Source organism: Onychomys torridus, chromosome 1 (assembly GCF_903995425.1).
Source record: "Onychomys torridus chromosome 1, mOncTor1.1, whole genome shotgun sequence".
Classification (NCBI taxonomy): Eukaryota; Metazoa; Chordata; class Mammalia; order Rodentia; family Cricetidae; genus Onychomys; species Onychomys torridus.
In genome coordinates this window covers 125251272-125373167 of record NC_050443.1, presented here as the reverse complement: position 1 = coordinate 125373167, position 121896 = coordinate 125251272, and the positions used below count along the sequence as shown (strand labels likewise).

The 121896-nt window shown below is 50.3% G+C and overlaps 12 protein-coding genes and 1 pseudogene across 27 annotated transcripts; 7 read left to right on the top strand and 6 right to left on the bottom strand.

Moving 5' to 3' along the window:
* Nucleotides 1-4079: 4079 nt before the first annotated feature.
* On the bottom strand, nucleotides 4080-7750 carry Ap5b1 (adaptor related protein complex 5 subunit beta 1). Of its 2 annotated transcripts, XM_036166800.1 has the most exons (4): nucleotides 7337-7750; nucleotides 6779-6950; nucleotides 6344-6671; nucleotides 4080-5830 (listed from the first exon to the last, which is right to left on the bottom strand). In XM_036166800.1, the coding sequence occupies exons 2-4, from the start codon at nucleotides 6926-6928 to the stop codon at nucleotides 4182-4184; spliced, it is 2127 nt and encodes a 708-aa protein (XP_036022693.1). In that variant the 5' UTR covers nucleotides 6929-6950; nucleotides 7337-7750; the 3' UTR covers nucleotides 4080-4181. The 2 variants fall into 2 exon arrangements, with proteins under 2 accessions (XP_036022693.1, XP_036022686.1); XM_036166793.1 differs by having other exon boundaries at nucleotides 4080-6671.
* A 2697-nt stretch (nucleotides 7751-10447) lies between these two features.
* Ovol1 (ovo like transcriptional repressor 1) lies at nucleotides 10448-11134 on the top strand. The gene is made up of 2 exons (XM_036206315.1): nucleotides 10448-10631; nucleotides 10839-11134. The coding sequence occupies exons 1-2, from the start codon at nucleotides 10517-10519 to the stop codon at nucleotides 11132-11134; spliced, it is 411 nt and encodes a 136-aa protein (XP_036062208.1). The 5' UTR covers nucleotides 10448-10516.
* Nucleotides 11135-11697: 563 nt separating this feature from the next.
* On the bottom strand, nucleotides 11698-49182 carry LOC118595569 (golgin subfamily A member 6-like protein 22). Of its 8 annotated transcripts, none has more exons than XM_036206270.1 (7): nucleotides 47977-49182; nucleotides 46744-47892; nucleotides 41085-41274; nucleotides 34745-34822; nucleotides 33057-33126; nucleotides 30626-30736; nucleotides 11698-12362 (listed from the first exon to the last, which is right to left on the bottom strand). In XM_036206270.1, exons 1-2 carry the CDS (start codon nucleotides 49147-49149, stop codon nucleotides 47239-47241), a joined length of 1827 nt encoding a protein of 608 aa, XP_036062163.1. In that variant the 5' UTR covers nucleotides 49150-49182; the 3' UTR covers nucleotides 11698-12362; nucleotides 30626-30736; nucleotides 33057-33126; nucleotides 34745-34822; nucleotides 41085-41274; nucleotides 46744-47238. The 8 variants fall into 8 exon arrangements, with proteins under 8 accessions (XP_036062163.1, XP_036062174.1, XP_036062185.1 ...); XM_036206281.1 differs by having other exon boundaries at nucleotides 46744-47808; XM_036206292.1 differs by having other exon boundaries at nucleotides 48103-49182.
* On the top strand, nucleotides 42296-42518 carry LOC118595587 (annotated as a pseudogene).
* A 311-nt stretch (nucleotides 49183-49493) lies between the features above and the next one.
* Nucleotides 49494-66875, top strand: Snx32 (sorting nexin 32). The gene is given in 15 exon segments (XM_036191222.1): nucleotides 49494-49688; nucleotides 63306-63375; nucleotides 63378-63409; nucleotides 63629-63736; nucleotides 63836-63957; nucleotides 64119-64242; nucleotides 64394-64498; nucleotides 64633-64738; nucleotides 64820-64895; nucleotides 65076-65127; nucleotides 65841-65942; nucleotides 66027-66068; nucleotides 66070-66193; nucleotides 66260-66345; nucleotides 66561-66875. Coding segments are annotated over 15 exon segments (1242 nt in total). The 5' UTR covers nucleotides 49494-49649; the 3' UTR covers nucleotides 66615-66875.
* Nucleotides 54404-56372, top strand: LOC118586937 (non-structural maintenance of chromosomes element 3 homolog). The gene is made up of 2 exons (XM_036192400.1): nucleotides 54404-54458; nucleotides 55265-56372. Exons 1-2 carry the CDS (start codon nucleotides 54404-54406, stop codon nucleotides 56272-56274), a joined length of 1065 nt encoding a protein of 354 aa, XP_036048293.1. The 3' UTR covers nucleotides 56275-56372.
* Nucleotides 66876-68137: 1262 nt separating the features above from the next.
* Nucleotides 68138-71591, bottom strand: Cfl1 (cofilin 1). The gene is made up of 4 exons (XM_036176921.1): nucleotides 71449-71591; nucleotides 69257-69564; nucleotides 68967-69043; nucleotides 68138-68781 (listed from the first exon to the last, which is right to left on the bottom strand). The coding sequence occupies exons 1-4, from the start codon at nucleotides 71449-71451 to the stop codon at nucleotides 68669-68671; spliced, it is 501 nt and encodes a 166-aa protein (XP_036032814.1). The 5' UTR covers nucleotides 71452-71591; the 3' UTR covers nucleotides 68138-68668.
* Nucleotides 71592-73481: 1890 nt separating this feature from the next.
* On the top strand, nucleotides 73482-79441 carry Mus81 (MUS81 structure-specific endonuclease subunit). 2 transcript variants are annotated; one of them, XM_036201972.1, is made up of 16 exons: nucleotides 73489-73888; nucleotides 73977-74106; nucleotides 74738-74823; nucleotides 75337-75435; nucleotides 75563-75631; nucleotides 75799-75884; nucleotides 76376-76516; nucleotides 76652-76747; nucleotides 76848-76969; nucleotides 77241-77338; nucleotides 78051-78167; nucleotides 78254-78349; nucleotides 78520-78648; nucleotides 78725-78828; nucleotides 79108-79191; nucleotides 79272-79441. In XM_036201972.1, the coding sequence occupies exons 1-16, from the start codon at nucleotides 73754-73756 to the stop codon at nucleotides 79336-79338; spliced, it is 1659 nt and encodes a 552-aa protein (XP_036057865.1). In that variant the 5' UTR covers nucleotides 73489-73753; the 3' UTR covers nucleotides 79339-79441. The 2 variants fall into 2 exon arrangements, with proteins under 2 accessions (XP_036057861.1, XP_036057865.1); XM_036201968.1 differs by lacking the exon at nucleotides 79272-79441 and having other exon boundaries at nucleotides 73482-73888; nucleotides 78725-79171.
* An 830-nt stretch (nucleotides 79442-80271) lies between these two features.
* Nucleotides 80272-87866, bottom strand: Efemp2 (EGF containing fibulin extracellular matrix protein 2). Of its 2 annotated transcripts, XM_036201986.1 has the most exons (11): nucleotides 87767-87866; nucleotides 87351-87468; nucleotides 87076-87124; nucleotides 86263-86469; nucleotides 84912-85034; nucleotides 84541-84657; nucleotides 84299-84418; nucleotides 81927-82046; nucleotides 81715-81841; nucleotides 81325-81520; nucleotides 80272-80564 (listed from the first exon to the last, which is right to left on the bottom strand). In XM_036201986.1, the coding sequence occupies exons 2-11, from the start codon at nucleotides 87459-87461 to the stop codon at nucleotides 80403-80405; spliced, it is 1332 nt and encodes a 443-aa protein (XP_036057879.1). In that variant the 5' UTR covers nucleotides 87462-87468; nucleotides 87767-87866; the 3' UTR covers nucleotides 80272-80402. The 2 variants fall into 2 exon arrangements, with proteins under 2 accessions (XP_036057879.1, XP_036057874.1); XM_036201981.1 differs by having other exon boundaries at nucleotides 87351-87866.
* A 5779-nt stretch (nucleotides 87867-93645) lies between these two features.
* Ctsw (cathepsin W) lies at nucleotides 93646-97516 on the top strand. The gene is made up of 10 exons (XM_036190757.1): nucleotides 93646-93726; nucleotides 94476-94560; nucleotides 95348-95461; nucleotides 96098-96252; nucleotides 96348-96444; nucleotides 96523-96603; nucleotides 96689-96814; nucleotides 96975-97039; nucleotides 97122-97328; nucleotides 97406-97516. Exons 1-10 carry the CDS (start codon nucleotides 93646-93648, stop codon nucleotides 97514-97516), a joined length of 1122 nt encoding a protein of 373 aa, XP_036046650.1.
* A 301-nt stretch (nucleotides 97517-97817) lies between these two features.
* LOC118584574 (FGF1 intracellular binding protein) lies at nucleotides 97818-102591 on the bottom strand. Of its 2 annotated transcripts, none has more exons than XM_036188868.1 (10): nucleotides 102414-102591; nucleotides 102030-102228; nucleotides 101716-101842; nucleotides 100643-100743; nucleotides 99557-99711; nucleotides 99156-99264; nucleotides 99017-99080; nucleotides 98653-98739; nucleotides 98468-98565; nucleotides 97818-97944 (listed from the first exon to the last, which is right to left on the bottom strand). In XM_036188868.1, the coding sequence occupies exons 1-10, from the start codon at nucleotides 102496-102498 to the stop codon at nucleotides 97875-97877; spliced, it is 1095 nt and encodes a 364-aa protein (XP_036044761.1). In that variant the 5' UTR covers nucleotides 102499-102591; the 3' UTR covers nucleotides 97818-97874. The 2 variants fall into 2 exon arrangements, with proteins under 2 accessions (XP_036044761.1, XP_036044765.1); XM_036188872.1 differs by having other exon boundaries at nucleotides 99578-99711.
* A 3899-nt stretch (nucleotides 102592-106490) lies between these two features.
* Nucleotides 106491-107532, top strand: Ccdc85b (coiled-coil domain containing 85B). 2 transcript variants are annotated; one of them, XM_036201953.1, is made up of 2 exons: nucleotides 106491-106734; nucleotides 106890-107151. In XM_036201953.1, exons 1-2 carry the CDS (start codon nucleotides 106677-106679, stop codon nucleotides 107087-107089), a joined length of 258 nt encoding a protein of 85 aa, XP_036057846.1. In that variant the 5' UTR covers nucleotides 106491-106676; the 3' UTR covers nucleotides 107090-107151. The 2 variants fall into 2 exon arrangements, with proteins under 2 accessions (XP_036057846.1, XP_036057839.1); XM_036201946.1 differs by having other exon boundaries at nucleotides 106492-107532.
* Nucleotides 107533-108127: 595 nt separating this feature from the next.
* Fosl1 (FOS like 1, AP-1 transcription factor subunit) lies at nucleotides 108128-117064 on the bottom strand. Of its 4 annotated transcripts, none has more exons than XM_036201878.1 (4): nucleotides 116720-117064; nucleotides 114287-114484; nucleotides 109627-109734; nucleotides 108128-109141 (listed from the first exon to the last, which is right to left on the bottom strand). In XM_036201878.1, the coding sequence occupies exons 1-4, from the start codon at nucleotides 116822-116824 to the stop codon at nucleotides 108728-108730; spliced, it is 825 nt and encodes a 274-aa protein (XP_036057771.1). In that variant the 5' UTR covers nucleotides 116825-117064; the 3' UTR covers nucleotides 108128-108727. The 4 variants fall into 4 exon arrangements, with proteins under 4 accessions (XP_036057771.1, XP_036057779.1, XP_036057789.1 ...); XM_036201886.1 differs by having other exon boundaries at nucleotides 108631-109141; nucleotides 114287-114481; nucleotides 116720-116824; XM_036201896.1 differs by lacking the exon at nucleotides 109627-109734 and having other exon boundaries at nucleotides 108631-109141; nucleotides 114287-114481; nucleotides 116720-116824.
* Between the last annotated feature and the right edge of the window lie 4832 nt (nucleotides 117065-121896).

Sequence of the window (121896 nt, the reverse complement as noted above, 5' to 3'; positions counted from 1 at the left end):
AGAGCGAGCTCCAGGACAGCCAGGGCTACAACACTGAGAAACCCTGTCTCAAAAAAACAAAAACCAAAGAGTGGGAGGTGTAGCGGGAATCTTAAAAGGTCTTATTAATAAAATCAAACCTTGGTCCGGAGAGATGGCTCAAAGGTTGAGAGCACTGACTGCTCTTCCAAGGGTCCTGAGTTCAATTCCCAGCAACTGCATGGTGGCTCACAACTATCTGTAATGAGACCTGGTGCCCTCTTCTGTATACATAAAAAATAAATTAAAAAAAAAATCAAATCAAACCTGGAAGCCAGGTATTGGGGTGAGTGCTGGAAGATCAGAGAAGCAGAACAAGCCACAGCCACCTCACCTTGCCAAATCCTCAGCTGATCCTGTTTCCTCAGATTGGAAGCCTCTGAGTCCTCATCCAGAATGAATCTCAGCTGAACTGTTGCTCAAAAGCCTAAAAGCTTAACCAGGCTATAGTTCCTTGTCCTCACGCCTGCCTTAAATACCTTTCTGCCTCCTGCCATTACTTCCTGGGATTAAAGGCGTGAGTCACCATGCCTGGCTGTTTCCAGTGTGGCCTTGAACTCATAGAGATCCAGGTAGATCTCTGCCTCTGGAATGCTAGGATTAAAAGCGTGTGCTACCATTGCCTAACCCTGTGTTTAATATTGTGGCTGTTCTGTTCTCTAATCCCAGATAAGTTTATTAGGGTGCACAATATTTTGGGGAACACAATACCACCTTGGGGGGGGCACAAAATCTTGTTCAGATAGCTGGAGGATAGCATATCTCAGAGCACATGGAAACTACAGTGTCCACCACACACTCTGCCCTGTGTGTCCCTTCCATTTAATTACTCATCTGTATCTTTTGTGATACATCTAAAAAATTTTTAAATTATATGAATATGTGTGTCTCCATAAGAATGGATGCATGTGTGCTGGTACCTGTGGAGGCCAGACAAGAGAATAGGATCCTCAGGAGCCTGAGTCACAGGTGGCTATAGGCCGTTGGACATAGGTGCTAGGAACTGAACCTTCTAGTCCCCTGAAAGATACTTTTGCTTTTTTTTTTTTTTTAAAGATTTATTTATTGTATATACAGTGTTCTGTCTGCATGTATGCCTGCAGGCCAGAAGAGGGCACCAGATCTCATTACAGATGGTTGTGATCCACCATGTGGTTGCTGGGAATTGAACTCAGGACCTCTGGAAGAGCAGTCAGTGCTCTTAACCTCTGAGCCATCTCTCCAGCCCCAATACTTTTGCTTGTTAAGACAGTCTCACTATGAATCCACTAGCTGGCTTTGAATTTGAAGCCTCAGGCTTTGGACTGTTAGGGTTATAGGCATGCACACCAGACCTGGCAATGTAATATCCTGTTATAATAAGCAGGCTAAGGTAAGTAGAATGTCCCTTAGAAATTACCAAACCTTGGGCTAGAGAGATGGCTCAGTGGTTAAGAGTAATGGCTGCTCTTCCAGAGGTCCTGAGTTCAATTCCCAGCACCCACATGGCTGCTCACAATCATCTATAACTTCAGTTCCAGGGGATCCAACACCTTTAATGCAGATGTGAATGCAGACAAAACACTCATGCACATAAAATAAAATTAAACCTAAAAAAAAAAAAAAAAAAAAAAAAAAGCCAGGCGGTGGTGGTGATGCACACCTTTGATCCTAGCACTGGGAAGGCAGAGACACAGGTGGATCTTTGTGAGTTCTGGGACAGGCTCCAAAACTAAGCAGAGAAACCCTGTCTTGAAAAAACAAAACACCAACAACAAAAGAAATGACCAAATCTGGAGAAGTGGTTATAGAACCCTGATTAGCCTGTTGGTCAGAATCACAGGCCACAACCTGGGGCTTGTTACTGGTATGTGAATTGTGACACAGAACAGGTAACTTGTTTTGGTGGGTGGAGTTGTCATCTGATGTCCAGCACTGAAGGAGTGAGTGAACAAACCAGAGTCCATGGATGGGTAGGAAGATGGGAATAAGACAGAGGCGTCATCATTACATGGGCTAACTCTCCTTTGTGTGTGCATGGGTGTGTGTGCACATGTGTGCAGTAGGCCAGAGGTGGACACTGGGTGTCTGATTGCTTTTCACCTTATCAAGGCAGGGCCTCTCAATGAACTTGGGGTTTGCTGATTCAGCTACACTGCTTGCTAAAAAGCTCCAGCCAGGGCAACAGTGGTGCACACCTTTAATCCCAGTACTCGGGAGGCAGAGGCAGGTCAATCCCTGTGAGTTCCAGGCCATCCTGGGCTACAGAGTGAAACCCTGTCTCACCTGGCTCTCCATGGGTGCTGGGGTCTAACTCAGGTCCTCATGACTGTGCACTTTGCTGAGCTGTCCCCAGCCTCCTGACCTATTATCCTTATCATTCGTACGAAAAGAGCCGCTTCTCTAGGTCCCTTCACTACTGTGATAAAAACTGGATCACACTACTGAGGTGGTCTCTGAATTAGACATGGGGGGTCAAGGCTCTCTCTAGCACCAGCAGGTTTCTGGCTTAGTGGGTATGAGGAGTGGCAGCACCCATTCCCCATGCCAGATCACCAAGAGGAGTTAGGCTGCAGACGGGGTGGGGGTGGGGGGTGAGGGGTGAGGGGTGGGGTGTTGTCCTGGAACGGAATGATTCCAGTGGCGGATTCTGTGGAACCTACTTCTCTAGCTCTCTAGCTCTCCTAAGAGTTGTGTAAGGAACTGAACTATATCCTTTCTCTACTCAAACCAGCTGGAGAAGGTTCTAGAATGGCCACCTTCCTGGTTTGGCAATGGCTTCCAAGGTGAATGCTATGCACTTGCTTCTTCCTCATTGAAATGTCTTCAGGCTCAGAAGACTCAGGAAATGTAGGATGTGGAAGCTCAGAAAGTTACAGGGTGGTGAGGCCCATCCCTCATATAAAAGCAGTCGTCAGCAGTTTGCTTTGGGGAATCTCAGGTGCAGCTGTCTGCAAGGCCTGTAAAAGCTCCAGCTTCCGGGAGTGTCGCTCATGCTGGAGAGGCCTTTTTTTGTGAGACAGCTGTTTTTGAGTCACTCACACTACCGTAAGTAACTCCAATCCACTCATCGGCTCGTTAGCTAGGCTGGAATGGAACCTTCTCTTTGGTCTGTGTACATGTCCTATCTAGGATGAAAAGTCACTCAACAGTAACAATTCTCTGCCACAGCTTGCACTTTTGGCACAAACTGGCCCAAGCCTTTTCCCCTCTCTTTGACTTGTAAGAAACCAGAGCGGGGGCATCAGACACACCCACACAGCCACAATGGCCCTTTCCCCAGAACAACTCAGGCCCAAGGTCATCCTTCCACTCCGCTCATCCCTACTGAGGGCTTCTCAGGGCTGACAGGGCTGGAGCCTGTGTCTCCTGCAGATCTCTGCTGAGTGTGGTAATGGTGGCCTGCCAAGGGATGACAAAATACTACTCCCTCCCAGCAGAGTGGCCTCAAGAAAGTCACTTAACTCCTTCAGCTGGAGATTTCCTCAGCTGTGGGGAGAGACCTGCACTTTGTGGCAAGGAAAACCCCAGCCTGGTGGCTGGCAACAGTGATGGCTTCAGTGTATCTGCATCCTCAGCGCCTTGCACCTTTGGAGAAGGAAGCTGGAGAACAAGTTTCTACCTGAGAAGATTCCTAAGCACAGGCCGACTTTCCTGGGGGTTGCCATTAAAAGGTGGTGTTTTAAAAACCAGATCACATGGCCCCTCCATCTGCTCAGAACCTTGCCAGCACACCCTCTCTACAGTTGGTTCTAACCAGCGTTGCCCAGGAAGGGACCATCTAGTCACCGAGCCTTCTCTCCGTGGTCCAGGCTGTTAGCCTATTGTGCTATGTAGTGTGTGCTCAGCTGGGGCAGAGGAGTGAGAAGGCCCAATTTCCAGCTCCAGCCTTCACATGAAGTCACAGAGTGATCTTGGGCTAAGCCAAACCTCATGGGAAGCATATTGTTCATGCTATCTGAGCAGGGATTGTGGAGGTCTGCAGAACTGGGACCAGTCTGGATCTTTTCTGGGGCTTAAGACCCAACCCCAGGAAGTCTGCTTCTAACAAGGGTTCAAAAGAAAACAAGGCAGTGAGAGGCGTCAGTGAATGTGAGTTTATGGGGCGGGAGCTACAAGAATATGCTCCTTTGGCAGTCCCTTGGACCCCCAAGAGCAACAAGTTCTGCCCCACCTGGTTTTACTCAGCGGGCTGCAAGGCCACGGAGGTAGTCCCCTGCCAGGGGCAGCACGGTCCAGTTGTCGGTCCTCAGGGCCACGGGCACACCATCCACCTGAGCCGTCTCCAGCCGCAGCAGCAACATGGAGTCAGGGGGCAGGCGGACAGCTATGAGGTAGGTGGTGGGGGGCCGCGCCACCATGACAAAGGACTCCAGGTGTCGGGACACCAAGGCGTCCAGGCCCTGCGGCCCAAGTGGACACCACAACCGACTTTCTACACCCTTTGGCAGGCAGGAGTTCCAGAGATCATCAAAGAAACGCTGCTCAGAGCCCTTGGGGAGCTGGGGGAAAGGCAGGAAGAGGTCATCGAAGTTCACAGACAAGGGTGGCAGGTGGGCATGGCATGTGAGGCCAGCAGATGTGGTGTAAAGGGCCTGAACATGGAGGCGGGTAGGCACTGGGCATCGGGGCTTCAAGGGCAGGCATCTGTGCGTGGGCCGTCCCGGACACAAGCAGGGAATGTGGACAGCCTCCAAAGGCTCATAAAGCTGTCCTTCCACACGGAAGCGCAGCTCCAGAGAGTAGACAGGAACCTCCAGTGCCCCCACCTGCAGGTGCAGCACCAGGGGTGGGCCTTTGGCCTTCTGAGGCCCCACACTCAACTGAATTGGAGCTGGAGTCTCCTGCACCATGAGCGTTGACGCAAAGCCCTGGTTCTCAGCCACCAGTGATGAGGCCAGTGCAGGGGCAGCAAGCGAGGGGCCCAGGGCCATGCCCAACTTGGGACTTGACAGATGGGAAAAGAGGATATAGTATAGTCGGGCATGGTCCCGTCCATCAGCATCCTCTAGCTGTCTGGCCAGTACCTGCAGCAAGTCTGCCAGGCCATCTCCCCCACCTGTCCGCAGCAGAGCACGGCATACCCGCAGCAGGGCCTGCTGCGGGCCCCAGTCAGCGCAGTGTATGGCTGCAGCCTGTAGAAAGCTGAGGGTGGCACTCTGGGCACCGCCCTCCGCCACCTTTGCTAGCATTCGCAGGTGCCAGCGAAGTGACTGCTTCTTCCCCGGCCTGGCTACCACCTCTTGGTGCAGCACCACCCTGAGAGGCTCTCTCAGCTCAGGGCTTACCTGATCTAGGAGATCCCCAAAGTGGGGAGCCAGGGAAGGCCGTGCTCGGTATAGCCGGGCCAGCCCATGGATCAAAGATGTCCGTACTGTAGGTTGCCCAGCTAGGCAGCTGGCAATGAGATATGAGGCCTGGAAACAGAGAGTGGCCAAGGCCTGGGGACCATCATCTAGGGCTGCCCTCTGCTGCAGGCCAGCCAGAAGCTCCTGTAGGTACCGCTGTGGGCTCTGAACCTGGCCTCTCTCCTCTTGCTCAGCATCAGCACAGAGCAGGCACAGCAAATGCAGGCGGGCCAAGAGGACCATTGGGTCGTGCAGGAGACTGGGCATGAGGCCCCGGCACAGCTGGGGACCCAGCAGCAGGGGGGCGGCCTCTTCCCCTTCCGGACCTAGCGGACAATTCTCCGGGAAGCTCAGGAGGCAGTGCAGGTAAAGGAGGTGTGTGGGTGTGGGCAAGGCTGGGTGCTGGGCCACCAGGGTGAGCCTGCGGAGGAGAAGCACTTCGTCCTGCGCAGTGAACAGGGCCTCGCCAAAGGCTGCCTTGAGAGCTAGAACAGAGTGCAGGAGTGTCAGCTGTGCTGTGCCCAGCAGCCGAACGAGCTGCGGCTTGAAAAGCACTGGTGGCTGACCCCGAAGACCCCGAAGGGCCCAGCCCAACAGCCACAGAAGCTGGGCCTGAGCCACAGGAGTGAGCAGGTAGGAAGTGTCCAGAAGCTGGGCCACCGCAGCCTTCAGCTCTCGGGCCTCCTCGGGGCTGGGCTCTAGCAATGGAAAGCCATGCGCCTCCTCCTCGGCTGTGGACCAGCTGGGTGCCTGGGGCTGAAGATGGGCATCCCACTCTTCAGCTCGTGTCCAGTCCCAGGGACAACTCCCAACGGAGGAGACCCCAGCCACAAGCAGGCCTTGCAGCCCAGCCCCAGCCCCAGCCCCAGCCCCGGGTGGTACCACCAAGGTGTTGTGCAGAACATGGGCCAGCAGCAGGCTGACAGGCTGGATGGGACCCATTTGCCCTAGGAGGCCACGCAGCATCCCCAGGGAGCCTGCCAGCAGCCCGGGCTTACAGCGCTCAAGTTCTCCAAGGCATTCACACGCCGTGGCCTGTAGATGGCGCTGTTCCGAGGTGGTTCCAAAGCTTCGTCCCATGTCTCGGCCTGAAGCTAAACCAAGCAGAAGGGGCAGGAGCCGGCAGGAAGCGCCCGAAGTGGGTCCCAGAGCACCTCCTGACACCAGGGCTGTGGTGGCAGCCAACAGCAGGAGCCTCCGGAGAGCTGAGGGTTTTGAGGTCAGGAGGACAAGTGTGTCCAACAAGGAGGTGGCAGCAGCCTCTGCGGCAGGTGCATCAGGCCACAGTTTGTCAGAGTACTCCAAGCTCAGTGTCAGAAGGGAAACCTGAGATGGGGGGTTTAAGAGGGACCCATGAAGATGAGGCTCAGCACGCAGTGGTGCGGAGCAACCCACAGCAGGGCCCACGGCAGGGCCCACGGCAGAGTACCTACCTTGGTCTGCTCGCTCAGCTTTTCACTCCTGAGGTCACTCAGCAGGTCGCGACCCAAATCCTCACCTTCGGCACCTGCCAGGAAGGCGGATGGGCTGGCTCGGAAAGCGCCCAGGCGCTGGGCCCAGGCTTCACGACTCAGGGGCCCCATGGTCAGTCATCCGCTAAGTCCCCTGCAGAGGGACGGACAGACGGACGGAGCCTCAGGCCCTCTGCCACCGACACGCGGCGAGGACGCGCTGGGCCCTCACGGCCGCCAGGGGGCGCCCGGGTCCGCCACCGCCCCAGACGGGGCTGCGGTCACCCTGGGCCCGTCTGGCAGACCCCGACAGACCCCCCCCCCAGTGCCCAAGTTCCCCAAGCTGAGATCCGGAGGCTTCGGGGATGAGGCCGAGAGCAGCAGCGCAAGCCCCTGCGGGATGAGAACCGCCGCGATCAGGGCGGGGGGACCCGGGAGGTGCGTGCCGAGGGCTCATTAGGCCGCCCGCCTACGAGGGCACCGAAACCACAGCGTCGCCCGGGCCCCTGGCGCCCGCGGTAACGGGCCGGCCTCTCTCACCGCTTGAGTCAGCTGCCGCGGGCGCTCCGCCGGCTCCTTCCGGGCTGGCAGGCTGGCGGCGCGGGCCGGGGCGGGGCGCGCGGCGCGTGGGCGGCCGGGACCGGGCGAGCCCAGAGGCGGGGCGTAACGGAGCCTCCGCCTGCCACGCCCGCCAGGTCCGCAGGTGCCGACACGCCGGTTTCGCCGGGTCTGAGTAACTGTCTCGCTTTGCAGGCCCCCTGCCCCGAAACCGCCGCAGGCAGGGCGGAGGCGGAGTCTGGTGGGCCGAGCTCCCCGGCCCGCTCCCCGACCGGGTGCGTCCCCGGGCCCTGGAGCCCAGCAGCGGCTTGGGCAGGACGGGAAGGCGGCCAGCGCGTCCCCGAGCCGCCCCGGCACCGCACTCAGGACTGCGCGCTACGGCCCGGCCGTTCGAGTGCCAGGCTCTGGGCGGCCGCTGGGGGGCGCGCGGGGCGCACTCCCAGGGCAGAGCAGGAAGAGCAAGGCGCGGGTGACGGTGGGACCGGTCGGACCGGCGCCGCAGGGCTTGGCTTGGCGTCCTCCACGCTGACCGGGCGCGGGGGAGACACCCCGCTCTGCTTGGGGGCGAGAAGCCGGCGCCAGGGTCGCAGCGGGATGGTAGCCGCCGACCTTTGTCCGAAGCCGCCTCGATTGCGAATAGGGGCCGGGCAGGCTAGAGTGGAGCGGGCTGCACCGGCCTTAAAGCCGCCGCGAAGCCGAAAAGCAACGGGACCCGGACTTTGGATGTGCGTGTTGGTGGGGCCTGGAGGGTCACTCAGCTCGCAGCACGACGGACGTGTACTGAGAAACCACGGCTTGAGTAGAGGGACTGGGCTGGCCGGAGACCTAGGGACCAAGGAGTGCACTACTCACTCCGTACTGGAGTCCAGAGGGCTGGATCCAGGCTGCGCCTCGGGAACTGGGCCTGTGGCTCAGGAGACCCAGGCTGTGGGTACCCACTGGACGCTAGTTTCCAGGGCACAGAACTACTGGCGTCCAAACCCGGCCGCCGCCCACCGTCCTCAAGCCTCCTGCTAGCTTCGGTGAAGATGAAACTACTGAGTCCCCATTGCTAGCCTTCTCTCCCTTTTGCCCCCCCCCCCCACACAGAGTGAGGTAGAATCCTAGAAGGAAGGGTGCCTGGGTCCCCAGAACAAGGATAGGAGAGTGGGGATGGAGATGGGAGCGGGGGAGGGGCAGGTCCAGCTAGAAGACCTTGTCCGGCCTCCTCTGGGCTCTGGCTCCATAGCTGACTCACAGGCGACAGCTCTAAACCACTTCCCTCTAGGTGCCTCAGTTTCCCCATCTATAAATTGGGAGTGATGACTCCTGTCCAAGGAGCTTTGGGGTGGGGCGCCTGGCTAATTAGACCTAAGATGAAAGAGGCCGAGATGAGAGCAGCCCTGGGCTGGGAAGGCAGGTTGGAGTAGGAGCCTGTCTGGTTTCTCTGTCTGAGGCCCAGAGGGCGCTGGTAACTGCAGGGCCTGTCTCCCAGCTCCCCAGGAGCCAGGAAGGATTATTAAATCCTGTTACAGTTGAGGAGAGAGGCTTCCAGGGGTCAGGGAGTCCAACTCTGGCTGTGTCCCAAGCTTCTGATGCTGTAGCCTGGCCAGCCTCCAGCCTCCCTGGGCTTGGGGTCTTTGAGGTGGCGTGTGTGGTTTCCAGTACTGTGATGGATATATCTTCCTGAACTCACCAGGACTCATGGCAACCCTGGGTACTGAGGGTGGGTGCCTGTCATGCATGAACTTTCAGGAGCCCAGAAAAAGAGAAAAGGTGTAGTCTGTTGCACAAAGCCCCAGAACCGCTGTACATCGAACTGGGCTTCTGTTATCCTCAGGTCTCTTGATGTCCGAGTTCATGAGTGGGCCCTGTTCTCATCTGCCTGCCCAAGTGTCCTCTATGAGAGGTGTTCGCTTTGTCCTGGCAACAGACTGGGCATAAGAGATGCCCTTAGCTCACCCTCAGGCCCTCCTGAGGGAGTGATGTCTGGTGTGACAGAAGTCCCCATTTGTTACCCTCCCCATGCAGGACAGTTCTGGGGGAAACCCTAGACACTATGCTGGAAAAGGAAAAGCTAGTCCTTGAATGGACCTGGGCCTTGACTTTCTTTTTAATATCATTTTTTATTGAGTCTATGTACCCCAATCCCACTCATTTCCCAGTCCTTCCATGGTCTGCCCCCCAACTTTGTATCCTTCCCCCTATTTTCTTATCTGTAAAAATGGAACCTAAAACAACCCCCTCCTTATAGCACCAGGTGCTGTGGGTACATGGATGCTTCACAAAAGGAGTCCATGGACCAAGAAGCACAGTAGGGACCAAGGCAGGGTTTGGGGATGGAATCTCTCTCTCATGCCTAGAATGCTACTCTAAACATGACCCAGACAAGGAGCAGGAGGGTGATAAAGATGGAGTAAGACCTGCATTGAGCAATGGGCAAGGGACCATGACATTAGCCTTTCCACTATTGCATACATTTGAAAGTTTCCATAATAATAAAAAAAAGATGGAGCTGGAGAAATGACTCATCAGTCTTCCAGTCCTCGTCCAGAGGTCTCGGGTTCAATTCCCAGCACCCACATGGCCCTTCACAGCTGTCTGTAACTCCAGTTCCAAGGGATAAGACATCTTCTGGCCGCCATGGGCACTGGGCAAGCATGTGATACACAGACATGACATATACATACAGGCAAAACACCCATAAACATAAACAATTTCTATAAAAAGCAAGAAAACTATCTCTAAGGCTGAAGATCTAGCTCAGTGGGTAGAGCGCTGTTTGCCTTGCATACACAAAACCCTGGGTCCAACCCTCAGCCCCACATAGACCAGGTACAATGGCACACTCCTGTAACCCCAGCACTTGGGAGGTAAAGGCAGGAGGATGGGAAGTCCAAAGTGACAGCCTCAAAAGGGGTTTGGGGGACCCAACAGTAAACTGGGCTAACACCCAGAGGTCCTTTCCAGCTCCTCTCAGCACATGGCACAGGCTACGGCCTCTGGAGGAGGGTAGGCCTGCTTTTCTTTAGTGTTGTGGGGATAGAAGTGGGCTGGCATATCCACCAGCCTATAGTTCTGATTTCCAGATACCTTCCTCACCCACAGGTGACCTTGGGGGACGGTCCGAATGGAGACCTTTTCACCTGTCACATCTGCCAGAAGGCCTTCACTTACCAGCGCATGCTGAATCGACACATGAAATGTCACAATGATGTCAAAAGGCACCTCTGCACATACTGTGGGAAGGGCTTCAATGACACCTTTGACCTCAAGCGACATGTCAGAACCCACACTGGTAAGTAAAGTCTGTGTCCAGAAGGAATGCCTCAGACCTGCCTGGGAGGCACATCCCTAAGCTTAGGGCAGAGTCCTGGATTCATAAGCAAGGACTCAATTCCAAAGTCATTTATTGGTTACTCAGCAGTCAGGTGACCGGAGTGTATGCTGCAGACAGGCCCCACAGTCCCTGTCAGGTCCTGATGCTGACCCCTGTTGTCCACAGGTGTGCGGCCCTACAAGTGCAGCCTGTGTGACAAGGCCTTCACCCAGCGCTGTTCTCTGGAGTCTCATCTCAAGAAGATCCATGGCGTGCAGCAGAAGTATGCATACAAGGAGCGCCGGGCCAAGCTCTATGTGTGTGAAGAGTGTGGCTGCACATCTGAGAGTCAGGAGGGTCATGTCCTGCACCTCAAGGAGAACCACCCTGACAGCCCGCTGCTCCGCAAGACCTCCAAGAAAGTGGCCGTGGCCCTGCAGAACACTGTCACTTCCCTGCTGCAGAGCAGCCCCCACCTCTGAGCAGCACAGGCCCTAGGAAGGACCAGTTTACCTCCCTGCTGCCTAGCTGGTTCACCTTCCTGCAGCCTCTTGCCAGAACACCAGTGATCAGGACCAGAGCCCTAACGCCTCATGCCAGGCACACTTGCGCACTCAGGCACTGACTTGTGCTCACTTTTGGAAGTCTGTCTTACAGGCAGAGTCCTCTGAGCTTGATGGGTGCCTGTGTCTGGCCAGGGGTGAGGCCAGGTGATTAAAAACAGCTGCTTAGAGAGACAGGCCCTGCTTCTTGCAGCAGAACTTTGGAGATGTGTTGAGGGGAGCCTGAGTACAAGATGGGCAATGGATCCCCATGGGCCGCAGAGTCAAGACACCAGCAAAGAACATCCCTGCAACTACTGTGGCAGCAAGGCTGGCAGAGGCTCACATGCCTGCAGGGCCAATTCTCAGGGTTCCAAGGGCTCTGCCCTTTTGCCAGAGGCCCACACGTGTACAGCCATGCTGGTGCTGTGTGTGTATCACACTGCTTTATGTGTGACTTAGTCACATGTGCACCCATGGCCTTTCCATATCACCTCATTCTTAAGAGACCAACCACACGGTGCCAAGGAGGTTTTAGTTCCTTTTTTTAAAAGATGACAAATGTACAGATATTAATATATTTTTGGTGCCCACAGTAAGACTGTTTTTTAAAAGGGTTGGAGCTGGCTTTTTCTCCAACCCTATTGATTCTATTTATCCTGGACATTTCAAACCTCCTCTGTGCCTTGGTTCTGGGGGTGGTGATGCAGACTCACCCTGTTCTCTGAGCTGTTCCATTAAAGACCTTCCTGCCCTGCCCCTGGACAGTGCCTCACCTCTCTCTCTTCCTTCCACATCCTTCTCTAGGCCCCAGTTTTCCTGGTAAGCCTGAAGACAGCTGACTGGGTGTGGCTAAGGCTGGGGGTGGGTCCTACTTCGACCAAATGGGCTGGTAATTTTTTGACACCAAGTCCAAGTCCACTGTCTAAAGTACTAAGACAAGGGCAGGAACAGGCTGGGAGTCTGAGGTTTTTCCTGGCCAAGTCAAAAATTCTTGAGCAGCAGCAAAATTTGAGACAGAACAATAATCCACATACCAGAAACTTTGAGAGGGAGCCTGTCTGATGGTTAATAAAGCATCTCTGTTGTCTTCTGTTTTCCAAATGCCTTTGGACTGAGTGGCTCCTCTGAGGGAGTGGGTCTTTGTCCACTGGTGTGTTTGGTTATCCTGCCGAGACCAGAAAAGGGTTGTAGGTCAAAAGGGTATGTGTCTCATGGGTCCAAGGGGTTGCAGACAACCTGCAGAGAATGAGAGACAGACCCACAAGACAGGCCCAGAACATGACAGGTTGGGAAGCCCCTGGATGCCAAACATAGTATAATCAATCTCCCCTACCTTCCTGGGGCAGTACGTGCACAAACCCAGGATCTGGCCCCAGCCTTAGGCTCACTCAAGAGGACAGAATCTTCTTAGACCATCTCTGAATAGAGTGTAGACTGATATAGAGACTTGCTTCGTTGTTTTGTTTGTTTTTTGTTTTTTGTTTTTGTTTTGTCTGGGCTGCTTATCCTTTTAAGTTCTCAAATGTAAGACTCCCTGTGTTTCCATCTCTGTATCTTTAAGCCAGTTGGAGGCCACTGTAAGCTTTGTGTTGTTTGCTTGTTTTACGACCTTCTATTCAACTAGTGGTTGCTGTTTTCTGTGTCGCTGGGGGTTTGTTTGTGTTTTCCTCTTGGACCTCATTTTCTCTCATGCAGAGAAATTCATTAAAACAATTGCTGCTTCTTGCCATGCCTTGTCCCTTCTCAGCCACTTGGGTTGATGTCAAGACCTGACCTATGCTGGGCATGGTGACAAACCCTTTAATCCCAGCACTCAGGAGACAGAGAGGCAGGTGGGTCTCTGAGTTTGAGGCTAGCCTGATCTACAGATTGAGTTCTAGGCTAGCCAGGATTACATAGTGAGACCCTGCCCTGCCCAGAGCCGGCAGTTGTATACCTGTAATCTCTTAGGAGTTCAGACAGCAGCAGCAGCAGCAGCAGCAGCCACACCAACAACTCAGGTGGATGCGAAGCAGAAGGGCAGACTCGGCTACTCAACAAGTTGGATGGTGATGTGAGGCCCAGTCTCAAAATAACAACAATAAAAGGCACTTGCCCCAGCTGGATGACCTTAGTCAACCTGCTCTGATCTAGGGGATGGGGCAGGGGGCCGCTCTTGGGATTTCTTAATTTGCCTAATGTTCAGGTCTTCCACTGAGGGTCTGAATGGGCTCAGGGTTTCTAGCTCTGGACAAATACTTGGGGAACTTATCCTAACCCCTTCCCAGAAATTTGTGAGGGTTGGACCAAATGGAAAGGAACTCCATCCCCAAAGATGGGACACAAAGTCTCATTTCCAGTAAGACCCTAGGGATGACCACATACACTGCTTGTTGGTACCTGGCACAGGAAGCACTTTGCACAGATGACCTTACCCAACTCCAGGAAGCCTTAGAGCTGACATTGTCCCCAAGCCCAGTAAAGGGGAGTCTCACATCTAGGGAGTAGGATCAGATTAGCATCACCTAGCCTGACCTGGCGACCTGTGCCAGAAGTCCCTGCATGCTAGAGAACTACACAATGGTGCACATAAGGCCAAATTCAATAACTATTATTGTTAATAAGGAGATGTAGGCTCCACCTAAAAAAGACAATGCAATCCTACAAGTGTGGTCTCGGCTGGATATAGTGGCACCCATATCCCAACACTTAGAGGCTGAGGCAGGAGGATCTGGAGTTGGAGGCCAGCCTGGTCAGCAGGATCAGTGTAAAATTCAGTCCTTTGACATGAAAGGAGGTCATGACTTCCAGGTCCAATGGCCGTTCCTAAGTTGGCAGAGCTGGACGGAAATGCTTGTAAGCAGACAGAAAGGAAAGACTAGAGGTGTGGATCAGTCGGAAGACTGGCCCTGACTCTCAGAAAACAAACAAGCCAGGATGGAGAGCATTGCTGCCCCAACTCTGAATGCCTCCTTCCACGTCCAGCTGGTCACCAAGGTCAGCAGGTTGCAGGGAAAGAGCAGGGCCTTAATCAAGAGGCAGGGCTGGTCCAGCCCTCTCCGTCTGTGAGACCTTAGGCAATCGCTCAGTCTCCTCATCTATAAAATGGGTGGATCCTAAGTTCCAAAGTCCCTTTCTGCCCCCAAAGAGTCTAGGGCCTTGCTTCAAGAACCCTCTAGAAGAAGTGTCTGACATATTACAGTGGAGATGAGGTTGCCTGAGGTTGGCAAAAAGGCCCCTGAGGAGAGGCAAACTAGGGAAAAGTCCTGTCACAGGAGGAAGAAAGTTTCTTTAAAAATTATTATTATTATTATTTGTTTTGAGACAGAGTCTATGTATCTCTGGCTGGCCTGGAACTCTATGTAGGCCAGACTAGCCTCAGATTCATAAAGATCTGCCTACCTCTGCCTCCCAAGTGCTGGGACTAAAGGTCTGTATTACCACTGCCAGCTTTTGATTATATTTTGTCTACTTATTTTGTGTGCATGTGTATGTATGCTCACAGGGGTGCACAAAAGCCCAAAGGCAACTTTCAGGAGCCAGCTATTTATTCCTTTCTACCACACTAGGTCATGGGGATCAAATTCAGGGATTCAGACTTTGTGACAAAAACCTTTGTCCACTGAACCATCTTGCCAACCCCAGGAGGAAAACTTTCTTCCTCTCGTTCCTACCACAGAACCTGAGCCAGTGAGATACCAGGTCTAGACGGGTACCAACACCATTAAAGAACTTAAGAGCCTTCCAGCCCTGGCCTGGCCATGGAGGAGGAGTGGGGACCTTACAGGGCTGCTGGCTGAGAAAGCCTAGGGAGCCATTGTCAAGTAGGATTACAAGGCCCCACTCCGGGGATTACAGGCAGGGCCAAAGTAATCTCCAAACTCCTTCACCCACAGTTCTGTGAGGCTGGGTGAAAGTACTGTGGCCATGACTTCCAGATATAATGGCCATCCCTAAAAAGGCAGACCTGGAAGAAGATGCTGATGAAGGGACAGGGTGGGAAGTGTGGGACCAGTCGGGGAACTGTACCTGGCCATGTTTGGGGTGGTGAAGGCCTGGCTTACTATGGGAAGGGACTTCTATGATCCATCCTCTGGGTCTACTCTCCCAGGTGATAGCAGTCACCTGATCTAAGCTGTCCCCTTCTCATGTCCAAAACCAACATGCTTCCTTCCCACCTCTGCTAGCCCCTCCCTAAGTTACTGGATCCTGTTTGGACACCTGCTCTCCTGCCCAGGCTGACAGGCAGAAAGGGCCGTGTTGGCTCTTCTGATGCATCAACGTGTTCCACTCTGCCTGTGTTCCCTGTCCCCTGCCTGCAGCTCCCACTGTGGATACCAGGCTGGAGGCATAAGGGGACCATAGCAGAACCAGTGCCAGAGGATTAGAGGGGAATGGAGATCCAGGCTGGAGAAGGCAGGCATGTTACAGACTGGACCTCCTGAGCCAGTGAGATACTTCAGTGTGCAGAGGCACTAAACCTGGCCACCTGAGTTCAATCCCAGGACAAACACCATGGAAGGAGGGAACTGGCTCTTGCAAGGTGCCCTCTGACCTCCATGTGTACACAAATAAACAAATGTAATTTTAAAAACACCACAAATTGGAACTTCCTAGGTTCCTTTGGGTCATAGTGTTTGTCAGCCTGTTGTCTCTGCTAATTTATAAATCTGTACGAATGCATGCTTGCTGTCCTTCCCTCTCTCGCTTCTTTATCTCAAGATACATCATTTTTCATTTATATATATATATATAAACTGTAATGGACCTCGGACCTGAAACCATGGAACATAAAGACATGGAGGTGGGAGGTGGGCTTCTATGAAATGGTTGTATTTATTTCTACCCAAATCAAACTTTTAAAACACACTGAGACCCTGTCTCAAAACACCAACAGGAATCTTAAAAGGTGACCAGATTTGTGAGAGGTAGCAGCTGGATCACTGTAACATCTGCTCCAATACAAACATCAGTTTCACTTCCAACTGCTGACTTGAGGGAGAGCTGACAGAGGACATGGCCCCTTCCTATACCTATCCCAACCCCCATCATCAACAGAGAAGAAATCCAGGTAGTAGCTACCCACAGCAGACGAGGTGAGTGCCACTGAGTATCCAGGCTACTAAATCAAGATGCTAATGTCATTACTGCAGAATAAACCATGGTGAGAACCCCCGACATTCACGTGAAGACCAAAACAAAGAAGTTCCTGCCGCACCAAAAGCTGTGTGTCACTTGCTATGAACTCCCAAGTTCTTGGAGCAAGACTGCTTCAGGCACGAGCACACACGCGCACACACACACACACACTCCTGTGACCTCAGGCAATCACTGCTTCCATTTACTGAGCTCCTACTATGCGCTGGGCCGTGGCGTGTTGGGCTTTGTCTCTGACATCATCTCCAATCCCTACAACAGAGGTAGCTATTACTGAGTCTATTTTTGGACACAGAACTGAGGCTCGGGAGATGAACCATCCGCTCTAGGTCACACTCGTGAGTGGTGGGTCTGCCATACTCCAGAGTTTGGTTACTGTCTCTGGAACGCCTCTGTTTCTGAAATAAGAGGTCCTTTGCATTTCCTTGTGACCGTTCAGTGGCCATCAAGCACGATGTCAGGTTTGATGTGGAAGCTTTGGGGGTCCAGAGATGAATCAGAGCACCCCTCCAGAAGTTCACAGCTCTCAGGAAAAACAAACCTCACAGCCCATGCACCACAGAAGGGTGGGCACACCTATGGTGAGAAGGAAACAGCAGGTGTACTGAGATCCAGCATGGCATCCAGTCCTCCAGACATTGACCTCAAGCAGACACCTCTCGGGCTCCCTGGTGTCACTCCGTGTGGACCCGGAAGAGAAGAATAAGGAAGGGAAGGTCCAGTATCCACGCTAACCACACCTGGCATCTCACTGAGCCCTCCTACCCTGAAGAGTTGTTACTGTCACTTTATAGACACAGAGAGACGGGCTTACCAAGATTAAGAAACAGCCCGGTCATCAAGCAGCCCACTGTTTTCCTGGAGGTGTGCGACTATGACACAGGACAGTGTGAACATGTGACATCTACTTCCAAGGGAAAGCCAGAGACTTGGAAGGGAAGCCAATGGTGCCAGGAGAGCCTGAGTCTGCCAAGGTGGCATCTGCACTGCTGTACTTGGTCTGCACCTCTAGATGGGACAGGAGAGGACAGCAGAGAGATGCTGCCTGGGAGATGCAGAGTAGGTCAGCATGTTCCAAAGCCATATCAGAGCTCTGGTGAACTCCCAGCATCCACCCCCGACATAGCCTGACCTCCTCCCTAGAGTCCCACTTTTCCATAATCATGTAAGAAACTCAGCCTGTCTTCACTTCCTCTGCTCAGCCAGTCCAGCCGGCTCCAGCCTGGCCCTCTCCCTGCCTCCACCGCCCATGGAGGAACTCTAGGTAACAGGCCTAGGCGCCTTCCCCTCCCCACGCACAGCACAGCAGCGGATGAGTTGCTGGAAGACAGCAGGAGAACTGGAAAGACTTGAGTCCCTTCTGCCAGGGGCACAAACAATCTGCCAGCGGTAATAACAGAGCAAAGGACCAGGCCTACCTGCGACTCACGGGGGAAGAGGGCAGGCTGGCCACCCCCAGCCTGTGCCAGCACAACCCTGCCACTTGGGACCTTCCCTAGAAGCAAGAGGAACCTGCAGACATAGGGTCTCTGTTCCATTTCCATAAAATATAATACACCTGTACTTCCACCCTCCCATAAAGAGTTCTTAGAATTAGAGGTTCCTGCTAGAATTAGCATGTGTATAACTGCTGGGTAGGCCCAGAATATGACAGCAACATGTATCTCTGGCATACACCTTTTGTCTGTTTGGGGTATTATTTTATTATTTTTGTTTTTCGAGACAGGGTTTCTCTGTGTAGCTTTGCGCCTTTCCTGGAACTCACTTGGTAGCCCAAGCTGGCCTCAAACTCACAGAGATCCGCCTGGCTCTGCCTCCCGAGTGCTGGGATTAAAGGCATGAGCCACCACCACACCCACCGGGGTATTACTTTTTTAGACAAGGTCTCACTATGTAGTCCTGGCTGGCCTGGAACTTGATTATGTAGAATAGTCTGGCCTTGAACTCACAGAGATCTGCCTGCCTCTGTCCTCCAAGTACTCAGACACTAGGTGTATTTCTGTCCTTTGTTTTTCCTGGAGACCAGGATTAAATCAGAGAGGTGTGACCATACCTATCCCATCTGGTTAGAAGGTAACTTTTGAAGACAAACCAAGATGGTAGCTGAATAAAATCATCTAGTAGGGGTGAAGCTGGGAAGAGATTTTACATAGCCATAAGAAAAATGAAATACACAAAACACACACACACACACACCACACTAAGCTGGGTGGGTGGTGGTGGTGGTGGTGGTGGTGGTGGTGGTGGTGGTGGTGGCACACACCTTTAGTCCCAGCACTTGGGAGGCAGAGGCAGGTAAATCTCTGAGTTCAAGGCCAGCCTGGTCTACACAGAGAAACCCTGGCTGAAAAACAACAAACAAACAAACAAAATAAACAAAAAACTAGTAAATAAAGTAGTAGCTCACAATTATAATCCCAGCCTTGGGAGTAGAGGCAGGAGGATCAGAAATTCAGTCATCCTCAGCTATATAGTGGGCTTGAGGCCAGCCAGAACTCTACAATACTCTATTTAAAAAAAAAAAATCAATCAATAATAAAAATAAAGAAACCAAAGCCAAGTGTGATGGGACAGGCCTTTATTCCCAGAGTTCAGGAGGTGAGTCTGTGAGTTTGAGGTTAACCTGGTCTACATGGCAAGTTCCAAGCCAGCCAGGGCTACATTGTAAGACCCTACCTTAGGAAAAAAAGAAAGAAAGAAAGAAAACAAACAAATTAGCATTAGTAAGCTATTCATGGGATAGCCAGCTTCAAATAACAAAAGCCATAGTAAAAATTTCACAGGCTCAGTGGTAGAGCACTTGCCTAGCAAGCGCAAGGCCCTGGGTTCGATCCTCAGCTCAAAAAAAAAAAAAAATTCACCTTTTGCCAGGCGGTGGTGGCGCACGCCTTTAATCCCAGCACTCGGGAGGCAGAGGCAGGCAGATCTCTGTGAGTTTGAGGCCAGCCTGGTCTCCAAAGTGAGTTCCAGGACAGTCTCCAAAGCTATACAGAGAAACCCTGTCTCAGAAAAAAAAAAAAAAAAAAAAAGCAAAAACAAACAAACAAAAAAATTTCACCTTTCTTCATAATCAAAGAAATAAAATTAGATTTTTTTTTCTTGAGACAGCGTTTCATAATCTGCAGTCCTAGCTGGCCTGGAACTCACTCTGTAGACCAAGACAGCCCTGAACTCACAGAGCTACATCTGCCTCTGTCTCCCAAGTGCTGGGAAAAGGTGTGTGCCACATGCCTGGCTTATACATTTTATTATAACAAAAGTTCATCCTATAACTGTTAATAAGATGACATGATGATGTATGCTTGTAATCCCAGAATGAGGTAGGAAGAACTAGTTGCAACAAGTTGGGGCCAGCCTGAGCTACATAGTAGTAACTTCCAGGCCAGCCTGAGATACCTAGTGAGACATTATTTCAAGAGAAACAAAAGGAAGAGCTAAATAAACCAAACAACAGCCTGTTTGTATGCCAGCGCTTGAGAGGAGGAGGTGAGAGGGTCAGGACAGCCACAGGGAAAGGGAGGTTAAGATCAACCTAGGCTGAACCACAACCACCACCACCACAACTACCACCACCACAACCACCACCACAACCACCACAACTACCACCACAACCACCACCACCACCACAACTACCACCACCACCACACCACCACACCACCACCACAACCACCACCACCACCACCACAACCACCACAACCACCACAACCACAACCACCACCACACCACCACACCACCACCACCACCACCACACCACCACCACTACCACCACCACCATCACAACCACCACAACCACCACCACCACCACCACCACCACCACCACCACCACACCACCACCACTACCACCACCACAACCACCACCACAACACCAACCACCACAACCACCACCACCACAACCACCACCACAACAACATGGTGGGATGGTTTCTGGTTCCCGGGTGTAATCCCAGGCTAAGGCATGAGGAATAAGGAGTTTGACCTTCACTGTGAGTTCTGGGCTACCCTGGGATACCTTGAGACCCTGTTTCAAAAACAAATAAACAAACACTGGGTGACACTGAACTACAGCCATTTCATCAAGGTCAACTGGCTGACTTTGAGGAAGATCTTTGCTCTCCTGAGACTCCATGTCTATAAACTGCAGTGCCAAGAGAGCAGAATTGGGAGGATTAACTAAAATTCACTGCTTTGGCATACAAACCCCTAAATGCATGTTGAATGTTATAACTAATGATACTCCATTTTTATTTAAGTCTGGCAAGAAAAGCAAGCAAGCTGCTGAGGTCAAGTTAACAGGGGCTGCTGGGAATACTGGGCACATTGACAGTGAGGGACAATTTTTCATATACAATTTAGGCAAATTTTTGGATTTCCAGACCCATAGTGATACAAAATAAAAAGCTTACCCTGAGCTCAAAACACAGTGTTTGGCAATCTTTGAGGAAAGAATGTTAAAGGCCCTGATGAGACATCCTGGCTAGTCATGCACTGGATACAGAAGGAGAACAACACAAAATTCGGAGACCTGTGACCTCCTTCACCTGCACTTGTTTACTGATGCTTTGGCAAAACGCTTGGGGGCTGAGTTGGGTGGACCGAGGATGCCAAGGCTTGTCATCTAAGGAAACTGGGAGAGGCTGGGCGGTGATTCCGGTTAGATGGGTCCCCACCCTGCACGAGGCAGGTAGGCATGCTCGTGAATCATAAGCCCCTCTTGTTCAGAGCCGTTCAGCGAGTTCTCGCAGTCCACCGGCATCTCTCACGTGGCGGCGCGTCCTGAATGGCCTCCTAAACTCCTGCAGTCTTCAGTTTGCCTAACTGAGATGGAGTGGCCATGACGAACTGGCTAAGCACTGGCCATGCTTGGAGACGCTTAACTGTGGCACTCACATCTTCTAAATGAGAAGCATGAGCCTCGACTCGATCTTCTTTTAAGTTGTATTTGTTTATTTATTTTTAGACTGTCTTGCGTAGTTCCTCTGGCCTTGAACGTGTGGCTCTCCTCCCATCTCTGCCCCTGAGTGCTCAGATGAGAAGCATGCACTGCCACGCCTGGCCTCAAATGCCTCCTTTTGCTCTTTCAGTGATGCCCTATCCATCTTCCTGTTTGGGAATTCTTCTTCTTATCATTCTCCCACTTCCTTGGCTTCTCCTGCCTCATATCTGTCTTTCTCTCTCTCGATCCAGCCATTATTTTCCTCCATGTTCTTCATGCCACAGGCACCTGCAACCTGGAGCCATCCCCTAACCCATGCCAGGTGTTCTGAGTTCAAGCACAGGGAAGACCATGTGATACAGGGTGCCGTGGGCCAGCAGCTGTCAGCAGAGTGAGGCACTGCCCTTTCTGTGTGGGGCTACCCAGGCTGTGAGTACCCAGGCCTCCTTACTCACTCCATTTCCCAGTTCACACGCTTCTCTCCCACTTACCTGCCAGCTCCCCTCCTGCTCCCCCCCCCCCCCCCCCACCTCCCTCATGGAGTTCTGGGTTTCATCTACCCCTTGCTGGTGCTGACATGCCCTAGACCGAAAGCAAGCTCTGCGGCAGGTGTGCTTTCGCCTGGTGAACTGAGCGGCACAGGGTGCTGCTGTCAAGGGTGGGAGCAGGCAGCAAGGAACAGCAGCTTTGTGTTTCCTTAGACTCCTCTGCTCCAGCTCTCCTGTCTATCCCCGCTATCCAGCAGAGTGTGGAGACCTGGACAGGATGGAGTTCTTCCTGTCTCTTTTGTGCCTTAGAACCCTACCCACTATGTTTCTTCTAATCCAAATCTCATTTCGAAATCTCCTGCCAGAGAGGTTTCCCAGCCCCTCCTGGTTTGAATCAACCTGCTGATTACAGCACTCTGAGTGAGGAATAGAGACGTTAGGTGGGATCGGCCTGGCGCTGGGCCCTGGGACACTCCTCTGAACAACACTCACCCCACTAGCAGCATCTAGACAACCAACCTTGTTCCCTGCCTCCTGCTCTAAGGAAAACCGGGTAGGAGCTGGTAAAGGCCGAGCACTGGCTAGAGAGCAGAGTCCCCGGCCGGCCATATTCCTCCTCGGGGCAGCGGCTTCAGGTCAGCCTGCATGGGGTGTCCTCTCTAGGGAGCGACCGGACCCTCTCCCCCTAGTGGGAAGCTGGTCTGTCTTTAATTGCCCACCTCTGGCTCAGCAGGCTAGATTTTTCAGACCCATACCCCAGGAGGAGTGTCTACAGGAAACACAGACCTGGCTCTGTCCTTCATGTGCTGGGCTGCGGCTCCGGGCCAAGGTTATTCTTCACAAGACTGAGGCCGATGTAGGACAGAATATCCCTCTGCATCATGTTCTAGCCAACAAAATATTCCAGACTGTTCGCAGTCTCACTTCTTGTTTGGTTGGTTGTTTTGAGACAGTCTCACAAAGCCCAGACTGGCCTCGAACTCACTACAGAGCTAAAAATAACCTCTACCTTGCACAAAGGCTGTTTCTGTATCCAGTTCCCAAAGAGCCAGCCCCTTTTTGCCAATGAAAGCACGGTACACAAAGTGGACATCTGGCTGTTCTAGAGGTTCCTGTTGCCCTCTCAGAAAGGTGAATGCTGCTGACTGGAAATTCAGCTTTCTTCTCTATTCCCAGAAAACAATGGCAAACCCCTGATGCCACAGCAAGCTTTTGTTCCAGCACAGGGTGTCTATCACTGTTGCCTCCCTTTAGCTGAGTCCAAAGCATTGACTGTCTGGCAGTGATCACTGTAGGGAGCACAATTCTAGCCCTCATGCATATACATTTGCATATACACATGTCCCCAAAGACAAGTGCCTGGCTTTCCAGAAGGACAGGTAAGTGTCCAAGTGGAAAGATAAGATCCATTCTTGGCCCAAGAGTATCTCATGGTAATAGCAAAGGAGGAAGGGCCACATGGAAAGACAAGGATGAGGGTGTGGGTCCTCATCTTCCTGGACTAAGGCCTTGGTGGAATGGCTGGTTATTAGCTTTGCCTTTGTCAACATATTCTTACATGCCCCCCATTACACACATACACACACACACACACACACACACACACACACACACACACACACACACAAATAGCCTGGAGTATAGACCCATGAGCACTGGCCTAGCACACACAAGTTCTAGGGTTAATTGTCAACACCACAAAAATAAAAATAAGCTGGAGTATACCTTAGTTTAGTTATATGTTAACTGCCTAGCATGTGTGAGACTCTAGTACCCCACAAAGAAAAAAAAAGGCCAGGCTTGGGGGTGCATACCTTTAATCAGTCTAGCTCTGGGAAAGCAGAAACAAGAAGATCTGAAATTCAAAGTTATCCTCATCCAAACAAAGGGTTCTACGCCATAGTGGAATGAGAATTTGTCTTAAAAAAAATAAAACATTATGCGCAGGACGGTGGTGGCGCACTCCTTTAATCCCAGCACTCAGGAGGAAGAGCCAGGCAGATCTCTGTGAGTTCGAGGCTGGCCTCGACTACAGAGTGAGTTCCAGGAAAGGCACAAAGCTACACATAGAAACCCTGTCTTGAAAAACAAACAAACAAACCCCCCACCAAAAAAAAAAATCATTATATTAACCGGAGAGCAATAGAAGGCACTCAGCATTAACCTCTGGCCTCCACACATACATAGAACTCAGAAAGACTGCTCACCACCAAGGGTGGTGCCCGGCGGCAGAAGCCTAAAAATGGTATCTGTGTAGGTGGCTTGCTGGCTCCCCTGTGACCAAGCATTTGGCTTCCAAACCTTTGTCCATCTCCAGATTTGCCACTCACAAATGTTTTTTGTTTATTTAATTTCATCTTTTTAACACAGAGTTGGGCCAGCCAGCTGGCTCAGTATTTAGAGGTGCTAGCCAACAAGCCTAATGATATGTGTTAGATCTCATGTGGGTATTTGCTAGTGGTCCCCTGACTTCCACATTCAAGCTGTGGCATTCATGTATCAGCACATGTACACAAACACACACAAATAAAGAAATGTAATAGAAAAATTTAAGACAGTGACTCCTATAGTCCAATCTGGCCTTAAACTCACTATGCAGCTAAGGCTAGCCTTGAACTCCTGATCTTCCTGCCTATACCTCCTGAGTTCTAGGTTTATAGTACCAGGTCCAGCTCAAGTATTTTCCTAAAAAGAGTTTTGGCACCTAAATGAGTGCTATATGCCCATGCTATTGATTTAATGAAAGTACACAAGCAGACTTTCCTCCTCCCAGGCTCCAGAGTTACTACATTATCTTTTTTTTTTTTTTAACTACATCATCTTTATAATCTGCCCAGCCTTCGCTGCTGCCCAGTCCTCACTCACACCACTGCCAGACTCCTCTCAACAGATAGACCGAGCTCCCTCAGACTTCTGAGATTCCCAGAGTCTCCTGAGATGTCTCCTCCCCAAAACCCTGTCTTTCAATTTCTTCGTCCTCAAGGCTCTGCTGTGAATGACCCTCATGGGCACAGTGGTTCTTCTACACTTAGCCATAACATCTGTTTCATTTAAAATCCAACTCCATACCAGGCCTTCAAGCCTCTAATCCTAGCTCCTTAGGAGACTGAGGCAGGAGGATCACAAGTTCAAGCCCGTCTGTGCTACAAAGTGAATTGAAGGCCACCCAGGGAGAATTGGTGAGCCCCTGCCTCCTCCAAAAAGAGTTGGGTATTGTGGTCCACACCTTTAGTCTCATCACTAAAGAGGTATAGGCAAGAGGATCCAGAATTCGAGCCCCCGACCCGGGAGATGGTTCTGCAGGTAGAAATGCTTCACTAGGGCTGAAGAGCTGGGCTACCCACATGATAAAAGGAGAAAACCAACTTCTCAGAGTCCCCCCCCCTCACACACCACACACACACACACACACACACACACACACACACACACACACAGGAATTCAGTTCAAGGTCATCCTCTGCTCCCTGAACAACATGAGAGATCCTGCCTCAAATAACAAGCTATCAGGCTGGAGAGATGGCTCAGTGGTTAAGAGCACCGACTGCTCTTCCAGAGGACATTGGTTCAATTCCCAGCACCCAAGTGGTGGTTCACAACTGTCTGTAATTCCAGTCTCAGAGAACCCAATGCCTTCTTCTGGCTTCATCAGGCACCACCAGGAATTCAATGTGATGCCCAGACACATATGCAGGCAAAACATCCAGACCCATGGAAGAAAGAGGGAAAGATGATACCTTAATTTTTAAGAAGATAACCAAATAAACAGGAGAGAAAGGGGCACATGTGAGATGGCTGGGTGGGTCTTCCCCATTTGGCAACACTTGCTGTAAATCCTGGCAACCCCAGAATCTACAGTGGAAAGAGGTAACTGACCCCATAGACAGCACTCTGGCACACATCTGACACACACACATAGCAAAACCTTTTTTAGATTTATTTTTTATGTGTATGAGTGTTTTGACTATATGCACGTAAGCGCACCACGTGTATTCTTGGTGCCGAGTAAGCACTGGATCCCACGGAACTGGAATTACAGATGCTTGTTAGCCATTGTGGGCGCTGGGAACCAAACTCGGGTCCTGCACAAGAGCCGCCAGTGCTCTTAACCGCTGAGCATCTCTCCAGCCCCACCCCAGCTCCAATTTCTAAATGTGATAACAACAACGACAAAAGAAGAATGGGATACTGCTCAGTGGTATAGTGTTTACCTACCACGGTCCAGGCCCTAGAGTAAACCCAGGTACTGAGAGGAGAGAGAAGGGGTGGGGCTCAGTGGTTAAAAGACGACACTGCTCTTGCAGAGGACCTGGTTCACTTCCTAGCACTTATGTGGGGCAGCTCACAATCACCTGCAACTCCAGTTCCCAGGGGGATCTGATGCTTCTAGTCTGTGCAGGTACCTGCACTCACCTGCACATACCCATACATGTCACTAAAAGACTGATGCTTCTAGTCTGTGCAGGTAGCCGGGTGGTGGTAGTGCACACCTATAATCCCAGCACTCGGGAGGCAGTGGCAGGTGGATCTCTGTGAGTTCGAGGCCAGCCTGGTCTACAGAGCTAGTCCAGGACAGGCTCCAAAGCTACAGAGAAACCCTGTCTCAGAAAAAAAAAAAAAAAGTCTGTGCAGGTACCTGCACTCACATGCACATATCCATACATGTCACTAAAAATTACATATTTTTTAAGTGCAGCTCCTTTACTATTCCTAGTGTATTTGAGTGAAGGAAGCATCTGATAGGCTTTACATGTCACAGGCCGAATGGAGGGCCATTGTCCAAAGAGAGCTAGTCTAGAAAGAGATGCCTGTCCGAGCGTCAGAACCTCTGGCCATGTGCCTTTTTGTGTGGTTGGTCAGGCAGCCTCACCCACAAAGCCCACTGGCATGGAGGTTACAAGGCTTGTGGCTGCCTTGATGTTCCTGGACTCTTGGCTGTTTTGGAAAGGATGCCAGGTGAAGAGGTTAACCACTTCCCTGCTGCTTCCCCTTTGAAAACATCTCATAAAGGTGAGTCAGAGGACACCGGCTTTTGATCTCACCTATTATTAGCCCTGAGACAGGAGGAAGCACACCCCCCCAGAGATGGGGGGAGCAGGAGCCACTGAAGCTATTAGCCCCTGCTGGAGATAAGGCTGTTGACATTAAGTCAGGAAAACCAACTCCGGGCAGAGGACCCTTTGTAATTGACGGGGTAGCATGCCTTACTTGTCTTGGGCACCGTCCCCAGGCCAGCAGACAGAAAATCTAGTGAGGATTGTGATCACTAACTTATACATAGTCTCCCAAACATCCAAGGAAGGGAGGGAGGGAAGGAGGGAGAAGGGAGATAAGAGGAGAGGAGAAGAAGGGAAGAAGTAAAAAGGCAAAAGTCTCTTCATGTCTTTAAATTATAAGGGGCTGGGGCTGGTAGCCCGTGTCTTGTCATTCCAGCACACGGACACTAAGGCGGAAGGGCTGCCTAGAGTCCCAGGCCACGGGTGATGTAGCTCAGCTGACAAAGGGCTTCCCTAGCACACACAAAGCCCTGGGTTCGATCCCAGCACTTCATAAACCTGCACATGATGGTACATGCCTATAATCTCGCACTTGAGAGGTAGAGTCAGGGGATCAGAGGCTGAAGGTCATCCTTTGCTACATAGTGAGTTTGATGGCAGCCTGGGCTACAGAAGAATCTATAGAAGGGGGGGAGGAGAAGAGAAAGGAAGGATGCAGAAGACAGGGAGGGAGGGATGGCACACACCTATAATCTCAGCATTTGGAAGGCTGAGCAGGTCACCCTGACTACACAGTGAGTTTAGGACCAACAAGTTACAGAGTGAGACCTTGTATAAATAAATAAGTAATATTATAGAAATATATGCATAAAATACACCAATATATGTTATTTTATTAAATAATATAAATTGATAAATAGATGCCTCAGTGGGTTTAGGCAGTTGCTGCTAAGACCAACTGGCCAGAGTCATTGCTGGGACCCACATGGTAGAAAGACAGAGCTGACTCCGGCCTCCACGCCTGTGCTATGGCACATGTGCCCACAACTACACACGTGCGTATCCTCACACACACATTAATTAGTTACAAACCCAGAAGGAATGGGGAAGAGCCTTCAGGTGAACCAGCCACCTGTTACCATAAAGTCGGAGTAGTACAAATAAAGCCTATTCCTGCTCTAGGACCAAAGACAACACGAAATTCCATGTGTGTATGTGTGTGTGTGTGGTGTGTATGTGTGTGTGTGTGTGGTGTATATGTGTGTGTATGTGTGTGTGTGTGGTGGGTGTGTATGTGTGTGTGTGTGGTGTGTATGTGTGTGTGTGTGGTGGGTGTGTATGTGTGTGTGTGTGGTGTGTATGTGTGTGTGTATGTGTGGTGTGGTGGGTGTGTATGTGTGTGTGTGTGTGGTGTGTATGTGTGTGTGTATGTGTGGTGTGTGTGTGGTGTGTATGTGTGTGTGTATGTGTGGTGTGTGTGTGGTGTGTATGTGTGTGTGTATGTGTGTGTGTATGTGTGGTGTGTGTGTGGTGTGTATGTGTGTGTGTATGTGTGGTGTGTGTGTGGTGTATATGTGTGTGTGTATGTGTGTGTGTATGTGTGGTGTGTGTGTGGTGTGTATGTGTGTGTGTATGTGTGTGTATGTATGTGTGGTGTGGTGTGTGTGTGTATGTGTGTGCATGTGTGGTGTGTGGTGAGTGTGTGTGTATGTGTGTGTGGTGTGTGTGTGGTGTGTATGTGTGGTGTATGTGTATGTGTGTGTATGTGTGGTGTGTGTGTGTGTATGTGTGGTGTATGTATGTGTGTGTATGTGTATGTATGTGTGATGGGTGTGTATGTGTGTATGTGTGGTGTGTGTGTGTATGTGTGGTGTGTGTGTGTATGTGTGGTGTGTGTGTGTATGTGGTGTGTATGTGTGTGTATGTGTGGTGTGTGTGTATGTGGTGTGCATGTGTGGTGTGTGTGTGTGTGTGTGTGTGTGTGTGTGTGTGTGTGTGTGTGTGTGTTGGAGATGGGGTTTGACACTCAACTCTGGCAGTCTGACAGTTCAGACTGATGTCAGGACTTTGCCTGAACTTGAACCACGCCCCCATCCTGTGCTGCAAAAGATACCAAACCAGGAATCACTCCGCCCTGTCTTCTGTGAACTGTAAATGACAGAGACGCTCACTGGAGTAATTAGAAGAAACTGCTGGCCAAGAGCTCTGAGAAGGGTTAGGTGTGGCTTGAAGCCCTCTGTGTATTTCTCTAAGGCAAACATGTAGACAGTCAAAAATACAAGTAGTTTAATGAGCTTATAAACGTAGAGTGACTCTTCACATCTTATAGTGAGGTCTAGAGTTCAACCATCTCAGCATCAAAGCACCTATACACGGTGTTCAGCCTGACCACTTCCTCTAGCCCACTTGTGGCTTCTCCTCGGTTTGCTCTTCTACTCAGTCAGCTGGCTGGCCTGGACAACCGAACCTCCAGTGTTTGTGGGGAGAAAATAACTCTTGGTACAAGAAGATGTTTGCTGATGTCCTCGCCTTTCCTTTATCCCCTCCTTCACCTGACCAAGACTCACACAGCACTGGTACCCTGCCAGCTCACCATCTTCTCAGAGGAGAGGAGTGCGTCCAGGTTCAGCTTTTCAGCTCACAAGGCTCTCGGACGCTTCAGTTTGTTCTAGCTCTTTTTCCAGCTTCCCATCGACAAAGTTTCTAAGGGATAACTGAGCTGAACAGAGATGCACAGTGTCTTGCTGACAAGGCAGGAAACACCCTATAGCAACACCTTCCCACATGCCCCACTCATGTGACTTAGTGTATCACAGCCTCTGGGGCTCCTCTTGAGGCCGCAGAGGGTGAGGCAACTTGTCTGTGGCTTCCTTGGCCACAGTGGGATTTCCTGGTCTTCACTTGCACTTTCTTTCCCAGAGCTAAAATCTGGGCTGCTTCACAGGTACCTTCCACTTCTGATCGGAGCCAGAGACAGACAGGCCTCCAGCTGAACACTTTGTCACCTCTTTCCAGAGCCCCAGGACAGCGCTGCTACTATTCAGGGCTACTGGTTACTTTGCTGTCCAACACCACACAACTAATATCTACTAATTAAACAGTCGGGCAACCATATAATTAGGTCAGCTGCATGGACTCTGACTTGAGCCTTTGGTTCCCTTCCTTTCTCTCCAGGATTAGGGCATTGACAGGGAATTTCTCAGTGATCCAATGTAGAAACAGTCTTCTCATACCCTAAGTGGTCTCGTTAGTTTATATGCTCCCTGGATAGTCCAGGACTTCTGGCATCTGCCCCAATAACCCAAGCTTTCTCTGTGACCTTCTGTTTCTTAGACTCTGCTGTTCACATTTGACTCCCTGTGCCTTCAAGAGTAGACTGTAGGGACCAGCAAGATGTCTAGTTGGTAAAGGTGCTTGCCACCAAGCCTGATACCATGGTAAATTAAATTCCCAGGGCCCACGTGGTAAAAGGAGAGAAGCAACTCCCAACTATTTTTCCCTGCCCAATACACACACACACACACACACACACACACACACACACACACCCATAAACACTATTAATTGTTTTAAAAGAATAGAACCTAGATAAAGAGAAATCCTAATCTTTTACATACTGGATTTTGAAAAACAATTAGGATGTGCTAAGAATTAATGACACAAAAGTTCCTGACCCCCACTCCTGAACCAGTTGAGACGCATTTGTCCCTCCTGCAAGGTGGCATGAATCCATGAGATAGGCATCTGGGATCTGTGTTCCTCCTTCCCAGCTGGACTAAGGCCCAGCAGCTACCTTCAAGGCTCCTCAAGCCATCACTAAAACAGCCTGGAGGTGACAGTTCCCTCCAGGAGAGAGTTCCACCTCAAGCCCTACCTTTGATGCAGATGGAGGACTCAGGAAAGGGTGTCTTGGGATGTAACAGCCCAGATGCAAGTGTGGAAGGGCATCAGGAGAAAGCCTGGGGAGCAGGTCTGCTCTGGAAGTCTTAGGAAGTAAAGGACAGAACAGAAACATAGTCAAACTCCAAGGTTCACTGCCTGCTGCTTCCTTCCGGGGCATCTTTCCAGCAAACGTTTCTGTGGATATGAAACTTACATTTATTCTGATTTCATCCTTTTTTCAGTTAGAGGAGAGCACCGGGCTCTAATTTGTTCCAGCTTAGGTCAGAGGGGTCAATGGATGGATTGTTGTATGTGTAGACATCAAATATACCCATACACCACTACAGGTGTTGTCTCTCAGAGAACAGGGGACCGGCAGTGAGCATTGAGCATTGGCTTCTTGCATCTGCCCGTATGTGGGGGAGGGACTGTTTTTTTTGTCTTTTTTTTTTTTTTTTTTTCCAAAATAGGATCTCATATAGCCCAGGCTGACTTTAAACTCCCATGTAGCCAAGGATGGTTTTGGACTCGTTGGAGCTGAGATCACACACATGTGCCACCAAGCTGCCCCCAAAAGGCTCATCTCCAATTGGATTGCCAGATTTTCATTCAAGAATTGCCACTGTGAAGAGCTGCTCAGACTTACTCTGGTTTCCTCTCCCTCTTACCCACCGCTCCAGCAGAGCCCTGGACACAAGCAATCCCAGCAGGAGCCAACAAGATGAATTCTACAAAGTAATGCTCTCCCAAGTTCGTCTGCCTCAGCAAACCAGCCCTTTTTCTGGACTGCTCTCCACACACACCTTGTTTTCTTCCCATTCTCATCTTTGATTTTTTTTTTATTGCCAAATAAAAAGTTTGCCACCTCAACAACAAAAAGGAAGACGGATTTCTACCCTGAAACATCAAAAATCCTTTAAGGTTTTATACACAAGTACTTATTACAAAGGACTGGAGTCATAAGAGAAGAAATGGAATCAAAAGTATTCCAGGTAGCTGCAGGGAGCTCTGGGGACATCGCGGCCAGCCTGCCCTCTCCATGCCACTCCTAAGGAGAAAGGTCTATGGTGGCTGACAGGTCTCTTAGGTGACTACATTTTTAGAATTGACAATTGAGAGGTGATCTGACAATGGTCATTATGTCTTCTGTCTGAGAAATAGAGACTGTCCCAGAAATCAGAGGGCACCTGGTTGTGCCCAGGACAGCTCTGGGAAGAGGTCATTCTTTGCCCCTGCTGCTCAAAACAGCTCAAGGACTCTCACATTCTCCCCCCATTCTCTCCAGCCTGTTCTCCTTAGACACCAAGTTCATTAAGGTGATTAAAGCAGATATTGAAACAGTTCAACCAGATCAATCTATCACAAGTTCCATTTTAATCCTCCCAGTCAGCTCCCTCCCTTAAGAGACATATTAGCAGTCAATGAACCTAACTCTGCATCTGTTAACTCTGAGCAGGAGGTTTTTATGGTCTTGTATCAAACTGGCTCTTTCCGGATTAAAAAGTAATTATTCCAAAAGACAGCTTTATGGTTAAAATTAAACTAGCTGAAAGCTGTTAGAACCTGGACTTTGGACAAATGCCAAAGAGAGCCGTTCTGGGCATCTTTTGAGAGAAAGGGGAGGAACTCACCAAAAAGAAGAAATCTTAAACAAATGAGCATATGTAAAAACAATAGTAATAATAATAAGGAAAATGCTAAACCTGTTCCACCACCCTCCCTCAGTCAGAGGCACTTTGAACATTAGGAAAGCGAAACTTGCTCTGGGTGGGGTGCAACTGCTGCCAGAAGAAACCCAAGATTGTGCCTACATGAGGGACGTGCAGCCACGGCACAGTGGCAACAACCAGCTGGCAGTTGGTGCGGCTCCTTGTGTGGGGACTGGGCATGGGGACGAGGCAGGTCCATGTGTGTGTGGTCACTGGCTCACTGTTCGAGGTAACTTGCTGTGCTTTGTTATTCCATAGTTTGATTAAGAAACAAGCAGCTAGGAAAACATAAGAGGGCACTAGTGAGCAAGAAAAAGCCCTGGGGCGCCGAGAGCTTGCTGGGTCACGAGTACTGGAGTCCCAGTAGGTGTGGTGGGGTAGGGACTAGAGCACAGCAACCCGGGGAGCCAAGACGGTTCTGCAGCACTCTCTGCTGGACGACTGCGATCCCATCCGCGGCTGGCGATGCAAGGCTCACCCGGCTCGCCTGTAGTCCGCCTTCTCAGCCTGCCCTCTGTCGGACAGCACGCTTTCCACCTTCACCAGGCCTTAGACTACAGGCCCTACCATGTGGCCTCAGGCAAAGTCTGACCGGGAATGGGGGATTGCAGAGAGGAGGGATCACTTCCACATCTATAAAATGGTAATAGTGACCACACCGCTGGCCCGTTTATGTCAGGGGTTCTCCAGCAGCAAATGAAAATGCTGTTTTACCTGCCCCTTCCTACTTCCATCCTCACGTGACCCCGTTCATTTCCTTGGAAGATCTTTCTCCCCAGTGTCCCTGAAAAAGAAACAGTCACTGTGCTAGAAGAATTGCAGCTCCCTTGTTCACAAGCCAACCCCCACCCTTTCCGAACTGGGGACTGAGCCCAAGGCCTAGCAAAGGTAAGCACTCTGTGGCTGAGCCAGATCCTCAACTTTCTTTTTCTCTTCGAGACAAGCAGATCTGAAACTTATCCTGCACCAGTCTCCTCCCTAGCTGGGATTACAGGCCTGCATCACCATGCCCAGATCACAGGTATTTCTTCTCTTAAAAAAAATTGTTGCCGGGTGGTGGTGGCGCATGTCTTTAATCCCAGCACTTGGGAGGCAGAGGCAGGCGGATCTCTGTGATTTTGAGGCCAGCCTGTCTACAGAGTGAGTTCCAGGACAGCTAGGGCTACATAGAGTAACCTTGTCTGGGGGGGGGGGGGGGGCGGTGTTTTGACAGGGGCCGGACAGATGGACCATCAATTGGGCACACTTGTTGCTCTTGCAGCAAATCCATGTTTGGTTCCCAGAACCCACAAGGTGGCTCACAACAATCTGTAACTCCACTGCCAATACATCAGATGCCCTCTTCTGGCCTCCACAGGCACCAGGCAAACATGTAGTTCACAGACACAAATGCAGGCAAAATACTCAAACACATAAAATAAAATAAATCTAAAGAATAAAATAAATTATATTACATTATTTTATCTATTCGCACTTGGAAGAAAGGTACATGGTGGGGCTCACTGCTATCTGGAGCTGTGGTTTTATAGAAATCAATTCTCTCCTACCATGTGGAGATGAAACTATAACAGGGCCCCAGACCTTAGCACAGCTGACTCTGGTGAAAACAGCTTTCAAGCTGTAAAAGTCAGCACAGAGACAGCACCACCTGCCAAAACTTAAACAGAGACCCAGTCCATCAAAGTCTGTGGTTCTGGGGAAGTCTCTCAATGGACTAATCTTGCTTTTTAGCTTCTGTAGTTCTGCTTCTGGTTAACTGTTGTTGTTAACTGGAGTATGCCAACCCGGGACATGGTTATGTGCTTAAAAACTCACCCTAAGAATGGGGTGGGGGCTACCCTGGGATCCCTAACACCCAGTGTAGTCGCTAGCTAGCTACCAAAGACTTTCTATTGGCTTACCCATGTGCGAGCAGTCTTCTCTGGTGAACACCCCACAACAAAACCTTTCTCTGCTGAGCCATTTCACCGGCTTTCACAAGTATCTGACACAAGTTCCTCCTTTCTTTCTCTCTCCTTCCTTCCTTGTTCTTTTTCTTCCTCCTTTCCCAGGGTTTCAGGTCTCTCAGGCTGACCTTGAACTTGCTATATGGCCAGATATGACCTTAAACCTTGAAGACTCCTGCCCCCACCTCCTAAATTGCTGAGATTACAGGCATACCCTACCACAGCTAGTTTATGAGTGCTGGGGATCAAACCCAGGGCTTCACGTATGCTAGGCAAGCACTCTATCACCTGAGCTATCGCCCTAGACCCCAAAGCATCTTTTTCCTACAGGCACAGTCCATAATTTAACTGGCTGTCAATTATACACTCAGTGTCTAAACCCCTACAAGCTTTGTGTTCTCCTGTTTGACACTGTTGTTCTTCTGTCCTTAGGAACTACCGACCATATAGCATTACCCATGGGTAGTGTGCCGGTGCTGGATAAGCGTCTGCTGAATCAGCACACAGATGAACCACGGGACTGGCACCTAACAGCTGGAAATGAAAAGAACAAAGCTAGATTAGGAGGAGGGATCCTATTTCAAGAGTGTTGGCTGGTGGCACACGCCTTTAATCCCTGTACTTGGAAGGCTGAAGCAGGTAATGTCTGTTAGTTTCAGGCCAGCTTGATTTACATAGTGAGTTCTAGTCTGCCAGAGTTATATGGTGAGGTCCTATCTAAAAAAATGAGTGGCAGGCATAAATTTCTATTGAACACCATGAGGAGCTGAAGTGACGGCTCATCGGTTAAAAGCTCTGGCTGTGTAACCATGAGAACCTGAATTCCATCTCTGGATCCCTGGAACCCATACTGGGCAGGAGAAGTGAGTTGTCCTCTGACTTCCACATGTGTGCCATGACAAACACAGGCTGTGGCACATATATGCCCCCATTTCCACATGTGTACATATACACACTAATAATACATTTAAAAATATTTTTTAAAAAAGAAAAACATGGGACTGGGGAGGTACTGCATGGTTGCACACCTCCTAGCATGTATGATGCCTTGGTTTGATCCTAAAACTGCAAAATAAACAAAAAATAAAACAGAAGATCAGGGCTTTCATTTTGAACTAGAGTTTGAAACACACTTTGAAACCTGAGAGGCGCTGGACTATAACTTTAAAAATGGCTAATTATATGTTATGTGAATTCCACCTCAATAATAAAAAATGAAGGACAGGATTGTAATATAATAATTATGATCCTTGATTGTTAAAGCATTACAAATCCTCGATGAACACAAAGAGCTCAGCTCTCATGTAGCCTGGTGGTTTATACAAATGGGTTACTTAAGAGATCCACCCACCCCCACCCCCGAGCTGGGCGGTGGTGGCGCACGCCTGTAATCCCAGCACTCGGGAGGCAGAGGCAGGCGGATCTCTGTGAGTTCGAGGCCAGCCTGGTCTCCAAAGTGAGTTCCAGGAAAGGCGCAAAGCTACACAGAGAAACCCTGTCTCGAAAGAAAAAAAAAGAGAGAGATTCCCTCCAGCAAGCCACATGTGCACACAGGGAAGTGGGAACAACAGATACTCCTTAGTATCCATGGGCCTAGACCCGCCCCATCCCTTGTTCCTGCCTAGAAGCAACTGCCCCAAACAGGCCCTTGGCTGCCCCACAGTGTTCTTCTTCTGTTCCATGTCTCATCAGGAGACCTCCTCCTCCCCATCATCCAGTCTAGCTGCTTGGGTTTGTATGTTTGTTTGTTTGTTTGTTTGTGGCATGGCATCTCTATATAGCTTTAGTTGGCCTAGAGCTATTGATTGGCAGACTAGGCTAGCCTCAAACTCACAAAAAATTGCCTGTCTCTGCCTCCCAAATACTGTGATTAAAGGTGTATACTTCCACCCACAGCTCAAAATGAGAGGCATCACCCAGCAACTGATAGGAGCTGATGCAGAGACCCACAGCCAAACACTAATCAGAGCCAGGGACCCCGCAGAAGAGGGTGGAAGGGTTATAGGAGGCAGAGGGGTCGAAAACACCATGAGAACACAACCCACAGAATCAGCTAAGCAGGGCTCATAGGGACTCACAGAGACAGTGACAATGACGGGCCCTGGCCCTGGCCGGGTCTGAGCTAGGTCCTCTGCATGAATGTTACCGTTGTTAGCTTGGTGTCCCTGTGGGACTCCTAGCAGTGGGAGTGGGGACGTCTGACTCCTGCCGGCACTTGGGACCCTTTTCCTCCTACTGGGTTGCCTCAACCAGCCTTGATTGGAGGGTTTGTGCCTAGTCTCATTGAAACTTGTTTTGCCATGCCATAACTTGTTGATATCCCTGGGAGGCCTGCTCTTTCTTTTTTTTGATAGGAAACGGAATAGTGGATCTGGGGGAGGGTGGGGTCTGGAAGGAGTGGAGGGAGGGGAAACTGCAGTTGGTGTAATGTATGATCAAAGCATTTTTTAAAAAGATAAAGGAAGGGTTGGGGATTTAGCTCAGTGGTAGAGCGCTTAAGCGCAAGGCCCTGGGTTCAATCCTCAGCTTAAAAAAAAAAAAAAAAAGGGGAAAAAAAAGATAAAGGAAAAGAAAAGAGAAATAAGAGATCAGAAAAAGTAAAATGAATAAATAAAATATTGATAATGAGGGGCTGGAGAAACGGTTAAGGGCACCTGTTGCCCTCATAGAAGACCCAGGTTGGGTGCCCAGCTCCCATATCTGTAACTAACATCTGCAACACCAGTCCAGGAAATCTAATGCCCTCTTCTGACCTCTGAGGGCACCAGACATGCTCATGGTGCACAGACATATATGCAGGCAAAACACTCATACACATAAAGTAAAATAAAAGTAATTTTTTTAAAGAATTTTTTTAACTTTATTTTATGTGCATAGGTGTGAGGGTGTCAGATCCCCTGGTACTGGAATTACAGACAGTTGTGAGCCACCATGTGGTTGCTGGGAATTGAACCCAAGTCCTCTGGAAGAGCAGCCAGTGCTCTTAACCACTGGGCCATCTCTCCAGCCCCCAATAAAAGTAAATCTAAAAAAGAACTTGAGCCGGGCAGTGGTGGCGCATGCCTTTAATCCCAGCATTCGGGAGGCAGAGCCAGTTGGATCTCTGTGAGTTTGAGGCCAGCTTCGGCTACAGAGTGAGATCCAGAACAGGCACCAAAACTACACAGAGAAACCTTGTCTCAGAAAAAAAAAAAAAAAAAAACTTGAAAAACTTGAACTGATTAAAGTGGATTGAAAAATTAAAGATAACTTGATAATAGAGTATCTAATTTGCCAACCTCGCTCTTCCACTTTCTCTCAGTGGTGCATGAACATGTTGCTAACCTTGAGTAAATTTAAAACTTTCTAAAAATGTCCTGAAATTGGATCTGTAGAGAAAATGTTTGGCTCTCTGAACTGTGGCACACATACAATCATATGCATAAATCCACATTTTCCCTGACTTCCTTTTTTTTTTTTTTTTTTTTGCTAGAGCTGAGGACCGAACCCAGGGCCTTGGGCTTGCTAGGCAAGCGCTCTACCACTGAGCTAAATCCCCAACCCCAAGACTTCCTTTTAAAGTAGCCAAAGTATACATCTCAAAATCTAAGCACATGATTCTTCACAAAACAACAAAAACCCACCAAAACTTGCATATCAAGTCCTTACTTTTGCCATTTCCCACCGCCTAGATATACTGAAGGCTTTGTTTCTTTAAATTTTTTTGGTATTTTAAGACAGGGTCTCCCTAGATAGACCAGGCTGTTCTCAAACTCAGAGTGATTCTCCTGCCTCAACCTCCTAAAGTCTGAGGGGATTACAGACATAGACCACTATGCCTGTTGCTATATGTGGGAGGCCTGCTCCCACCTTTTCAAGGGTTCCTATGAGGAGGAGAGAGGGATAAGAAACTTTTAGATAGAAAGATAGCAGAGAGGAGACAGACAGAAACACAGGATAGCTTCAGGAGGACCTGGGTCAAAATCCACGGTCCCTTCTGTCTCTTCAAAAGGGCTTTTTATAACAATGCCAAGGGGCAAGACAAAAGACCTCCCCCTTGCTAGATCAAAGCACACCACACAGCCAAGTGTAGACCCTTCCAAACACCTGGTAACCACACCTGTGGTTCAATGATCCCCTTATGCAGCCTTGCTGGGTAAAGCAAGCTCAGATTCTTGGACCCTGAGTATATTCTCATTAGGAAACCTCTGTGGGTCTCTAGAGCTATATTGCAATTAAAAGAATTTTTTTGTTTTTCCAGACAGGGTCTCACTGTGTAGCCCTAGCTGACCTGAAACTGGTTATGTAGGCCAGGCTGACTTCTAGCCAGGAATCATCTTCGAAGCCAGTCTCCAACATCACAGTCAGACAGACCAGCAACGTCACTTAGGTTGGGCACTCTATCTTCAATTTTCTTTTGAGGGGGTTGGGGGCGGTTCAAGACAGAGTTTCTGTATGTAGCTTTGGAGCCTGTCCTAGAACTCACTCTGTAGACCAGGCTGGCCTCAAACTCACAGAGATCCACCTGCCTCTGCCTCCCGAGTACTGGGATTAAAGACATGAGCCAATACAGCTCACTATCTTCAATTTTTATGACCCATAAAATTCATATAATAAGATGATTCCTGGCTAGTGAGATGGCTCTGTGGATAAAAGCATCTGCTGTGCAAGCCTGACAACTTGAGTGTGAATCCCAGAACCCATATTAAAAACAACAAAATAAACCGTGGCATGCATCTGTAACCCCAGAACTCCTGAAAGAGATGAGAAGCAGAGACAACAAGCATCCTACTTCAACAAGGTGTAAAGCAAGACTCTGCTCCCAAGAGCTGTCTTCTGACAGCCATCCAATGTGCCATGTACACACACACATCTCACACACACATCAATAAATACATTTTAAAAACTCACTGTGGCTGCATTCCTGCTGAGCTCCTCGTGGGTCACAATCCCTCCCAGAAGGCAATTTGGGAATTAAGTGACAAATGTGAAGAACCCATTGCAGGGGAGCCCCCGAAGTCACCCAGCCAGCACCGTCTGGGAATTGGGTGCCTCTTTTCTCACCACTTCGTCACAGTGAATGAGCAAGTCTTGTTGAACAGGATGGTTTTCATAGACAGGGTTTCTCTGTGTAGCCCTGGCTGTCCTGGAACTCCCTCTGTAGACCAGGCTGGCCTAGAACTCAGAGACCTGCCTGCCTCTGTCCCCTGAGTACTGGGATTAAAGGTGTGTGCCGCCGCCGCCGCCACCACCACCACCCAGCTTTGAAAAGGATTTCTAAACCTGCCAAAACCCGTCTTTTCTCTTTATTCCCTCTCTTTGCTTTAGTTCATAGCCTTCTCTCTCCACCTGAACTATTACAATTATCTGATATCATATCTCTTGCTTAGGTGCCCCCTCACCTGGGCCTAGGTGATTCCATCTCTTGGCTTAGTCATTTACATAGGTGAAATACAGATCTGATGTTGTCACTCTCCCTATAACCTATAGAACAAAGTCTAAATTCTTTTATCAAGGCTCTTCCCATGCTCACATCTGATTAGCCTGGACTTCCTGCTTTATTCTTCCTACTTTAGCCATTCAGTTTCCCATCATGGCCCTCAGGGGATAGTCTTTCTGTTAAAATTTGTCCTCCATGTCCCTGTTCCTTCTGCCTCTTCTTTTCTTTCTTTATTACTTTGTTTCCAGTCTGATTATATAGCCCTGGATGGCTTAGAATTCTCCAAGTAGACCAGGTTGATCTTGAACTCACAGAGATCCACCTGCCTCTGCCTCCTGAGTGGCCCTTCTTACCTTTGTAAACCCAGCCCCAATCTCTACTGTAGAGCATTTCCTGACGCATTACTAACCTGCTTCTGCAGTTGGGCCTGCCTAGCCTCTTTAAACCCATCTAGTCATGCCTTGGAATGTACTTGCTGATATATCTGCCCCAGTATGAGAAAAGACACAAAGAACAAGGACCTGGTCTTGTCTTCCCCTACATTTCCAGCCAGGATATAATAAGTATTCAGTGCTTGCTGAATAAATTAGGACACTGAAAGAAAAGTCAAAATAATAATAATAATGATATTACTTTCAAAATCCTGTTATAAGAAAAACAGATCTAGGTGGGCATAGTGGTGCATGCCTTTAATCCCAGTACTCAAGTGGCAGAGACAAGTGGATCTCTCTGAGTTCAAGGCCAGCCTCGTTTACATAGTGAGCTCCAGGATGGCCAGACCTACATAATAAGATCTTGTCTTGAAAACAAACAAACAAACAAAAAAGAAAAGAAAAGGAACACAGACTACTGGAAATATACAAAGACAAAAAAAAAAAAAAAGGAGTAACAGAAACACATAAAATCCACTCAGAAGCCCTTAACTCCCAGAAATGTGTGCATTTTGGTTAACTATAGCAGAAAGGGTTAGTAAACACATAAAACCCAGACAGGTGAGATTTTGTTAGCTCAGCTACTTGGAAATCTGAGGGAATCATGAGTTCAGTGCCAACTAGAGAACATAGCAAGAGCTTTCAAATTAAAAAGGGGGCTGATGCAGCAAGTCACACTTCTCATTCTAGCATGCTGACGGCAGAAGCAGGTGGAGGGAGCTCTGTGAGTTCAAGGCCAGGTTAGTCTACACAGCAGTTCTAGGTTCATCCAGAGTAAGAACTTGTCTCAACAAATAAACAAACCAATAAACCTTCTAGCTGTCTAGATAGTTTGACGCATCTGCACTTACAAGACAGTTGGCATTTGTCATTGTAACTTGATCTATCTTCACTGGTGTCTATGGTCTTGGTAGAATGCATCTGATATCTCAGGTTAAGAACTTACCCAGCCAAAGAGCAGAAAGCTGATAATTTGGTCAGAGTCTGTATATCCTGATGTGCAGTTCATTTCCCATACAAGGGCAAATGCTGTCTTGATCTTGTGCCCAAGAAAGTGTCTTTTAAAGAGATGACAATACCTCAGCTCACAGAGAGTCACCAGAGGAATCAAATGATGGTCACAGGTAGACATAGGTCTAGGGAAGAAAATAAACATTACTTTTTGCATTTATGGTTTTTTAAAGATTTTTTTTTTATGTATATGAGTGTTTTATCTGCATGTGTACCTGTACACCACATTTGTGCAATGCCCGAGGATGTCAGAAGAGGGCATCAGAATTGGAATTTCAGATGGTTGTGAGCCACCATGTGGGTGCTAACTTGAACCCCAGTCCCCTGGAAGAGCAATCAGTGCTCTTAAAGGTTGAGCCGTATCTGCAGCCCCTGAATTTATGTCCTTACACACATGCCACTGAAGTGATTCTTCTCAAGCTTCACTGGCTGAACGAAAGAGCTGTGTGTCAGCTTCTCCCACACCCCAGGCAGAGCTTGCTTTGGTGACTAGGAAACTAGGTCAGCCAGTCCAGAAACAATGGAGACCAATGTACAGCCCAGCAGGGTGGCTCTGAAGTCAGGTTGTCTGAGTTACAGCCTGGCTTTGGCAGTTTTGAGTTGGTAGACTTGGTAGAGGAACAGTTCCCATTGCAAAGAACTGAGAAAAGGGTTAAAAGATAGAGAACATGCATAGTGCTTGGCAAGGACCAATTCACCTTAACTGCTCATAACAAGAAGCCAGAAAATGTGATCAGTATCATTCACTTGCAACAAGATCTTATGACCAAAGAATGGCAGCCATGGCCATGCACATTTGTAATCCCCACATTGAGGAGACTAAGACAGGATCAAGAGGCTGAAGTCAGCCAGGCAGTGGTGGCGCATGCCTTTAATCCCAGCACTCAAGAGGCAGAGGCAGGTGGATCTCTGTGAGTTCAAGGCCAGCCTGGTCTACAGAGTGAGTTCCAGGACAGCCTCCAACACTACACAGAGAAACCCTGTTTCAAAAAACCTTAAAAGGGAGGGGGGGGGACTTGAGGTCACTTGGGGCTATATAACAAGTTCAAGACCAGCCTAGGGCATATAGCGAGACCCTGCCTTAAAAAAAAAAAAAGATGACTCAGTGGTTAAGAGCACTTGTTGAGGGAGGTGGTCAGTGCTGTTATGGCTTCTAGTGGGGTTACGGTGAGCACCTCCGGCTCAGCCAGCGAGGCCCCCGAGGTCCCAGCTCTGCTGCGTCTACCGCTTCGCCACCTCAATTTGGGTCTCTTTGCCGCGGAGTTTGGCTGGCCAGGAACTTGAGTGACATTGATTTGATGGCACCTCAGCCAGGGGTGTAGCCAAATAATGGAATTCCTGTGTACTCAACTTTCCCAAAGACAGCCTCCTGTCTCGGACCACACTACCCTGGTGGCAGCTGAAGTTGACACCCTCTCCTTGTCTGAACCTCCACTCTACCCCTCCACTCTGGGGCAGCCTCCAGCTTCAGCTGGGATGTTGTTCTACACAGTTCTGTGTGCAGTTCCCAAGTTTCTGCAGAGGGTGATATTTGCCCTTGTCCTGAGGAGTAGTAATGGTTCTTGAAAAAAATATTTCAAATAAAGCCTGCACACACACACACACACACACAAAGAGCACTTGTTGATTTTGCAGAGAACCTGGCTCACACAACCATCTGTAACTCTAGTTCCAAAGGATCCAACACTCTCTCCCTGGCTTCTACGGGCACAGCACCCATGTGCTGCTGCACATACATACACACAAGCAAAACACTCACACATGTAAAAGAAATCTCTTTTAAAATTTTTAAATGAGGGTCTGGAGAGATGGCTCAGTGGTTAAGAGCACTGACTGTTCTTCCAGAGATCCTGAGTTCAATTCCCAGCAACCATATGGTAGTTCACAGCCATACATAATGAGATCAGGTGCCCTCTTCTGGCCTGCAGGCACACATGCAGACAGAATACTGTATACATAATAAATAAATCTTTTTAAAAATGTTTAAATGAATATATAATAAAGATCCTGTTAGTAGGCTTGAGTCATCAGAAGCTTATCTTTACAACTCTACCCATTTCCACTATCTACTTTATTGTCCAACTACAGGATCAGAGTTCTCAGAAAATGGAGGAAGGCTCAACCAATCAGCTTCGGACCAAGGGAAAGGCAGAAATATCAGGGACAGAGCAGAAAACAGGCCATAGCAACAGAACGGTTTGCTGTGTACCTGGCTCCAGCATAAAAATAGATCTGATGTCCCAGTCGCCATGCTGGAGGAAAGCAAAGCAGATCTTCAAGCTGCTGAGTGCATATCCTGTGCTCAGACAAAGCTCAGGTTCAAGTATGGAAGAGACACCTGCGCTCCACAAAGCCGTGAGACAGTCCAACACTCAGGGAAATTATTGCAATGATTTATCCCTTGATGGTAAATGGTAAAGTCAATACATGCTTACTGTCTACTTTGTGCCAGGATGAGGGCTACCCCCACACAGACACACATTTCTGTTCCCATGGAGCTTACATGCTAGAGGAGACAGACAGATGTTTGCTTTTTTTTTTTTTTTTTTTTTTTTTGGTTTTTCGAGACAGGGTTTCTCTGTGTAGCTTTGTGCCTTTCCTGGATCTCGCTTTGTAGATCAGGCTGGCCTCAAACTCACAAAGATCCGCCTGCCTCTACCTCCTGAGTGCTGGGATTAAAGGCGTGCGCCACCGACGCTCAGACACATGATTAACAACTACTCCAGGCATGCTGTGGTTTCTAAGTCCAACACTCAGGAGGCTGAAGCAGGAAGCCTGGGAGTTTGAGACAGGCTGAGCAACACAGTGAGGTTCCGGAGTGGCGGTGGGTGGACCGGCACAATAGGTCACTTTCACTGGAAGCTATCAGATGATGCACCTGACCAACATAACGAGAGGGGGTGGGGAAATTATCTTAGGGCTAACCAAGTGCACAAAAATACCGCAAAGGGCTCAAAAGTCTTTTGGACTCTTGTGGGGAAACCTAGGCAAGAATACACAGGAAACTTAAGGAGAGCTCCCTTTCGGTTGAGGATTTCATAGAGAGGCAAAAGACAGCTGAGGAGTTGGTGAGAACATGGAGATTAAGAGCTTGGAGCAGGGACGCCTTTAATCCTAGAACTCAGGGAAGAAGCCATCTCCGTGGGACCAAACATTGTGCCTGGAGCCAACTTGGAGGTGTTGGTGAAATTGCCCTACTGATCAACCTGTTCAGCTGAGCTCCATTCGGGAGAGGTTTCAGAAGCCCACAGCCTTCAGTCTGAGGAAACAAGATCAGCTGAGAAGTTGGTGAGCGAGTAATTCGAGAACACAAGAGAAGGAGCCGTCCCGCCACGGAACCAGATCACCAGAATCATAAGCCCACCCTACTTATTGGGACAGGTAAGGCCCCATCTCTGGACCTACAGACCAGGTCTCTAGCCCCTAGGCCCCAGCCATCAGAGCCCCAGGGACGAGGCAGCTACCTTTCTCTGCTCCCTCACAAAAACAAAACAAAACAAAAAAACCACTAAAAAAACGAGCCCCTATGAACCCAGCAACCACTGGAGACATAAGCACAACCTGCACCAATTGGGAACAACTGCTCCCTGAGACAGAACCCACTAACACTGATTGGACTAAGCTGCTGCCAGAGAAACAGAACTCAACAGCACTGATTCAACCAAGAACTTCTAGTGGACCAAGACTATCAATTAGAACAAGAGAGGCACCTTCAGACTTAGACACAAAACCACCTGCACCAAGCGGAGGACGAGATGAGTAGACGCCAGTGCAAAAATTCAGGCAACAACATGAAGACCTATATGACAACATCAGAACCTAGTAATTCTACACCTGCAAGACCTGAACATACCAAGGCAGAAGAAACAGAAGAAATCAATCCTAAAAATGACTTTAAGATGATGACAGAAACCCTTAAAGAGAAAATGAAAAACTCCCTTAAAGAGGAAGTGAAAAATTCCCTTAAAGAGGAAATAAAAAATCCCCTTAAAGAAATGGAAGAAAAACAAACAAACAAAAAATTGGAAGAAATCAAAGAAAGCCAAGAAAAAGTAATGAAACAGATGAAGGAAACAGCTCAAGATTTGAAAATTGAAATTGAGACAATAAAGAAGACACTTCAGGAAAAGCATAAGGCAACCGAGCGTGGAGGCTCACATTTGTGATCCTAGCTGAGACAGGCATGTGTTTGAGGCCAGCCTGGGTTGCATTGTGACGTGTAGGCAAATTTGGGCTACAGACTGAGACCTTGTCAATCATAAATGAAGGCTAGAGATGTATCAGGGTTGGCAGAGTGCTTGCCTAAAATGAACACCACACCACCACCACCACTAATAACGACAAAAGACATGAGGGTAGCATATGCTTATGACACTTATAATATGAAATTTATATTCAGAAATTGTGCTTAAAAAAAAATAACCAGAGGAGAAATGGGGGTGAAAAAAAGATTGTGGCGACAGAGTCTCTCTATTCTATAGTTCTGGCTGTCCTAGAACTCACTCCGTAGACTGCACTGGCCTAGAACACAAGAGATCTGCCTGCCTCTGCTCCTGAGTTCTGGGAATAAAGGTGTGTGCCAACAAGCCAGGCTGTTCTTCCTACCCCATTCATTCTACTACCTCTACCATCAGGACATAAGAACCTATCTTGATAATGGAGTCTTTTTTTTTTTTAAATGTGTCTTCGTCTGTGCACCTTATGTGTACTTGGTGCCCGAGGTGGTGGTAAGCCGCCATGTGGTGCTGGGAATAGAACTGGGTCCTCTGTAAGAACAAAAAGTGCTCTTATTCACTGAGACAACTCTCCAGCCCTGTAATGGAGTGGACACTACTCCAGACCTTTTCTGCTCCTTAGGAAGAGGGTAGATTGTGGGTAAGATATAAAAGGCTTGAGTCAAGTAGTACAAGCCTGTACAAGTACAGCACTCAGAAGGATTGAAATTTTGATGCCAGCCAGAGCTAAGAGGAAGCCCTGTTTCAAAAATGAAACGGATATTCTAGTACTTGGGAGGCAAAGACAGGTAAGTCTTTGTATTTGAGAGGCCAGCCTGGCCAGCCTGGTGTACATATAGTTCCAGGCCAGCCAAGGGAACATATTTAGATCATCATCTTCTTCTTCTTCATCAACACACACACACACACACACACACACACACACACACACACACACACACACACATCACGTGATCAGATGAATAATTAAAAGTGAAAGATGGGCCAGGCAGTGGTGGCACACGCCTTCGATCCCAGCACTAGGGGGGCAGAGCCAGGTGGATCTCTGTAAGTTTGAGGCCAGCCTGGGCTACAGAGTGAGTTCCAGGATGGCCAGGGCTACACAGAGAAACCCTGTCTTGAAAAACTGGGAAAAAAAGAAAAAGCAAAGGAAAAGGTGGCAACATTCAGGAACAAACAGAATACCTTTACATGAAGTATGGGCAATTCAAACCTGATGTGAGGATGAAGTGAACCTGTGAAAAGGAACACCAGTTACTAGGGAGGATGAGTCTGGTCCAGATACACAGGACTCTTTAAGAGGGCTGTCAAACAGATGGTAAAACTGGTTGTGTGGGCTGTATAGAAATATCAACAAACCTCATCGCCGTGGCAGGAAGTGGCTTCCTGGTTCCTTCACTTTAATTTGTCACTCTCTTCCTTTGTTTCGCTGCAGGAGCCCCTTGGGTATTGGTGTCCTCATCAGACACCTCATCTGTTTGCTGCTTCTCCACAGTCCTCCAGGTCCATCCTTTATCTGCTTTTTTACATCCTCCTACATCTACTATGCCTGACCATGTACATCTGCCAAGCCCAGCCCACTCTAGACTCATTTCTCCAACAGTTTCCTTGTACTTAGCATTCATTCCCAAACTTTTTTTCTTCTATAAAATGTTCAATTTCCCTCCTTCCCACTCTTCCCTTCCTTGATATCAGCTTGGCCTCCACACTCATAACTCTGCTCATTCCTAAGCTCCTTTCAGGTCCAGAATCCTCCCTCATGTTTACCCTTTCTGGGCCATCAAAGTTTTGCTTTGCTCTAGCTTCTCCTTGATTTTCAGTACTTCTGCAGTCTCCTTCTTGACATTCAATTCTTCATCCACCTGATTCCCGGGAACCCTCTCCGCTTGTGTCTTTCTCTTCCATAGGAACAGATCCATCAGCAGTATCTACCATTTCATCCAAGACGACATTGTCAATTTCCACCCCTTTCTCTGCTCCTTCATCTCCCCCTTCTACACTTTCAGAAGGAATTTGCATTTCCTGACTCATATTTTCCATCATACTTTCATCACCAATAATATTTATCACTCTTTCAGTAGCCTCTTCGGCTGTACTTCCAGTTAGCGAATGCTCTTCCATGCTGACACTTCTGGTTAGTGATTGCTCTTCCAGCTTCATCTCTTTGGATTGTACTTCCTCAACATTTGACTCCACTTTATCTTCGGAGGATCTCAAAATTTCACCGCCAGTCCTTAGGTTCTCTCCACTGGACCTTAATTTCTCACCACTCAACCTCTTTTTATCACTTGACCTCACCTCCTCTTTGGAGGATACCCGCCTCTCTCCACTGTCCGACACCTTCTCCCTGATGGAACCCCGTTTCTCTCCACTGTCCGACACCTTCTCTTTGGAGGATACCCGCCTCTCTCCACTGTCCGACACCTTCTCTTTGGAGGATACCCGCCTCTCTCCACTGTCCGACACCTTCTCTCTGATTGAACCCCGTTTCTCTCCACTGTCCGACACCTTCTCTTTGGAGGATACCCGCCTCTCTCCACTGTCCGACACCTTCTCTCTGATTGAACCCCGTTTCTCTCCACTGTCCGACACCTTCTCTCTGATTGAACCCCGTTTCTCTCCACTGTCCGACACCTTCTCTCTGATGGAACCCCGTTTCTCTCCACTGTCCGACACCTTCTCCCTGATGGAACCCCGTTTCTCTCCACTGTCTGACACCTTCTCCCTGATGGAACCCCGTTTCTCTCCACTGTCAGACACCTTCTTTCTGATGGAACCCCGTCTCTCTCCACTGTCCGACGCCTTCTTTCTGATGGAAACCCGTCTCTCTCCACTGTCAGACACCTTCTCTCTGATGGACCCCCGTTTCTCTGCACTGTCTGATGCCTTCCCTCCAATGGACCCCCGTTTCTCTGCACTGTCTGATGCCTTCCCTCCGATGGACCCCCGTTTCTCTGCACTGTCCGACACCTTCTTTCTGATGGAAACCCGTCTCTCTCCACTGTCCGACACCTTCTCTCTGATGGAACCCCGTTTCTCTCCACTGTCCGACACCTTCTCTCTGATGGAACCCCGTTTCTCTCCACTGTCTGTTTTCTCTACAACAGACCTTCTCTTCTCTCCCGAAGACACCCGTTTCTCTCTCTTGTACATCAAGTTCTCTCCACTTGACTCCAACTCCTCATTCTGCCTCAGTTGATCCCCTCTGGACCTCAAGTCCCCTCCACTGGTCCTCAACTTGTCTTTAGACTTCAATCTTTCTTCAGACTCTGTCATCTCTGCACTCTTTGGTACAGATCCAGTTTTGAGTCTGTTCTCCCGCTGTCTCCAAATCTCTGAGCTGTCATCCTCCCAACTTGCTGGAGCCTGTGATGTCCTTCCTACATTGTTCGGGAGCTTTGTGTCCACCCTTTGTGTCGATCTCTCTTTCGAGATCTTCTTCCCCACAACTTCCAGCTTCCAGTTCTCAGATTCCAACTTGGGGTCCCACAGTTTAGACTTTTGCAGGTTTCTGTCCAAGAGTTCCACTCTCTTCCCAATCACGACGAGCCCATTCCAGGGCGCCCACACCTTCTCTTTCTCTCGCACTGGCGCCTTCTTGCAGAGTGGCTCTGGTGGCGATCGCCTGTGGACTTGGGCCTTGGCTTTGCTCCGAGCGCCCCGTGCCCGGGCCTTACTGCGGCCCCGCGGCCCCCTAAACTGCTTACTCCGTACTTTCGCGCCCGGGTGCGAAATCTTGAACGGAACCTCTTTCTCCACAGACATTGCCGCCTGCCCTCGGCCCTAGCCCCGCCGACCCACTCGGGTTCCCCATTCCCCCTTACCCGACCCTCCCTCCCACCCTCGCCCCTCCAGACTCCCCGCCCCGCCCACCGCCCGGTGGCGCCAAGGTGGACTAGTGCGCATGTGCAGCTGCGCGAGCCGCTAGAAGGAGGCGGGGCCCGGAACGGCCGCCTTTGCAGGGTCCACCCACGGGACCGGCACGGGGCCTCGTGACCCTGAAGCCACTCAGGCCCTGGCCTATCCTGGACCGGCTCTCCGGCGCCGCTTAAAAGCTGGCACAGGATGGACATGCCTCACAGCCAATAGCAGCTCCTGGTAGACCCGGTGCCCACTCAGGAGCGGCTGCAGGCTGTAGGAGCCACGCTGGGAGGTGGCAGAGCGTGCGGTCCGCTGATAGGGTCCCTGCAGGGTCTCATCCAAGCTCTTGGAACGCGCAGGCTTGGCCAGCTGCAGGGTTTTGGGCGTCCCAGCTAAGGATCACTATGGAGGAGTATCATCAGGAGGCTGGGAAAGAGCGGAAGGTAAAGGAAGGGAGCACAACCCCTTCCTACTCCACCTCTCGCCATCACACCGTACCAAGCAAGGGAATGCGGCCCTTCGATGGCCCCTGCGTAATCAGGGTTTCACCTCAGTCTGCAGAGATGGAATCGGACCCGTCCTTGTTACGCCTCCCCTCCCCAGGACCAGCTCGGCCCTGGCTTGATGGGGAGAACAAGGCAGTGCGCAAGTGACTGAGAGAGAGAGGATCCTGTTGAGTTTACAGGCTCACCTGTGTATTTGTGTTCGTATACTTACAAGACCGTCCATTCGTTCTTCATTGTTCCCTTTCAGCCTCATTCAGTAGTTATTGAGGATTTTCATTGTTTGGGAACTTGCAGAAATGTGCACTGGAGGTAGGGTTGAAGGCTCTATGAACCGCTATGGTCCATTCTGGAAGTCACATTTCCCTGAAGCAGCCACCAAGCAAAGTCGATTTGAGTAGAGATAAACATCCATAAGGAAGCCAGGGACTAGGGGCCTTTCTGCACCAAGAAGCTAGGCTGCCTGTGTTTGAAGGTGGGGGGGGGGGGAGAGAGGACAAAAAGCCTGCCTTGGGACCCTCAGAGAATCCAAGAAGTTGAGAGTGGAATTCAAATGGAATTTGGAGGAATAAGAGGGGCTGAACCTGGCTTTCCGTTCACATATGTTCAAATTAGAAAATATGTATAAATAGCTGGGCATGGTGGCACACACCTTTAACCCTGGAACTCCAGAGGCAGAGGCAGGAAAATCTCTGTGAGTTCAAGGCCAGCCTGGTTTACATGGAGAGTTCTAGGCCAGCCAAGGCTATGTAGTGAGACCTTGACCCAAAAGCAGAATATATATATACATATATATGTTATTTGTATACATATGTGTATATATATGCTTAGAATATGTTTATAAAGTGATTAGAAGCCAAGTGTAATTCCAGCACTTTTGAGGGTGAGGCAGGAGGATTACCACCAGTTTGAGGCCTGCCTAAGCTACAGTGTGAGACTGCCATAAATAATAAATGTATTTCTTTATTCGAACAATGCCAAGCATATTATAAGGCCAAATATAAGTGTTACTTATTTGGTATTGTTGTGGTTGTTACTATTATCAAATGGGTTACTATATGTTCTGAGAGTATATTGGACTATTAAACTGATGAGTGTATTCCAGATTTGTAGGGGCCATACTTTCCAAAAATCCTTTTTTTTTTTTCTTGAGCTGAGGATTGAACCCAGGGTCTTGCGCTTGCTAGGTGAGTGCTCTACAACTGAGCTAAATCCCCAACCTCCAAAAATCCTTTTTAATATTCATCCTGTAGGTTCAGTACTGCCTTCACAAAGTGCATCTTTCAAGTGGAGAGGCAAATGGAGAGATGGCCGGTGGTTACGAGTTCTTGCTGCTCTTGCAAAGGATCTGAGTTTGGCTCTCAGCAAACCTCTCAGGAGGTTCCAGCTGCCTGTACCTCCAGCTATGGGGGCTCTGATGCCCTCTTCTGGCCTCCTTGGTTACTTGCACTCAAATGTGCATACTCATGCACACACACATACATATAACATTTAAAAATTTAAATTAAGAGTTGAGGGTTCGATCCTCAGCTCAAAAAAAAAAAAAAAATTAAATGTAGAGACATTAAAAGGAACACTAAAAGACTTGGAAAGTGTGTCTTAGTGGTACATTGCTTGCCTAGCAAGGTCCCCAGTTTGAGCCTTAGCACTTCAAAAATAATCAATAATACTAATGATGATGATAATAAATACAAGCAAAAATGTAATTGAGGAGAAAGTGTAACAATATAAAATATTTGATTGATCTTATTAAAGACAAGAAAAATAATAAATAATAGAAAGGTAAGACACAGCCAGGCAGTGGTAGTGTATGCCTCTAATCCCAGCACTTGGGAGGCAGAGGCAGGAGGATCTCTGTGAGTTTGAGGCCAGCCTGGTCTACAGAGCGAGTTCCAGGAAAGCCAGGGTGACACAAAGGAACCCTGTCTTGAAAAACCAAAATAATAGGAAGAAGGTGAAAATGCTAATTACCCTGATTTGATCATTTCACATTATACACATATGCCAAATTATTGTCACTGTAACCAAAAATATGTAAAAATGTGTCAATTCAAAGAAATTTAGAAATGACATTTCTGGCCAGTGAGATGGCTCCGTGGGTAATGGCCCTTGCCACCAAGCCTGACAACCTAAGTTTGATCCCAAGACCCACATGATAGAAAGAGAGACTCCTACAAGCTGTCCTCTGACCTGTATACATGACATGACACACATACACACACTAACAGATAAATCAAACATAATAAAAAGATATTTTTCCCTGAATGCCTCAAGGGATTTAGTTATGGACATATCTACACTTAGAGATAACTTTGGAGAAGTTTTAATTTAATTTAATTAATTCATTTATGTATGTATGTATGTATTTATTTATTTATTTTGGTTTTTTGAGACAGAGTTTCTCTGTATAACAGTCCTAACTGTCCTGGTACTTGTTTTGTAGACCAGGCTGGCCTTGAACTCACAGAGATCGGCCTGCCTCTGCCTCCCGAGTGCTGGGATTAAAGGTGTGTGCCACCACCACTCAGCTAGAGAGGTTTTAAATTGCACATTTAGTTCGTATAAGCAAGTCTACAGATATTTTTTTCAGATTTGATAAGGTTGCTTTTTTTTTGTTTTGTTTTTGTTTTTCAAGACAGGGTTTCCCTGTGTAGCTTTGCACCTTTCCTGGAACTCACTCTGTAGACCAGACTGGCCTCTAACTCACAGAGATCCACCTGCCTCTGCCTCCCGAGTGCTGGGATTACAGGCGTGCACCACCACCGCCTGGCTCCCAGTTCCCGTCTTTAGCAAGTCAATTTCCTCTACCCAGACCTCTCATCTGAGTTCTCCAGAGGGACAATGCCAATGCAGATTCTCAATCAGGAGACCTGTTGGTTTGCCAGGTCCTCCCCCAACCCAGCACTGCACAGGCTTTGCACTCAGGAGACTCTAGACGAGATTTACATGTTTCAAATGGAAGGTACTGGAGACAAAAGGCAGATCAAAGCCAGGTGCTAACCTCCACTGCCCCCCACCCCCAAATCAAACCAGCTGCCGCTCTGCAGGAGCGCTCCCTACATGTATGGGTGTTGGCCTACATGATGTCTGTTCACTGTGTCAGTCAGTGCTGGAGGAAGTCAGAATCCCCTGGCACTGGAGTTATAGACAGTTGTTAGCCACCATGTGGGTGCTGGACATTGAACCTGGATCTCCTGGAAGAATACCCAAATGCTCTTAATTGCTGAGCCATTTCTCTGGCTCCTGTTGATGCCTTTTAATTGATCCCAGAGTTTGCCATTTGAGCTAACCTGGCTAGCCAGCCTGCTCTAAAGATTCCCTGTCTCTCCCTGTCTCTCCCTGTCATAATCTAGGGTTATAAATGGTGTACCATGCCCACCTGGCTCTTATAAGAGTTCTGGGGATCCCCACCCCTGCCCCCTGCTTATATAGCAAGCACTTTACCTATTGCCACAGCCTCCCACCTTGTTGTTTTTTTTTAAGATCTTAAAAATTACTTTTAATTATGAATAGGTGTGTGTGTGTGTGTGTGTATGTGTGCATGCGTGTGCGCGCGTGTTATGTGGTATGTGCCTGTGAGTGCAGGGACCCTCAGGCCAGAGGTATCAGATCCCCTGGAGCTGGGGTTACAAAGGGTTATAAGCCACTGGTGTGTTGGGTATTTATGTGTTGGGAATGTATTTGTTCTGGAAGAACAGCAGGTTACTCAATGCTCAGCCAGCTCTGTAGCCCCTGCTTTTCTTTCTCATAATATAGCTCAGACTCACTGTGTAGCTCAGGTTACCTTGAATTCTCTCTATGCTTCTCCTTCCTCAGCCTACTGAATGCTGGAATTTCATGCCTCTACATTATGCTCACTTATCCTTTTTAATTTTGTTACGAAGATTTATTTTTATTATTTATGTGAATGTCTCTATGTCTGTCTGAGTATATGCACGTGTGTGTAAAAGTGCCCATGGAGTTCAGAAGAAGTTCAAGCTGGCCTTGAACTCACAGAGATCGGTCTGCCTCTGATTAAAAAAAAAAAAAAAATATGGGCCATACACCAACTTTTAATCTTTGTGTTTGGTTTTGGTTTGGTTTGGTTTGGTTTAGAGACAGGGTTTCTTTGTGTAGTCCTGGCTGTCCTATAACTAGTTCTATCTACCCGGCTGGCCTCAAACTCATGGATGTCTGCCTGCCTCCGCCTCCCTGGTGCTGGGATTTTGACTTTAATTTTTTGTTTCATTGTATGAGTGTTTTGTCTGCATGTGTGTCTGGGCACCATATTTATTTATGCTTTGTGCCATGGCGGCCAGAAGACTGTGTCAGATCCTCTGGAACTAGAGTTACAGTTGTGAGCTGCCATGTGGATGCTGGGAAAAACAGCAACAAATGGCCTTGCATGTGTAATATTTAAGAAGTTAAAAAGGGGAGGAATGTGTTGAAATGGGCTAGGATGTGGTGATGTGTTTTGAATGGGCATGTTAATTAGATGAAGCAAAGGGGCTTCTGATTGCTGGACTTTAATACTTTGATAGCTGGGCCTTGGTAGTCAGCCTCAGGGGAGGAAGTGGCCAAATAAGGGACTAATTCTTGGGGGCTAGCTTTAGGAGTGTCATCTAATGGTTTTTAGCTAGACAGGGATGGGGAGAAGGACAAGGCATGCCAGAGCCATGCTCATCATGCCCAAGCAGGCCAGAGTCCCCTCAGAGATAGAGAACAGCTGCCGTAAGAAATGTGTGGAGATCAAAGGACAGCTTTTGGGATTCTGTTTCCTCTTTCCCCATGGGTTCCAGTTCCAGAAAGCAAACTCAGTCACCAGGTTTTATACAACATGGCTTTTTCTCGTGGAGCCATCTAGCTAGCCCGCAAATGGGCTATCCTAAATGACATATCTTGGCCCACACTCGGCAGATGGGGGACGATGAAGAGTTTGAGGCTGTCACCAGCTACACAGAACTCCAAAGGACAAAAACCAAAACTTATTGTCAAAACACTTTAAGAAAAAGGGGGAAAGAGTCCAGATGTAATGGATGGTTCATGCCAGTAAACCCAGCCACTCCAGAGGATGGGACAGGACAGCCAGGTTGGCCCAGACTGCCAAGCATGAAGACCTAAGTTCAACCCCCAAACCACTGGATGGGAGGAGGAAACTGACTCCTCCCCCATAAATAAATAAATAAGTGAATGTAAATTTCTAAAATAGTTGTTTTTTTGTTTTTTGGGTTTTTTTTTTTTGGTTTTTTGGTTTTTTTTTTTTTTTTTTTTGAGCTGAGGATCGAACCCAGGGCCTTGCGCTTGCTACGCAAGCACTCTACCACTGAGCTAAATCCCCAACTCCTAAAATAGTTTTTAAATCAAAACAAACAGAAAAACCAAGCCGTAACAATAGCTGCTTGCTAGCCTGTGCCGGACCTTGGTCCATCCCTGGCACTGCAACTGCAAGGAGAAAGACATACCAGGTCGCAAACCGTAAAATATGATCAAGTTAGTTTAGTGAGATAAAGTGTCAGCATTTGAAACCAGCCAATGAGGAATCCAACTAGAAAGCTTGGTTTGTCGTTGCGCCCTCTCCCACCCCGGCCGCCCCTGCCCCCCACCCCTCGCGGCACCCTGTGCAAACGACCCCCAGTTGCCCGGTGCTGCCGGTTACAGGAGCTCTCCGTTGCCTGGTCATATGTTGCAAAAACCGAGAAGCAGGAGCCGCCCTGGTGCCCAGCCCAGGAGCAGCAGCCACTGTGGCCCAGGTGTCCCTGGGTTGGTCCCAAGTGGGCATGCACGCCCAGACGCCTCGCAGGGCACCGCAGGCACCTTGTCAACGAGCTTGAGCTTCTGCCGGGCCCAGGCCACCCCAGCCCCGGAACTCCGGACCCAGAAGCAGCTGGAGTTGAAGGTGGCAGAGCTGGTGCAGTTCTTGCTGATTAAGGACCAGAGGAAGATCCCCATCAAGCGGAGCGGTATCCTGAAGCACATCATCCAAGACTACAAGGATGTTTTTCCAGACCTGCTCAAGCTGGCTGCTGAGCGGCTCCACTACGTGTTCGGGTACAAGCTGGTAGAACTCGAACCCAAGAGCAACTCCTACATCCTCATCAACACCCTGGAGCCAGTGGAGGAGGATGCTGAGGTGAGAGGCAACCAGGGAACCCCTACCACCGGCCTCCTGATGATTATTTTAGGGCTCATCTTTATGAATGGCCACAGCATCCCAGAAACCGAAGTCTGGGATTTTCTACGTCGTTTGGGGGTGTATCCCACCAAGAAGCATTCGGTTTTCGGAGATCCGAAGAAACTCATTACTGAAGACTTCGTGAGACAGCGTTACCTGGTGTCCCGAAGGATACCTCACACAGATCCTGTGGACTGTGAGCTCCAGTGGGGTCCACGAGCAAATATGGAAACCAGTAAGATGAAAGTTCTTAAATTTGTGGCCAAAGTCCACAAGCAAGATCCCAAGGACTGGCCCACACAGTACTGTGAGGCTTTGGCAGACGAACAGAGCAGGGTCAGACCAGAACCCAGTGGTCCAGCCCCGACTTCTTAAAATAAATGCTTGGGATTCCCAAGCATGAGTCAGAAGAATAGGGAACATGGGGGTGGAAGGAGCATATTTCCACAACTATTAAAATGTATTATCTTTAAGATGTGTTTCAGTTTATTTTTTCTTTTAGAATTGTGATATTCTATGATACTGTGCCTGTGCTGGGTGATGGTGGTGCACACCTTTAATCCCAGCTCTCAGGAGGCAGAGGCAGGCAGATCTCTTGAGTTCCAGGGCAGCTAGGGCTACACAGAGAAGCCCTCTCAAGAAAAAGGGAAAAGAAAGAAATGTGTTATTTTTCATTTACAGATATTATTGTGTGTGCATGGTGTGTGTAAATGCATATGTGTGCCATGCACGTGTAGAGGTCACAGGACAATTTATGGAAGCTAGCGCTCACCTTCCACAGTGTGGGATGTGGGAATCTGATCAGGCTTGGCGGCAAGCACCTATACCCCTTGAGCCGGGTCACCTGCTGGTATTTGAGTGTTTTGTCTTGAGACCCGGTTTCCTTGTGAAGCCCTGGCTGTCCTGGAACTCATTCTAGACCAGGCTGGCCTCGAACTCAGAGATTTGCCTGCCTCTGCCTAAGAAGTGCTGGGATTAAAGGCATGTGTTACACCCCTGGCAGGGTTTTTTATCTTTCCTTGTTATTTTTAAACAGGGTCTCATGTAACCCAGGTTGATCTCAAACCCCTGATCTCCCCCTCCTGAAAGCTGCAGAGTCAGGCGCGGTGCTCATACACCTCTGATGTCAGCACTCTGGAGGCAATGGTGGGAAAATTAACTAGGGTTGGAGGCCAGCCTGAGCTACATAGTTTCAGGCTAGCCTGGGCTATATAGCAATACCCTGTCTCACAAAACCAAGTACTGCCAGGTAGTGGTGGCGAACGCCTGTAATCCCAGCACTCAGAGGCAGAGGCAGATGGATCTCTGTGAGTTCAAGGCCAGCCTGGTCTACAAAGTGAGTTCCAGGACAGCCTTCAAAGCTACAGAGAAACCCTGTCTCAAGGGAAAAAAAACAAAAAACAAACAAACAAACAAAAAAACAAGTACTAATATTAATAAGCAATTTTATTTTAAGTATTTATTTTTAAATTCTATGTGTCTGGGTATATGCATATGAAATCAGGTATCCTCAGAGGCCAGAAGAAGGTGTTGGGTCCCCTGCAGCTGGAGTTACAGATAGTTGTTAGCTGCCTGACATGGGTGCTTGAACCCCAGTTCTCTTTATTTTTAATTTTATTTGATGTGTATGGGTGTATATCTGTGTACAGTGTTCACATCTGGTGCAGAAGACATAGGATTTCCTGGGACTGGTGTTACAGATGATTTTAAAATGCCTTATGGGTGCAGAGCAGTAGTGCTCTTAACTGCTGAGTCATCTCATGAACCCCAAAATAAAAATTTTAAAGCAAAGTAACAGGAAAATCCACAAAATTATCCTGAGAAAGAGAAATATGATAAAAAATCAGCAGGCATCTAAGGAGCATCATTAATATGACAAAAGGTAGATAAGTACACCTTCTGTTTGGTTATTGTTTTTTTTTAAATTGTTGTGTGTGTGTATGTGTGTACATGTGAGTGCCATAGCACATCAGAGAACAGCTCTGTAGTTATTGCTTTCCTTTCCTCTTTACATGGTTCTGTTAAGCTTTCAAGACAAGGACTACAGCCGCAGAGCCTTCCTCTGACCCTAGCACTGAATTTTTCTTTTTTTTTTGATTTATTTATTTATTATGTAGACAGTTTTCTGTCTGCATGTGTCCCTGCAGGCCAGAAGAGGGCACCAGATCTCACTACAGATGGTTGTGAGCCACCATGTGGTTGCTGGGAATTGAACTCAGGACCTCTGGAAGAGCAGTTGGTGCTCTTTAATCACTGAGCCATCTCTCCAGCCCCCTAGCACTGAATTTTGAAAGCATTTTTTTTCTTTAAACTTTTTAAAATTAATTTTGGTTTATTCTATGCATTTGAGTGTTTTGCCCTCATGTATATGTGTTCACCATGTGCCTGCCTGGTGCCCTCAGGAGGTCAGAAGAGGGTGTTGGGTCCCTTGAAATTGAAGTTACAGATAGTTGTGAGTATCAGTGCTGAGAACTGAACTCAAGTCAGCCAGTGCTCCTGACCATTGGCCATCTCTCTATCTCCAGCCCCTGTTTTCTTTTTAGTTAATTTTTACTTATTTATTGGGGGGGGGGTGCTATGACAAGTGTCTTAGGGTTTCTATTGCTGTGAGGAGACACAATGACCATGGCAACTCTTATACAGGAAAACATTTAATTGGGGTGGCTTACAGTTTCAGAGGTTCACTCTGTTATCATCATGGCAGGACATGGCGGCACAGGAGCAGGCATGGTGCTGGAGCTGCATCTTGATCCCACTCACGATCAGAAGTGGTCTGAGACACTGAGTGTAGTGAGCACAGGAGACCTCAAAGCCCACTTCCACGGTGACACACTTCCTCCAACAAGGCCACACTTCCTAATAGTGCCATTCCCTTTGGGGGTCATAATTCAAAAATGCATTCAGTCCAACTTCAAAAGTCCCCATTGTCTATAACAGTCTCAAACCTATTTAAAACTCTAAAGTTCAAATTCTCTTCTGAGATTCATGCAATCTCTCTCTCTCTCTCTCTCTCTCTCTCTCTCTCTCTCTCTCTCTTTCTCTCTGTTTTTTGTTTGTTTGTTTGTTTGTTTTTTGTTTTTTTGAGGCAGGGTTTCTCTGTGTAGCTTTGGAGCCTATCCTGGAACTCATACTGTTGACCAGGCTGGCCTCAGACTCACAGAGATCCACCTGTCTCTGCCTCCAGAATGCTGGGATTAAAGGCATGCGTGCCCAGCTCATGCAGTCTTTTAAATGTAATCTCCTTTAAAATAAAAATAAAAAAAAGAGATCACATACTTCCAAAATATAGTACTGTTCCCTGTTGGCTGCTCTCCTCAGCAGTTAATCCCACGACTCAGGTATCTCTAACATCTTGGGTTCTCCAAGGCAATCCAGGCTTCTCCTTCACAGCTTCATGAAATGGTCTCTGTAGGCCTCCATTAATCCATTCAGGGACACCCCAAAACATGCCTGGTCTCAGTAGCTTTCCTTAGTTTCAGAGGCAAACTCCACAGCCCATTTCTTCTTTTTTTTTTTTCTTCCCAAGACAGGGTCTCTCTGTGTAGCTTTGTGCCTTTCCTGGAACACACTTGGTAGCCCAGGCTGGCCTCGAACTCACAGAGATCCGCCTGGCTCTGCCTTCCGAGTGCTGGGATTAAAGGTGTGCGCCACCACCGCCTGGCCATTTCTTCTATTCTTAACTCCAGAACCACATGGCCAAAGCTGCTAAATTCTGCTGCTTTCTGGTTGGGTCTGGAACATGGTCCCCTCATTCAATTACATCTTCACCACTTTCTGCTTTTGAGAGTTTCTTTCACTGCCTAAGCTTGGCTGTCCTATAACTGATCTATAGACCAGACTGGCCTCAAAACTCAGAGATCTACCAACCTCTGCTTTCTGAATACTGAGCTTAAAGGTGTGCACTATCACACCTAGCTCTAAGCTTTTCTTTAATTCCTTCCCACAAGTTGGAAATTTAGCTGAGTGGGATGTTGTCCTGAAGTCACTGCTGCCTTTTTCATTTCTTAATCTGTTTATCTGCTTGAACACAGAATTTAACTCCATTCCACTTCCTGGTACCCCTTTTCTCCTAAAATTGTACATTTGACCACACAACTAGGCTGTGTTGACATTTTCTCTGCCAATGGAGTTAATCCAAATCTCTTCCTTTCAGCCTCAGGCAGACTCTTCAGACAAGGGCAAAAAGCAGCCACTTTCTTCACCAAAATATCGCAAGAATGATCTCTAGGCAACATACTAAAATTCTTTTCCTCTGAAACATCTTGAGCCAGCCCCCCAGAGTTCAAATCATTCTCTGCACCACTGTCTTCCATACTCCTACTAGTATGGCCCAGGAAGCAGTGCTTAAAGCACTCCATTGCTTTTCTAACCCAAAGTCCAAATTCTCCAAAAAAAAACCATGGTCAGGTCTATCACCTCAGTCCCTAGTTCCACTTTCTGTCTTGGGGGTTCTATTGCTGGAAAGAAACACCATGACAAAAGCTACTTTTTTTTTTTTTTTTTTGGTTTTTCAAGACAGGGTTTCTCTGTGCAGCTTTTGGAGCCTATCCTGGAACTCTGTACATCAGGCTGGCCTCGAACTCACAGAGTTCCACCTGCTTCTGCCTCCCAAGTGCTGGGATTAAAAGTATGCACCACCACTGCCCGGCCACAGCCACTCACTCTTTTTTTTTTTTTTGAGACAGGGTTTCTCTGTGAAACAGCCCTGGCTGTCCTGGAACTCATTCTGTAGACCAGCCTGGCCTTGAACTCACAAAAACCTGCCTGCTCTGCCTCCTAAGTGCTGGGATTAAAGGCATGCTCCACCACCACTGGGCCATAGCTACTCTTATAAGGGAAAACATTTAATTGGGATGGCTCACTTACAGTTTCAGAGGTTTAGTCCATTATCATCATGGTGGGACATGGCAGCATGCACACAGAAATGGTGCTGGAGAAGGAGCTAAGAAATCTTGATCCCACAGACAACAGGAAGTGGTCTGAGACACTGGGTGTAACTTGAGCATAGGAGACCTCAAAGACCACCCCCACAGTGGCACATTTCCATCAACAAGGCACACCTACTCCAACAAGGCCATACTTCCTAATAGTGTATCTTAGGGTTTCTCTTGCTGTGACAAAGCACTATGACCAAAGAGCAAGTTACAGAGAAAGGGTTTATTCTGCTTACACTTCCACATTGCAGTTTATCATCAAAGGGGTCAGGACAGGAACTCAAATAGGGCAGGATCCTGGAGGCAGGAGCTGATGCAGAGCCATGGAGGGGAGCTGCTTACTGGCTTACTTCCCACGGCTCACTCAGCTCATATTCTGTTAGAATCCAAGACCGGCAGCCCAGAGATGGCCCCACCCATGATCACTAAATGAGAAAATGCCTTACAGCTGGATCTCACGGAGGCATTTCCTCAACTGAGGCTCCTTCCTCTCTGATGACTCTAGCTTGTGTCAAGTTGACACAAAACCACCACTACATAGTGGCACACCCTTTGGGGGCTATTTTCTCTCAAACCACATACTTGTCAAAGGAAAATTTGGAGGAGTCAATTCTCGCCTTCTCCTGAATAGTTCCTGGAGATCCCATTGGAATCATCATGCTTGGCAACAGGTGATATTACCAGTTGAGCTGTCTTTTCTTTTTATGAGCCAGTGTTTCACATGGGTCAGACTGGTCTTGAACTCACTACATAGTCAAATCTGGCCTTGAACTCTGTCCACAGTCTCTTGAAGTTATTATGGGCTTGAACTCTTTTTTTGTTTGTTTGTTTGTTTGTTTTCGAGACAGGGTTTCTCTGTGTAGCTTTGTGCCTTTCCTGGAACTCACTTTGGAGACCAGGCTGGCCTCGAACTCACAGAGATCTGCCTGCCTCTGCCTCCCAAGTGCTGGGATTAAAGGTGTGCACAACTGCCACCCGGCTGGGCTTGAACTCTTGATCTTAGAGTGTGCACCTCCCAAGTGATGGTGTGCTTTGCCACACCCAGCTGGAAAGTCACTGTCTGTGACTAGAAACCAGCAAGGGTTCCCTTGATCACTGCACCTATCTCTTACGAATTGTAGTGGAGAACTAGTAAGTCAGGCACAGGAACAAAGACTGCGAAGAAAAGAGTAAAACTTACTTAACGTATAGGTTACATAATTGTAAATCCAAAAGTCTAAAAACTAATGACAGATTTAGCAAGGTTTTATAATTATTTATAAAAGTAGAGCTGGCTGTAGTAACCCAGGCCGTTAATCCCAGCACTGGGGAGGCAGAGGCAGGCGCATCTCCTGAGTTTGAGGTCAGCCTGGGCTACACAGAGTTCCAGGCAGGCAGTGAGCTACACAGAGTAACCTTGTTTCAAAAAATAAATAAGTATATAACTGAAATAAAATAACTAAGGCTGGAGTTTAGATCAGTGGTAGAAGCCAGGCACAATGGCTCATTGCCTGTAATCCTAATACTGAGGCCAAGACAGGATTGCTGAGTTAAAGGCCAGCCTGATCTGTATATCAAGTTCCAGGCCAGTCAGGGCTACATAGTAAGATGCTGTCTTAAAAAAAAAATCCGACTGGGCGGTGGTGGCGCAAGCCTGTAATAATCCCAGCACTCGGGAGGCAGAGGCAGGTGGATCTCTGTGAGTTCGAGGCCAGCCTGGTCTACAAAGCGAGATCCGGGACAGGCTCCAAAGCTACAGAGAAACCCCGTCTCAAAGGAAAAAAAAAAAAAAAGATCCAAATCCCTGGTAAGAGCATGTGCAATGGGTAACAAGTTCAACCCCATGTGTAGGGCTGCCGTGCATTCCTCTAGTAGCGCTGCTGACACGGCCAAAGAAAAAACGTCACCGTCCGCTAGCCTGGAACTCCGGGCCTCTTACCCATAACTCTACTCCTGGCTGTTTGATTTTGCTCGGTCAGGATCTCACTCTGTAGCCCAGGCCTGCCTGAAATTCATTATTATATTTAAGCCCAGGCTGGCCTTAAACTTACAGCAATCCTCCTGCCTCATTTTCCCAAATACTGTGATTATAGGCACAAGACACCAGGCTTACACAGGCTTTTTTTTTAAGTTTTTCAAAACGGTTTTTCTGTGCAGCCCTGGCTGTCCTGGATCTTACTCTGTAGACCAGGCTGGCCTCCAACTCACAAAGATCCTTCTGCCTCTGTTTCCAGAGTGCTGGGATTAAAGGTGTGCGCCACCGCTGCCCAGCACAAAGGCAATTAAAAACCCATTCAGGTCCTGTGAAGAAGCAGTTATCATACCTGGCAGACATGAGGACTTAGGGCCTTCAGAGCAATGAAGGCATTGTGCCTGCCTCTGAGGATGGGAGCCGGGGATATGTTTGGTTGGTAATGGTACCGCTCTGAGCGGGGTCTCCAGAGGAGGGGACTAAGTAGCTTTGCTCACTCACTTTGCCCTCTCACCCCACAGCCCTCCTCCATGCCGGCAGATCTGCAGGGGGACAGCTCCTTACAGGTGGAGATTTCAGATGCAGTGAGTGAGCGGACAAAGTGAAGTTCACTGTTCAAACCAAGGTAAGGTGACCTGTTGGCCAGGAGATGGCCGATGGCCTGGGATGGGAGGCAGAACCAGTGTAGCTTCTAGCCCCTTGGGAAGCCATCAGCCCTGAGCTGAGGCCCCAACTTCCTGAATGAAATCACAGGTTTCAAATGGGGTGCAGGATGGGAATGCCAAAAGTGGGTGCTGAGCAGCTTTGGGGAGAGAAGCTCTTATACCAGGTCTCTGGCTTCCAGAGCGGTCTCCCTCAGTTTGCCCAGCCCGAGTTCTCAGGGGTTCGGCAGCACGAAGAATTTATCTGGCTACATGACACCTATGTGGACGAGGAGTATGCTGGCCTCATTGTGAGGAGGGGCTGGGCTGGGCTGTGAGGGCAGGCCGGGAACATGGGTTAGGACACAGGCTATGATGGCCTCCTTGGCAATCCATCCTCCTTTGAGCAGATTCCTCCAGCCCCTCCCAGACCAGACTTTGAGGCTTCAAGGGAAAAGCTGCAGAAGTTGGGTGAGGGAGACAGCTCCATCACCCGGGAAGAGTTTGCCAAGATGAAGCAGGAGCTAGAGGCGTTTGTGTCCAAACCCCAGCCCTCCCCATCCCCAGAGCTCCTGGGTTTCTTCTCCAACTATGACAGATGTCCAGAGAGCCTGACCTCTGGCCCCAGGTCTGCCTAGGGAGATGGGGAGCCATGATGATGGTGTGGTTGTCAGGCTGCCCATGTTCCTACAGGGAATACTTGGCCATCTTTAAGAAGACTGTTGCAATGCACTAAGTCTTCCTGCAGCGTCTGGCAGCCCATCCCACCCTGCGTCAGGATCACAACTTCTCCGTCTTCTTGGAATACAGCCAGGATGTGAGCTGGTTGAGAATGCTGGGATCTGAGACCAGGGCTAGGGAATCAGGCCTGAGAATTTCTCTGTTTTCTCCCTGTGTGGGTGGCATTTGATAAGGGTAGAAGGTACCGATGTCCCACACTAGCACCTCCCTCTCCCCCATGTGCTTAGCTGAGTGTTGGAGAGAAGAACAGGAAGGAGGTCTTGGGAGGGTTCCTGAGGAACATTGTCAGATCTGCAGATGAAGTCCTCATCACCAGCATATCAGGCCTCAAGGTGACCCTCGGGCTGTGGGAGGGAAGCCACTGGTTGGGCCTACCTTGGGCTGCAAGGGAATGGTGACACACTGGGCGTTGGTGCCACCATGCTCCTGGTAACTGGATAAGAAGTGTTCTTTTTCCATCCTTTAGGAGGTAGATGACTTCTTTGAGCATGAGAGGACCTTCCTAGTAGAATACCACAACCGAATCTGAGATACCTGCCAGAGGGCTGACTGGGTTATGCACTCCCACAAGTGTATGAGGGGTTGAGGGCTCACACCATGGGTGGGGCTTGACATGTAGATTTAGGGGCTCTGGTTGAATTGTTCCCCAACAGGCCTGGCAGATGACTATATGCCTCTATCTGCTGCACTGAGCAGTCTCAGCAGCCGGGAAGTCAGCCAGCTCAAGAGGTAAGGACTTACATCCTTATCCTCTCCCTGTGCCTCCAATACTGTGTACACCCATGAGGCATGTGCACTCTATAGAAACCCAGGTTGGGGAAAGGGGTTGTGCAGAAGCTTCTGAAGGGGTTATGGGAGAAAAGATTCTGAGGAGGGTTTGAGGGCAGAGAGGCCTTGAGCTGCCCCGAGATTTCTGCCTTCCACCTCCCAGGAACTGGCAGAGCTCTTTGAATGACTGAGGGTGAGTGCTGGCTGCCTTCTGCACTTGGGCACTTCTGGGGAGCCTTCTGTGATGGGTGGGTTTGGTGGCTCCCACTCTAGACTGCTTTACAAAGAAATGGAATGGAGCCAGGCCGTGGTGGCGCACACCTTTAATCCCAGCACCTGGGAGGCAGAGGCAGATCTTTGAAGTTTGAGGCCAGCCTGGTCTACAGAGTGAGTTCTGGGACAGCTAAGCCTACAACAAAGAAATCCTGTTTTCAAAAACAAAAAAAGTAATAAGGACATGCAAAAAGCATGACATTCTAAGTGAGTGTATGAAATGGGTGAGGGGTGGGAGCAAGGCACAAGGTACCACACACCTCTGGGAGACTGCCTTGAGCCACCAACATTAGATAGATACAGAATTCCCATTTTCCAAAGAAGTCCATGGAGTATGCCAATCTCTCTGAAATGTGTGCTCAAGGGCCTTGTCCACTTCAGAACCTACCCAAGATACAAGGCCCTTAGCGTGCCCTTTGGGTTTTTTTGTGATCTGGTCTTGGCCACCCTACTCTGCTTTGCCTATGTAACCAACTGAATATGTGGTTCACTAGGCTTGTACACACATGCACACACCTGCCTTCTGAAACTCAGAACCTGATCTACAGCAGTTACCTGGATATGTAGAAGAAGGACCTCCAACCCTTTAGTTCCCTTTCTCAAGCCCCTTCCCAGTCTCACCTCCTGACACAGAAGCTGGAAGGCCAGGTCGCCTCTGATGAGGACCTGAAGCTGTCTGACATGCTGAGATACTACATGCGAGACTCACAGGCAGCCAAGATGAGGTGGCCCTAGGTGAGGTGACTCAGGGATGGAGGCCATGTGGGGAGGGCAGGCAGCAAAACCCATGGCAACAGTCATCTGTGCTGACAGCCTTAGGACCTGCTGTACCAGCAGCTGCGGGCACTGGCTGACTGTGAGAACTGAGAACGCTAACAAGGCGCTGGACAAAGCTCGTGCAAGGAACCCGGAAGTGCGACCAGCAGAGAGCCACCAACAGCTGAGCTGCCAGCGCTTTGAGCGCCTGACTCCGCCAAGCAGGGTGAGCCCTGAAGCCTGGGATGGCCCCAGTGAACCACATTGACAGTCCTTATTTTCAATCTTCTCCCCAGAGCTCATGACCTTCAAGTCCTGCCGGGCCTCCTCTTTCCCTAAGAACCTCATTGAGTTGGCAGAGTTGGAGCTCAGACATGCCAAGGTGACCACTCACTGCCCACTCCTCCATGAGCGGTTATGCTTCTTCCTCATTAAGGGGGTGGTGGTGGTAAGCAGCAGTTACAGCCAGGCCTAAGGTCAAGGTAATACCTCCTCTCCTGGGGCTAGTGTTTTCCCTCTTCCCTGGGTGGTAGGAAGGAGGCCTGGAAGCTGAGCAAAGTATACAACAGCATCAGCCCAAGGACTTTTCTCCTGCAGGCCAGCACACTGCTTCTCCGGAACACCCTTGTTGCCCTTCAGGGAGAGCCCTAGTGAAACAAGATGCCTTCAATGACTTGAGTCCTCACCTCCTACCTCCCCCCATAGAGATGCCCCCTCTCTACCAAAGCAGCCAGTAGCCATACCCCACTCAGGAACCTATCTTTCCTGACAGGGCAGCATGGGGGACACAATTGGCCACAGGTAAGCAGCGGTCCCAGGGACCCTAGCCTTCCTCACAGCAGGCTGAATCAAGTCTCCATACCCCCACCCCGCCTCTGGCTTTTGAATTCCCATGTTCTTTACAAATAAACAGCCTGGTTTTTATAGCCAGGGGGTCTGCTTGCCTTTACTTTTCACTGTACACCATCCTTTTAACAAGACATGATGGGAGACTACACACTGGGGACTCAGGCAGTCCTGCAATCCCAGTTGTTTTTTTTTTTTTTTTTTTTGAGCTGAGGATTGAACCCAGGGCCTTGTACTTTCTAGGCAAGCGCTCTACCACTTAGCTAAATCCCCAACCCCAGCTTTTTTTTTTTTTTTTTAATTCTTAAATTTTTTGTTTGCCATCTGTGTACCCAGTCCCGTGGGGGTTCTAAGGCACCGGATCTCCTGGAACTGGAGTTATAAATGGCTATGAGCTTCCATGTGGGTGCTGGGAATTGAACCTGGGTCCTTCAGAAGAACAGCCAGTACTCTTAACCACTGAGCAATCTCTCTAGCCCATCCCACAGCTCTTTATCAAATGACAATAGGTTTATACTTTTGAGGTTTGTATCAATCTGTTGGTTGCTATAGCTCAGAGGTAAGGAGTGCTCACCTGGATCCAATGCTCAACACCACAGAAAAAAACAAAGCTAATATTCGGTATTCTTCCTATGCCTGTCTTACCTTACACAAGAGTAAAATGGGCCAACCTTAATGGGTCTGTGGCCTTAGTGAGAAATCAGGGAACATGTAGCATAAAACCTCAATAAAGGAAAAAAAATGGCCTCTGATTGGGGAAGATTTAAACTCAGGGTACTACCCCAGTTCACCTGCCCTAGAGCACAGCTTCTGCAGTCCTCAGGGCACAGGCTGGAATCCACAGAAATGCTAGTAAAATGCTCAAAGCTTTTTCTAGTAATAAGAGGCGGGGCACTAGACACCTGGGTCTGAAGTCCTGGGCTCCACCTGGCTGACCCACCCCGAATGGACTCCAGCCACAGGTACAGGAGGCCAAAGGCCCAACTGAAGCTGCTTACAGCACCACTGAACCTGACACTAGGGTGAGCCAGTCACCTCAGGGAGAGATCAATAGGTCACCTGAGCAAACTGTACTTAACCATATGTGGTAAGGGGATCGGTGCGCCTCACTGTCCACTATGAAGACCCAATAGCAGTGAGTTTCAGGTGTGAGACACTCTGGACCCAACCCCCTTGGCACCACCAACCACAGCACCCCACCTCAAAACAGAGGCTCAGTCAGTCACTGGGGTCTGGGCTAGAGGCACGGCACAGGAAAACCACTGATCCTTACCAATCATCCCCATCACAGGGTCGTCCGTCCCCCCCCCTAAACCCAAAAAACCACCTTGTTAATTAGCCTTTTTATTGTTTTTTTGTTTTGTTTTGTTTTGAATTGAAGGTCCCTTACTGGTCCTGCTTCCATGAGTGGCCGAGAACAAGGGGAAGGGGAGGCAACCAGCTGGCGCAGGGAGGGTCATTTCCACATTTCATTTACACACAGAACTAAACAGACAAGCACAGAGTCACTATTGTGGTTAGAAGTTGGCAGCATGGGATGGGGGGAGGAGGAGTAGGGGTGTCGTTAAAAAAAAAAAAAAAAGCAGGCTCCCCCCACACTGGGTGCCTGGGAAGGGACTTGGTCCACTTCAACCCAAGAGGAATCAGAAGATAAAAGCAGTTTGGGAAGGCCAGAACCGTCAGGGTGGAGGGAGGAGGACGGTCCAGGGGGGGGGGGGGACATTTGGCAACTGGGGTGAAGGGATTACCCTCCCCCTGCTGGGATCCCCCCAGCCCCTCCGGTCTGGCAGGAAAGGGGCAGCCTGCAACACCCATGAGCTGGGGCTGCTAGATGCTCCAGGCAGGGGGCTGGAGGCGGCTCACAAAGGCTTGCCCTCCAGAGAGATCACAGCGCTGCCACCTAGTTTTTCCGCCAGGGTGCAGCGGTCCTTGACCTCCTCGTAGCAGTTGGCTTGCAATTCATGCTTGATTCCTGCAGAGAAAGAGCAGTGAGCGGGAAGCACCGGGTGGGAAGTCTGTGTCTGGGAAGCAGCCATCAGAGCAGATGGAAGGAACAAGGTACCACCCAGACAGGAGAGTGGAGGACCTGTTATTGCCATCTACCCCACACAGCAGTCATGACTCACATAGAAGGGCATACAAAGAAGGGACCCTTACCTGTCAGCTTCTTCTTGATGGCATCCTTGGAGCTGGCATAGATCATTTTGCTCTTAAGGGGTGCACTCTCAGGGGCCCTGAAGACAAACAGGAAACTGCTGCAGCTACCCCAGGCAACAGATGACTCAAGAGGAGAAACCCCCAGGATGCTCAACAGAGCATTTCCCCACCATGGTCCTTATTAATTTGGTGACAACCCTGACCCCCAAACCTAGGATGATTTTTGCTAAGTAAGCTCTTCCAAGAAAGGGAAGAGGTAGCAGGCAGGAGAGCTTGAACAAGGAGCTCACCAGAAGATGAACACCAGGTCCTCCTTCTTGCTCTCCTTAGTCTCATAGGTTGCATCATAGAGAGCATAGCGGCAGTCCTTGTCCGGCAGCATCTTGACAAAAGTGGTGTAGGGGTCGTCCACAGTCTGCCCCACATCTCCTACCAGAATCTCCTTGCCCTCCTCCAGGATGATGTTCTTCTTGTCCTCACTCAGGCAGAAGAGCACTGCCTTCTTGCGTTTCTTCACTTCTTCTGGCGTTGAGGACTTGCGCACTTTCATGTCATTGAACACCTTGATGACACCGTCGGAGACAGCCACACCGGAGGCCTGAGGGACAAGCCAAATAATACACCTTGTAAGGGAAAGGATTCTGGGGTATTCTCTCCAGTTACAGGAAACCTCAGCCAGGATAACAAAAGGTACAGCTCTCAGTCACAGAACACTAGTGGATGCTGTGCCTCCCCCTCCATACAATTCATCTTCTAAGGACTAGTTGGGACAAACCCCTTGCAAGGGAGAGAACCAATTATCTATTTCAACACTCCCATTAAAGGTTAGGAACAGTATTTGTTAAAAAGAAAACATAGCAGGAATGGTGGACCATATCTTTCCCTGAGTTCCAGGACAGTGGGGGTGACACAGAAACCCTGTCTCTCTAAAAAGACAAATTAAAAAAACAAAACAAACAACAAAACAAAACAAAACACCTTTGCTGAGTCGTGAACACCAAATCCAAAGAATCTGAAGGTTACTGATTGAGTTGACACCACTCAGCCTCTAATTAAAATGACGACTTAGGACAGATACAAAAGGGAGACCGAGCACCTGGGCCATAGACTCATGTTCGCGAAAGACGGGAACAGAACTTCACAAAAATACCAACAGCTGCTCAACAGTTCATTAAGTCCACCAGAGCCTTCAATACAGTCATCGCATAAACGACACTTCCCCGCCAAGATCTCCCAAACACGAGAATTACAACCCCCAATTAGGGCCCTGCTGGGCAACTCCCTTTCATCCAAGAGTGGTGTAGAGTCCTAAAGATCACTGACAAATTAATAGGTCAAGCTGTAGTGCTCTAAATCTTCAAAAACTTTCTACTTTGTATGGCCTTGGGGGACGACCCAATCAGAAATCTGTAACCAACCCCCCAACCATGGAACTGCAGAGGAAGCTAGCCACGTGATTCACCCGCTTCCGGAGTAGGCGGGGAAAGGAGATTGGGTTAGGCTCAGGGCCTCCCCAAGAGACATTCGTATCCCAGAGGCGGCGGAACCTACGATGTTTCAAGGCACAAGAGTCGCCTTTAGGAATAGGCGTGAGCCCCGTCAGCTCTGAGAGGCAGAGCCGGCTATTCACACGAGCATCAGTTTTCCAGGCCCTCAGGCTGAACAGAAGAGCTGGGTGGCTTCCGGGCGGTACCCGCCTGGGTCACTTCCCTAAACGCGGCTCCACCCTCGGCCCCATCCGGCAAAAGGCCTAGTTCGCCCAAAGCTGCAGCCGGGATGGCGGGGCCCAGGCATGTGCGCACGCGCTGGTGCACAGCGCCGTTGCAGCCCTAGCCCCGAGCACAGAGAAGGCAGTGTGTAACCGCTCTTTCTTGATGGGAGCCGAAGGACCCACTCCCCGACCAGCGCTGCAGTGCTGGTCTCGGGAGCCAGTGCCTCAACCCGGCCCCCGAAGCCCCGGCATCCCCCAAGAGCCGATGCCCCCGCCCCTTCCAGACGGCGGCATCCCTGCCACCTGCTGCGGCGACAAACCCATCCGCAGAGGGAGGGCGAGCCGAGGAAAGGAACAGCTCTTGGGTGGGGCGCGCGCAGACGTCTCGCGCGCGCTTTCCCCCCAGCGGCCCCGGGGCAGGGTTTGGGCGCCGCGTGCTCGGGTCCAGCGCGCGCCACCGGGAACCGGCGAGCGTTGCCCGAGGCTCGGCACCCGGGACCCCTCCCCCACGGCCAGTGTCCGCGCGGGCGCAAAGGCGGGATGGGGGAGGGGAGGGGAGCCAGGGGGCGCGCGAGCGACGTCCGGATCGGCCCTCCCCAGCGCCCACGGGCGCGCACGCGCGGCCTGCCCTTCCCTGCAAGACCCTTCGTCTCGCTCGGGGCGCTGGGGGAGGGGACACTGAGAACGCTTCTCCGCCGCCCCCACCCCACCCGGCGCGCAAGCGACTGACCACGAAACCGCCTCCCTCGGGCACAGTGGCCTAGTGCTCACCATGTTTCCGGAAGCGAAAGGGAGACAGGGAGAGCTACAGAAGAACTGAGCCGCCGCAGCTGCTGCCGGGATCCGACTGAACGCGGCCTCTCCCGGCCCCTTCCGTTTAGTAGAAGCCGCACAATGAGGGGCGGGGCGGGCTTCCGGCGCTCGCCGCGCGGGCCGACGGGAAATGAAGTCCAAGGATTTTGCACCGAAGAGGAGCTAGCTGCGCCTGGGTTCCGCAGAGCCTGAGGCGCGGGGGAGTAGGCGGAGGCCAAGAGGCGGGGCGATTGTACGGAGGGAGAGCCCATTGGTGCAATGGACCAGGAAACGCTTAGCTGAGCAAGAGGCCCATGGTTTGATAAGATGACCCCAAATAATTGTGTCCTGAGTCTCTCTTTTTTCCACAAAGTGAGGTGGTTTTCCGTTATTTATGGCCCTGATGATCAAGATTTTACTGTTCTGAATCACTGGCTTGGAATCGGCTTCCAGAGAATCTCGAGTATAACGAACGGTGTCTTCAAGCCAGCGGACTTGCTTCTGTAAAGTGTCCCCCACATGGAAAGTCACGTTATCTCCTAAGAGGTCCTATGAAATTTCAACAAAGAAGAGAACCTTAACAAATAGAAAATGTTACAATAAAGAGTTTAAGAGCAAGCCGGGCAGTGGTGACCCACACGTTTAAGCCCAGCACTCAGGAGGCAGAGGCAGCCTGGTCTCTGAGTTCGAGGCCAGCCTGGTCGACAGAGTGAGTTCCAGAACAGCCAGGACTGTTACATAGAGAAACCCTGTCTCAAAAAAAAAAAAAAAAGATTCGAGAGTTTTGATTTTGTTTAAAGACATTTGACAAATTCTTGGGTCAAATATAATTCATGGGGGAAGGGTGGACAGTTGTGCATTAAAGACTTCTTTACATTTCCTTTACCAGGTGATAAGAAAAGGAATACTTATTTGAACTTAGCTCTCAAGTCGATAGGTTCATGGTTATTTTAACACAAAAACTGAGACAATCTATGGGAGCAAGAGCTTAAAATAAACTGGGCTGGAGACTCCAGGAACATTTCTCTGACCTCGGACAATGATCATGGCCTCACACTGCAGGAAAAGAGGGCAAAATGGCAAGCAAGCAGGTTAGAAGCAAACGAAACCGGGGCCCTTGACCTCCCCATAAGCCGAATAAAGGGTGTAAATGTGCAGCAACCCCGGGAATAAGGCGACTCGCAGAGCATGCCGGGGATTGTAGTCAGAGGCCTCCCGCGGCACTCATAGGCTGGGCTGCTGAGTTCCAGGTGGAGGCCGAAGCCGGACCCCCCTCTCCCAAGTGCCCCGCCTAAAGAATTGGCTAGCTCCACCTTTTTCGAGCCTCGCGGTTTCCCGAGCAACGGGGGAGGGGCTACGCGGTTACCCTGGAGACTCACTCCTTCCGCCCCCGGCCGCGGGATGCCCTAGATGTCCTTATTAGGGAATGAGACTCCAGAGGGCGTGCCCAGCCCGAGCGCCAGCTTCGGGCTCCTTATAAGGCTGCCTGAGGAAGGAGGAGGGCGCGGGAAGCCGGCCTGCGACTTCCGGCACGGCAGCTGGAGATCTCGAGCTGTTCCAGTCCCCGAAGAGACCCCTGTGTTTTATCGATCCTTGTGTCCCTCCTCCGGAGATACCCGCAAAGGGCCCACATTCGACCCCTCCACCTGCCAGGATGCACGCCATACCCCCCACACCCGCCCGGCTCGCTGAGCCTGAGCTGCTGCGTTCGCCCCCGGCCACTGCACCCTCACACTGCGCGATCTTTGCGCTACTCCTTTATCTCACCCCGTGAGCCCCTTCACAGACGCCCACAGACGTCCTTGCACTTGCGTCCCACCCTCCCCCACTCTTTCAAGCCCTCTCTCTGCAGCCTCTTCCACCAGAGCCTGCAAACAGCCTTCTGAGACCTTGAAGCCGCAAGCCAAGTTCAGGCTCCGGAGCGTCTCCCCAGCCAGCCCTCCCGGGCACAGGGGGCGCTGTCCGCCGTTTTCACTGTCAGCACGAAATGACCGTGCTCTCGGATCTGGGCGCGGGAGGAAGGGGCGGGCCAAAGCGCTGGAGCCTGCGGGGGGGCTCGTGCCCAGGGCCGATGCTGGCGGCAGTGGGGGCAGCTCCGAGGGCAGGGGCTGCAGCCCCGCTCTCCCGCCAGCCTCTTGCTGGGTCGTACAAAGCGCTGGGGCAGGCCTGCAGCCAGGCTGGCGAGGTCCCGGCCTCAACCGGGTGTTCCTGTGCCAACTGCAGAACCGTCGGGGTTCTAGTCTCAGGGTCTCTCTGAGGCTCGGAAAGAGCCAGTCTAGACATTATGGCAGCACCGGTCCGCTTGGGCCGGAAGCGCCCACTGCCGGTTTGCCCCAACCCACTCTTCGTTCGTTGGCTGACCGAGTGGCGGGACGAGGCAGCCAGCAGGGGGCGCCACGCGCGCTTTGTGTTTCAAAAGGTGAGTCCCCGCTGGGTCTTCTGGAGACCGAGCCAGATGATCCAAGCATCCGAGCTTGACGAGTTCCTTTCTGCCTTTGGCTCGCCAGGCACTGCGCTCCCTCCGGCGGTACCCCTTACCTCTGCGCAGCGGGAAGGAAGCCAAGATCCTTCAGCACTTCGGAGACAGGCTCTGCCGGATGCTGGACGAGCGGCTGAAGCAGCACCTAGCATCAGGCGGTGAGCGCCTCAGGGAGTTAGTGATCCCCTAAATGTCCTTGGTGCAGGCTGTGCCTACCTTGGATACCTTAGCTTCAAATTACCCACTCTCAAGTGGTTGCTGTAGACCCAGGGCTGGTGATTGACGCTCTGTTAACCTCGTAGTTCTCACGTACAAACCTAGCCGACTGAGATGCGGTGGGTGACGTTGTGAAATAAGTCTGTAATCCCAGCATTTAGGAGGTGGGGGTAAGAGGATCAGGAGTTCAAGGGTAGCCTGGGCTACTTGAGACTGTCCCAAAAAATGACAAGGTGTTAGGCATGGTAATGCACGCTTTTAACCCCAACACTCAGAGGAGGCAAAGGCAGGAGGGTCTTTATGAGTTGGAGGCCAGCCAGAGCTTCACCCAATGAGACCCTGTCTCAAAACCAAAACCCCAGTTCCAGAGGATCCAGCCCCCACTTCTGGACTCTTCTAGCATTGCATTCAAGTGATGCATAGACATACACACAGGCAAAACACTCATATACATATAATAAAACAGAAATGTTTTTAAATATGACACCAGAGTTCACAAAGTGAGCAGAAGCATCAAGGCTCCTCCTGGCATCCAAATTGGGTGCAGGCCTGACTTTCTTCTGTCCTCTGCAGGTGACCATGCCCCCAGCCTACCATCTGGAGAGAAGAATCAAGCCAGTGAAAAGCCACCTGCTCGAGTCCAGGATTCCTCAATGCCAGTGAGGATTGGGAAAGGAAGTAGGAAGCCAAATGGGAGGCCTGCGAGTAGGGCTTCTGGTCTGGGGGATTAAAGCCCTGTGTCCAGCTCTTGCTGATTTAGACCGCCTGGGACAGTCTCTTACGCTCTTTAAGAGACACTATCATCTTTTTTTTTTTTTAGCCAGAGCTGAGGACCGAACCCAGGGCCTTGCGCTTGCTAGGCAAGCACTCTACCACTGAGCTAAATCCCCAACCCCAAGAGACACTATCTTAATTCCTTATTGAGACAGCTGTAGATGGAGTTCCAAAGGAAGCTGCTAAGTGATCCGGTTCAGAAAACTGTGGGATTTCTACAGTGACTTTGTTCTCCTGTTGTGGTAGCTGGAGGCTGGGCCTGACCCTTGCCCGTGCTCTGACCACAGTCACATTCCAGATTTACAGGGCTTTATAGCGTCTCCCTCTCCAGGGCCATGTAGCCTGCTGAGACCTCAGCTGACACAAATATTTGAATTCAGAGCCCTGCTGTCTCTCAGGTTCCCACCCAGCCTCAAGCAGGAAGCACTGGTGGCTATTGGCCAGCACAGAACTCAGGTGCCCGTGTGGTCCTGCTCCAGCTCTACAGGGAACACCTGGTAAGTGTCTCCCCAAGTCAGTTGCGTGGGTAAGGCCGACTCACAGAAGTGCCTTGGCAGTGATCATGCTGGCCACTCCGTTGAGGAATCCTGCCCTGAACCTACCTCATTTCTACCATGCTTTCAGAATCCTGATGGCCACAGCTTCCTTACCAAGGAGGAGCTGCTGCAGAAATGTGCCCAGAAGGCCCCCAGGGTGAGCATCCAGCTGAGAATGGGCAGGTAGAGACCACTGCAGTCTTTCTTCATGGCAGGCAGCCTTGGTATGAAGCCTGATCCAATTATGGCATATGGCTAGTGGCACAGGAAGTTTAGGCTTGGGAGTCCTAGGGTCTCTCTGAGGGTCTCCTTTCCTTTTCACAGGTAGTTCCTGGAAGTTCGAGACCCTGGCCTGCCCTCCGAGGCCTCCTCCACAGGAACCTGATCCTCAGAACACATCGGCCATCCAGGTGTGAGCAAGTTGCAGGGAGCACAAGAGGCAGGGATGGAGCACATGCAGGAGTTAGGACATTCTTAGGCTCCATAATTATGCAGCAAATCTCAGACCTGGTGCTGCTGAGGTGGAGGAAGGCCAGCCTTCCCACTAAGAGCCTGAGGTTGGAGGACCTGGAAAGTATGCGCAGCTGAGGGGAAGCTGAAAGGTCCGGTATTAGAGCAGGGAGCTCCACAAACATTTGGCATGTCTTATAATCTGGCTGATTAGAGATGCCAGAATATTCTAGGGAGGAGAGTGTGGTGCTGAGTGAAACAGGAGGAGTTGTGAGACACGCATCGCAAAGCTGAGGCGGCGTTAGGAGGTCCTGAGGAAGCTGACCTGCAGGACAGGGAGAGGATGCGGGCAGCCACTGAACTTATACCAAGGAGGGTAAAGCTCACCTAGCTTGGGGCAGCAGAGCTTGCCAGGTATAAAGAGGGTAAAACTGGCTTCTCCACCTCCCAGGTACGCACTGACACCAGAGGGCCTGGAGCTGGCCCAAAAGCTGGCCGAGGCAGAAGGCCTGAGCACTCTGAACATTGGCACCAGGCCAGGGGAGCCCCATGGAGAGGAGTCAGCAGCCCCAGAAGCCACCATGTCTGAACCGTAAGGGAGGAAGGAAAAATGGGGCAACCATGTCTCAGGGACCTCTGACTGCTGAGCCACGGTTGCCGTGAGTTGTGGGGGACCACCCTGGCACTGAGGGTTCTGGTCTGATGCCCAGCCCCCATTCCCTCACAGTGGTACCAGTGAAAGTGGCATCCAGCAGCCACCACTGGAGCTGAGGCCTGGTGAGTACCGAGTGCTGTTATGTGTGGACACTGGAGAGACCAGGGGGTAAGTGAAGTGGGGGAGCCTTGAGAACACTAGCGGGTGCTGCTGAAGGGTGGCGAGTACTGGCTGGCCCTGACCCGGGCCTTCTTCCTTGAAACATTAGGGCAGGACACAGGCCAGAAATGCTCCAAGAGTTGCAGCGGCTGCATGTGCCCCACACAGTGCGAAAGCTGCACGTTGGGGACTTTGTGTGGGTAGCACAGGAGACCAGGCCCAGAGACCCAGGTAAGGGTCATGGGCAGGCATCGGAGGCTGGCGTGGGTTAGGGGAGGACAGTAAGACTCTTTTGGTTTTTTTTTTGTAATTTATATAACTTTATTTTATGTGTGCTGGTATGAAGGTGCCAGATCCCCTGGAACTGGAGTTAGAGACAGTTGTGAGCTGCTATGTAGGTCTGGGAATTGAACCCGGGTCCTCTGGGACAGCAGCCAGTGCTCTTAACTGCTGAGCCATCTCTCCAGCCCCGACAATAAGACTCTTTTTGACTTCTTGGCAGCAAGACCTGGGGAGTTAGTCTTGGACCACATTGTGGAACGCAAGCGTCTGGACGACCTGTGCAGCAGCATCATTGACGGCCGTTTTCGAGAGCAGAAGGTGCCTTAGCCTGCTCACTCCTTACTTCAGCCTAGACAAAGCTATTGGGTGGTCTCAAAGCGGAGCACCAGAAGCCTCCAGCCATTCCCATTTTGAGCCCCTTTTAAGCCATGCGGAATGCAAGGTTTTCTAGGCTGGCCAGAGAAACTTAAAGACGCCTTGAGTACCTATCCCTGGAGATGTCAGATAAACGAGGGTGGAAATGCAGAAGCAGCGGGGCGCACCCTAGAGTCACAGAGGCTAATACCAGGCCAAGGGTAGCTTGGAGGATGTGTAATATTCAGAGGTTCATGGCTTTCCTAAAGCAGTCATAGCAAGAGCCTGTGGGGAGTGTGGTGGCTCTTCCAAGACAGGCAAGGAGCCAGTAGAGGCTGCAAGATCAGGGTCTCCTACACACACACACACACACACACACACACACACACACACACACACACACACCCCCTTATGATATATAATTTATTTTATGGTGCATTGCCTGCATGTATGTCTGTGCAAGGGTAAGGGTGTCAGATCTTAAGAGTTACAGACAGTTGTGAGCTGCCATGTGAATGCTGGGAATTGAACCTGGGTCCTCTAGAAGAGCAGGCATTATTGTTAACCACTGAGCCATTTCTCCAACCCTATCTCCTTGTAATCTTACTGTGATATGATGGCCAGCCCAGACATGTAGGCATGTGGGCCTGACCCACCCTGCTTGCCACCTTCCTAGTTCCGCCTGAAGCGCTGTGGCCTGGGACACCGGGTATACTTGGTGGAGGAACACGGGTCTGTCCACAACCTCAGCCTTCCTGAGAGTACCTTGCTGCAGGCCGTCACAAACACCCAGGTAAGCCGGAAGGGCAGGGGCAGGCTGGCAGATTTGTAGTCCATGGATCAGGCCAGGAGCCACCTCCCTTGGGTACTCTTCTCCAGGTCATTGATGGCTTCTTTGTGAAGCGTACCATGGATATTAAGGAGTCAGCTGGCTACCTGGCCCTGTTGACAAAGGGCCTAGAAAGACTTTATCAGGTGAGCAGATGCCTCCGACCAGCACTGGGCCCTCACCTGGTCTTTGCTACCCAAGCAAGGAAAGGTGGGTGAGATCCTGGTTTCTCAGGTTTGCCACTGAGGCCAAGGAAAGGAATGGCTGGGGGTTAACCCTTAGAGCCTACCCTAGCCTCAGTCCCCTTTTCTGTCAGGGCCACACCCTACGCAGCCGCCTCTGGGAAACCCCAGGGGATGCTGAATCAGGAACCAGACCTTCCACAAATCCTCTCTGCTCACTCTTCACCTTCAGTGACTTCAATGCAGAAGCTGTCAAGAACAAGGTACCACCCTTGCCTCGCCTCTGCTTAGGTGACCTGGTCCCAGATCACCCCTAATAGAGGCCAATCCCAACCCCAGGCCCAGTCTGTGCGAGAAGTTTTTGCCCGGCAGCTGATGCAGGTGCGTGGACTGAGTGGGGAGAAAGCAGCAGCCCTGGTGGACCGATACAGCACACCTGCCAGGTACCCCCCAGAGAGCCACTGGGTTCCTCTGCCCTTTCCTGGGTGGAGGTCAGCTTCACCAGTGCTTCTGGAGAAAGCCTGGCTCTGTGTGGGAGCCTTGGAAGGTTCTGTCCCAGTGTTTCCCAGGAAGGGGGAGGGCAGGCCGCATGGAAGAGGGCCTCTATCACCAGGATCAGGAAATGTGCAGGGTCCAGATTCCTCTACTGCAGGCTAAATCTTCCTGCCTTGGCTCTCCTGATGCTGGCCCAGATAATCAGCCATTGTATGCCCTACCCCCAGTCTCCTGGCTGCCTATGATGCCTGTGCCACCCCTAAGGAGCAGGAGATGCTGTTGAGCACTATCAAGTGTGGGCGTCTGCAGAGGTAAGGGTAAGACAACCTGGAGAGAAGACTGGGTTGCCTGAATGAAGTACTAGTTCAATCTTCTGATTCTCTTCTTGCAGAAATCTGGGGCCTGCTCTGAGCAGGACCCTGTACCAGCTATATTGCAGCCACAGCCCTCTGACCTGAGCTACACCTGAAGACACACCCCAGCCACCCATATTTATCTCTATTGAAGGCTAGTCAGCCTTTTAACCAGGATCCTTTGGGCTATAATAAAAATCTAAATGTTTGTGGTCTTAGGAGTTAAGGAAACAATGCCAAGGTCCTTATGAAATATGCAGGAACTGGGGGACTACACCTTGCAAGCCTGTGGCTTTTGTTTTGTAGTATTGGTGGTGGAACCCATAGCCTCATGCATGCTAGGCAATTCTTCCACACAGCCATGATCTGCAGTCTTGCAGTGTTTCTCTACCCCTCTTAAAACCCAGGCTAGCCTGGAATTCCCAGTCTTCCTAGGCCCACCTTCCAAGTCCTGAAGTTAAAGGTGTAGACCACTATACCTGGCCTACATTGTTTTTTTTTTTTTTTTAAAGGCAAGCTCCTGGTTAAACATAGTTGTACACAGTTATAATAAGCACTTAATTTGTGTTAGGCCAGACCCTATGCAAAAATTATAAGTAGATAATGCTGCTTAGGTGTTGGGCATTCCCTGGTTAAGGAGATGGAGTCAATGGGCACTGTTATCTTTGAGTGTAACTAAGTGACCCCCGATCAAGTAAGTTTCTCTCAGTCCAGTCGCCTCATTTTGGTGATTAGAGAACAGTAGGGCTCGTCCAAATGCACAGTTTGGGGTAAGGCTAGGATGGTAACCCCAGACCTCCTGCCACTGACCTGAACATGGTTTCTAGGGCCTCAGCCTCAGCCTCAGCCAAGCTCTGAGTTAAAGCCTGAAGTGTACACTCCTTAGAACTCCCTGCTCAGGTTGATTATGAAGGATGACTCTTGGCTCTGAAACCTTCTCAGCCTGAATGCAGAGAGGACCCTGCGGGTGAAAGGTGCCTGCTGCTTTCACAAGCCCAGCCCCTTCCCCGGCTGAGGTTACTCACCCACCTCGGCCACTACGACTCCTTTCTCCCTTTATTGTCCTTCACATCGTCTCTTTAAGCAGAACAGTCACCCCTAAACCCCAGGGTCCTTAAGCTATGATAGGGAGGAAGAAAGGGCCCCCAACCCTTCCCTTTAGGTCTCCTTCAGAAGGCGTAGGCTCCCACAAAGACGGTGAGTCTCAGTACGGAGCTGGCCCGGTAGCTCATGAGAGAGTTCATGGTGACCATCTCCAGGTCCAGCACATACTCCCGGGGTCCTGTCACTGGCCTGGCAAGAACCAGCATGGCACTGACATTGTTGATTTGCTGCAGAACACGGAGATTGTGTTAGCCTAGGAGCCAGGACCCTACTCCAGCATCAGCCCCCTGCCCTGTGGCCATGAGGCTTGGGAACTGTCTGACCAGATTGCTGCCCAAGTTCTCATCCATCTCTGATATTCCTCTTCCCCTCCAGTGCCCAAGTCCCTGCCTCTGGTTCTCCTCTGACCCTGTCCATTTCAACACCTCGACTTTCCTCCATGACTACCTGATGACTCAAGTTTTGGAAATGATGGGCATTTGGTGATGTAGGCTGGCCACTTCCCCCTTCAAAGTATTCAAGTCTCTGTCTGTCAGTCATTGTTACAAGGCTGGGGAAGGAACTAAGAGCCAGAATGGTAAGCACGTGTTCTGCCATGGTGCTGTGGCACCAGTCCCAAAGCAATCTGAAAGAAGAAATAAGTTTTGATGCTAGACACCTCGATGCTGGAGACAGCATTAAGGACCAGGGGTTCAAGGTCCTTACAACTACACCAGCTGTCTTCCCCTTGCCAGCAAAGCTTGAGTCTCTGATACCAGCCCTGCAGGAACCGTATTTCCTGTTTGGTGGATAAGGATGTCTAAGCCGAAGAGGAGAAACCAATGCTGGGACTCAAACCCCATTAATCCCTAGAATTGCCTGGAAATGTTGAAATCTCTGACTTCCAACGGGAGCTCAGCCTCCTAGGGCAGCTCCCATTTAAATGGCTTCAGGCATTCTACTTTAGATTATTGAAGTCAACTGGGTGTGAGCAGAGAAGCACCTTACCCTGATGTAGAAGTCCCCTTGTGTGTTTCCAGCACGGATCTGAAAGGCATTGTAGGCACCAGGGTAGACAGAGGTTGCCTGGATCTGAAACACATCCGCAGGTACACTTCGCTCCGAGGTGATGCTCATGTAGCGATGTACAATGGATGAAGGTTGTTCTCGACACAGGGGGTTGGAGACAGGGCAGAGGCAGCGGCTAGAGATCCCAAGACATGATGGGAATGAGGGCCCGTTTCCCAAATTCCCATCCTAAAGAGGAAAACCCACGCATGTAAGACTATAACTCCCATGAGACATCATGGGTACTCACCAGCCTGATTAAACCAGTTAGCCCCCACAGACCTCTGGGAATTGTAGTTACTGCTGGAAACTGCCATCAGGTTGACTCACTTGTCCGACACTTGGACATAGGGCTCCACACAACGGTTGGTGTCCACACAGCGGTAGCCCCCATGGAAGTTCACACAGGTTTGGGACTCAGAACATTGGTGTGCACCTGATTCACACTCGTCAATGTCTGTGCCAAGGGAGGTGAGGTTGGACTCTGGGGCTGAGAGTAAGCTACCAGACTCTAAAACCCCACCCACCTGAAGCACCGGTACCTTGGCAGAGCCTCGTGGCCAGCAGCTGGTAGCCTTGTGGGCAGTGACAGGAGAAGCGGCCTGGCTCATTGACACAGCGATACTGGCAGAGGTAACTGGAGTAGCTGCACTCATCGATATCTGAGGGAGGGTGGGGGTGAGGACCCTGGGCCAAAGGTGGTCTTCACAACTAAGTCCCCCGACACAGAGAGCCCAGCCCCCCAGTAAGGCTGGGTGTGGGGAGAGAGAAGGGGTGAGGTAAACCCATAATGCTCAGGAGGACTGACTGTTTCAGAGGTCAGAGGGGCTGGGGGATAACTCAGTGGGAGAGTACTTGCCTAACACACTGGAGGTTCTATGTTCCATCCCAGCAGAAAGGGAGAAGGAAAAAGAAAACAGAATAGAGACGGCATGTTGCTGAATGTCTATAATCCCAGCACTTGGGAGGTAAAGGCAGGAGGATTATATCAAGTTCAAGGCTAGCTTGTCCACACGGAGTCCAGCCAGGATTATATAGCAAGTTCAAGGCCAGGCAGGGCTACATAACAAGATCCTGCCGCAAAAAACAAATGGGTACTGAGCGGTGGTGGCGCGTGCCTTTAATCCCAGCACTCTGGAAGCAGAGGCAGGCAGATCTCTGAGTTCGAGGCCAGCCTGGTCTACAAAGAGAGTTCCAGGTCAGGCTCCAAAGCTACACAGAGAAACCCTGTCCTGAAAAAAAACAAACAAAAAACAAGCCAAGGAGATGGCTCAAGTGGTTAAGAGCACTGGTTGCTCTTGCACAGGACCCAGGTTCAATTCCCAGCACCTACATGGCAGCTCACAGCCATCTGTAACTACAGCCCCAAGGGATCTGACACCCTCTTCTGGCCTCTGTGGGCACTAACATACATTCAGGTAAACAAACAAATAAATAAAAATAAAGCCTTTAAAAAAAAAAACAGAGAGAGGGAGAAAGACCCTTCGATCCTCTTATTAAAAAGAAAAAAGGACAAAAACGAAACAAACGGTATTTGATCACAACAGTTGGGAAGCAGAGGCAATCATATCTGTTTGAGGCAAGCCTGGTCTACATAAGAGACTCTAGGCCAGCCAGGGCTACAGAGTGAGATCCTGTCTCAAAACAAGAACAAGCAGACCTTCCAGCTCACAAGGGACCTCTTCCCCAGGACTTTAAGAATATTTCAAAACAACACACCAGCCCAACACGGTGGCCTGTGCCTTTGATCCCAGCACTACTCAGCAGGTCTCTGTAGGCTAGTCTGGTCTATATAGAGAGCTTCAGGAGAGCCAGGGTTATCTAGACTCTGTATCAAAAGGCACCAGGATTCTAAAGGTTTGGGCCTAAGTCCTACTAAGTAGTTTTAGGAAAGGTCCATTTCCATGCCAGTCAAATGAGTAGGCTGGACTGGAGGAGTCCTAGAGGCCTAAGCTGCAATCTACAGTCAGAATACCCAGACTTCTGCAGTGTGTGCACGCCACATGCAGCACATGTCTGTTTTTGTTCCTTTCACACATCTGAGCACCAACAATGTGTTTCACAGCAGAGCATAAAATAAATGGAGGGCGCCGGATGGTGGTGGCGCACGCCTTTAATCCCAGCACTCGGGAAGCAGAGCCAGGCGGATCTCTGTGAGTTCGAGGCCAGCCTGGGCTACCAAGTGAGTTCCAGGAAAGGCGCAAAGCTAAACAGAGAAACCCTGTCTCGAAAAACCAAAATAAATAAATTAAATTAAATTAAATAAATGGAGGGCATGCCAGGTGACATGATGAGAGGCCTGGGTTCAAGCCCTGGCCTCATCTCATCTCGTCTGTCTGAACTTTGACAAATCATCTCTGTAAGTAGAAAGATGAAAGTCACCATTTTCTCTGGGCTGTCTGCTTGCTTTTTACAATCCTGCCAACACCTGGAGGAATATTAGTGTTGGCAAAAATAAGTCATCATTAACCAGATTAAATGAGACTGAGCATGTAAGTTTTTTATAAAAAGTGGGTGTCCCACTTTTGCTGCTTGAGTTAACAAAGCCTATTATCGTGGTCCCTCTCCATATTCCAAATAACCTGTTTATGGTAGAAATGTACCCAGAAAGAAGAGAGATGTGTCCTAGTACAGGATTCCAGTGTAAGTCAACTCAACTTCCAGGAAGACTGGCACCCATATCCTTCCCTGTCTCTCCAACAAGCTTCAGTAGGGCCTAACATACCATCCCCACCAAGCTGGGAGTGCCCAGCAGCCAGCTTAGGATGGAGTACATGGAGGTCTGTAGGTGCAGAGAATGAGACATGGAAGCAAGCCTCAAAACAAATAACTCCGTGGCTGGAGTTGGTCCAGAATGTGGCAAGTCCTGGGGGAACCAGTGCACTCACGACCCAGTACCCCAGTGGACTCTCACCACTGCAGGAGAAGCCATCGCGGTGCAGCTCATAGCCTGGGTTACAACGACACAGGAAGGTCCCATAGGAGTTGAAGCAGCGTTGCTCACACGGGGCTCCCATGTCACACTCATTCACATCTGAGGGTGCCAGAGAAAAAAGGTAAAAGCAGAGGCCCAGCCCAGAGCCCCACCCTACTCAGGCTCAGGAAGGAGATTCTGCCCCACCCCACACCTCTCTACCCAGGACCCCAGAGCCTCACCCACACAAGAGCGGTTGTTAGGTCCCAACTGGAATCCCGGCTCACACTGGCAGCGAAAGGAGCCTGGCAGGTTCACACATCGGTGCTGGCAATAACGGTAACGACACTCGTCTATGTCTGAGATGGAGGCAGGGGAGGGAGAGCAGGGCGCAAGTCAGGTGGGGCCTGAACAGGCCGAGGCAGAAGCCTCTGCAGCCATGCTCACTCCTGGCTTTGCCTGAGAGCTGAGTTGAGCCACCCACATTTAGTCTTCTGTGTCTAGTGACAGGACGGCACCAGTAGCAGAGGACTGGGATAAAGATAAGGCATTAGGTCAAGAGCCAGACCAAAGTCACAAAACAAGAACTGGGAAAGCCATTCTCTGAACTCACCCACACATTCCGGCCCAATTTTCCGGTAACCATCAGGGCAGGTGCACTGGTAGGAGCCAGGCAGGTTATGACAGTCCTGGCTAGGGCGACAGTCATGCAAAGCCTGGGCACACTCGTCCACATCTGTGAGAGACACCATTCAGCCCTTACCTGGAGTCCCGTAGGTTATTGACCATGTCAGGGACCTCATTTTAGGAGGAGCTGGCCCATACTGGACGTCATTCGCATGGGTGCATGGGTAGTTGGCGACAAAAACGCGAACATGTGACATAGGCCCTCCCAACAGCACAAAAACACAGTCCACCAGGGGGCACCAGGAAAAGCACCCACTAGGTGAGCATATAAAACAAAGCCTTGTAGGGTCTGGTGGCACACACTTTTAATTCTAGCACTCGTGAGGCAGAGGCAGGAGAATCCCTGTGAGTTCCAATCCAGCTAGAGCTGCATAGTGAGATCCTGTCTTTAAATAAATACACATAAATAAAGATTTGTCCATTTACATCCCTTAGCTGACTCTAGACCAGGATCTTCCCTCCTCCAAGGCTAATGGTCCTCAAGGTTGGGTCCAGAGCAAAAAGCCGGCAGAGGCCGTGAGCAGAGCTCCTGCAGGTCTGCACAGGAAGTGAGGGAGCCGCTAGAGACTTCCTGGGCCAGCAGACCATGCACCGGGCTGCAGCAGGTGAGGATTTGGACATCTTTCTGAGGAGCCAGAGTCTTCCCTCAGCAAGGAAGGAGCATGAAGTTTGCAGTATTTAGTGTGGAAAATTACCTTATTATTTTGTGAATTCATTAATGCTTTTGCAATATGTAGCTCAGGTTGGTTTCAAACTCCTTATACGACTGAGGATAACCTTTAATTTCTGATCTTCCTGCTTCTACCTTCCCTAGTGGTGGGATTTAAAGTGTGCACCACATTTGTTTTATGTGGTGAAGGGATCAAGCCCAGAGACTCTGTCTCAAAACACAAAGCACACACACAGCTGGGCAGTGGTGGCGCATGCCTTTAATACTAGTAGTCAGCACTTGGGAGGCAGAGGAAGACAGATCTCTGTGAGTTCTAGGCCAGCCTAGTCTACGGGATGAGTTCCAGGGCAGCCAGGGCTACACACAGAGAAACCCTGTCTCAAAAACAAAACAAAACAAAAACCAAAACAAGAAACAAACCAACAAAAAGGGACAGTAGGAGGATTAAAACAAATATCAAATATGAAGTATGTCAGATGATACCACCATAAAAACCTGTTACTCTGTACACTAAGTACAATTAATTAATTAAAAAAAAAAAAAAAAAAAAAAACACTGGTAAGAGGTCTGGAAGCCCAGGTGCCAGCCAGCATGGCTCCCCACTTACCCACACAGCTCTCCTGTTCATCAGGCTCATAGCCTGGTGGGCAAGGATTGGGGTGTTGAGCAGGGGGCACTGGTGGCGGAGGTCCTTCACCATGTAGGTCATTGATGACAGCAGCAGATCGAGGCAGACACAAATAGCCCCCGTAGTGGTTGATGCATTTCATTTCACCTTTGCAGGCCTCAGGGATGGTCAGGCACTCATTGACATCTGCAGAGAGGGGCCTGCTGGGCACAGCCAGTCACCTGGGCTGGCCCTGGAGGTAGTGGGAGGCAGAAGCCCAACTTGGCTTCTCTAAGCTGAGCAACAGAGCAAGGCTTTCTCTCTGCTCAGCAAACTAAGGCTGCTGACCCAGAACCCCTCCCAGGAATTTGCAGGACTGGGAGTAGGGCCACCTATTTCCACTGCCGTCCCTTTTCTCCGGCCTCCAAGGGAGTTTCCATCCCTCCTCAAAACCCTGCCTTTACCTCTGCCCAAAGTAATTTGCAGGCCTCCTGACCCACAGAGTGTATGTACTGCTCTCCCAGGTTGCACTGGGATAAAGAGCTGGGCTAAGAGTAGAAAGCAGTTCAGGGAAGGTGTGCATATTTCCCTCTCGGTGGGCAATCGCCAGGGGCTCTCTAGCCTACTGCAGATAGAGGCTCAGTCTGTTGGGCTTCTTGAAGGGGTAGGGCTCCTAAGCGAGTGGCACAAGACAGCCAAGCTGGACAGTGAAAAGGCCATCAGGTTCCTGCAGTGCTCTAGGAGACAGGGTATCCCTGGGAAACAATGGTCCCCTTCCCAGTTCCTGGAGATGGCTACCCCAGGCATACTCACCCCGGCAGTGCTGGCTGTCTGCGTCCCACTCATACCCATCTGTACACTCCTGGAAGGGAACCCGATGTGGCCAGTGACCACCCTGGCAGTCTCCTCCAACTAGCCAGGCCAAAACCAGGGCCTGAGCTCAGTCAGACTCAGGTCAGCTCCACACAATGGCCCCCAGCCTTCCACCAACCAAGCAGGGGAGAACCTTCCCCAGAGCAGCCACCCCGGGATCCTGGTCCCGCTATCTTTCCCATCCCATCCCAAGCTGGTGGCCCCACAGTCCCCACCGTGTAGCTGTCCGGCTCTTCGGAATCCTGCGGAGACGCTGCTCCCAGGAGCAGCAGCAGAAGCGCCCAGAGCAGTAAAGACCCGGGGAGGCAGGAGGCAAAAGGGGGCATCCTGGGGCTGGGAGGTGGTGGGCAGGGGTCAGGGGCCTCTGCCACGACACCCCCCATTCCCTGTATCAGGAAGGGAAGCCTGGGTTCCCAGCTGTCTCGTCTCAGGACGGTGTGGGGAGCGCCGGAGCCTTGCAGAGCTGGGGGCCGAGTCCTCCGGCAGGCCCGGGGCTCAGGCCCGCAATCCCGGACCGCCCCGCCCCGCCCCCGCCCCCGCCCCGCGAGTCGTGGAGCGCAGGCCTCGCGGCTCGGTGGCGCGGACTCGGCCGCGACACGGCCCGCGCCCTCCCTCCGCCGCGGCCACTCACTCGTGGACTCCGGCAGCGCCTGCGGGCGGGCGGACGGACGGACCGCGCAGCTCACTGGACGCGCGGCCCCAGGAAGCGCCCCCCGCCCGCCGCGGCCCACCCCGGCGCCTCCGCCCGCCCTTCGGCGGATTCCTGAGCCCGCGCCAGGGGGGAGGGACCCCGACCCCCCGGCTTCTCCGCCCGGAGCCGGCCACAGGCCCCCACCCGGTCCCCCGCGGCGCCGCCTGGAGCCGCCTGCGGGCGCCCGGCCAGAGTTCCCCCAAAGCTTGGGTCCTTGGGCAAGCTGACCTTGATGTTTGGCTCCCAAGCTCACCTGGTGACCCCAGACCCTCCCTCAAATGTCATCCTGTCCACCTAGACCCTCTCTAACCTGGGTCCCCAGAACCCCATGCTGTGCACGCGCACCTCGGCTGGAGCTAAGCATCCAGACCCTGATTCTGCACCTCTCAGAACAGACTAGGCATTTAATTCTCAAACCTCCAATTCTACTACTTCCAGAGTTTTAGCCTGGGCTCCCACACCGTCACTTAGATGGCCTCAAAACTTCACGCAAGGTTTCCGGACTCTCGCCCAGACATAAAATTAATTGTCCAGCTCCCTCTGCCCATAGCTCCACGGCCTCCAGGTGGTCTCTCTCCTCTGGGCACTCCTTCCCCTGGGCCTGCCGCCTGCGCTAAGCGACACTAGTGTGGGCCGAGGGCAGCAATTGTCTTGGCCCGAAATGAATGGAAGCCCCCCCGCCCCGGGCAAGCTTGAACTTGGGCACAGAGGACACTAGGGCGCGGTGCCAGCCCTTTCCCGACCCTCTTCCCACCCAGGTCCCCCACCCAGTTTCCGCCTCCGTCCCCAGCAGAGATCATGCCTTGAGGGCGGAGTCTGGGTGCCTCGAGCTCCCAGGAAGGGGCGAACGGGCGGGACTTCGCGTTGCCCACGTCTCAGGGCGGGACTAGACGGGAAAGGACTGCGTGTCCAGGGTTCCCGTGCCTGGCCTGTACTGCTTGCGGCAATAGCCCGACCTTCCTTTCCCTTACTCAACCTCTTCCCATCTTTTTTTTTTTTTTCTTTTTGAGACAGGTTCTTACAAAAGAGCTCTGGCTGCTCTGGAACCCACTATGTAGACCAGGCTGGTCTTGAACTCACAGAGATCCACCTGCCTTGCCTCCCAGCTGCTGGGATGAAAGGCGTGCGCCACCATGCCCAGCTCTGCCATGATTTTTTTTTTTTTTTTTTTTTTTGTCAAATCTGCTTCATTTCATTTAATTGTCTGTGTGTAGTATACTCTTGTGTGCCTATATGCTGGTGTGGGCTATTGCTGTCCACCTTATGTGTTAAGACAGGGTCTGTCACTGAATCTGGAGTTCACTGTTTCCACTAGACTGGTTGGCCAGTGTGCTCTCAGGGCCCGCGTGTCTCCACCTCCCAGGTCTTCCAGCACTGGGGTTAGACAGCCATCACCACCCCAATTGGCTTTTCTGCTAGTGCAGGGGATCTGAACTCAGGCCCTCATGTTCTGTGACAAGCACCTTACCCACTGAGCCATCTCCCCAGCTTTTTAGAAAAAAAAAATTATTTATTTTTAATGACATGTATATGTCTGCATCTGTGTATAGGTATGTACACCTGAGTATAGATGTCCACAGAGGCCAGAGGTGTTCTCTAGATCTGGAGTTACAGGCAGTTGTGAGCTGCCTGATGTGGGTGTTGAGAATCAAACTCAGGTCATCTGAAAGAGGAATACTGGAGCCATTTTTCCAGCTGTCTTATTTATTTTTAAGCAATAGAGGGCTAGGGGTGTAGCTCAGTAGTACCTGCTTGTTTATCAGTCACCAAGACCCAAGGTTCACCAGGGCAGTGGTGGTGCACGCCTGTAATCCCAGCACTCGGAAGGCAGAGGCAGGTGGATCTCTGTGAGTTCGAGGCCAGCCTGGTCTACAGAGCTAGTCCAGGGACAGGCTCCAAAGCTACAAAGAAACCCTGTCTCGAAAAACCAAAAAAAAAAAAAAAAAAAAAAAGACCCAAGGTTCAATCCCAGTAACCCAGACACACACACACACACACACACACACACACACACACACACACACACACGTAGAACAAAGCACGGAGAGGCAAAAAAGAAAAGTGTGGGGAGCAGATGAAGTCCTGAGGGAACGTGTATTAATGATATTAGCATAGCCATGTCAAAGCCCCCCCCCCCCACCCTGTCACTAAGACCTGTAGGAATGGCAGAGCCTGCTCCAGGTCAGGCTCAGAGGAATGGCAAAGCCTTCCTGAGCGTGAGAGTGTGGATGCCCACATTGTGTGCATTTTGAAAGCCCAGATGACTGAAGCCTGAGGTTGCTCCCCTCCAGAGACCCCCTAAGGAGATTAGCTAACTGTCCTCCCTCAGCTCAAGTAAGAAACTAGCTGTGTTTCCAGGCTGCAGGTATGTCTCCCTCAGAACACATGGCCCACCGGATCCCCAGGTTTTCAGTCAGTATGCATGTCTGTTACTTCTTCATTCCCCATCGCCAATCAGGCCAATCTCAAAGCCCTGCTGGTGGAAACAGAAAAAGAAAGAAAAAGAACCTGACCTGGTGGCATAAGCTTTTAATCCCAGCACTTGGGGAGGGGAGGCAAGCAGATGTCCAAAGAGAGATCCTGTCTCAAATATAGAAACACACACACACACCAATTTTTTGTTTGTTTGTTTTCAGATAGGGTCTCTTTACACAGCCTTGGCTGTCCTAGAACTCACTCTAGACCAGACTGGTCTCCAATGCAGAGATCCACCTGCTTCTGCTTCTTGAGTGCTAGGATTAAAGGTGTGGGCCACTACACTAGATTACATATGTGTGTGTGTGTGTGTGTGTGTGTTACACACACATCTATATATTCACACACACAATATATATATATATATATGTATATATATTCACACACACAATATATATATATATATATATATATATATATATATATATATATATATATATATATATATATATAATATTAAAGGTAAGTTGCAGCTGGGCAATGTGGTATATGACTTTAATTCCAGCTCCTGGGAGGCAGAGGCAGAGGCAGAGGCAGAGGCAGAGGCAGAGGCAGAGGCAGAGGCAAGTATATCTCTGTGAGTTCAAGGCCAGCCTAGTCTAAATAGTGAGTTCCAGGACAGCCAGAGGTACATAGTGAGACCCTGTCTCGAAAACAACAAAACAAAACAACAACAACAACAAAATCCCAAAACCAAAAAGATAAATTGCACAGTAAGTGATTTACATCTCAGTTAATCTGCTTGTTCTTGCTGTATGAAATAGGGTCTCATATAGCCCATGCTGGTCTGGAACTTCCTATGAAAACAGGCTAGCCTTGAACACCTGGAAAGCCTCTTCTCTCAGCTTCCATGTGCTGGAATTAAAGGCATAAGCCACAATAATCACCTACTAAAGCTGTTACTAATGCAAATAAAAACTCCTGATTATCCAGATCTAACCATCCCAGGCACTGGCCAGGACACTCCACATGCTCTTGTGAAGCCGGAGCTAGGATATTACTGCTCCTCCACAGATGACAGGGGCTGACAGATTGGTCCCAGGTGCCACCAAAGTAACAAGAACAATATTAGAACTCAAGTCCCCCTGACTCTAAGACTAAACCTTGTCCATATTAGAATGAGAAGGAGCTATCACGTGAACACTTGGCCAGGCTCTTGGAGTGTCATCCCCTGAAGAACCGGTGCTGCCCTTCAGAGGCACTCAGACCCAGAGGGAGATGACTCAAAGCATAATCGATGACTCCAACTTGGGCATGAACCTCTGATTTTGTACCATTAAGCCCAATCCTCCTGCCCTTGGAGCTGCCTTCCCAAAGGCTTCCTCTGACCTCTGCCACCCAAATGACTGCCTAGCCTCACTGTCTAGCCTCATCAAGTCTCTCTGAAGCTTCCTATGTGGTTGCTTTCTCTTTCCTAAAACATAAATGAGGTTCCTGGGCTCATTGCCTGGCCCCGTCTGCTTGCTACGCAGAAGCAACAGGGCAGACATGAGTCAGTGATCAAGGAGGGAGAGCCATTCATTAATTTTCCATGCTTGTGAGTGGCCACCGCTGATCACACGTGCCAGGCGCCAAGGACACAGCACTGCCCAAAACACATCAAACCTGTCCTTGCGGAGATCACATTTGAGAGATGGAAGGGATAGGGAAAAGGCCCAGCCCTTCCTTTTAGCCTTCCACAAGACAGAGCCTGAATGATGTTGTATGGCACCTACATGGGACCCACACAGCACAAGATGCACTTGGAGGCACGTGATTGGGCTCCGGGGCCATTGGGCTAGGCATCTGTTGACATCCTGTCTGCTGCATTTTAATGAAAGCAGCATTATTTTTTACTTGTTTTCCCCTTCTCTCTCTCTCCTTAGCATTATTTTTTAATTTTTTTTTAAAATGTGCATTGGTGTTTTGTTTTGCCTGTTGGGTCTTCTGGAACTGGAGTTACAGACAGTTGTGAGCTGCCCTGTAGGTGCTGGGAATTGAACCTGGGTCCTCTGCAAGAGCAGCCTGTGTTCTTAACCACTGAGCCATCTCTCCAGTCCTTTCAGCATTATTTTTTAAACAGTCCCTCAACTTACTGTCCCAGGGAGAGATAAGGAGAACATAACAATTCTGAGACAATTCCTAAGGAAGAGATGAGGTAGAAAGCATGTAAATGGGTGACTCCCAGGGACAGACCCCTCCTCCTTCATCTCAACCACAAACCCTAGAAAGCCAGCTCTTTGCACCTGTTCCTGGTTCTGGCCAGTCTGGAGGTTGGGGGTGGGGGCGGAGGGAAGAGCAGCCCAAGGGTCCACTCAGAACGGAGGCAGCAGTTAACAGGTATGAAGGCGCTGCCCAGTCCTGACCACACAAGCTTTGGGCTTGATTTTTCTGTGATACTTTCTGTTGTCTTATGCCTCATTCACAGACCATGTCGAGGAAGAGATGGGACAGAAGCTGACTACAAGTTTTCAGTCAACTAATACACACTGACGTCTGTAATCTATCAGCTTCCGGTCATGGTTATCCAATACGCACTGACATCTGGAGTCAAAGTTCTCAGGTCTAAGCAGAAGGGTCTGACATTGAAGGTCTTCCTAAGGAGTTTAAGGCCACCCTGGGCTACATGAGACCCAGTTCCTTCCCTCACAAAAGAACCCCCAAACTGCCTGGTATGATAGCACTCACCTTTAATCCCAGAACTCAGGCAGAGGCAAGCAAATATTTGTGAATTTAAGGTTAGCCTGGTCTACACCGATAGAGAGTTTTAGACCAGCCAGGGTTGCATAGTGAGACTCTGTCTCAACAACATCAAATGAACAAAACAACCCAAACTAACTGAATACTCATTGAGCCTGCCCACATTTCCGGATGGTCTAGACACAGACAGATTGGATGCTTCTGGGGGGTTGGGAGATGAGAGAGCAGAAATGTGGAGAAGGCTCAAGGGGCTATAAACAGTTATACCCAAGGCTGGGGTCTCAGACAGAGAAGGTTTCTTAAAGAAAGTGGCCTTATGTTGACTGGGTTTCCCAGGAATAGCAAGACTGAGTCCCTAAAGGGGACTCATCCCTGTCTGAACACCAGACATGTAGCTTGTCCTGTCTAGGTTTTCCATCATGGCTGTCCACTTGGATCTACCTTCCTGTCTCCTTAACGAGAGATTTGTATTTATATTCCCCAGAATGGCCTGGAACAGGGTAGCCAAGAGCTGCTATTGAAAAGAAGTTGGTGGGGGACAGCCGGTCAGGTGGGAGGAGGGTCTACCTCTACCCCAAGCCTGGTTTCCCCTCGTGGTTTCTCCAGCTCCGCCCTTTCCAACTTGGTCTGCCTTGCTTCCTGCCCCCAGCATTCTTGTCTGCACCATGACACTGGCTGCCCACCTCTCCTACTTTCTGGCCTTGTTGACAGCAGGCCAAGTCCTCAGTGGCTCCCTCCTCACCAAGGTAAATGCTTCTAACTTGCTCTCCATGTCTTTCCCAGCCCGGCCCATGCCTGGGGTCTTCTCTTTATGAACTGGTATATTTTTCTCTTGCTTTGAAATTTTCTTTTTTGTTTTTTTGGTTTTTTTGGTTTTGTTTTTGTTTTTTTGAGACAGGGTTTCTCTGTGTAGCTTGGTGCCTTTCCTGGAACTCCCTTTGGAGACCTGGTTGGCCTCGAACTCACAGAGATCTGCCTGGCTCTGCCTCCCAAGTGCTGGGATTAAAGACGTGCGGCACCACCGCCCGGCTGAAATTTTCTTAAGACAGGATCTCACAGGGAATGGAGGCAGGAGGATCTCTGTGAGTTTGAGGCCAGCCTGGTCTACATAGTGAGTTCCAGGACAAACAAGACTACCTATGTAAAGACCCTGTCTAAAAAAAAATGGGGGGGAGGGGCTCACTTTGTAGCCCAAGTTGGCCTTTAACTGTGTAGCCCAGGCTGGCTTCACTGACTTAGAACACTCAGCTGTCTTCCTGCCTCAGCCTCTCAAATGCTAGAATGAGCGTTCAGTTACAGGATGAGCTGTCCTGTGTGGCTTTATCTTTCCCATTTCTCAGAGGAAGCAGGTGAAGCTAACATGTGGTTGCTCACATTGAGAAAAGGAGAGAATGACTGATGACCCCTTAGCCCTGTCCTTGTACCTTGGTTGGGTACAAGGATAAGTTTACAATAATTCTTTCCTGTACCGCTCCCCACTTTGGCTCCTTGCCAGGATGCAGGTCCCCACCCACTGGAGCTGATAGAGGTCTTCAAGCTGTTCCAGATCAAGTACAACCGGAGCTACTCAAACCCGGCAGGTATCATGGGCACAGATGTTTCCAGTCTCGTTTCCTTTGCCTACTTAAGAGATGAACTCATGGCCTGGGATGGGGAAAGACCTGACCCAGGGTACTGAGTGAGAAACGGGGTCCACACTGTACTCCTTGGCTTCCCTAAAGTATGATGGGCATGGAATAATCCTCACTCTGCAGTCACCTAACTGTGACTCCAGGCAGGGAGTGGAGGACCACCATCTCGTCACATTTTCAATTAGCAAATCCCCAAGAATACTCATTTTATCTCCAAGTGGGCAGCTCTCTGTCCCCCATCCTTGCCCTGTTTATCCTGGCTCTGCCCCAAGTTACCAGCTGTTCCTGCTTTTGCTCCGAATTTCATCTCCCACAAAAGGTCATGCGTGTGTGTGTGTGTGTGTGTGTGTGTGTGTGTGTGTGTGTGTATGCATACGTGCTGCCATGCTCCATCCCCACCCCCCACGCACTCATCCCCCATACCTGTGGTCAAATGTGTGAAGAGGAGGCAGGGATGGTGCAGCCCACAGGTACAGGAAACCTATCTCCAGCCATTTTAACTTTCCGTGTTACGGCCTACAGAGGACTTTCTCAGCTTCCTCCTTCAGTGGGCCTCTTGGTGCCTCTGGGGGAAGTTCTAACCTCATGTGGGCTGGATAACCACGTTCTTGCAGTGGGGTGGTAGTGGTGGGGGCTATAGGAAAGGGCCAGCACTCACCTGGGTGGGTGTGGGTGACCCAACCAGTGGCCACTTCCTGCTCTGAGACCAGCCTGCAATAGCTCCTTTTTGGTCTAGAATATGCTCGCCGTCTGGACATCTTTGCACACAACCTGGCCCAGGCTCAACGGCTGCAGGAGGAAGACTTGGGCACGGCAGAGTTTGGGGAGACTCCATTCAGTGACCTCACAGGTACCAGAGACCTCCTAGCCCATAGGTCATGGGTAGGGTGTCTGGCAGATGGACAGAGCAAATCTTCCCCTCTCAAGACCAGCCTGGTGACTGCCCCAAATCCCAGAGCACAAGGAAGGAACTCTATAGCCTGTGTCCCAGCTTGGCTCACAGGCCAGGGGCAGAAGGCACAGAGATTACATTCAAACAAGCTGGACCTCTCGAGGCCTCAGCATCCTTGCCTGATGCCTCTGAAGGTATCATAGAAATGGGAAGGCTGGAGAGGTGGCTCAGAGGTTAAGAGCACCAGCTGATCTTCCAGAGATCCTGAGTTCAATTCCCAGCAACCACATGGTGGCTCACAACCACCTGTAATGAGATCTGGCGCCCTCTTCTGGCATGCAGGGAGGGATACAGGCAAGCAGAACACTATACATAATAAATAAATCTTTAAAAAAAAAAAAAAAAAAGAAATGGGAAGCACCGGGGTTGAGGATTTAGCTCAGTGGTAGAGTGCTAGCACAAGGCCCTGGGTTCAGTCCTCAGCTCCAAAAAACAAACAAACAAAAAAAAGAAATGGGAAGAGCCAAGGTCAGCTGGAAAGGGAGAATATAGGAGTGTCAAATCTGTGGCCTCTGTGACCCTGTTTGTCCCCAGAGGAGGAGTTTGGCCAGCTATACGGGCAGCAGAGGGCACCCGAAAGGATCCCCAACATAGCCAAAAAGGCAGGATCTGAAAAGTGGGGTGAATCAGTGCCCTCTACCTGTGACTGGCGTAAGGCAGCAAACATCATCTCATCGATCAAGAACCAGGTATCTGCCCCAACCCAGTTTGGCCCAACCTACCCCAGGAGGGGGAATGAGGTTGAGGCCTTGATGCCTTACCTGCCCCACCCTCTTCCACTCAGCAAGACTGCAGGTGCTGCTGGGCCATAGCAGCAGCGGATAACATCGAGGCCCTGTGGCGCATCAAGTATCGCCAGTTTGTGGAAGTCTCTGTGCAGGGTATGGCAGGAGGAGGTGTGTGACAGGGAAAGATGGAGGATCTCGGGGCCAGCTCACCTTTGTCCCTTTCTGCCCCAGAGCTGCTGGACTGTGACCGCTGTGGAAATGGCTGCAAGGGTGGCTTTGTGTGGGATGCATATGTAACTGTCCTCAACAACAGTTGAGTACCAGGCCTTGTGGGAGGGCAGTGGGGATGGAGGGTGTTCGGCCTCCAAGCCTCCTTCCTGGTCTTGCTTGTCTTCAGGTGGCCTGGCCAGCAAAAAGGATTACCCATTCCAGGGGCACCCCAACCCCAACGGGTGCCTAGCCAAGAAGTACAAGAAGGTGGCCTGGATCCAAGATTTCACCATGTTGTCCAGTAACGAGCAGGGTATGACCAGGGTGGACATGGGGGGGGGGGGGCAGAAACCAGAATGGAGGCAGACAAGCCTGGCCATGGGAGACACAATTAAAGTCTATTCCCCAGCAGCCTCAGGGGAGGCAGGGCTTGATGGTGTACTCAAGAATCTTTAGTGATTGTCCATTTCCAGTCATTGCAGGCTACCTGGCTACCCATGGCCCTATCACTGTGACTATCAACATGAAGCTACTGCAGGTGGGTGGAGGAGGGGAAAGAGAGAAGGGGCATATGGAAGAGACAGCCTCAGACTCAGCTGCTCTATCCCCCACCCCTGCAGGGCTACCGGAAGGGAGTGATCAAGGCCACACACTCTACCTGTGACCCCCAACTTGTGGACCACTCAGTCCTGCTGGTGGGTTTTGGCAAGAGCAAGGAGAAGAAAGGCATACAGTCAGGGACACTCTTGTCCCAGTCTCGCAAACCTCACCGCTCTGTGCCATACTGGATCCTGAAGAACTCCTGGGGAGCCGAATGGGGTGAGAAGGTGCGTGGAGTGGGGTGGCGAAGGGGCAGACTAGTTTCTTCTCTGCCTTCCGGCACTGACAGCCCCTAACTTTCTAGGGCTACTTCAGGCTATTCCGGGGAAACAACAGCTGTGGTATCGCCAAGTACCCAATCACAGCTCGTGTGGACCATCCAGTTAAGAAGCTACCAGTCTCTTGCCCACCTTGAGGCCAGCAGCCACCCCTCAGCCTCTCCCATAGGGCCACTACCCTCCTTGTCAGCCCTACCCTAAGGTTCTTCCTGGCTTCCTCATCTTCTCTGTATGGCTTCATAAACCAAGACATGATCCCTGGCTCCTGAGTGGTTTCAGATGGGGTGTGAAGAGGGAGGGTGGGGTATAAAGACCTCGTCTGGGTCATGGTCCAGTCCCTGAGGTGGTAGTATTAACATCCTCACACACTGATGGCATGGCGCTTGGAACACATGTGAAAGTCCCCATGGGCTCCTCAACCTGGAACAAGGACCAGTCTCCAAATTCATGGCAACTTTATTGTCAGGGTATGTAGGAGTGGAGAGGGGAGGGGCTTTAGTCGTGATAGAGGCGCAGAAGGCAGCCGCGGAGGGTACCCATGTAGCGGTCCCAGAGGGCCTGGTGCCTGCAATGAAAAATGACTGTGGTAGCCGACGTTCGCTGCACACCACGCCTGACACACTGCTGTGAATGTTTTCCATGCCTGAACCCATCGAGAGTTCCTACACACACACACATATTTGTAGTTTGTTTTTGGAGACAGAGTCTCATTCTGTAGCCCAGGCTGGCCTGGAAAACAGTGGTAATCCTCATGCTCCAACTTCTGAAGTGCTGGGACTACAGACTTGAGCCATTACACCTGGCTTCCTTCTCCCCGCTCCCCACACTGTACTGAGGATTGAACTTGGGGCCTTACTCACGGTGGATAAGTATATCCTTACCAAGCTACACCCCTAGACTAATTTCCACAGTCTTATGAGTCTTCTAGTTTTAGCCTCACTTTACATTTGAGAAAGCGGAAACACAGAAGGGTAAGTAACTTGCCTAAGGTCACAACGAAGAGGTGGGGCTTCCACCCATAGGGGAGTGCAATAGGAAAGCCTGAGTCTACTGGACGGCAAATAAGTTAGCCAGCGGGCGCCTCTTACCGGAAGCCATCCAGGGAGTGGACAGATGCTGAATACTGGTTGAGGAAGAGTCGTACGTCACTCAGTGGCCAGTGGTCAGAGCGGCAGGGTTCCACAAACTGTAGGCCCGAGGAAACAAGTAACACCATCAGAACCGCTAAGAGACAGGACAGGCTGGGGATGGGGTGTGGGACAGGATTGCTCACCTTCTCCACAAGGTCCACAAATAGGTCTCTGACATCCTTATTGTGGGTCAGCTTGGCAGCCACATTCACCAGCCCCCGGGACAGATTCTGTGGGGCAGGGATCTTGGGAGTTCTGTCTTCTGCCTCAGAAGCTGGAGGCTGAGCACTGAGGCTGGGGGAGGGCCAGGCCCCTCCCCAAATCTATCCACCTCCCATAATCAATCAAGTCCCTTTTGTTATGAGCTTGGGCCCCCTCATAGGCAGATACACAGAGCAGCAGTGCCACCTGCTGGTCAGTTTCAGCCATGAGCAGAGTTGCCCAGCAGGGACAGAACACAGAAAGCTCCCGACACTTTAGGGGAAGGGCCTGGACAGGGCCACAGACCTTGAAGTTGGTTTCCATCTCAGAGAAGACGCCCAGCTTTCCACGGAGGGCAGTACACACCAGGCTGTAGGAAGATAGGGTCATGCCTACAGCCATCCAAGACCATTTTATACCCTGTCTCATGGATCCCCAAAGTCACCTCTTATGCAAGTCTAGAAGGTCCTTGTCAGCTACTAGAACCTTGAGCTCCTTCAAGTCTTGGAGAAACTCCTTGTCTAAGTCCACATCCATGTCATCCATCTGGGAGTCTGCGAAGACCATGAGAGAGTTGTGGGTGGGTGAGAGACCATCTTATGACGTCCTGAACCTTCCTCACCACTACCTCACTGGGATCCCAGAGATGGAAGGTGGAATGATATGCCTCAGGCCACACAGTTGTGAGCCCGTGGCCTGCAGACAAAGTGCATGTGGAGTATGTGGACCATAGGTAGAGGTGGCCTGGGGTTGAGGGCTGAAGAAGGATGCTGGGTACTGTGGACGCTACAGAAAGAGCTGCTGGCAGGGAACCAGTCCCCAAAAAGGTAGGGAATGTTCAGGCACCTGGGTCAGTGGGGGCCTCACCGACGGCTCCAAGGGTCCAGTTCTGGATCATCAGCTCCGCACAGAAGGCAAAGTCACCAAAGCTCAGGTACTGCAGCTTTTTCTTTCCTGTTTCAAAGCGGTTGTTGGCAAAAAAGACGATGGCTGCATAATCTCTGCAGGCGGGGGACAGGGGCTCTCTTAGGACTAGAAACACCGTCTCTGCAGGCGGGGGACAGGGGCTCTCTTAGGACTAGAAACACCGTCTCTGCAGGCGGGTGACAGGGGCTCTCTTAGGACTAGAAACACCGTCTCTGCAGGCGGGGGACAGGGGCTCTCTTAGGACTAGAAACACCGTCTCTGCAGGCGGGGGACAGGGGCTCTCTTAGGACTAGAAACACCGTCTCTGCAGGCGGGTGACAGGGGCTCTCTTAGGACTAGAAACACCATCTCTGCAGGCGGGGGACAGGAGCTCTCTTAGGACTAGAAATACCATCTCACAGCGCCTGTAAGTGTCTTGATCAGTATGCTATGGGTTTTTTTTTTTGGGGGGGGGGGGTTTCAAGACAGTGTTTCTCTGTGTAACAGCCCTGGCTATCCTGGAACTCGTTTTGTAGACCAGGCTGATCTTAAACTCAGAGATCCGCCTGCCTCTGCCTCCCAAGTGCTGGGGTTAAAGGTGTGTGCCACTGCCACCTGACTACTTAACTATTCTTGCAGAAACTTTTTGTTGTTTTAAATCTCTCTTAGCAGGTAATCCTCCCTGTAATTTTGGTTAAGCATTTTAGTCTAGGCCTGCTTCTGCTTTAACTCACCCTGTGACCAACCACAGAACATTTCTTTACCAAACTTGCATCTTTGCAAAGAGAAGGTGCAGCCAGTGTTCCCAAGGAAATGTGGCCTCTGGAAGGCCACACTACCATCACCAAGCGTGTCTTAAATGCTTTATAAATGCCTTAACCCTGGCCAACTTGATGCAATTTACAGGTCATTAACAGAGAAATCCTTTCTCCAGAATAGTCAGATGTAAAAGGATTAGGATGGGAAGGTGAGCCAGTCAAAGGGCTCAAGAAAACTGTGCAGTCGGGGAGACTGCTGGCCCCTCACCTGGCTAGACGGTCAGAGAGGAGGAAGTGCTGCTGGATGTTATCCACCAGGGAGCCCCGCATCTCTTCCACCACCTTGAAGACTCGCTTAAAATTGTCAAACTGTAGCACAGTTAAGGAAGGAAGAAGACTGGTTAGAGGTGCCTGTGCATGAACTGGTATGGGACGGCTCCCTCTCCTGTTCACCTTTCCAGTTGGCAGGTACCGATTGCCCACTAGTTATTCCTTCAACACATGACTTGGGTTTTTGTTTGCTGTTTCTTTGTTTGTTTGTTTGTTTGTTTTGAGACAAGGTATCACTGTGTAACTCTGCCTGTCCTGGATCTCACTACTTAGACCAGACTGGCCTCGAACTCACAGAGATCCATCTGTTCCTGTCTCTCTAGTGCTGGGACTAAAGGTGTGCGCCACCATCGCCCAGCATGACTAGGTATTCAACAAATGTTTGCCTGCTTTGGGCATTTCTTCCTTAAGAGAAAGTTAATCCCCTTGTTCCTGTCCTTAGTTCAATTTAGCATCATGCTCTCTGGTTCCTCGGGAGTCTGACTGAGGATGGCTTCTCCTGAGTAACATGAAATGGAACTGCACACACAGAGCTTATGAGACACAAAGGAAAGGCATCCAAGACACAGTCATACTTACAGCCATACACCCTGGGACTTCTCCCTCGGAGAAAAGGCTCACAGATAAGATAGCACCTAGCTCCCTGCTGTGGATTTCAAGGGGTAGATACAGCCCAAGCACAGTACCTTCCAGTCAGGAGCACCATGAACAAGAAAAAGCTCAAGAAATGTAAGCCTAGAGAGGTCTGCAGGGACCCACACAGAGTCTGAAGGTCAAGGACAGTGGGAGTCAATGAAAATCTATAAGCAAAGGAAAGCCACAGTCAGAACTGAGCCTATGAAAGGTCACTCTGGCCAGATGGGAGTACGAGGAAGAAGAGACTACATATGAAGAGGCTGCTTCCATAATCACAGGCTGGAAGTGGAGCCAGGGCACTGGGAGCTGGGGCAGTGAGCAGAAGATCAAGACGTTGGTGGGTTAGATGGGATATGGTATATATGTGGAACCCACCTGCCTCCGGCAGCTCTTGAGGGTAATTCCTGTTTTGGTGCTGATGTCATCGAGGTCTTTCTTGGTACCTTTGGACAGCTTCTTGCCCAAGACCTCCCGAACAAAGGCCTCGTCAAAAGTGTAGTACCTTGTGGAGGCATAGGACATTACTGGTGATCCATTAAGGAAGGGGAAGGGAGTGTGGGGTTGGTTCCTTCTGTTCTCAACCTTCTGATTTCCTGGGTACATCCTATCCTCCCTGAGCCTCAGTTTCAGTCTGCAAAATGGGTATAAGCCAAACTGATTGACATTCCCGTCATCCCCCAGGTGAGCACCTCTCGATGAGGAGCGCCTGTCGGGAGGGAGGGATCTGGAAGATGAGCTGGTGCAGCAGCTTCGGCGGCGCGTGCAGCAGACGCTCGAGCATGTGAAAGGTGCGGTAGTGGTCCATGGTGTCGCTCTGCAGCACTCCTGCGGTGGCGCCTGTCTGCTCCAGGATTCCGGAGCGTACTCGAAGAGCCACCGCATCGTTCACTAGGGAGAGGGCACTACCATAAGGTCTCATCCTGCTGAACCCAGAGACCCTCCAGGGGTTCCAGCTCCAATCCTGCTCCATCCCTGACTCCCACAGACGCCACTTCCCTAAGTGAAGCCTAAGTCCTGGCCACGCCCCCTCCCTCACCCCAAACAACTGCTTCCCGGGAGGGCGCTACACAGACCTGAGTAACCATCCAGCCAGAGGCGATACACGTCTTCATCTATAAGTGTCGTGTTTCCCACGAAAATGTCTAGTTCGCTGGTCATGGCGAAGCCCAGGCCCGGTGCGCCCAGAGCTGGAGCTAGCACGGCCCAGGGCCGGGCAAGCCTCCGCAGAGCCACTTCCGGGAGTGCGGAGATTTCGCTCCGGGCACCCGGAGCCAGCGAAGGACCACTTCCGGGACGAAGTGGTAGGAAGAAGCAGCTCTGTCTTCATTTGTCACCCCCGCTAGAGGGTGTCTGGAAGACCTCCAGATAGCCTTCTCGCAATCTCCCCTGCCTTGCAGATTCTCCCTTTTCTTCCTTCTGTCTCTCCCACCTTCTCAGCTCTCTCGAGTCTCCCAATTTTGACTGGATCTTAAATTAGAATGTTTCCGAGGCTTTATTCTAAATTGCTGTGTGTGTAGTTCATCAGACAGATGAACATCTTTCTTGTTCCCGCCATGTATTTTATTTTTATTATTTTGAAGTATGTGTATGCGGGGTGAGGGTATGTGCATGCGTGTACAGGTGCCTTCGGAGACCAGATGTATCAGATCCCCTGGAGCTGGAATTACAGGCAACTGAGTCGCCCATGTGGGTGCTGGGAACTGAACTCAGCTCCTCTTAAAGAGCAGTACTTGCTCATAACCACTGAGCCATCTCTCCAGCCCCCACTATGGTTTTTAACCACATACTACACCCCCACACAAGCTGTGATTTCTCTTAAAGTTTTCAGAGCTCTGCCTGGCAGTAGGCCTCTGCAGGGCCATCTGTCTATGAAGGCTCTCCACTGTCTTCTTTGTCTTCTCATAAAGCAGTAAAAGCTCTCACACAGGAGCCACCAAGCCTGACAGCCCAAATTTGATCTCCAGGACCCACACTGTGTAAGGAAAGAACCCACTCCAGCAAGCTGTTGTGTGACCTCCACACATGCACTGTTGTACTTACACATAAATATAGTTTACTTTTATTTATTTATTTATTTGTTTGTTTGTTTGGTTGGTTGGTTGGTTGGTTTTTTGAGACAGGGTTTCTCTTTGTAGTTTTGGAGGCTGTCCTAGATCTTGCTCTGTAGACCAGGCTGGCCTCAAACTCATAGAGATCCGCCTGGCTCTGCCTCCCGAGTGCTGGGATTAAAGGCATGTGCCACCACCACCCCGGCCAATATAGTTTACTTTTTTAATTACTAAAAAAAAAAAAAAAATTAACCTTTAATCCCAGGTTAAATCAGGAGGCAGAGGCAGGTGGATCTCTTGAGTTTGAGGCCAGCCTGGTTGGTCTACAAAGTGAGTTCCAGGACACCCATGGCTGTTACCCAGAGAAACCCTGTTTACCTGGTGTTTTAAGAGTCAGCCCTGAAGCCGAGTAATGGTGGCACATCTCTGTGAATTCATGGTGAGGCAGGTGGATCTCTGTGAGTTCATGGCCAGCCTGATCTACAGAGCGAGTTCTGTGGCAGTCAGTGATACACACGAGAAATCCTGTCTCATGGGAAAAACAAAAAACTTCAGCCCTGACAGCAATGGGGTGGTACCTCTAATACCAGCACTCGGGAGGCAGAGGCAGGTGGATCTCTGAGTTCAAGGCCAGCCTGGGCTACAGAGTGAGTTCCAGGACTGTCAGGGTTACACAGAGAAATCCTGTCTCAAAAAAAAAAAAATTAAATTAAATTAAAAAGCTCTACACAGGTCAGTTTAACTCAGCCCTAGAAGCCTAGAACTTAGAAGGCAGGAAGTCCTGAACACCCTGGTTAACAAGGCCAGGTCTCTCACTCCACTTCTGCCCCCTAGAAACAGCATATTCTAGGGTCTCTAGGGAGATCTCTCTCACCCCCAATCAGCATCCACCCAGTTCTCATACTAGAAACCTGGGCTGTCTCCCAAATTCCTCTCTTGAAGCATTCACAGCTGTTGACTGCTGGTGCCTCTGGTGTCTGCTTCTTCCTCCCCGCCCATTGACCCTGACCCAGCCTAGTCCTCTTGTACAGCTCTTTGTTAATTGGTACAGTGTTATTAATCTTGTGCACACCCTGCAGCCAGAATCTACCCGGCTCAGCACAGTCGAAGGCTTCTTTTGGAGGTGGGAGGGACAGAGTCCTACAGCTCAGACTGACCTTGAACTCCTGACGCTCCTCCTCCCCCTCTTCCTAGCACTGAGATTACTGGCCAACACAACTGGCTTCTTTTAACAGCCTTTTAAAAATGTTTATTTTCCTAGTTGTGCTGGCTCATGCGTGTAATTCCTACACAGAGGCCAGAGAATCTCTGAATTGGAGGCCAGCCTGATCTACGCAGACACTTTAAGGCCACCCAGGATTCCATATTGAGACCCTGTGTCAAACAAAACAAAACATTTAAAAATATTATTTCCTTGTTGCAAATTTTTACTGGCCTTTGGAAACCCTGCAGTCCAGCATTGCAAGCCCTTAAGAATTTGGCTTTTGCTGGGTGGTGGTGGCGGCGGCGGCGGCGCACGCCTGTAATCCCAGCACTTGGGAGGCAGAGGCAGGTGGATCTCTGTGAGTTCGAGGCTAGCCTGGGCTACCAAGTGAGTTCCAGGAAAGGCGCAAAGCTACACAGAGAAACCCTGTCTCAAAAAACAACAACAACAACAACAAAAAAAACCAGAAACAAACAAACAAACAAACAAAAAAAAAACAAAAGAAAGAAAAAAATGGCTTCTACCCACCCTTGAAGCCCGGGTGGTCTAAATTGTCCTCAATCTTCCAACTTCAAGCACTGGGATTACAGGACAGAAGACATCAATATACCCAGCTCTTCAAAGCCTCCTCATCTTACCACTTTCCATTTACCAAAATTTCAAAACCAGCCTCATTTATTCCTAATGCAGCTGGACACTTGGGGCATCATGTCTTTTACCACACTTCCTGCCTTCTCTCCTATCCCTTTTCTCTATTGGCAGCCTTTTATTTTGTTTTGTTTTTAAGAGAAGGTCTCTCTACACAGCCCTATCTATCCTGGAACTCTCAAAGACGCAGTCTCATGCGTCTTTGAGGGCCCCTCAGATATTTCCTCTTTGGGAACTACTTTGGGGGTTCCAGAGACTACTTCTGCATCATATCCTTCTTTAGGGGCAAGAATGAGCTAGAGCCTTGCACTTGCTAGGTGGGTGCTTCATCATTGAGCCATATGCTCAGTGTGAACTTGGATGCCCTCTCTCTCCAAAAGATTTTATTTCAGATTGTATGTGTGTGCACATGGAGAGGAATGAATGCTGAGTTCTTAGCTCAGGACCTTTCCAGGAGCAGCACTACTAAACGACCTCTCCAACCCCCTCGCCCCCCCCCCCCTTGCTCTTTTCCTCTTTCCTTCTTTTACCAGATTTAACCTCTTGGGTCAAGATCAGGATTCTGGTCAAATTAATTTCTTTGTTTCTTTCTGTTTTTTGTCTATTTGTTTGTTTTTGTTTTGTTTTTCAAGACAGGGTTTCTCTGTGTAGCTTTGCGCCCGTCCTGGAGCTCACTCTGTAGATCAGGTTGGCTTTGAACTCACAAGAGATCCGCCTGCCTCTGCCTCCCGAGCGCTGGGACTAAAGGCGTGCACCACCAACCTCCCGGCCAAATTTATTTCTATACAGGCATTTCACACAACAAAAGTTTATTAAACAAACAAATCCTCTGGATGGCCCATCCTGCAGGCAGGAAACGTTCCCTGGGAAGGAGGGGTGGTTGATAATGAGCCAGGACCTTTGGTCTCTAATTCGCAGTAGCTGGAAGTGATGCTTGAGAGTTCTGGCAAAGGACGAAAAGTCTGGGAAGCCATCTGTTTAGGTTCTGCTGCCGGGTGGGCAGGAGTCAAAGGCAGACACCTGAATGTCGGTTCTCAAAAAGTGCTTGAGGAGATTTGGGACATGGAGTCTCGCAACGTCGTCAAGTCCTGCTGAGATGACCATAGAAGGAGAGGACAGAGAAGGTCCCTCTGTTAGAGGGTCGTGACACCTAGGTCTGGAGTGGGCCAGCGAAGAGGAGCGACAGGCGTAGGCTCCGCCCCTCCCCGGGAGACTTTCCGGATTGGCTGTCCGTCTTCAACATCAAGAGGCCCCGCCCCGGCGCGCGCCCTGCCTCGTGCCCACCCCGGGGTGGCTGCTGCGTCCTACGCTGTCTCTTCCACAGCTTGCCTTCCTCCGAGCCAGAGCCCGGGCCGGAGCCTGAGCGGCAGCCGGCCCGAGGAGGGGCTCCAGAGCCTCGGCGGCGGGCGGGCGATGCTGCAGCTGCCTGATCAACCATGGAGGCCGAAGCAGGCGGCCTGGAGGAGCTGACGGACGAGGAGATGGCGGCGCTGGGTAAGGAGGAGCTGGTGCGGCGCCTGCGGCGGGAGGAGGCGGCGCGCCTGGCAGCGTTGGTGCAGCGCGGCCGCCTGATGCAGGAGGTGAATCGGCAGCTGCAGGGTCACCTGGGCGAGATCCGTGAGCTCAAACAGCTCAACCGGCGCCTGCAGGCGGAGAACCGGGAGCTGCGCGATCTCTGCTGCTTCCTGGACTCGGAGCGCCAGCGGGGACGTCGTGCCGCGCGCCAGTGGCAGCTCTTCGGGACCCAAGCATCCCGGGCGGTGCGCGAGGACCTGGGTGGATGTTGGCAGAAGCTAGCCGAGCTGGAAGGCCGCCAGGAGGAGCTGCTGCGGGAAAACCTGGCGCTTAAGGAGCTTTGCCTGGCACTGGGCGAAGAGTGGGGCCCCCGGGGTGGCCCTGGTGGCGCAGTGGGCTCCGGCGCCGGGCCCACACCCGAGCTCGCCCTGCCCCCGTGCGGACCCCGTGACTTAGGCGATGGAAGTTCCAGCACTGGCAGTGTGGGCAGCCCAGATCAGTTGCCTCTAGCCTGCTCCCCCGATGACTGAGGGCGCCGCATTTTCCACGCCAACGCCTGCCCGAGTTGCTCCGTGAGCGCGGAGACTGCTGTGGACCTCTAGACCTGGTCGCTGCTTCAGCTGAGCACCAGGGCGCTGTCATGGACTGAAAAAGCCCTGGCACTGAGGAAGGCCCCTTGCTCTTGCTGGCAGAGCAGTAGGGGATGGAGGCTGAAGTGGAGGGACTTGCTGGGTGGTTGGGTGGGGACTAATAAACTGGAAGGAAGCAGAGCCCGAAGCCTGGCCAGCCTGTGTCTGGAACTCGCCGGGGTTGGGAAGAGGGCGGAAACCCAAAGACGAGGTGCAATTCCCATCTGGAGGGACTGCAGAACTAAGGGCTGACTCCTCATTACCTGGAGTTTGGGGTGGGATTTAAGGCAGTGGTAGGCCACTAACTCCCCCGATGGACGCCTGATGGACGCCGAGACAGGCCGAAATCCGGCCCCTGAAGTGGCTCCAGCTCCCTTCCAGGCTCCTTCCTGTCCAAAACAATGGGGCAGGAAGCAGGTGTTGGGGGCCTAAAGCCCACTGGCTGCCTGTTCGGAAGGTGGAATGGTATAACACGGTCTCTCCCTGCCCCCAGTCCTTAAGATAGGAACAGTTTAGGTCCCCAAGGGGAAAAACTGGTAATCTTGTTTGCTTGCACTCCGGAACATTCTCAGTCTCTCAGCACAGGAGATGAGGCAGAACCCCATTCTTCAGATGAGAATATCAAAGTCCAAAAATATATGGTAGTTTCTTCAAGGTCACAGCTGAGACTGGACCCTAGAGCTCCTGTTCCAAACGGTCTCCTTTAGTCTCTGGGTCCAACATGACAATTCAGACTAGAGCTTCAAGCCTTTTATTCCATTTTGGAAGGTTTGTATAAAAATAGTCTCTTTAGGAAAATAAATAGCAGCTGCCCTTGAGGTGGAGGCTTGGATACCCTGGAACTAAAGGCTTCTCAAAGCTAGGGAGTGCAGCTCAGCTCATCACAGAAGCCACCGGTGCCTCCTGAGTTGTGACATTCAGGAGGAGCCTGCAGGATGCCCTGGTGCTGCTGGCAGTGGAGCTGTGTGAGTTAGTGTTCTAGGCTAGTGAAGGGTACCTTCTGCCGGGGTCACATGAAGAAAGTGACATCGACATCGTGTGAGATTGGTCTACAAAGGATTAGGACTCCAAAGGACCACTGGGGTTCTACAAAGTCTGGGCTGCCAGGATTTCTCTGGCCCAAAAGGGACATGTTTTGTCTCTAATTTTGTGCAAATTATGATAGGCCAGCTCTAGAGAAACAGTGAGCAGCTTTGGGGACCCCAAGCTGGCTCTACATCAAAGCATAATATGTTTGTTCTAATCTGAAGAGATGGAGGACCTGCTGGTTTGGGGCATGGATATGGTCCAGGCCTGCTGGATCAGTGGAAGAAAGGAGGTGGCAAGGGGTGTGGCTGGGTGCCTCACAAAGCCAGGAGTGTGGGAGAACCCAGGGGGTCGGAGGAGGGGTCACCGCTGCTGCTGCTGCTCTTTCGATGAGCTGAGGAGCAAGGTTCTGGTGTGCTAGGATAGGTGAAAACCAGACTGGGTGTGAAGGGGGTCAGAGAGGGTGTGGTCATGAGCGTGGGGGTATGCAGTGCTTCCGGCTCAAGTACAGGCCCTGGAGAAAGGGAGATACAAGGTACCGGGCGGCTGGGGGCTGGTGGGCTGCCGGTGCCGCCGGTGCTGCTGGTACCACCTGTGTCCTTAACTCCTTCTGGGATTTTGCAGATGGGGCGGTGGGCTTCCAGCACCAGCTCAAGGCGTTCTTTCTGCTTCTGCAGCTCTTCAATCTCTCGCTGCAGGCCGGATTTCTCATCCTCCAATTTGTCGGTCTCCTTTAGAGGATTAGGAGAAATTTAGGAGGGATAAAGATCTCTAAGCCTCAGGCTGGAGTGTGGGGGTTGTGCCTGGGGTCCCCAGCAAGTCTGGACTGCAACTCCCATGAGACCTGGGAGAAAATGGGCATGACTCTATCAGGCCCAGGGCATCATAGGAGAATTGCCTACCAACATCTCTGCTTTGAGGCCCACGGCAAATAAAAAAAAATTTTTTTTTGAGACAAGGTTTTTCTGTGTAACAGCCCTGGCTGTCCTGAAACTCGCTGTGTAGACCAGGCTGTCCTCAGACTGCAAAGATTCGCCTGCCTCTGTCTCCTGAGTGCTGGGATTAAAAGCGTGCGCCATCATCTACCGGCGGCAAGGACTTCCCCTTGAACAGGGAGGAGGGCGGGTGTGGAGGAGTTTCGTGCTCCTGGGAACCTAGCCCCTGTTAGGCTCGGTGGGCCCAGGGCCGGGAACCCTCCGTGCCAGCTGATGCTCACCGCCTGCAGGAAGTCCGTCAGTTCCTTTCTCCGGTTTCTGCACTTAGCCGCTGCTAACTTGTTTCTTTCGCGCCTCACTCTGCGACGCTCTTCCTCCTCTGGGCTGATCTAGGTTGGGAGAGAAAAAGGGGGATAGTGAGGTTGACCCTGGACCACCAGCTGCCCTGAGCCGGTCTTCCACCTGGGATCCTTTCCATCAGCCTGTACTTTAGGTTCCACCGGAACACAACTGCTCCTCTGTACTGGGCGCTCCTCACCTGATCGGTAAAATTTCCAGCTCGCAACCAGCTTTACTGCTGGTTTCTCTCCTGTAAGGCTTTACCCGCTCCATAAACTTTGACCTTCCTTCTGTCCTTCCTCAGCTTAGGACTCAACTAAGATGCTGAAAGCCTTATTTCCTGGGTGTTCCCTCCTGAGTCTGCCAGACACGATTATCCTATTTATTTATTTATTTATTTATTTTTATTTATTGGGGGATTTCGAGACAGGGTTTCTCTGTGTAGCTTTGCACCTTTCCTGGAACTCGCTTTGGAGACCAGGCTGGCCTCGAACTCACAAAGATCCACCTGCCTTTGCCTCCCCAGTGCTGGGATTAAAGGCGTGCGCCACCAAACGCCCGGCTATTTTTTTTTAATAATTTATTTTTTATTTTATATGCACGGGTGTTTTGCCTGCATGTATGTCTGTGTGAGGATGCCAGATCCCCTGGAACTGGAGCTACAGACAGTTGTGAGCTGCCATGTGGGTGCTGGGGATTGAACCCAAGTCCTCTGAAGAGCAGCCAATGCTCTTAACCACTGAGCCATCTCCCCAGCCCATTTTGTCTTTTTAAAAGAGACAAGGTCTCATGTATCCCAGGCTAGCCTTAAACTCAACATATAGCCAAGGCTGGCCTCAAACTCCCGAGTCTTCTCCCTCTGCCTCTAGGGTACTAGAATTACAGGCTTCCATCATTACTTCTAGCCTCCTTGTATGGGTTCCTTTTTGTTGTTTGTTTATTTGATTTTGAGACAGGATTTCTCTGTGTAACAGCCCTGGTCATCCTGGAACTCACTCTGTAGACCGGGTTGACCTCGAACTCAGAGATCCACCTATCTATGCCTCCCGATTCTTTGCGTATGTTTGTTTGTATGGTGGCTGGAAGCTGACATTGGGTGTCTTCCTCAGTTCTCCACCTTATTTCTTTTTGAGACAAAATCTCTCACTGAACCTGGAGCCTGTTCATTTGGCTAGACTTGCTGGATGGGAGCTACTGGGAACTGTCTGTCTCAGCCTGCTCCCCTCCCCATGCTGGGGTTACAAAAGCTACTATTGGCCTCTATGTGGGTGCTAGGGATCCAAACTCAGGTCCTCATGTGGTAGTCACTTGCCTGACTGAACCATCTGCCTGTCTTCTTTTTTTCCCAGCTCCTGACTTTTTATTTATTCACACACAACTACTTGTCTTCTGGTTTATGGAAGCAGTAAGGCAGACAACGCCTGCCTCAGTAACGTCTGTCCAAGTGGCTAGCCATGAAAACTCCAGCACCACACTCATCAGAAGGACACTCTTGACAAGACGACTAATTTTGCCATTTTCATCCACCTTATAGTACTTCAGCACAGCCAACTTCACCTTCTTCTTCTCATGCTCCTTCTTGGGAGTGGTGTAAGACTTTTTCCTTTTCTTAGCACCACCACGAAGTCTCAACACAAGATGAAGGGTGGACTCCTATTGAATATTGTAGCCAGGCAAAGTACGGCCATCTTCCAGCTGCTTACCAGCAAAGATCAGCCTCTGCTGATTGGGAGGAATTCCTTCCTTATCCTGGGTCTTGGCCTTTACATTTTCTATAGTGTCCAAGGGTTCAACCTCGAGCATGATGGTTTTCCCCCGAAAGGGTCTTCACAAAAACCTGCATCTTGGTGGCGGTTCCACCACAGATGGCAGAAGGGAAAGGAAGAGCCGCTCGGGCCAACCGGGCTTCCCAGCCGAAGGCCTGCCTGTCTTCTTACATAGAGTCTTTGTTTGTTTTTGCTTTTTCAAGACAGGGCTTCTCTATGTAAAAGCTCTGGCTATCCTTGAACTCACAGAGATCTGTGTGCCTCTGCCTTCTGAGTGCTGGGACTAAAGGCGTGTGCCACCATGCCCAGCTAGAGTCTTAAAACGTGTGTGTGTGTGTGTGTGTGTGTGTGTGTGTGTGTGGTCACAAGTATGCCATTGCACTGTGGAGGTCAAGACAACTTTTAGGAGGTCAGTTCATTCCTTCCACTACATGGGTTTCAGGGACTGAACTCAGGTCATCAGGCTTGGCAGCAAGTACCTTACCCACTGAGCTGTCTCTTCAACACTCCCTACATATTTTTTTTTTTAAGATTAAAAAATTTAGTTCAAGGCAAGCCTGGTCTACAAAGTTCTAGGACAACCAGGGCTGTTACACAGAGAAACCCTGTCTCGGGGGAAAAAAAATCAAAAAAATTTATGTGTCTGAGAGTTTTGCCTGAGTGTGTATGTACCACAAGCATGCAGTGCTGGTGGGGACCAGAAGAGGGCTTCAGAACCTTTGGAGGGCATTGTGGACAGTGAGTTTCCATATGGGTGCTGGAAATGGGACCTCGTTCCTTTACAGAAGCCGCCAGTACTATCTGCTGAGTCACCTCTCCAGACCTCAGTGTACTCTCACGTAAGGAACTGAAGCTCAGTTCCAGAGCAGGATTTAATATTCACCCAAGTCACACTGAGTGAAAGGCCGTCTGATGGAGCCACCTGCCCCAGGAGGGCCCTACCCACCACAGCTCCAACCCAGCAGCACCCACGATCCAAGGTAGCACTCAGGCCAGGGCTACCAGAAGGACGTGCAGAAGGCTTGGCTGGCCTCTTGCTCTGGAGAGATGATCACAGAGTTAAGCTGCTGCTGGAAGCCTGCAGCTGGCTGTCCTCTGGTCAGTCTCCCAAGGCCTTGTGCCCTCTCTCTTCATCCTCTCTCCACCGTCATGGCAAAGATTTGAGTCTGTGTTCACTTGGGAACACATGCATACAGCATACACAGGATTGAGTGCAGGATTGAGTGTGTCCCTTGCCAGAATGCTAGTTCTAAGAAAGGGAGCCTCGGGCTCAGAGCGGTACCTGGAACACACTGCGGCCTCAGTATAGGTTTGGAGTGCTCTTCACCAGAGTTCCCAACCCCAGCCAGGTTTCTTTCTACAGTTTGTTTTTTCCTAGGCAACATTTAAGTCAAGTATTCTTTGGTTGTTTGGTTATTTGAAACAGGGTATATGTATCCCAGGCTGACCTTAAATTCCCCATGTTTCTGAGACGGATTTGAATCGATCCTCCTGTCTCCACTTCCTAAGTACCAGAATTACAGGCATGCACCGTCATGCCCAACGAAGCCAGCTCTTTAGTATGGAGACCTCACCCCACTACACTCTCATAGTGTTCCAGTGGATACGCAGGAAAGTGGTGCTGTGGCCTTAAAGATCCTCCATCTCAGTTCAGGTATCCTAGCACACACCTGTGATCCTAGCACTTGGGAAATTGAGGCAGGAAGAGCTCAAATTCAAGGCTAGCCTGGGCTACATAGCAAGACCCTCGCTCAAATATGCAAGCAAAAACACCCTTTTTCATTTTAGAAAGGACTTCAGGGAGGCAAAAGTTCTCAGCTCACTTTGTCTGGGACCTTCTGTGAGCTCCCATTGAGACATTAGGCTTTGGGAGTTGAGTAGACCTGAGGCCAGTCCTGTGTCATTACTCAGTATTTGTATGCATTGGACAAGTGACTACCCTTCTGTCCCTCACTTCCTCTGCTGGGACATGGAAAACTTGAGATACATTTCCCATTCTTTCTTTTCTTTTTTCTTTTTCTTTCTTTCTTTCTTTTTTTTTTTTTTTTTTTTTTTTTTGGTTTTTCGAGACAGGGTTTCTCTGTGTAGCTTTGGAGCCTGTCCTGGACTAGCTCTGTAGAACCAGGCTGGCCTCAAACTCACAGAGATCCACCTGCCTCTGCCTCATGAGTGCTGGGATTACAGGTGTGCGCCACCACTGCCTGGCTCCCATCCATTTTTTGTTTGTTTATTGAGATAGGGTAACTCTGTGTAACCTGTTCTGGAACTCACTCTGTAGACAAAGGTGGCCTAGAACTCAGAGATCTGCCTGCCTCTGTATCCCAAGTGCTGGGACTAAAGGCGTGTGCCACAACTATCTGGCTTCCCATTCACTTTTGTGAGCATTAAAAGAAAGAGAGAAACTGAGATTCAGGGAATGTTGAACACTGGTTCCTATTCTTCTCTCACCTCAAGGTACATAGCCAACATAAGCCTACCACTCCATGCATACCACACAGTGGAGACCCCCTCATTTGCACATACCCACTTTACACTCTGTCCCCCCTCATTTGCACATACCCACTTTACACTCTGTCCCCACTCCTGCATTCCTGTTCCTGCAACCCCATTCCCAAGAAGAGTCTTTCAGCTTTCCAAACATGAATCCTATCTGTGGTTTAGGTTAACATGCAGCCTTCTCCAGGAAGCTTTCCTTGACTCACGAGTGACCTTTCGCCTCTTTCTTGGCCTCCCAGGGACTCCTGTGGGCAATTGGAGTTCTCTCATAGCAAGATCCTGTCCCCTGCCTCCTAGGACCCCTAAGGGCTATCGAAAGTGCAACACCTCTGTTCCTTACCTGCTCACAGGGCCGGCGACGCACCCCTGGAGGTGGCCCTAGGGCTCTTATGACTCCTGGTCGGGGCTGAGGGGGACTGTACTGGGGATAGGCCAGAGGTCGGGGATAGCCACCAGGTCCCAGGAAATGAGGCTGCACCATCCACTGCAATTCCTGGCTGCCACTCACAGCATTGATGCTTGGCACAAGGTGGAACTTCTGAGAAATAAGAGCAGAGGGTCAGTGATGAGGTGAATTGAGGGACTTGCAGGGGACAGAGGCTATCCTTCTGTCTACTCTCAGTGCAGATTCTGGGAGACCACCAGGGACGCCAGAAGCTTGTTCATGAGCTGTGTGACTTTGGGTAGGTCATAAAATGTCTCTTTACCTCTGTTTCCTCAAGAGATGATTCTTACCAAGTATGAACTGTCCCAACTACTTATAAATAGTGACGCATACAGCTGGTGCAATCACCTCTTCATTTTCAGACAGGATAGCAGTTGTCCATAGACCCACAGCCAGCAAGTAGAACCTGAGATTTCAGCCCAAATGGCTGGGCTCTCTCACCCATTCCTGCACCCATCCTCACAAAAGAGCATACATTCAGCTTAGCTCCCAAGGCAACTCTGAGAATCTGGTAAAGGAATTTGTTTTGGGGTGGGGGGCGGGGACAAGATCTCATGTAGTTGAGGCTAGACTCACTCTTGACTCTTCCACCTTCCAAGCACCGAGACTAGGCATGCAGCACTACACCTGCCTTGAGAATGAGTGTAACAGCCTCTTAGGGGAGTTAGGTACTGAAGGGCGGTGGTGGCGCATGCCTTTAATCCCAGCATTTGGGAGGCAGAGGCAGGCAGATCTCTGTGAGGTTGAGGCCAGCCGGGGCTACACGGAGAAACCCTGTCTGGAAAGGCTGTCTTATTTGAAGTATCAGCTTTATGACTGGGGCAAGTCATTTAGCCTCAAGGTTACTTCAGTTTTCTTGTTCTGAATATCATGCAACATTTCACTGCTCCTGAGAAGCCAGCTCTAATAGCTCAGAAATCAGACTTTAATTGGCTTTAAAATTATTTTATCTTTTGAGACAGGATTTCTCTATTATGTAACTTAACTCACTTTGTAGATCAAATTGGTCTTGAACTTCCAGAGCTCAGCCTGCCTCTGCCTCTGCCTCATGAATGCTGGGATTAAAAGCCATGCCCAGCTGTCAATTTGAAAATTTGAAGGCTCAAAATTGATGGGATTTTGGAGTTCATAAAATAAGGTAAAGAGAGGAAAAGCCCTCCATAGGAGGCATTCTTCTTTTTCTGCCAGAAATCTGAATGTTGGGATGGGGTGGAGGTGGGGGTTTGGAGGGGTGTGAGTATTCTGGGGAAGAGAACTGGGTTTAAGCCCTGTGAGCTAAGGGTGTGGGGCCCCTTCTGTCCAGGAAACACCTCATATGCCTAGACAAGCCTGGACAGCTATGTCCCCAGCCAAATACTGGGGGACACAGTAGCTGAATGACCCCAGTTCTGAGCTAGTAGCATCGCCAGGGGCATCTCCCTCTCCTAGGTCGTCGGTCCCAACCAAGGGCCGTTTGGGGCCAGGAAGGGAGGGGCACCCAGGGTGACTCAGCCGCAGTGACTCGGTTCGCTGTGACTCGGCGGAACGGACGCAGCTCCTTCCCTCCCCTGGCGACACGTGCTCGTGGCTCTTCGACAGGAAATGGGCACCTGCAACCTCTCAAGTGCTCCTAGCCAGCAGTGGGAACCGTCGGGTGCCAAGAGTATGGGCGCAAGAGCGGCCTGGTGGATGAGCGGCATGTATCCCAACACTTCGTGGTCTCCATTTGTCTTGGGAGTGGAGAGTCGGTCTCCAAGAACCCCTCAGAGCCACTGTCTGGGACCCACAGGAATCTACTGAGTTCAAAAGGATGGGGACTTGACCGGACAGAGGGACATGGACAAACTAGAAGCGACACACGGACAGTGACAGACAGACTGCTAAGGACTCGCTGTCCCTGCCGGGTTCTAATGGCCCCCTCCCCCAATCTCCCGTGTGCCCAGACTCTAGGTCCCGGTTATTAAGCTGGAGATGGAGCAGTCACTCTGATCCTGCTCAGTCTTGGGATGGGGCAGGTGGAACACCATATTTAGGGGCAGATAAGAGGAAATAAAGACCACAGCGGAAACAGAGGGGCAGACTGACATTCAGCTAGGCAGATGCGGAGGGGCGGGCGGGCGGGCGAAAAGGGGGATTCGTAGATCTTCGCTCCTCCAGCTGCGCCTGCTCCCCCGGGTACCGGGGACACCGGTTCCTGGACTGCGCAGAACGTGCAGGATCCTCGGTCGCGACCACCAGAGGCAGACGCAGCTCAGGGTCCCGGTCCTAACCCCGGAGTAAACCAGACTAACTCCAGCATCCCCAACGCTGTCCAAACCCAGGTGCCCTCGGGGGTCCGGCCAGCCTCACCTGCTGCTGGGCGGTCTGTGCCTGCGCTGGCGGGGGCTGCACGGGGCGACCGTACGCGCTGCCGGCCCCGGAGCTCGGTCCCGGTTCCCCGAAGTCTCGGTACATGCCCTGGGCTGGATGCTCGGTAAGGTCCGCGTCGGCGGCTGCGGTTCTGACTCACTCGCGCCTCGCGGAGTCTTGTCTTTTTTATGAATGAAAAGTTCTCGGGCTGAACCACTTGCACTGCGGGGGGTGGGGGTCGTGTCGTCACCTCTCAGGGGACCCACCTCTCCGCACGAGCCTCTCTGGGCCGGTCCGCACGGAACTTCACGACCCCCTGCTTCGGCGGCCAGCAGCCTCTACTGAGGGTTAGCCGCCGACTCCGCGTCCCCTAGCCTCTGCGGTGGCCCCGCCCCCTCTGACGCAGCTGCCCATACATGGTGCAATTTCCTCGCCGCGCCTAGGTGCACCGAGGATTCCCCCTGACGCACCTGGCTGAGGTTGGGGCTTGCAGCTGCGCCCCGCCCCGTCTGGGCTAGCCAAGGTTCCCAAGGCCTTAAAACAGAGCGAAACAATCATGCAGCGGATGAGCTTCGCTCAGGGGTTTAGAAAGAAGAACGGGAAAACTACCTGGAAACTATTGAAGTGAATTATAAGTATGATCATTATTTATCTGGCAGGAATCATCCCAACTGTCACCCAAGTCTGCCGTCCTGGCATAAGGCCACTCCTGTGGAATCGGGGTGGGAAGTTTGTTTGGTTGAGTTTACTCTGTTTATTGTTTGTCCAGGGAGGTTGGTTTGGGACAGGGTTTCAGGTATCTTAGGCTGGCCTTGAACTTGCTACTTAGTTGATGCTGTGCTTGAGCTCCTGATCCTTCACCTCTCAGGTGCTGGAATGTGCCACCATCATGCCTGACTTTTTTGGTTTTAGATAGGGTCTCATGTAGCTCAGGTTGGTCTTGAACTCCTTATGTAGCTTAGGATAACCTGGAACTGCTGATCTTCTTGCCTTCACCTCCTGAGTGGAGGGCAGATATTACAAGCATGTGCCACCACACCCAGTTTCAACTGGTTTCACAGCCTCTGATAGAGTAAAAAGTAAGTGACAAACCAGGGTTACACAAATGTTGTTAGATTTTAACACTAAACAAAATGACACTTAAGGGTATCCACAGATAGAAAGCACCATAATTGATTTCAAGACAGTCTCTGGAGCTAACACAAGTTTTAATCCAAGTCTCTCCAGGCAGAGAGAGCCTACAGAAGGACACAGATGTCCTGAGATGCAATCAATGAGGCTTCTTGACTAGAGGCACGTCTCCAGTTCTGTGTGTGTGTCACCAGCCTTCTTTGGAAGTATGTGAAAGGTCTTTGTGAGAGTGAGGCCTTGGCCAAATGTCCTGGGGAGGTAGGTGCCATCATAACCCCCATTTTACAGATGGGGAAAACTGAGGTTGACAGGTATTGAAACGAGTTACCCAAGGCCACTGAGTAAGCGGCTGAGTCTGGTGACCAAGTCGGGCCATCAGAGCTTTCGAGCCCACACACTGTGCATACATGTAGAATGTCAGGCTGGAAGGACCCCAAAGCTCCCTTCTCAGCTTCTTTCCACTTCAGAAGGTCACCAGCCTAGAGCCTTTTCATCGCTCTGATTGTATGAAACGCCTGTCATCCTGGAGAGAAATCACAGCAGTTTGCCAGAAAGAGAAATGCGGGCATGGGGGGGGGGCGCTGGGGAGCAAGAGAGCAGTCTTGGGGGCAGTGAGACCAAGGGAAAGAATATGAATATGTACACGGTGGACTCCAAAAGCTCTGAGTTCTGGGTTTGAATTCTGGATAGGCTGACCATCCGCTGCATGTCCTGGATGACTCACCCAATCAATCTCTCTGAGCTCCTGTTTCCTCATTTGTGAAATGGAGACATAGTGATAACCACCTCTGAGGATTGCTAGAGATATACATACAATAAAGTCACAGGGACAGGCGTGGTGGTGGTGGTGGTGAACGCCTTGATGCTAGAGTACTGGAGGACAGGAGAAGCTCAAAGTCTGCATCTGCTACAAAATGAGTTCAAGGACAGTCTCTGTCTCAAAAAACAAAACAGGGCTGCAGAGATAGCTCAGCAGGTCAAAGTGCCTGCCACAACAGGCCTGACAGCCTGAGTTTGCACCCTGGAGCATGTGGTGTTGGGAAGAGAACTGATTCCCAAAAGTTGCCCCATGATCTCCTCATGAGTGTTGTGGTACATGTACTCTTGCATGTGCACACATTCACACGCACACACCACACACTCACACACCACACTACACACACACACACACACACACACACACACACACACACACACACTCTGATCTTTAAACTCTTTGGCTGACCTGAGCTAGACAGATGACATCAACAGCCAGGTGGTGGCACATAGAACTGACCTGAGTCCAACTTGACTGCGTACATCCTCCTGCTGCAAAAAAGATTACCCTACCTTCTCCTCACACTGTCTGTGGCAGCTGAGCTGGGCCCAGGTCTCCAGTGCAGTGTGTGTACGTGACTTGAAAGTCCCTTCCCGCTCTAACTGTGGAGCCACAAGAGGCCCTTTCAGAACCAGCACATTCCAAGCTCCTCAGTCACTAACTCCTGCCTTGCGGTTGCACAGACGTTCCCCATGTCTGACCTCACCAGCTCCCAGCCAGGGAGCCAGAGGAGAACTCCTGGGAAGCCACTGTCCCTGGGTTTCTTTGTGTGCTTCGTTCAGTGGCCTCCCACCTGTGAGCCCAGAGAACTCCCACCTCTTGAGCTGCAGTGGGCCAAAGGAGGCAAAGGATGGAAATTTGGCATCCAGGAGGTTCTCAGGGCCACCAGGGAGTTGGAGGTGATGTCTATGTTGTGCAGCTTCTATTCTCTTTTTAAATTAAAGTTTACTTTTTAAAATTGAGGTGAAATTCACATAACATACAATTAACCATTTTAAGTGTACAGTTCGGTGTCATTTAGTGCATTCACAACGTTGTGTAACCACTGCCTCTCTCTGCTTTCAAAACTTTATTGGTCCAGAAAAACACCCCGTGTCCATTAAGTAATCACTCCCCACTTACCCCTTGCCCCATCCCCTGGTAACCACTAATCTTTCTGTGGATGTGGCTTTGCCCATTCTGAGCATTTCACGTAAATGGAGTCACACACTGTGACCTTTCCTGGCTGGCTTCTTTCATTCGCCATAAAGATTTTCTAGGCTCATTTGTGTTTTCCCTTGGATTTGATAATTTGTCCTTTTTTGTGACCAAATAATATTCTGTGCTATGTATGTACCACAGCTTATTCATAAGTCCTTGGACTCAATGGTGCCGTCACTTTGGGTTGGATATAAATAATCGTTCTATGGAGATTGGAGTACCAGTCTTTGTGAGAACGAAGGCTTTCATTGCTCTCAGGCACTTGCCTTGAGTGGAACTGGTGCATCTCCCTCAGGAGCCTCCAGACAATTCTCCAAAGTAGCTGTGCCACTGTGCATCTTCCCCATCGGTGTGTGGGGCCTCGAATCTCTCCAAATCATGGCCAACCCTAGTTAGTTTCCAGTTGGGGATTTAAAAGTTAAGGAATAGGGGCTGGAGAGATGGCTCAGCAGTTGAGAGCACTGACTGCCCTTCCAAAGGAGTTCAATTCCCAGCACCCACATGTTGGCTTACGACAGTCTGTAATTCTAGTTCCAGGGAATCCAAGAGTACCAGGGGATCCATGTGGTGCACAGACCCACACGTAGACAAAACACCCAAAGACATAAAATAAATACATAAAAATTTAAAAAAAGAATAAAGACTAGTGGATACAAAGTGGCATCTCATTGGGTTTTATTTGCATTTCCTTAGTGAGCAGAGAGTATTCCCACATGCTTGTTGGCCTCTTTTTTTTTGTTGTTGTTGTTTTAAAGATTTATTTATTTATTATGTATACAGTGTTCTGTCTACATGCATGCTTACAGGCCAGAAGAGGGCACCAGATCTCATTACAGATGGTTGTGAGCCACCATGTGGTTGCTGGGAATTGAACTCAGGACCCCTGGAAGAACAGCCAGTGCTCTCAACCTCTGAGCCATCTCTCCAGCCCTTGTTGTTGTTTTGAAACAGGGTTTCTCTGTGTAGCCCTGGCCATTCTGGCACTCACTCTATAGACTAGGCTGGCCTTGAACTCAGAGAGATCCGCCTGCCTCTGCCTCCCAAGTGTGCCACCACCACCTGGCTTGTTGGCTTCTTATATACAGTATCTATCCAAGCCCTTTGTCCATTTCTGTGATCAGAGGTTTTCTTCTTTTTGTAAATCAGGGTCTTATGTAGCCCAGGCTGGCCTCCAACTTCCTATGTAGGTAAGGAGGATCTTGAATATCTGATCTTTCTGTTTCTGCCTCCCAAGTGCTGGGGTCACAGCTGTGGGACAATGCACTTGGTTTTTCTTTTTTATTTTCTTCTTCTTTTTTTTTTTTTAAATAGAGATGTGTAGTAGTTTTTATATATTCTGAACATAAACCTTTATGATTTGCAAATGTGTCTTTCTCACTCTGTTGTGTTTGTTGAAAGGCAGGGTCTTGATATGTAGCCCAGGATTCTGACTTTTCACTCCGAATCCTCCTGCCTCCACCTCTCTGGTGATTGTATTACAGGCTTATCCCATGACATCTGGCTCTTAGCTCTCTTCACAGTTTTTATTATATTTGTATTTATTTTGTGGGCACAGCTGTGGTGTGGAGGTCAGAGGACAACCTTAGAGTAGGTTCTCTCCCTCTCTCCTTCCACCATATGGATCCTAGGGATTAACCGAACAAAGGTCATCAGGCACAGTGCAGCCTTCTTTATCCATTGAGCAATCTCACTGGGCCCTTCCTTTAAACACAGGCACACACTTGAGAGAGCACACACGCATGAACACACACACACACACACACACACACACACACACACACACACACCTTGAATATGTCGGCATACACCTTTAATCCCAGTACTCAGGAGGCAGAGGCAGGCAGATCTCTGTAAGTTTGAGGCCAGCCTGGTCTACAGAGCGAGTTCCAGGCAAGTCAGGACTACATAGTGAAACCTCGTATGGAATAAAATTATACGTGTGTATGTGTATTTGTGTACATATATATGTAGATGATGCTTTTAGCCCTTGGTGTTTTTCAGATAGATTTGTTTATAAAGTTCAGGTTTT

Excerpts from the sequence above, each read along its gene's own strand:
- Mus81 (XM_036201968.1), top strand. The coding sequence starts at position 73,754 with ATGGCAGCACCGGTCCGCTTGGGCCGGAAGCGCCCACTGCCGGTTTGC. Across the intron at positions 75,632-75,798 it reads GTGCCCAGAAGGCCCCCAGG|GTAGTTCCTGGAAGTTCGAG; the intron begins GTGAGCATCCAG and ends TCCTTTTCACAG. Across the intron at positions 77,339-78,050 it reads GCCGTTTTCGAGAGCAGAAG|TTCCGCCTGAAGCGCTGTGG; the intron begins GTGCCTTAGCCT and ends CCACCTTCCTAG.
- LOC118586937 (XM_036192400.1), top strand. The coding sequence starts at position 54,404 with ATGCTCATCATGCCCAAGCAGGCCAGAGTCCCCTCAGAGATAGAGAAC. Across the intron at positions 54,459-55,264 it reads AGAGATAGAGAACAGCTGCC|GAATCCAACTAGAAAGCTTG; the intron begins GTAAGAAATGTG and ends CCAGCCAATGAG.
- Fosl1 (XM_036201878.1), bottom strand. The coding sequence starts at position 116,824 with ATGTACCGAGACTTCGGGGAACCGGGACCGAGCTCCGGGGCCGGCAGC. Across the intron at positions 114,485-116,719 it reads CACAGACCGCCCAGCAGCAG|AAGTTCCACCTTGTGCCAAG; the intron begins GTGAGGCTGGCC and ends CTTATTTCTCAG. Across the intron at positions 109,735-114,286 it reads GTCGCCGGCCCTGTGAGCAG|ATCAGCCCAGAGGAGGAAGA; the intron begins GTAAGGAACAGA and ends CTCCCAACCTAG.
- Ccdc85b (XM_036201946.1), top strand. The coding sequence starts at position 106,677 with ATGGAGGCCGAAGCAGGCGGCCTGGAGGAGCTGACGGACGAGGAGATG.
- Ctsw (XM_036190757.1), top strand. The coding sequence starts at position 93,646 with ATGACACTGGCTGCCCACCTCTCCTACTTTCTGGCCTTGTTGACAGCA. Across the intron at positions 95,462-96,097 it reads TCCATTCAGTGACCTCACAG|AGGAGGAGTTTGGCCAGCTA; the intron begins GTACCAGAGACC and ends GTTTGTCCCCAG. Across the intron at positions 96,815-96,974 it reads GTTGTCCAGTAACGAGCAGG|TCATTGCAGGCTACCTGGCT; the intron begins GTATGACCAGGG and ends GTCCATTTCCAG.
- Ovol1 (XM_036206315.1), top strand. The coding sequence starts at position 10,517 with ATGCTGAATCGACACATGAAATGTCACAATGATGTCAAAAGGCACCTC. Across the intron at positions 10,632-10,838 it reads ACATGTCAGAACCCACACTG|GTGTGCGGCCCTACAAGTGC; the intron begins GTAAGTAAAGTC and ends TGTTGTCCACAG.
- Efemp2 (XM_036201981.1), bottom strand. The coding sequence starts at position 87,518 with ATGGGGGGTGTCGTGGCAGAGGCCCCTGACCCCTGCCCACCACCTCCC. Across the intron at positions 85,035-86,262 it reads TGAACAGGAGAGCTGTGTGG|ATGTGGACGAGTGTGCCCAG; the intron begins GTAAGTGGGGAG and ends TGTCTCTCACAG. Across the intron at positions 84,658-84,911 it reads AATTGGGCCGGAATGTGTGG|ACATAGACGAGTGTCGTTAC; the intron begins GTGAGTTCAGAG and ends CCTCCATCTCAG.
- Ap5b1 (XM_036166793.1), bottom strand. The coding sequence starts at position 6,928 with ATGGGGCCCCTGAGTCGTGAAGCCTGGGCCCAGCGCCTGGGCGCTTTC. Across the intron at positions 6,672-6,778 it reads AGCTGAGCGAGCAGACCAAG|GTTTCCCTTCTGACACTGAG; the intron begins GTAGGTACTCTG and ends CCCCCATCTCAG.
- LOC118584574 (XM_036188868.1), bottom strand. The coding sequence starts at position 102,498 with ATGACCAGCGAACTAGACATTTTCGTGGGAAACACGACACTTATAGAT. Across the intron at positions 102,229-102,413 it reads CTGGCTGGATGGTTACTCAG|TGAACGATGCGGTGGCTCTT; the intron begins GTCTGTGTAGCG and ends CCCTCTCCCTAG. Across the intron at positions 101,843-102,029 it reads CAGGCGCTCCTCATCGAGAG|GTACTACACTTTTGACGAGG; the intron begins GTGCTCACCTGG and ends TGCCTCCACAAG.
- LOC118595569 (XM_036206236.1), bottom strand. The coding sequence starts at position 49,149 with ATGTCTGTGGAGAAAGAGGTTCCGTTCAAGATTTCGCACCCGGGCGCG.
- Cfl1 (XM_036176921.1), bottom strand. Across the intron at positions 69,044-69,256 it reads GACCTGGTGTTCATCTTCTG|GGCCCCTGAGAGTGCACCCC; the intron begins GTGAGCTCCTTG and ends GTTTGTCTTCAG. Across the intron at positions 68,782-68,966 it reads CATCAAGAAGAAGCTGACAG|GAATCAAGCATGAATTGCAA; the intron begins GTAAGGGTCCCT and ends CTTTCTCTGCAG.